The 139,356-nt window shown below is 64.0% G+C and overlaps 2 protein-coding genes across 2 annotated transcripts in view; both read right to left on the minus strand.

Annotated features, from left to right (window-relative positions):
• Window positions 1-1,576: 1,576 nt before the first annotated feature.
• On the minus strand, window positions 1,577-120,765 carry LOC142362332 (staphylococcal nuclease domain-containing protein 1-like). The gene is made up of 16 exons (XM_075429571.1): window positions 120,597-120,765; window positions 116,209-116,358; window positions 115,223-115,343; window positions 110,242-110,320; window positions 105,509-105,669; window positions 104,455-104,546; window positions 103,760-103,918; window positions 103,232-103,338; window positions 102,046-102,136; window positions 94,579-94,692; window positions 66,780-66,869; window positions 58,830-58,930; window positions 41,281-41,391; window positions 33,886-33,958; window positions 26,499-26,640; window positions 1,577-2,019 (listed from the first exon to the last, which is right to left on the minus strand). The coding sequence occupies exons 1-16, from the start codon at window positions 120,669-120,671 to the stop codon at window positions 1,577-1,579; spliced, it is 2,109 nt and encodes a 702-aa protein (XP_075285686.1). The 5' UTR covers window positions 120,672-120,765.
• A 7,561-nt stretch (window positions 120,766-128,326) lies between these two features.
• LOC142362241 (uncharacterized) overlaps window positions 128,327-139,356 on the minus strand; it is an 11,515-nt gene continuing 485 nt past the window's right edge. Inside the window, exons 2-4 of the mRNA XM_075428880.1 lie at window positions 136,253-136,402; window positions 135,267-135,387; window positions 128,327-129,289 (exon numbers count right to left, since the gene is read on the minus strand). Of these exons, the coding sequence (XP_075284995.1) occupies window positions 128,418-129,289; window positions 135,267-135,387; window positions 136,253-136,402 (1,143 nt within the window). The 3' untranslated portion in view covers window positions 128,327-128,417. The remainder of the gene's footprint in view (window positions 129,290-135,266; window positions 135,388-136,252; window positions 136,403-139,356) is intronic.

The following is a 139,356-nucleotide window of genomic DNA, read 5'->3' on the forward strand; positions in this document are numbered from 1 at the left end:
CTGCGTCGCTGTGCAGCCCCACACACCCACCCTGCATCGCTGTGCATCTGCCCTGCATCCACTGCAGTTCTGCTGTGCAACCGCCACACAACCGCTGTGCTTCTGCCCTGCATCCACCCTGCATCTCCTGAGCATCCGCCCTGCATCCACCCTGCATCCGCTGTGCATCTACTGGGCATCCACTCTGCATCTGCCCTGCATCCACTCTGCATGCGCCCTGCATCCACCCTGCATCTCCTGAGCATCCGCCCTGCATCCACCCTGCATCTACTGAGCATGTCCTGCATCCACCCTGCATCCGCTGTGCATCTACTGAGCATCCACTCTGCATCTGCCCTGCGTCCACCCTGCATCCACCCTGCATCCGCCCTGCATCCGCTGTGCATCTACTGAGCACCCACTCTGCATCTGCCCTGCATCCACTGAGTATCCACCCTGCATACACCCTGCATCGTCTCTGCATGCGCCCTGCACCCGCCCTGCATCCGCCGAGCATCCACCCTGCATCCGCCGAGCATCCGCCCTGCATCTGCTGTGCATCTACTGAGCATCCACCCTGCATCTGCTGTGCATCTACTGAGCATCCACTCTGCATCTGCCCTGCATCTGCTGAGTATCCACCCTGCATCCACCCTGCATCCTCTCTGCATGCGCCCTGCATGCGCCCTGCATGCGCCCTGCATCCGCCCTGCATCCACCCTGCATCCGCCCTGCATCCGCAGAGCATTCACCCTGCATCCTCTCTGCATCCACCCTGCATCCGCAGAGCACCCACCCTGCATTCACCCTGCATCCTCTCTGCATCCACCCTGCATCCTCTCTGCATCTGCCCTGCATCCACCCTGCATCCACCCTGCATCCACCCTGCATCCTCTCTGCATGCGCCCCGCATGCGCCCTGCATCCGCCCTGCATCCGCCCTGCATCCACCCTGCATCCGCTCTGCAGCCACCCTGCATCTGCCCTGTATCCGCAGAGCATCCCCTGCATCCACCCTGCATCCGCAGAGCACCCACCCTGCATGCACCCTGCATCCTCTCTGCATCCACCCTGCATCCGCAGAGCATCCCCTGCATCCACCCTCCATCCACCCTGCATCCTCTCTGCATCCACCCTGCATCCGCAGAGCACCCACCCTGCATACACCCTGCATCCACCCTGCATCCACCCTGCATCCGCCCTGCATCCGCCCTGCATCCGCCCTGCATCCGCAGACCACCCACCCTGCATCCACCCTGCATCCACAGAGCACCCACCCTGCATCCACCCTGCACCCACCCTGCATCTGCCCTGCACATGCTGCACACCCACCACACGCCCACCCCGCACCCACCGCGCATCGCAGCTCCGCGGGGGACCAACGCAAACCACCGCTGAGACCCGGAGCTGCCCCACCGCCCCCCGGCACCCCCCGTCTGCCCGGACACGGCTCTGCCCCGGCGCACGCCCTTGGCCGGCTCCCCAGTCCCCCCCAGTCCCCCCCAGTCCCCTCCAGTCCCCCGTGGCGTGGCACTGGTGGCGATGGCAGGGCCACGCCAGCCAAGCGCTGTGCACTGAAGCCACCGCCAGCACCGCGCTCAGCGGCAGAGACCGAGATTCACTATTGATTTCCACCAAAAAAAAGTAATATAAAATAAAATAACCCAAAATAAACCAATCCAAACCAACCGGGGAGCGTCGTCCCCCCTGTCCCCCGCCCGTTCCCCACCGCTGCTTCCAGCAAGGGGGGGCTCGGGGCTGGAGAGGAGAGCGGGGCCCAATCCTGCGCCCGCACCGCGCCAGGCACCGTGAGCCCCATCCACGCAGCTTTGCCCTTCGGCGAGACCCAAGCCCCGCGGGCATCGCTGAGCCGGCGCGCCGCAGCCCCCCGCATCCCCCCGCATCCCCCCGCAGCCCCCCGCAGCCCCTACCTCTCGCTGCAGCACCAGCTCCTTGGTGAAGTGCGTGGCCTCCTCGCTGAAGGGCTCGCCCTCCTGCACCAGCCCCGGCAGGTTCCGGGCTCCCCGCGGACACTCGATGCCTGCGGGAGGAAGGGGAGGAAGAGGAGAGTGAGGTCAGTGGGTGACCGCAAGCCGCTGCTGGGGATGTCACCTAAAATAAATGTTTCGGGGGGGAAAGGGGTCACCGGAGGCCAGGCAGGATGGGACAAGCTCCCGGGACACAGCAGGGTCCCCAGCGCTGGCACCTCCCTGGCACCGGGGCGGGGAGAGCCTGGGACAGCCCTGGGGCCAGCGGGGATGGGGACATGGGGACGAGCAGGGGAACAGTCAGTGGGGATGGGGACATGGGGACAAGGAGGGGAACAGCCATTGGGGATGGGGACATGGGGACAAGGAGGGGAACAGCCAGTGGGGATGGGGACATGGGGACAAGGAGGGGAACAGCCAGTGGGGATGGGCACATGGGGACGAACAGAGGCAGAGCCAGTGCGGACAGGGACACAGGGATGAGCAGGGGAACAGTCAGCGGGGATGGGGACATGGGGACAAGGAGGGGAACAGCCAGTGGGGATGGGGACATGGGGACAAGGAGGGGAACAGCCAGTGGGGATGGGGACATGGGGACGAACAGGGGAACAGGCAGTGGGGATGGGGACATGGGAACTAGGAGGGGAACAAACAGCAGGGTTGGGGACATGGGGACAAACAGAGGAACAGTCAGTGGGGATGGGGACACGGGGACAAGGAGGGGAACAAGCAGCAGGGTTGGGGACATGGGGACAAGCAGGGGCAGAGCCAGAGGGGATGGGGACATGGGGAAGAACAGGGGCAGAGCCATCAGGGATGGGGACACAGGGACAAGCAGAGGCAGAGCCAGAGGGGATGGGGACATAGGGACAAGGAGGGGAACAGCCAGTGGGGATGGGGACATGGGGACGAACAGAGGCAGAGCCAGTGGGGACAGGGACACGGGGATGAGGAGGGGAACAGTCAGCGGGGATGGGGACATGGGGACAAGGAGGGGAACAGCCAGTGGGGATGGGGACATGGGGACAAGGAGGGGAACAGCCATTGGGGATGGGGACATGGGGACAAGGAGGGGAACAGCCAGTGGGGATGGGGACATGGGGACGAACAGAGGCAGAGCCAGTGGGGACAGGGACACGGGGATGAGGAGGGGAACAGTCAGCGGGGATGGGGACATGGGGACAAGGAGGGGAACAGCCAGTGGGGATGGGGACATGGGGACAAGGAGGGGAACAGCCATTGGGGATGGGGACATGGGGACAAGCAGAGGCAGAGCCAGCAGGGATGGGGACACGAGAGCCCCAGCCCCACGAGCCACCACTAAAAATCAAAACACTTCAAAAACGCGGGGGGAAGGGGGCCGAGCGCTGCGGCCGTCGCACCGGACCGCGTCCGGACCCCCAGCTCCCCGTGACTCAGTTTCCCCACCCGCAAACTGGGGTAACCCCCCCGGGGGCTCCCCTTTGGCGAGGCGCTGCCAGCGCCGGCGCGGCGCAGATTATTAAACCGGGAAGCCCTGCATTATTAATTTTATTTTACATAAGTGGTTATTAATGAAGTGCCGGGAATTACACTCAGCGGCTGCCGGAGCGCAGCGGGGCAACGGCAGGGGAGGGGGGGCTGTAGGGGAGAGACGCCGCGGGACCCCCGGCTCCCCCCAAGCCTCACCCCACTGCATCGCTCCTGGGACAGGCACGGCCACCCCAGTGGGGACTGGTGGGGTCCCCAGCCCTGCTTTAGGGACCAGCGGGGGTCCCCAGCCCTGCATTAGGGACCAGCGGGGGTCCCCAGATCTGCTTCAAGTACTGGTGGGGGTCCCCAGTCTTGCTGTGGAGTCCTGTGGGGTCCCCAGCACTGCTTTAGGGACCAGTGGGGGTCCCCAGCCCTGCTTTAGGGACCAGTGGGGGTCCCCAGCCCTGCTTCAGCGACTGATGGGGGTCCCCAGCCCTGCTTCAGTGACCGGTGGGGGTCCCCAGCCCCGCTGTGGGGTCCCGTGGGGTCCCCAGCCCTGCTTCAGGGACCGGTGGGGGTCCCCAGCCCTGCTTTAGGGACCGGTGGGGGTCCCCAGCCCTGCTTCAGTGACTGATGTGGGTCCCCAGCCCTGCTGTTGGGTTCCGTGGGGTCCCCAGCCCTGCTTTAGGGACCGGTGGGGGTCCCCAGCCCTGCTGTGGGGTCCCGTGGGGTCCCCAGCCCTGCTTCAGGGACCGGTGGGGGTCCCCAGCCCCGCTGTGGGGTCCCCTGGGGTCCCCAGCCCTGCTTCAGCAACCGGTGTGGGTCCCCATCCCTGCTTTAGGGACCGGCGGGGGTCCCCAGCCCTGCGTTAGGGACCAGCGGGGGTCCCCAGCCCTGCTGCAGGGACTGGCGGGGGTCCCCAGCCGCTCATGGGCCCTGCAGCAGCGGGGGGAGAGGGGGGGTTACCCCCCACCTCAGCACCCGGAGAAGGAGCCTGGTGCAGGGGGAAGCTGCCCCTCGGCCCCCGGCTCCGGTAGAAGCCCACCGAGGCGGTGCCACCGCTGCAGCCTCAGCGGGGGCACGGGAGCCAGGCTGCCATCCTGGTGTCCCTGTCCCCATCCCCATCCTTGTCCCCATCTCCATCCCCCTCCCCGTCCCCATCCCTGTCCCATCCCTGTCCCTGTCCCCATCACAGTCCTCATCCCCATCCCTGTCCCAGTCCCTGTCCACATCCTCAAGCCCATCCGCATCCTTGTCACCATCTCTGTCCCTGTCCCCATCCCCATCCTCATTCGCATCGCTGTCCCTGTCCCCACACCCCTCCCCATCCCCACCCTCATCCCCATCCCTGTTCACATCCTTGTCCCATCCCTGTCCCCACACCCGTCCCTCATCCCCATCCCTGTCCCCATCCTTGTCCCAGTCCCCATCCCCATCCTCATCCTCGTCCCCGTCCTTGTCCTATCCCTGTCCCTGTCCTTATCCCCATCCTTGTCCCCATCCCCATCGCTGTTCACAGCGATGTCCCATCCCTGTCCCTGTCCCCAAGCCCATCTCTCATCCCCATCCTTCATCCCCATCCTTGTCCCAGTCCCCATCCCCATCCTTGTCCTATCCCTGTCCCTGTCCCCATCCCCATTCTCATCCCCATCCCCATCCCCATGCCCATCCCTGTCTCCATCGCCATCCTTGTCCCCATTCCTGTCCCTGTCCCATCCCTGTCCCCATCCCCATCCTCATCCTCATCCCTGTCCCACCCCCATCCTCACCCTTGTCCCCCTCGTCCCCACCCCTTGCCCATCCCGAACCTGTCCCATCCCCGTCCCCTCCACCCCATCGCCCCCCGCCACCGCCAGCCCCGCGATGGCACAGCCCGGTGCCGGACAAACCCCCCCTTTCCCCCCCACCTCCTCAGAGCGTGGGTGCCGCGTCCCACCCAGCCAGGCCCCCCCGCACGATGGGACCCCCCCTCGTCCCCCCTCCCGCACCCCCCAGCCGCGGTGGCACTGACATCGCCTCCCCCAAGAAAATGGGGTGAGAAAGGAAGATTTTTGGAAACAGCAAAATGTGGGGGGGGGGGGGGGAGAGCGGGCGACGCCATGATCTTCATTAACGAGCTGGGAACCAGCAGCCTGCTAACGAAGCGCAGCTGGAGGGTTGGGAAGGTCCCCCCACCCAGGACCACCGCTGAGCACCGGGGACCTTGGGCAGGATGGTGGGGCGAGGGGACCCCGCTCCACCCAGGGGTGCAGGCAGGGGAGGGGGGGTCAGCGGCAGCCCCTCGGCTCCGGGACCCCCACCACGGCGACCCCCAAAGCCACTCGGCATCGGCTGCGGCGCGCGCAGAGACCCCGGTTGCGAGCGGGAGGAAGGAGCGGAGACGCATCTCCTCCTCCTCCTCCTCCTCCCGGCACGGCTGCGGCGAGGCCATGGCGCGCATCCCGTGCCAAGGCGCTGCCGCCAGCGTCTCCAGCGCCGCGCTGGGAGGGCGAAACGAGGAGCCAGAGCCGCCAAGAGCGCTTCTTCCCTTCCTCCTCCTCCTCCTCCTCCAGCGAGTGGCGGCTGGGGGCAGGGGCTGGGGAAAGGAAAACCCGAGAGCTCTGGGGAAAGGAAAACCCGAGAGCTCTGGGAAAAGGAAAACCTGAGAGCTCTGGGGAAAGGAAAACCCAAGGGCTCTGGGGAAAGGAAAACCCGAGAGCTCTGGGCAAAGGAAAACCCGAGAGCTCTGGGAAAAGGAAAACCTGAGAGTTATGGGGAAAGGAAAACCCGAGAGCTCTGGGGAAAGGAAAACCCAAGGGCTCTGGGGAAAGGAAAACCCGAGAGCTCTGGGAAAAGGAAAACCCAAGGGCTCTGGGGAAAGGAAAACCCAAGAGCTCTGGGAAAAGGAAAACCCGAGAGCTCTGGGGAAAGGAAAACCCGAGAGCTCTGGGGAAAGGAAAACCCGAGAGCTCTGGGAAAAGGAAAACCCGAGAGCTCTGGGGAAAGGAAAACCCAAGGGCTCTGGGAAAAGGAAAACCCGAGAGCTCTGGGAAAAGGAAAACCTGAGAGCTCTGGGGAAAGGAAAACCCAAGGGCTCTGGGAAAAGGAAAACCCGAGAGCTCTGGGGAAAGGAAAACCTGAGAGCTCTGGGGAAAGGAAAACCCAAGGGCTCTGGGAAAAGGAAAACCCGAGAGCTCTGGGGAAAGGAAAACCCGAGAGCTCTGGGAAAGGAAAACCCGAGAGCTCTGGGGAAAGGAAAACCCAAGGGCTCTGGGGAAAGGAAAACCCGAGAGCTCTGGGAAAAGGAAAACCCAAGGGCTCTGGGGAAAGGAAAACCCAAGAGCTCTGGGAAAAGGAAAACCCGAGAGCTCTGGGGAAAGGAAAACCCGAGAGCTCTGGGGAAAGGAAAACCCAAGGGCTCTGGGGAAAGGAAAACCCGAGAGCTCTGGGAAAAAGAAAACCCAAGGGCTCTGGGGAAAGGAAAACCCAAGAGCTCTGGGAAAAGGAAAACCCGAGAGCTCTGGGGAAAGGAAAACCTGAGAGCTCTGGGGAAAGGAAAACCCAAGGGCTCTGGGAAAAGGAAAACCCGAGAGCTCTGGGGAAAGGAAAACCCGAGAGCTCTGGGGAAAGGAAAACCCAAGGGCTCTGGGGAAAGGAAAACCCGAGAGCTCTGGGGAAAGGAAAACCCGAGAGCTCTGGGGAAAGGAAAACCCAAGGGCTCTGGGAAAAGGAAAACCCGAGAGCTCTGGGGAAAAGGAAAACCCGAGAGCTCTGGGGAAAGGAAAACCCAAGGGCTCTGGGAAAAGGAAAACCCGAGAGCTCTGGGGAAAAGGAAAACCCGAGAGCTCTGGGGAAAGGAAAACCCGAGAGCTCTGGGGAAAGGAAAACCGAAAAAGGATGGGACGAGGACGCTCAGCCCCAGAACCGCGCCGGGTGCCGCGCGGCAAGGGGAGGGGGTCGCTCGGCGCTCACCCAAGCAAGTCCGGCCAAGTTACCCAGCACGTTAAATTAAAAAAAAAATAATAATAACCCGAAGCCGCGGCTCCGCTGCCCTTCCCGGGACGTATTAATCTGCCCGGGTGAGGGATGCGGTTTGAAACGCCGCGGCTGCCGCCGCTCTGCCCCGGGGTCTCCGGAGAACTCCGCCACAAATCACTTCTGCTGAACGCCTTCGCCGGGCAGCGAGAGCCCGGTGCCACCGGCGCGGCCGGGATGGATGGGGCATGCTCCGAGCTCGGCCCTGCTCCAGGGCGTGGGGCGAGGGCTGGGGGCAGCCCTGGGCATCCCAGGGTACCCCACAGCATCCCAGGGTACCCCGCAGCATCCCTGGGCATCCCGCAGCATCTCAGGGTACCCCACAGCATCCCTGGGCATCCCGCAGCATCTCAGGGTACCCCACAGCATCCCTGGGCATCCTGCAGCATCCCTGGGCATCCCACAGCATCCCAGGGTACCCCACAGCATCCCAGGGTACCCCACGGCATCCCGCAGCATCCCAGGGTACCCCACAGCATCCCTGGGCATCCCAGGGTACCCCACAGCATCCCAGGGTACCCCACGGCATCCCAGGGTACCCCACAGCATCCCTGGGCATCCCAGGGTACCCCACAGCATCCCAGGGTACCCCACGGCATCCCTGGGCATCCCAGGGTACCCCACAGCATCCCAGGGTACCCCACGGCATCCCTGGGCATCCCACAGCATCCCTGGGCATCCCAGGGTACCCCACAGCATCCCAGGGTACCCCACAGCATCCCTGGGCATCCCAGGGTACCCCACAGCATCCCAGGGTACCCCACGGCATCCCTGGGCATCCCACAGCATCCCTGGGCATCCCAGGGTACCCCACAGCATCCCAGGGTACCCCACAGCATCCCTGGGCATCCCAGGGTACCCCACAGCATCCCAGGGTACCCCACGGCATCCCTGGGCATCCCAGGGTACCCCACAGCATCCCAGGGTACCCCACGGCATCCCGCAGCATCCCAGGGTACCCCACAGCATCCCTGGGCATCCCACGGTACCCCACAGCATCCCAGGGTACCCCACGGCATCCCGCAGCATCCCAGGGTACCCCACAGCATCCCAGGGTACCCCACAGCATCCCTGGGCATCCCAGGGTACCCCACAGCATCCCACGGTACCCCACAGCATCCCTGGGCATCCCACAGCATCTCAGGGTACCCCACGGCATCCCTGGGCATCCCAGGGTACCCCACAGCATCCCAGGGCATCCCAGGGTACCCCACGGCATCCCTGGCCATCCTGCAGCATCTCAGGGTACCCCACAGCATCCCTGGGCATCCCAGGGTACCCCACAGCATCCCTGGCCATCCCGCAGCATCTCAGGGTACCCCACAGCATCCCTGGGCATCCCAGGGTACCTCACAGCACCCCAGGGTACCCCGCAGCATCTCAGGGTACCCCACAGCATCCCTGGGCATCCCAGGGTACCCCACAGCATCCTTGGGCATGCCACAGCATCTCTGGACATCCTGCAGCATCCCAGGGTACCCCACAGCATCCCAGGGTACCCCACAGCATCCCTGGGCATCCCGCAGCATCTCAGGGTACCCCACGGCATCCCAGGGCATCCCAGGGTACCCCACAGCATCCCTGGCCATCCCGCAGCATCCCAGGGTAACCCACGGCACCCCTGGGAATCCCAGGGTACCCCACAATATCTCTGGGCATCCCACAGCATCCCTGGATATCCCGCAGCATCCCAGGGTACCCCACAGCATCCCTGGGCATCCCAGAGCATCCCGCAGGACCCCAGGGTATCCCGGTAATTAAGGATCTTTGGTGTCCCCGCGCCGCACCGGGCCCGGTGGAGGGCCTGATCCTGCCCTGCCGGGGAACGGAGCGGGGAGCCCGGCATCGCCCGCCTCTCTCCTCCCTCCGGGAGCTCGTTAAAAAACCCCCTCAAATTTCCCCAGGGAACATTTCCCTCATTTTCCACGGAAGTTCCATTGCCCCTGGAGCAGGGGGCTTTTCCAGCCCTGATTTCTGGGCTCTAACCAGCTTTTTTGGATGAAGAGTTAGAGCGTACCCTCAGCCAGTTTGCTGGTGACACCAAACTGGGAGCAGTGGTGGACGCACCGGGAGGCTGTGCTGGATCCAGCGAGCCCTGGACAGGCTGGAGAGTTGGGCACAGAGGAACCTGATGAGGTTCAACCAGGGCAAGGGCAGGGTCCTGCCCCTGGGGAGGAACAACCCCAGGCACCAGCACAGGCTGGGGCTGAGCTGCTGGAGAGCAGCTCTGCGGAGAGGGACTGGGAGTGCTGGGGGACGACAGGGTGACCATGAGCCAGCAGCGTGCCCTGGGTGCCAAGAAGGCCGATGGGATCCTGGGGTGCATGAGGAGGAGTGTGGGCAGCAGGGCGAGGGAGGTTCTCCTCCCCCTCTGCTCTGCCCTGGGGAGGCCCCATCTGCAGTGCTGGGTCCAGTGCTGGGCTCCCCAGTTCCAGAAAGATGAGGAGCTACTGGAGAGAGTCCAGCACAGGGCTACGAGGATGAGGAGGGGACTGGAGCATCTCTCCTGCGAGGAGAGGCTGAGGGAGCTGGGCTTGTTCAGCCTGGAGAAGAGAAGGCTGCGAGGGGACCTTGGAAATGCCTCTAAATATCTGCAGGGGGGGGTCAGGAGGCCGGGGCCGGATCCCGCTGCGGCATCCCCAGGGCAGCGGTGCCGGGGCTGGCGGCGATGCCGGGGGGGGGGTGACGCTGCCGAGTCGTGACGGCGACTTGGCTGCTGCCGCAGAGCCCGCGTGGGAGCGCGTTGTATTTTTAACGCTGGTCCCTACCAAAATAGAGCCTCGTCGGGAACAGGGAAACAGACGGCAGCGGGGAGGCGGGAGGTGGCTAACGCAGCGCGGAGCGGGGGGCTGCCGAGGGACCCCCCCCCCCCCGCCCAGGATCCCGGCAGAGGGGTGCAGCAGCCAGCGGCGATGCTCAGCTCGGGGCCTGGGACGGAGGGACAGACGGACACGCCAGCCTGGTCACGGCTTTTGGGGTCACCGTGCCCCGGCACTGCGCATTGGCAGCATCTGGTGTCACCACGTCTCGGCGTTTGGGGTCACCACGTCCTGACACTGCATCTCCAGCCTTCAGAGACCCTGCACCCCAACACTGGGCATCTCCAGCCTTTGGGGTCCCCACACCTCAGCATCAACATCTGCAGCCCTTAGGGTCCCCTCATCCCAAATGCCACAGCCTTTGGGGTCCCCACACCCCAACACTGGGCATCTCCAGCCTCTGGGGTCACCATGTCCTGACACCACACATCTGCAGCCTTTGGGGTCACCGTGCCCCGGCACTGTGCATTGGCAGCATCTGGTGTCACCACACCTCAGTGTTCGGGGTCACCACGTCCTGACCCTGCATCTCCAGCCTTCAGGGACCCTGCACCCCAACACTGGGCATCTCCAGCCTTTGGGATCCCCACACCTCAGCATCAACATCTGCAGCCCTTGGGGTCCCCTCATCCCAAATGCCACAGCCTTTGGGGTCCCCACACCCCAAAACTGGGCATCACCAGCCTTTGGGGTCCCCACACCTCAGCATCAACATCTGCAGCCTTTGGGGTCCTCACATCCCAAATGCTGCAGCGTTTGGGGTCCCCGCACCCCAACACTGGGCATCGCCAGTCTTTGGGGTCATCACATCCCAAATGCTGCAGCCTTTGGGGTCCCCTCACCCCAACACTGGGCATCTCCAGCCTCTGGGGTCACCATGTCCTGACATCACACATCTGCAGCCTTTGGGGTCACCGTGTCCTGGCACTGCACATTGGCAGCATCTGGTGTCACCACACCTCAGTGTTTGGGGTCACCACGTCCAGACACTGCATCTCCAGCCTTCAGGGACCCTGCACCCCAACACTGGGCATCTCCAGCCTCTGGGGTCACCATGTCCTGACACCACACATCTGCAGCCTTTGGGGTCACCATGCCCCGGCACTGTGCATTGGCAGCATCTCGCGTCACCACGTCTCGGCATTTGGGGTCACCACGTCCTGACCCTGCATCTCCAGCCGTCAGGGACCCTGCACCCCAACATTGGGCATCTCCAGCCTTTGGGGTCCCCACACCTCAGCATCAACATCTGCAGCCCTTGGGGTCCCCTCATCCCAAATGCCACAGTCTTTGGGGTCCCCACACCCCAGCACTGGGCATCACCAGCCTTTGGGGTCACCACATCCCAAATGCTGCAGCCTTTGGGGTCCCCTCACCCCAACACTGGGCACCTCCAGCCTCTGGGGTCACCATGTCCTGACATCACACATCTGCAGCCTTTTGGGGTCACCGTGTCCTGGCACTGCGCATTGGCAGCATCTGGTGTCACCACACCTCAGTGTTTGGGGTCACCACGTCCTGATACTGCATCTCCAGCCTTCAGGGACCCTGCACCCCAACATTGGGCATCTCCAGCCTTTGGGGTCACCATGTCCTGACACCACACATCTGCAGCCTTTGGGGTCACCGTGTCCTGGCACTGTGCATTGGCATCATCTGGTGTCACCACACCTCAGTGTTCGAGGTCACCACGTCCAGACACTGCATCTCCAGACTTCAGGAACCCTGCACCCCAACACTGGGCATCTCCAGCCTTTGGGGTCCCCACACCTCAGCATCAACATCTGCAGCCTTTGGGGTCCCCTCATCCCAAATGCTGCAGCCTTTGGGGTCCCCGCAAACCGACACTGGGCATCTCCAGCCTTTGGGGTCCCCACACCTCAGCATCAACATCTGCAGCCTTTGGGGTCCCCTCATCCCAAATGCTGCAGCCTTTGGGGTCCCCACACCCCAACACTGGGCATCGCCAGCCTTTGGGGTCACCACATCCCAAATGCTGCAGCCTTTGGGGTCCCCTCACCCCAGCACTGGGCATCACCAGCCTTTGGGGTCACCACATCCCAAATGCTGAAGCCTTTGGGGTCCCCTCACCCCAACACTGGGCATCGCTAGCCTTTGGGGTCCCCACACCTCAACGTCAACATCTGCAGCCTTTGGGGTCCCCTCATCCCAAATGCTGCAGCCTTTGGGGTCCCCGCAAACCGACACTGGGCATCGCCAGCCTTTGGGGTCACCACATCCCAAATGCTGCAGCCTTTGGGGTCCCCTCACCCCAACACTGGGCATCTCCAGCCTCTGGGGTCACCACGGCCTTTGGGGTCACCGTGTCCTGGCACTGCGCATTGGCAGCATCTGGTGTCACCACACCTCAGTGTTTGGGGTCACCACGTCCTGATACTGCATCTCCAGCCTTCAGGGACCCTGCACCCCAACATTGGGCATCTCCAGCCTTTGGGGTCACCATGTCCTGACACCACACATCTGCAGCCTTTGGGGTCACCGTGTCCTGGCACTGTGCATTGGCATCATCTGGTGTCACCACACCTCAGTGTTCGAGGTCACCACGTCCAGACACTGCATCTCCAGCCTTCAGGGACCCTGCACCCCAACACTGGGCATCTCCAGCCTTTGGGGTCACGATGTCCTGACACCACACATCTGCAGCCTTTGGGGTCACTGTGTCCTGGCACTGCATCTGTGGTATTTAGGGTCACCATGTCCTGACACTGCATCTGCAGCCTTTGGGGTCACCACATCCCAAATACTGCAGCTTTTGGGGTCACCACGTCCTGGCACTGCACATCTGCAGCCTTCGGGGTCACCGTATCCCAAATGCCACAGACTTTGGGGTCCCCGTACCCCGACACCGCACATCTGCAGCCTTTGGGGTCACCATGTCCCAACACTGCACATCTGCAGCCTTTGGGGTCACCACACCTCAGCATCGATATCTGCAGCCTTGGGGTCCCCACATCCCAAATGCTGCAGCCTTTGGGGTCCCCTCATGCCAAATGCTGCAGTCTTTGGGGTCCCCTCACCCCAACACTGGGCATCTGCAGCCTTTGGGGTCCCCGCATCCCAGCACCGCACATCTGCCGCCTTTGGAGTCCCTGCACCCCAACACTGGGCATCTGCAGCCTTTGGGGTCCCCACACCCCGACACCGCACATCTGCAGCCTTTGGGGTCACCACACTTCAGCATTGATATCTGCAGCCTTCGGGTCCCCACATCCCAAATACTGCAGCCTTTGGGGTCCCCTCACCCCAACACTGGGCATCTGCAGCCTTTGGGGTCCCTGCATCTCAGCACTGGACATCTGCAGCCTTTGGGGTCACCGTGTCTCAGCACAACGCAGCCACAGCATCTGGCGTCACCACGTCTCGGCATTCGGGGTCACCACGTCCTGACACTGCATCTACAGCTTTTGGGGTCCCCGCATCCCAAATGCCACAACATTTGGGGTCCCCGCACCCTGACACCGCAGGGCAACGGGCACAAACTTGAGCAGAGGAAGCTCCAGCTGAAGCCGAGGAAGAACTTCTTCCCTCTGAGGGTGCCGGAGCCCTGGCCCAGGCTGCCCAGAGGGGCTGTGGAGTCTCCTTCTCTGGAGATATTCCAGCCCCGGCTGGACGCGGTGCTGTGCCCCCTGCTCTGGGTGACCCTGCTTGGGCAGGGGGTGGGCTGGGGGACCCCAGGGGTCCCTTCCAACCCCACCACGCTGGCATTCTGCGATTTTCACCTCCTTCCCCCCCAAAGCAGCTCGCTGCCTCCCGCAGCAGCCGGGCTCCCAACCCACCGGGGCCACGCAGCCCCCCGCACCCCGACAGCGCCGGGGGTGCAGCACAGCCCCCCCTCGCCCCTCGGGGCCCGATTCTGCCGACGCTGCCGCCGGCCCCCGCAGCGAGAAGCCGCCAGGCTGCAGAGCCTCGTCGGGAAAGCGGAACCCAGGATTAAATTAGCAGCTCTCTATTTGCACATATTTATAGGGCTCCCAACGTATATATTTTAGCTGGGAAGACGGGATGAGGCTCCCTCGGGAGCATCCCTGAAGTCACATTTACCAGGGACCTGTCTTCTCTTTATGATGCTCATTTGCATTTGAAATATATAAAAAAATGCAGGCATTGATAAAATACAGATATTTATCATATTTCTGGCTCTAAGCGACAGGCGATGGCACCGCGCGGGGCGGGCAGAGGAGGGGTGGGGGAGCAGCAGCTCCGCTCGGGAGCACCGAGAGCGGCTCCCAGGAAAGGCACCGGCTGGAAAACCAAAAAAAAGTAGGAAAAGCCCCAAAAGAGGGTGCGTGGGCAGAGAGCAGGGATCCCCACAGAGTGGGACCACAGAGCACAGACCCCCATGGAGCAGGGACTCCCATGGAGCGGGGACCCCCACCAAGTGGGACCACAGAGCATGGACCCCATGGAGCGGGACCATGGAGCGGGACCACAGAGCAGGACCATGAAGCAGGGACCACTTGGAGCAGAGACTCCCACAGAGCACGACCATGGAGTAGGGACCCCCACAGGGCAGGACTACAGAGCAGAACCACGGAGCAAGGACCCCATGGAGCAAGGACCCCATGGAGCAGGGACCCCATGGAGCAGGGACCCCCATGGAGCAGGACCATAGAGCAGGACCATGAAGCCAGGACCTCTTGGAGCAGAGACTCCCACAGAGCAGGACCATGGAGCAGGGACCCCCACAGAGCAGGGACCCCCATGAAGCAGGACCATGGAGTAGGGACCCCCACAGTGCAAGACCATGGAGCAGGGACCCCTTGGAGCAGGGACCCCCACGGAGCCGGACCACAGAGCACAACCACGGAGCAGGGACCACCACGGAGCAGGGACCCCCATGGAGTAGGGACCCCCACAGAGCACGACCATGGAGCAGGGACCCCTTGGAGCAGGGACCCCCATGGAGTAGGGACCCTCATGGAGCAGGACCATGGAGTAGGGACCCCCACAGTGCAGGACCATGGAGCAGGGACCCCTTGGAGCAGGGACCCCCATGGAGCAGGACCACAGAGCACGACTACGGAGCAGGGACCCCCACGGAGCAGGGACCCCCATGGAGTAGGGACCCCCACAGAGCACAACCATGGAGCAGGGACCCCTTGGAGCAGGAACCCCCATGGAGTAGGGACCCCCATGGAGCAGGACCATGGAGTAGGACCGCGGAGCAGGGACGCCCACAGAGCAGGGACCCCCATGGAGTAGGGACGCCCACAGTGCAGGACCATGGAGCAGGGACCCCTTGGAGCAGGGACCCCCATGGAGCAGGGACCCGCATAAAGAAGGACCACGGAGCAGGACCATGAAGCCGGGACCCCTTGGAGCAGAGACTCCCACAGAGCACGACCACGGAGTAGGGACCCCCATGGAGCAGGGACCCCCATGAAGTAGGGACTCCCATGGAGCAGGATCATGGAGTAGGGACCCCCACAGTGCAGGACCATGGAGCAGGGACCCCTTGGAGCAGGGACCCCCATGGAGCAGGACCACAGAGCAGGACCAGGGTACAGGGACCCCCACAGAGCAGGGACCCCCACAGAGCAGGGACCCCCACGAAGCAGCACCACGGAGCAGGACTCGATCGCCGCGGGGCTGGGGACCCCCCAGGACGCCAATGCTTGGAAGTGGGGGACACCCCCACTGCTCTGCCTGTAAGCCCAGCGCGTTACACGGGGGGTCCCCCGGCAGGACCCCCCTCCTCTCGCCCTGTCTCGCTGCCGGGGTGCAGCCAGCAGCTCACGGCAGCGACCTCCCCGCCGAAACCCCGCGCGCCGGGGACCCCCGGAGCCCCCCGCCACCTGACCTTTCATTAGCTGTTCCGCTGAATAATTGATCAGGGCTGCACGGGGCTCATTAGAGCCGGAGCGGCTCCACGTCAGGTGGAGGAGTGGTGGGCACACCGGGAGGCTGTGCTGGATCCAGCGAGCCCTGGACAGGCTGGAGAGGTGGGCAGAGAGGAACCTGATGAGGTTCAACCAGGGCAAGGGCAGGGTCCTGCCCCTGGGGAGGAACAACCCCAGGCACCAGGACAGGCTGGGGCTGAGCTGCTGGAGAGCAGCTCTGCGGAGAGGGACTGGGAGTGCTGGGGGACAACAGGGTGACCATGAGCCAGCAGCGTGCCCTGGGTGCCAAGAAGGCCGATGGGATCCTGGGGTGCATGAGGAGGAGTGTGGGCAGCAGGGCGAGGGAGGGTCTCCTGCCCCTCTGCTCTGCCCTGGGGAGGCCCCATCTGCAGTGCTGGGTCCAGTGCTGGGCTCCCCAGGTCAAGAAAGATGAGGAGCTGCTGGAGAGAGTCCAGCGCAGGGCTAACCGGGACGTCGCCTGCCTTTTTAGCCTGTAATTCATGTCCGCAGCTCGATCAGGGAGCCTCACTGGGAAAGGTCTCCCTAGAGAAGAGCCGGGGAGGGAGAGGAGGAGCTGCATCCTCCCCCAGCGCCAAGGGGAGCGGGAAGGGAGCGGGACAGGCTGCCCCAGCACCGCAGAAGCGTCTCCAGCAGCACTGTTAGCCCGGATCAGCAAGCTGCAGCTCTGGGATGCGCAGCTCAGGGCGGTCCTGTGCCATGCAGGATGCTCCTGAGCCACTCAGGGCGGTCCTGTGCCATGCAGGATGCTCCTGAGCCACTCAGGGCGGTCCTGTGCCATGCAGGATGCTCCTGAGCCACTCAGGGCGGTCCTGTGCCATGCAGGATGCTCCTGAGCCACTCAGGGCGGTCCTGTGCCATGCAGGAGGATTCTGTGCAATGCAGAACGATCCTGTGCAACCCAGGGTGCTCCTGGGCAATGCAGGATGATCCTGAGCAATGCAGGATGTTTCTGTGCAGTGCAGAACGATCCTGTGCAACTCAGGGTGCTCCTGGGCAATGCAGGACGATCCAGAGCAACTCAGGGCGGTCCTGTGCCATGCAGGAGGATGCTGCGCAATGCAGAACGATCCTGTGCAACCCAGGGTGCTCCTGGGCAATGCAGGATGATCCTGAGCAATGCAGGATGTTTCTGTGCAGCTTGGGACACTTCTGTGCAATGCAGAATGATCCTGTGCACTGCAGGACGATCCTGAGCAACTCCTGATGATTCTGTGCAATGCAGGATGATCCCGAGTGACATGGGATGCTCCTGTGCAATGCAGAATGATCCTGAGCAACTCAGGATGCTCCTGTGCAATGCAGAACGATCCTGTGCAATGCAGGATGATCCTGTGCAGCACGGGACACTTCTGTGCAATGCAGAATGATCCTGTGCAATGCAGGATGATCCTGTGCAGCACGGGACACTTCTGTGCAATGCAGAATGATCCTGTGCACTGCAGGACGATCCTGAGCAACTCCTGATGCTCCTGTGCAATGCAGAATGATCCTGTGCAATGCAGAATGATCCTGTGCAATGCAGGATGCTCCCGAGTGACATGGGACGATGCTGCGCAATGCAGGATGATCCTGTGCAGTGCAGAACGATCCTGTGCAGCACGGGATGATGCTGTGCAATGCAGACGATCCTGAGCAATGCAGGATGCTCCTGTGCAGCTCGGGATGCTTCTCTGCAATGCAGAATGATCCTGTGCGCTGCAGGACGATCCTGAGCAACTCATAATGATCCTGTGCAATGCAGGATGCTCCCGAGTAACATGGGACGATGCTGCACAACCCAGGATGATCCTGAGCAACTCAGGATCCTCCTGTGCAATGCAGGACAATCCTTTGCAATGCAGGATGATCCTGTGCAGCACAGGATGCTCCTGTGCAATGTAGGATGATCCTGTCCAATGCAGGATGGTCCTGTGCAACATGGGATGCTCCTGAGCAATGCAGGATGGTCCTGAGCAACATGGGATGCTCCTGTGCAATGCAGGATGGTCCTGAGCAACTCAAGATGCTCCTGTGCAATGCAGGATGCTCCTGTGCAATGCAGGATGATCCTGTGCAATGCAGGATGATCCTGTGCAGCACAGGATGATGCTGTGCAATGTAGAATGATCCTGTCCAATGCAGTATGGTCCTGAGCAACATGGGATGCTCCTGTGCAATGCAGGATGGTCCTGTGTAACATGGGATGCTCCTGAGCAATGCAGGATGATCCTGAGCAACTCAGGATCCTCCTGTGCAATGCAGGATGGTCCTGTGCAACGCAGGATGATCCTGTGCAGCACAGGATGATGCTGTGCAATGTAGGATGATCCTGTCCAATGCAGGATGGTCCTGAGCAACATGGGATGCTCCTGTGCAATGCAGGATGGTCCTGTGCATTGCAGGATGATCCTGTGCAACGCAGGATGGTCCTGTGCAATGCAGGATGATCCTGTGCAGCACAGGATGATGCTGTGCAATGTAGGATGATCCTGTCCAATGCAGGATGGTCCTGAGCAACATGGGATGCTCCTGAGCAATGCAGGATGGTCCTGAGCAACGCAGGATGATCCTGTGCAACGCAGGATGGTCCTGAGCAACTCAGGACAGGTCCCCCGGGAGCTTCACACTTCACACACGGCGATCGCCATAGAAACATGGGACCACCCAAGTGCACCAGGGACCCCCAGGACCACCCAACCGCACCAGGGACCCCCAGGACCACTCAACTGCACCAGGGACCCCTGGGACCACCCAACCACACCAGGGACCCCTGGACCACCCAGGACCAGGGGGTTCTTCACCACTTTGGGAACTTTTTGGAGGCGAAGCAGCCCCCGGGAGCTTCATCCTTCACACACGGCGATCGCTGTAGAAATATGGGACCACCCAACCGCAGCAGGGACCCCCAGGACCACTCAACTGCACCAGGGACCCCCGGGACCCCCCAGCTGCACCAGGGACCCCTGGACCACCGGGACCGGAGGGTTCTTCACCACTTTGGGAACTTTTTGGAGGCGAAGCAGCCCCCGGAAGCTTCACCCTTCACACACGGCGATCGCTGTAGAAATATGGGACCACCCAAGTGCACCAGAGACGCCCAGGACCACCCAACCACACCAGGGACCCCCAGGACCCCCCAGATGCACCAGGGCCCCCAGGACCACCCGGGACCAGGGGGTTCTTCACCACTTTGGGAACTTTTTGGAGGCGAAGCAGCCCCTAAGAGCTTCATCCTTCACACACGGCGATCGCCATAGAAACATGGGACCACCCAACCAGACCAGGGACCCCCAGGACCACCCAGGACCAGGGGGTTCTTCACCACTTTGGGAACTTTTTGGAGGCGAAGCAGCCCCTAAGAGCTTCATTCTTCACACACGGCGATCGCCATAGAAACATGGGACCACCCAACCAGACCAGGGACCCCTGGGACCACCCAACCACACCAGGGACCCCCGGACCACCCGGGGCCAGGAGGTTCTTCACCACTTTGGGAACTTTTTGGAGGCGAAGCAGCCCCTAAGAGCTTCATCCTTCACACACGGCGATCGCCATAGAAATATGGGACCACCCAACCACACCAGGGACCCCCGGGACCACCCAACCGCACCAGGGACCCCAGGACCACCTGGGACCAGGGGGTTCTTCACCACTTTGGGAACTTTCTAGAGGTGAAGCAGTCCCTGGGAGCTTCATCCTTCACACACGGCGATCGCTGTAGAAATATGGGACCACCCAACCACACCAGGGACCCCCAGGACCACCCAACTGCACCAGGGACCCCCAGACCACCCGGGGCTGGGGGGTTCTTCACCACTTTGGGAACTTTCTGGAGGCGAAGCAGCCCCTAAGAGCTTCATCCTTCACACACGGCGATCGCCATAGAAACATGGGACCACCCAACCACACCAGGGACCCCCAGGACCACCCAACCGCACCAGGGACCCCAGGACCACCTGGGACCAGGGGGTTCTTCACCACTTTGGGAACTTTCTGGAGGCGAAGCAGCCCCCGGAAGCTTCATCCTTCACACACGGCGATCGCTGTAGAAATATGGGACCACCCAACCGCACCAGGGACCCCTGGGACCACCCAACTGCACCAGGGACCCCTGGGACCACCCAACCACACCAGGGACCCCTGGACCACCCAGGACCAGGGGGTTCTTCACCACTTTGGGAAATTTTGGAGGCGAAGCAGCCCCCGGGAGCTTCACCCTTCACACACGGCGATCGCCGTAGAAATATGGGACCACCCAACCGCACCAGGGACCCCTGGGACCCCCCAGCTGCACCAGGGACCCCCGGACCACCCGGGACCAGGGGGTTCTTCACCACTTTGGGAACTTTCTGGAGGTGAAGCAGCCCCCGGGAGCTTCATCCTTCACACACGGCGATCGCCATAGAAATATGGGACCACCCAACCGCACCAGGGACCCCCAGGACCACCCAACTGCACCAGGGACCCCTGGGACCACCCAACCACACCAGGGACCCCTGGACCACCCGGGACCAGGGGGTTCTTCACCACTTTGGGAACTTTCTGGAGGCGAAGCAGCCCCCAGGAGCTTCATCCTTCACACACGGCGATCGCTGTAGAAATATGGGACCACCCAACCACACCAAGGACCCCCAGGACCACCCAGCTGCACCAGGGACCCCCAGGACCACCCAACCACACCAGGGACCCCCAGGACCACCCAGGACCAGGGGGTTTCTTCACCACTTTGGGAACTTTCTGGAGGTGAATCAGCCCCCAGGAGCTTCATCCTTCACACACGGCGATCGCCGTAGAAATATGGGACCACCCAACCACACCAGGGACCTCCGGGACCACCCAGCTGCACCAGGGACCCCAGGACCACCTGGGACCAGGGGGTTCTTCACCACTTTGGGAACTTTCTAGAGGTGAAGCAGCCCCTGGGAGCTTCATCCTTCACACACGGCGATCGCTGTAGAAATATGGGTCCACCCAACCACACCAGGGACCCCCAGGACCACCCAACTGCACCAGGGACCCCCGGGACCACCCAACCACACCAGGGACCCCTGGACCACCCGGGACCAGCGGGTTCTTCACCATTTTGGGAACTTTTTGGAGGCGAAGCAGCCCCTAAGATCTTCATTCTTCACACACGGCAATCGCCATAGAAATATGGGACCACCCAACCGCACCAGGGACCCCCAGGACCACCCAACCTCACCAGGGACCCCCAGGACCACCCAACCACACCAGGGACCCCTGGACCACCCGGGACCAGGGGGTTCTTCACCACTTTGGGAACTTTCTAGAGGTGAAGCAGCCCCCGGAAGCTTCATCCTTCACACACGGCGATCGCCATAGAAACATGGGACCACCCAAGTGCACCAGGGACCCCCAGGACCACCCAACTGCACCAGGGACCCCTGGGACCACCCAACTGCACCAGGGACCCCCGGGACCACCCAGGACCAGGGGGTTCTTCACCACTTTGGGAACTTTCTGGAGGTGAAGCAGCCCCCGGGAGCTTCATCCTTCACACACGGCGATCGCTGTAGAAATATGGGACCACCCAACCGCACCAGAGACCCCTGGGACCACCCAACCGCACCAGGGACCCCAGGACCACCTGGGACCAGGGGGTTCTTCACCACTTTGGGAACTTTCTGGAGGCGAAGCAGCCCCCGGAAGCTTCATCCTTCACACACGGCGATCGCCATAGAAATATGGGACCATCCAGTGGCACCAGGGACCCCCAGGACCACCCAGCTGCACCAGGGACCCCCAGACCACCCGGGGCTGGGGGGTTCTTCACCACTTTGGGAACTTTCTGGAGGCCAAGCAGCCCCCGGAGCGGGTGACAGCCCGTCGGTCTCCACGGCAACGGCGATTAAATATAACTCGCAGCGAGCGCGTTCCCCCCGGAGCCATCCATTCCCAGCGCCCTCCCCGCCGCCTCCCCTTTAATTTAAAAATTATCCGACGAAGCGGAAAGGGCCGAGCCGGAGCCTCCCCGAGCGGCCGGGGGCATCGAACCACGGGAAGGGGACGAGCGGACGCCGCGGAGGTCCCGGGGGACGCGGGGTGCACGTCCCCAAGCCCGCCAGCGTCCCCGAGCATCGGCGTCCCGCCAGCGAGGATGAGGATGGGGGATGCCCGACCAGCACCGTCGGCAACCGGCGCTGCTCCTTGCCCCGGCTGCTCCGCCACCGGGAGCGAAGCCGATCCCACCCCGGTCACGGCCGAATGTGGGGTGCGAAATCGGGGGGAGCATCTCCAGGCGGGATGCGGGGATGGTGCCGGATCGGCCGGGTCGGAGCGCTCGGAGGAGCTGGCAGGGTTCTGGTGTATGAACCATGGCCGAACCCAGCGTTGGCAGCCTTTGAATCCCAGCATGGCGGGGGTTGGAAGGGACCCCTGGGGGTCACCCACCCAACCCCCTGCCCAAGCAGCGTCACCCAGAGCAGGGGGCACAGCACCGCAGCCAGGGGGGCTGGAATATCTCCAGAGAAGGAGACTCCACAGCCTCCCTGGGCAGCCTGGGCCAGGGCTCCGGCACCCTCAGAGGGAAGAAGTTCTTCCTCGGGTTCAGCTGGAGCTTCCTCTGCTCCAGTTTGTGCCCGTTGCCCCTTGTCCTGGCGCTGGGCACCACTGCAAAGAGTCTGGCCCCGTCCTCCTGACCCCCACCCTGCAGATATTTAGAGGCATTTCAAAGGTCCCCTCTCAGCCTTCTCTTCTCCAGGCTGAACAAGCCCAGCTCCCTCAGCCTCTCCTCGCAGGAGAGATGCTCCAGTCCCCTCCTCATCCTCGCAGCCCTCCGCTGGGCTCTCTCCAGTAGCTCCTCATCTTTCTGGAACTGGGGAGCCCAGCACTGGACCCAGCACTGCAGATGGGGCCTCCCCAGGGCAGAGCAGAGGGGCAGGAGAACCTCCCTCGCCCTGCTGCCCACACTCCTCCTCATGCACCCCAGGATCCCATCGGCCTTCTGGGCACCCAGGGCACGCTGCTGGCTCCTGGTCACCCTGTCGTCCCCCAGCACTCCCAGTCCCTCTCCGCAGAGCTGCTCTCCAGCAGCTCAGCCCCAGCCTGTGCTGGTGCCTGGGGTTGTTCCTCCCCAGGGGCAGGACCCTGCCCTTGCCCTGGTTGAACCTCATCAGGTTCCTCTCTGCCCAGCTCTCCAGCCTGTCCAGGGCTCGCTGGATGGCAGCACAGCCTGCTGGTGTGTCCACCACTGCTCCCAGTTCTGTGTCACCAGCAAACTTGCTGAGGGTACGCTCTCACTCTTCATCCAGGTCACTGATGAAGAAGTTGAACAAGACTGGGCCCAGTACTGACCCCTGGGGACACCACTGGTTCCAGGCCTCCAACCAGACTCAGCGCCGCTGATGCCAACCCTCTGAGCTCTGCCCTTCAGCCAGTTCTCAACCCACCTCACCGACCGCTCCTCCAGCCCACACCTCCTGAGCTTCCCTAGGAGGATGTGATGGAAACCAGAAATATTTCCATCTCTCTAAATTCCTCCTCCCGAGCACGTGGGAGTTTTATTGCTTCTTAAAATTTTCACGTCTCCGTCGCAGGCGAGGGGGGGGAGTCTCATCTCCCCGTCTTTCGCAGCTGACTTTAAGAATGGTTAATTATAAATACGACTCCGTGACTATTTATACGCGCCCGCACGCGGAGAAGGACAGGTTTAGGACACGCTTCCCACACGGCAGGAGCCAGCACGGAGCGGGGCTGTGGACCACGAGGAGCAGGCACTGGTGGAACTGGGGGGACCTGGACGGGCTGGCTGTGTCCCACAGACCAGGAGGAGCAGGCACTGGTGGGACTGGGGAGGCCCTGGACGGGCTGGCTGTGTCCCACAGACCACGAGGAGCAGGCACTGGTGGGACTGGGGGGCCCTGGACGGGCTGGCTGTGTCCCACAGACCACGAGGAGCAGGCACTGGTGGGACTGGGGGGCCCTGGACGGGCTGGCTGTGTCCCACAGACCAGGAGGAGCAGGCACTGGTGGGACTGGGGGGCCCTGGACGGGCTGGCTGTGTCCCACAGACCACGAGGAGCAGGCACTGGTGGGACTGGGGAGGCCCTGGACGGGCTGGCTGTGTCCCACAGACCACGAGGAGCAGGCACTGGTGGGACTGCGGAGGCCCTGGATGGGCTGGCTGTGTCCCACAGACCACGAGGAGCAGGCACTGGTGGGACTGGGGGGACCTGGACGGGCTGGCTGTGTCCCACAGACCACGAGGAGCAGGCACTGGTGGGACTGGGGAGGCCCTGGACGGGCTGGCTGTGTCCCACGGACCACGAGGAGCAGGCACTGGTGGGACTGGGGGGACCTGGACGGGCTGGCTGTGTCCCACAGACCACGAGGAGCAGGCACTGGTGGGACTGGGGAGGCCCTGGACGGGCTGGCTGTGTCCCACAGACCACGAGGAGCAGGCACTGGTGGGACTGGGGAGGCCCTGGATGGGCTGGCTGTGTCCCACAGACCAGGAGGAGCAGGCACTGGTGGGACTGGGGGGACGCTGGATGGGCTGGCTGTGTCCCACAGACCACGAGGAGCAGGCACTGGTGGGACTGGGGAGGCCCTGGATGGGCTGGCTGTGTCCCACAGACGACGAGGAGCAGGCACTGGTGGGACTGGGGAGGCCCTGGACGGGCTGGCTGTGTCCCACAGACCACGAGGAGCAGGCACTGGTGGGACTGGGGGGGCCCTGGATGGGCTGGCTGTGTCCCACAGACGACGAGGAGCAGGCACTGGTGGGACTGGGGGGCCCTGGACGGGCTGGCTGTGTCCCACAGACCACGAGGAGCAGGCACTGGTGGGACTGGACAAATATTCCCGCGGTGGGAGCGGCGAGAGTCGCTGCGGACGGACCCCGCGGTGTTTTTATCGCCGGGCGCCATCAATTTATGCGCTTATTGAATTTTTCATAACCAAGTTTGTCAACGACCGGCGTTCGGGGTCGTCCTTCACGCGCGGTTATCGCCATGGAAACAGGAGCGGGCGATGAAGCGTCCCCACGTCCTCCCCCCGTCGCGGGATCCGGCCGCGAGCCAACGCCGGCACCGGGCTTCCCCGTCGTGACACGCGGCCCGGTGACGCGCTGCCGCTGCGGAGAGGGACTGGGAGTGCTGGGGGACGACAGGGTGACCAGGAGCCAGCAGCGTGCCCTGGGTGCCAAGAAGGCCGATGGGATCCTGGGGTGCATGAGGAGGAGTGTGGGCAGCAGGGCGAGGGAGGTTCTCCTGCCCCTCTGCTCTGCCCTGGGGAGGCCCCATCTGCAGTGCTGGGTCCAGTGCTGGGCTCCCCAGTTCCAGAAAGATGAGGAGCTACTGGAGAGAGTCCAGCGCAGGGCTGCGAGGATGAGGAGGGGACTGGAGCATCTCTGCTGCGAGGAGAGGCTGAGGGAGCTGGGCTTGTTCAGCCTGGAAAAGAGAAGGCTGCAAGGGGACCTTGGAAATGCCTCTAAATATCTGCAGGGTGGGGGTCAGGAGGACGGGGCCAGACTCTTTGCAGTGGTGCCCAGCGACAGGACAAGGGGCAACGGGCACAAACTGGAGCAGAGGAAGCTCCAGCTGAAGATGAGGAAGAACTTCTTCCCTCTGAGGGTGACGGAGCCCTGGCCCAGGCTGCCCAGGGAGGCTGTGGAGTCTCCTTCTCTGGAGATATTCCAGCCCCGGCTGGACGCGGTGCTGTGCCCCCTGCTCTGGGTGACCCTGCTTGGGCAGGGGGTTGGGTGGGTGACCCACAGAGGGCCCTGCCAACCCCGACCATGCTGGGATTCTGTGGCACCTTCCAACGCCCGGGCTCCGCTCCGAGGCGAAGTCTCGGCTGAAACACGCACCGCCAGCAGGACTGCTTCGCTGGGGGAACCCTGCAGTTTTTGTAGGACCTACCGAAACCGCTGCGCTCTGCGCATCCCTGCTCCCCGGAGCGCCCGCCGGCACCTCCATCAGCGCAGCCGCACATCCTCGTCCCCACACGTCCCTGGGGGGGGTCCCACAGCCCTGCAGCCCCCTCCCCTGCCCACGCGACGCTCCTGGGGGTCACCGCCTGCTCCCCGGATCGGGTGGAGGAGGGTGTCCACCCCGGCACCTCGGCACAGCAGGGTCAGCATCCCAGCGTCCCCGCAAACCCCACCGGGGTGCGGGGAGAGGAGCAGCACCACCAGCCCCCCCGCAGCACCCGAACCCTCCGCTCAGCTCCAATTAACGCCCCCCAGTCCAATTAACCCCCCCCCTCGAAAGCCGACGCGCTGGCAGCACCCTGTGAGCGTTACCCTCACCCGCAGCCCCGCCGGGACGCGGGGACCGTGCACCCAAGTGGGCGAGGACCCCCGCACCCAGGCAGGCAGCGGCGGGGGGGCCGGATCCGGCGCGGGGCGCGGGGTGCGGGGCTCACCTGCGAGGAGGAAGGTGATGAGGCAGGTTTCCTTTGGCATGAAGAGCTTCAGCCGGGAGCCGCTGAAGACGTATTCCACCACGGCCTCGGAGCGGCCGGCGCGCTGCAGGAAGGGCAGGAACTGCTTCGCCTTCTGGGTGTCCTGGGGAAGGGGGGAAAAAGGGGGGGGGGTCAGGGTGGGGGTGTCCTGGATGCGCAGGGACCCGCTGGCACCCCGATGTCCCTCGCCACGGGCTCGGCGCCTGGATTGGTGTCGCCCGCCCGGTGCCGGCCGCGGAGCGATGCGGGATGCGGGGATCCGACGTCTCCCAGCCGGGATGGACCCCGCACCCCACGCCGGCACCCACGTCCCGGGGGCACCGGCTCCGACCGCGCCAGCAGGCAGGAGCAGGCAGGAGCAGGCAGCCTGGATCCTGCCCCATCCCTCCCTTCCACACCGGAGCAGTCCGAGACTCCCGGTGCCTCCCGCTCCCCTCCCGCAGAAATTCATCGGTGGGCTCCGGAGCTGGCGCTCGCGGGCACGGCCGGAGGCAGGAGCTGCTCCACGGCCGGGGCTGGAGCGGGGCTTGATAACTTTGATGAAGCTCCACGCGAGGCGGTGGAAAGGCGTGGGAAGGGGCTCGGCTGGGGAGGCGGCGAGTAAATCCCCGGAGCAGAGGCCGGGATCCAGGGCAGGAGGGGGAAGGAGCTGGAATCTGCCGGAAGAGGAGCCGGAGCCGCTCCCGGAGCGGGCTCCACGATGGCAAATCCTCCAGGGATGGGTGATCCATGGCACCGGGAGCCGGAGGAGCTGGAGCTGCTCCCAGAGTGGGCTCTATGCTGGCAAATCCCCCAGGGATGGGCGACCCGTGGCACTGGGAGACGGAGCCGCTGCCGGAGCGGGCTCCACGATGGCAAATCCTCCAGAGATGGGCGACCCATGGCACCAGGAGCCGGAGCTGCTCCCAGAGCAGGCTCCACGATGGCAAATCCTCCGGGGATGGGTGACCCATGGCACCGGGAGCCGGAGGAGCCGGAGCCGCTCCCGGAGCGGGCTCCACAACGGCAAATCCTCCGGGGATGGGCGACCCGTGGCACCGGGAGCCGGAGGCACTCCCGGAGCGGGCTCTACGCTGGCAAATCCCCCAGGGATGGGTGATCCATGGCACCAGGAGCCGGAGCCGCTCCCGGAGCGGGCTCCACGATGGCAAATCCTCCAGGGATGGGTGATCCATGGCACCGGGAGCCGGAGGAGCCGGAGCCGCTCCCGGAGCGGGCTCCACGCTGGCAAATCCTCCGGGGTTGGGTGACCCGTGGCACCGGGAGCCGGAGCCGCTCCCGGAGCGGGCTCCACGCTGGCAAATCCTCCAGGGATGGGTGACCCATGGCACTGGGAGCTGGAGCCGCTCCCGGAGCGGGCTCCACGATGGCAAATCCCCCAGGGATGGGCAACCCGTGGCACCGGGAGCCGGAGGAGCCATCGCCGTGTGGCTATGCCCGCGGCAGCCGATCTGCGCCCCGCAGCCACTCCAGGCATCGAGCGGGCGCAGCTCTCAGCAGTCCCCATGTCCCCAAGCTGCCTTCCTCCAGCTTCGGCACGGGCACCATCATCTGCCTCGCCGGTGCTTCAGCACCTTTCTCCCAGACCCTGCGGGTCCCTCTGAGGGTGACGGAGCACTGGAACAGGCTGCCCAGGGAGGTTGTGGAGTCTCCTTCTCTGGAGATATTCAAGACCCGCCTGGACAAGGTCCTGTGCAGCCTGATGTAGGTGACCCTGCTTCAACAGAGGGGTTGGACTGGGTGACCCACAGAGGTCCCTTCCAACCCCTACTATTCTGTGATTCTGTGATTCTGTGGGTGCCGACCACACGGCCCCGGCCACGCACCAGCACTCGAGCAGCACCTCCGCGCCGACGTCCCCGCTCTCCTTCGCTGCACCCACCCACTCCGTCCAGCCATGGAGGGGTCCCAGGCAAAGCCAACCCCCACCAGGACCCCAGCCGGGGTGGGGTTGGCAGGCAAAGCCCCCCCGAAACCCCATGGCACTGTACAGTCACGATTTGATGAGCTGAAGGGAGAGAAAAAAATAAAAAGGTGCAAGGAGCCCACCGCGGGGTGGGCTGCGCTGCTCCGGGCCAAAAGCGGGCGATGGGGGAACCCCCTGACTCCCCCGAGCGGGTGGAGGCAGCGAGGAAGAGCTCGGCGCTGAAGATCGGCCCCGCGAGCCGGCTGCCGTCAGCATCGGCAGGAGGAGGCAGCGGCGTCGGAACCTTAAAAATGGATCCTAAAATCCCACCGGGATTCGCGGCTCCTCCGCAGAAGAGGGGCCGGGACGTGGCAGCGCCCGTCGGCGCCGCGGGATAACGAGCGGAGAGCGGCGATTCCCGCGTGGAGAAGCCGGAGCCCATCGAGGGGGGTTCGGTGTCACGGCTGCTTCGTGGTGCGGGAACGAGCCGAGCATCCCACTCTTCATCATCTTTGAGCTGCTCTCCATCATCTTTGAGAGGTCCTGGAGGACAGGAGAGGTGCCCGAGGACTGGAGAAAGGCCAGTGTCACGCCAGTCTTCAAGAAGGGCAAGAAGGAGGAGCCAGGGAACTACAGGCCTGTCAGCCTCACCTCCATCTCGGGAAAGGTGATGGAGCAGCTTATCCTGGAGGCCATCATCAAGAAAGTGGAGGAAAAGAAGGTTCTCAGGAGTAGTCAGCATGGATTCACCAAGGGGAGATCAAGACTGACCAATCTGATGTGAAGTCTCCTTCTCTGGAGATATTCAAGACCCACCTGGACAAGGTCCTCTACAGCCTGCTGTAGGCGACCCTGCTTCAGCAGGGGGTTGGACTGGGTGACCCACAGAGGTCCCTTCCGACCCCTACCATTCTGTGATTCTGTGATCCCGCACCGCTGGCCCCAGCTCTGGCCGGGACCCAGCGGATGCCTCGGGGACAGCCGGACACAGGCGCCGTGGTTCGGAGGGGACGGAGATGAGGAGCTCCTGGACCTGCTGCTTCTCCTGGATCCACTCTCCAGGGCCGGTGACCCGGCTCGGCACAGGACAGCCAGGTCCCAGCTCTTCAAGGGGCAACGGGCACAAACTGGAGCAGAGGAAGCTCCAGCTGAACCCGAGGAAGAACTTCTTCCCTCTGAGGGTGACGGAGCCCTGGCCCAGGCTGCCCAGAGGGGCTGGGGAGTCTCCTTCTCTGGAGATATTCCAGCCCCGGCTGGACGTGGTGCTGTGCCCCCTGCTCTGGGTGACCCTGCTTGGGCAGGGGGTGGGACTGGGGGACCCCCAGGGGTCCCTGCCAACCCCGACCATGCTGGGATTCTGTGATTCCCTTGCCAAGCTCAGCTCCAGCCGTGCCTTGGCCCTCCTGACCCCATCCCTAGACAACCGGGCAGCGTCCCGGTACTCTTCCCAGGATCCCTGTCCCTGTGTCCACCACCTGGCCGTTGCCTTCTTGCCTTTGAGTTTGACCAGCAGGTCTTGGCTCATCCATGCTGGTTTCTTGCCTTCCTTGTCTGACTTCTTACACCTTCCAGACTTCCCGAAGCCTGGAGCATTCCATGGGGTTGGTGGGACCCAAGGGCAGGACCCGGCACTTGGCCTGGTTGAACCTCATAGAGTTGACCTTGGCCCATCGATCCAGCCTGTCCAGATCGATGCTCCCATCGTGGGGACATCATGGGACGTGCCTGCACGGGGACACGGTGACGGAGGCTCTCGGTTCTGCTGGACACAGGGGAGCGCGTGCCGGCGGCCGGGAGGCATCACCGGATAAATTCGGATGGGGAAGAGGAGCAGCGCATCTCCACCGCCCCGGCGTCCGCCCACCCCGGCTGCGCCGAGCCTCAGCGCCCACCTTCACCCCCTGCCACCCAGCTGGCAGCTCGGGCTCCTGCCGCTGTCCCTGGGGGGGGTGAAGCGGCGCTTCCAGGGCATGAACCCCCCGACACCCCCAGCCCACACCTTTTCGGGTCCCCCCCCCCCGATTCATGACAGACCGGGGTGTCCCACCGCGCTGCTGCCGGCTCCCACCCAGGTGGCATCACCCCCATCGCTATTATTTCAGCACTTGAAGCATTTAATTAGCTGGGAATTGAAGGAAAATGATGCATAAATACAGCGAGGAGAAGGAAAAAAAACAAAACCAAACCATCATCCTAACTCCACTTTCATGTGAAGCTCTGCCAATTATGCAAAATTATTCAAGGACTTTTGACAAGGACAGGAGGTTTTCCGGCAGCCGGGCTGCCGCGCGCTTGCCCGCGCTCTCGTGCCGGAGCGCGAGGTAACGGGCGCCGCGAGCCAGCGTGGGGCTGCATCGCGGCCACGCGTCCCTCTCTGCTTTTTCTCTCTTTTTTTTGGGGGGGATTTTTCTTGTCTGCAGCATCGTGGGTCCATAAAGAGGGACGCTGCTTCCCTTTGCCAAGCGGGGAACGCAGGGTGAGGATGAGGATGGGACTTGGGGTGTCGGCGGGGAACGGGATGCTCCCGGGATGCAGCAGCCACGGGATGGCCCAAACCACGAGAAGGTGGCACTGCCCAGCAGGAGCCGGAGCGGGAGGACAGGAGGTTGGGCTGGAGCTGGGAAAACCGGGCCGAATCCTGCGTTTGAGCTCATTCCCCGAATTCCGCACGCTGGTTGCTCGGGAATGGGGAAGGCAGAGCTGGGGACCGGCAGCTCGACCGGGTGGGGACGGAGCTGATGACCCAGGGACGAGGACGCGGTGGTGGATGTGGACAGCACAGGCTGACATCCGTGGGTGAGGGATGCGCTGAAGCCACCCCACGGGATGCACCATGGGTCAGGGTTGGGGACCAAGGCAGGGTGGCACTGAGGGTCCTGTGCCCACCCTGTCACCGCGACCTGGAAGGCCAAACCGCCCAAAAGCCCGTGTTGTCCTGACACCGCTGGCACCGTACTGGCACCAGTGCTGTTTATGGTCTTCACCAATGACCTGGATGGTGGGATCAAGAGCACCCTCAGCGAGTTTGCCGGTGACACCAAGCTGAGTGGGGCAGCCGAGATGCCTGAGGGTCGGGATGGCATCCAGAGGGACCTGGATAACCTGGAGAGGTGGGACCATGCCAACCTCAGGAGGTTCAATGAGGCCAAGGGCAGGGTCCTGCACCTGGGTGGGGGCAACCCCAAGCACAGATCCAGGCTGGGGGTGAAGGGATGGGGAGCAGCCCCGAAGAGAAGGACTTGGGGGTGCTGGGGGTGAGGAGCTGGACACGACCCGGCAGCGTGCGCTGGCAGCCCCGAAGGCCAACGGTGCCCTGGGCTGCATCCCCAGCAGCGTGGGCACAGGGTGAGGGGGGGGATTCTGCCCCTCTGCCCCGCTCTGCTGAGACCCCCCGGGAGTCCTGCGCCCAGCGTCCTTGTCCCCCCCTGGAGGGGCTGTGACAAGGGGTGATGGGACAAGCAGTGATGGGACAAGGGGTGATGGGACAAGGGGTGATGGCTTTAGGCTGAAAGAGGGGAGATTTAGCTCAGATCTAGGGCAGAAATTGTCTCCAAGAAGAGTGGTGAAACCCTGGCCCAGGCTGCCTGGAGAGGCGGTCGAAGCCCCCTCCCTGGGAACACCCCAGGCCAGGTTGGACGGGGCTTGGAGCACCCCTAAATATCGCTTTCCCCCCCAAAACCCAGCCCAGCGCAGCGCTGGAGGGGCTCCGGTTTGGTGCCGACAGCAACGCGCAGCCTCCCACCGCCCCGAGCCCCGCGGGACCCCCGGGCGCGGGCGCTCGCCGAGATTAGAACAGGTTAACAAATCTTCACCAAAGCGGTGATGTATTAGCCTCATTTTGTTCCCTCTCCCACCCAGCTCCAAGCCTTCTGCTCACTGAGTTAATTGAGTTACGGGGCTCCTAACGAGCCCGGCGGCAGCACGGCCCCACCGGGACAGGGGCCAGGGGGCTCGGAGCAGGGACACCCCCGCATCCCACCACCACCCGTTTGCCTCACTCTTCGCAGGCAATCACCCAGGACGTGATTTTTAAAAGCCAAAAAGGCAGCCGAGCCCCGGGGAGCCGGCAGCTCTGCCGCGGGGGTGTCTGCAGGAGTGGGTGCCGGCACGGGCAGCACCCTTCCCCGTGCCCCATCCGGTGGGGACCCCACGACGACGAGCAATCTCCATCTCGTACGGGCAGCGGACACCGCTGCGGACCCCAGCGATTCAAAGCAGGGCGGGAGGCTCGTGTGGGCAGGAATCGGGGTGCTCAGGATGGCGCAGGAATTGGGGTGCCCAGGACGGCGCAGGAATCGGGGTGCCCAGGATGGCGCAGGAATCGGGGTGCCCAGGACGGCGCAGGAATCGGGGTGCCAGGATGGCACAGGAATCGGGGTGCCAGGACGGCGCAGGAATCGGGGTGCCAGGATGGCACAGGAATCGGGGTGCCCAGGACGGCACAGGAATCGGGGTGCCCGGATGGCGCAGAAATCGGGGTGCCCAGGACGGCGCAGGAATCAGGGTGCCAGGACGGCACAGGAATCGGGGTGCCCAGGACGGCGCAGGAATCAGGGTGCCAGGATGGCACAGGAATCAGGGTGCCCAGGATGGCGCAGGAATCGGGGTGCCAGGACGGTGCAGGAATCGGGGTGCCCAGGACGGCACAGGAATCGGGGTGCCAGGATGGCACAGGAATCAGGGTGCCCAGGATGGCACAGGAATCAGGGTGCCCAGGACGGCGCAGGAATCGGGGTGCCAGGACAGCGCAGGAATCAGGGTGCCCAGGACGGCGCAGGAATCAGGGTGCCCAGGACGGCACAGGAATCGGGGTGCCAGGATGGCACAGGAATCGGGGTGCCAGGACAGTGCAGGAATTGGGGTGCCAGGACGGCACAGGAATCGGGGTGCCAGGACGGCGCAGGAATTGGGGTGCCCAGGACGGAGCTCTGTCCCCCCGAGGACGCAGAGGACCTTCTCAAGAAGCCTTGAGATCCCAACCCAGGATGGGCGCACGGACGCAGCTCCGATCTGCTGCTTTCCGAACGCGGTAAAACCCTGCGGCGCGGCGGGGTCCCCTTCGCCCCCGATGCTCCGGGTTACGCCAGCGCGAGGCACGCGCTGAGACCTCCCCAGTTCCCCCCCAGAGAAGAGAAACCCTCGGAGAAATCTCATCTCACCCTTTCAGGGTGCACTGGGGGTGACGACCAGCTTCTGCGGTGGCACCTGGGGGGCCACCGGCCCTGGCAGAGGAGGTCGGGCTGCCCTACGCCCAGCGACGCGTCCCGGCTGCTCCGGCAGACCCCGGCATTGCCGGCGGGCAGGGGTCGTGCCTGCGGGATTCCCGCACATCCCGCACGCAACGAGCGGGACCATGGGCCGGGCACCCAGCACCGCTCCGGCTCTGCTCCATGCACCCCATCCCGGGAAACCACCTCGCCCGCGGCGCAGCAAGGTCCTTACCCCGGAGATGTCGGCCACCCGGTGAATCGGCACCTCCTTCTTGCTGTGCAGCCCTTTGCCATTCTTGATCGCCCTGCAAAAGAGAGGTGGCACGAGCCGTCAGCGCCCACCGTGGTGGCTCGAAGGGCCAGCGTTGCCCCCCGTGCCCACCCAGGGACAGATCGGCTCATTAGCCCGCTAACCCCAATTAGCGGCCTTTGGCAGCTCACCTGGGCTCAGGTACCCGATCAGAGGGGCCACTCAGCCCCTCCATCACCCAACTAAAGGCCTTTGCTCCCCGCACAAAGGGAGGGAAAGAGAGGTGGCACGAGCCATCAGCGCCCACTGCGGTGGCTGGAAGGGCCGGCGTTGCCCCCCGTGCCCACCCAGGGACAGATCGGCTCGTTAGCCCGCTAACCCCAATTACACCTGGGCTCAGGTACCCGATCAGAGTGGCCACTCGGCCCCTCCATCACCCAGCTAAAGGCCTTCGCTCCCCGCACAAAGGGAGGGAAAGAGAGGTGGCACGAGCTGTCAGCGCCCGCCGTGGCAGCTGGAAATGCTGGTGTTGCCCCACGTGCCCACCCAGGGACAGATCGGCTCGTTAGCCCGCTAACCCCAATTACACCTGGGCTCTGGTACCGGATCAGAGTGGCCACGCGGCCCCTCCATCACCCAACTAAAGGCCTTTGCTCCCCGCACAAAGGGAGGGAAAGAGAGGTGGCACGAGCTGTCAGCGCCCGCCGTGGCAGCTGGAAATGCTGGTGTTGCCCCCCGTGCCCACCCAGGGACAGATCGGCTCGTTAGCCCGCTAACCCCAATTACACCTGGGCTCTGGTACCCGATCAGAGGGGCCACTCAGCTCCTCCATCACCCAACTAAAGGCCTTTGCTCCCCGCACAAAGGGAGGGAAAGAGAGGTGGCACGAGCCATCAGCGCCCACCACGGCAGCTGGAAGGGCCGGCGTTGCCCCCCGTGCCCACCCAGGGACAGATCGGCTCGTTAGCCCGCTAACCCCAATTACACCTGGGCTCTGGTACCGGATCAGAGTGGCCACTCGGCCCCTCCATCACCCAACTAAAGGCCTTTGCTCCCCGCACAAAGGGAGGGAAAGAGAGGTGGCACGAGCCATCAGCGCCCACTGCGGCGGCTGGAAGGGCCGGCGTTGCCCCCCGTGCCCACCCAGGGACAGATCAGCTCGTTAGCCCGCTAACCCCAATTACACCTGGGCTCTGGTACCCGATCAGAGTGGCCACGCAGCCCCTCCATCACCCAACTAAAGGCCTTTGCTCCCCGCACAAAGCGAGGGATCAAGGGGAAGGCAAGTGCCCCGGCGAGACGTGAAATTAATACCCGCTTCTTTCAGCGCTTCATCACGTGAAACGTTTTAAATGCAAAACACGCCGCGAACGCTCCAATTCTAATGGAAATCAGGTTAAAATAATCCAGAGGCGATAAGGAGCCGGAACGAAGCAATGCCACACACGGAGGGCACCAGATCCGACACCGGACCCGGTTCTGCAGCGGCGGTGCCGAGCCAGCTCGGGTGCCGGCTGCCGTGCCGGCCGTGCCTGGGGACAGGGGTGCAGCGCCGGGATGGGATCGACCCCCCGGACCCGGCCACGGAGGGGATTAGTGACGCTGCTCTTGGCAGAGCCACCGCCATCGGGCTCATGGCCGAGCACCGCGGCCACAGAGCAGAGCCCGGCACCGCGGCGTTGCCGAACCTCACCCCGGCACCCGCAGTGCACCCGGGCTGTCGCCCCGGGCTGTCGACCCGGCGGCAGCTTGCGTCGGTTTTCACGCCGCTCACGGCCGGGCTGGCTGGCTGCCGGCGCGGGAGCGAGCGGAGGCAGCGGCGGGCGAGAAGGCGGCGCGGGTTCGATAGAGCTCCGTCCCCTGACAGGTTTGTCCTTTTCCAGCTTCCAAAGGCCAAGCTCATTTTTCCGGAGCAGGAGCCAGCGGGGAGCTGCCGCCCGTGCCGGGGTGAATGTGCCTGGCACAGCCACGGTGACCTCCCGAAGCCGCTCGCCAGCCCGACGCTTGGATTTTGGGGGGGTTGGGGCTTTTTTTTTCTTAGCCCCTCAGCAGCGGGGTGGTGAATCCACCCCAAGCTGGGCTGGAAACCAAGTCCCTGACTCACATCACCCAGAGGATGCCGTGCCCTCAGCTCGGGGTCGCCAGCGCCCGCCGCCGCGCCAGGCAGCGACTTCGGCTCATCCCAAGGGATGCCCGGAGCCGGAGACATCCCCGGCAAGGCCAACCCTGCTTTCTCAGCGCTTTCTTTCCCCCCCAAGTGGGGGGGCAGCTGGCAGGAGCTCGCCCCCCTCGCACCCCCTTTCATCCCCACGCTACGCGATGCTCCCGCGATTCAAGCGACGAGCTACCGCACCCCGCGGTCCCCCAGATCCCCCCCGAATCCCCGCGGGCACAGGTCCTCGGGCTCCCGCGGCCGCCGGGGAACGAAAGCTCCGTATTTTTCGAGGCTACTCAATAGCTGCTCCCAGGGAGGAGGCACGGATTTGCTCAGAGTGGACCGCGACGATAACAAAAATACAAGGGGAGAAATTCAAAGGCTCCGCCGAGGCTTTGCGCAGCAATCAATTTGCTGAGCTGGATCATTCGAGGAGCTGTCTGGAAGAAGCCGACCTGTTAAATCAGCAAAAGGATTTCTTCTTTCTCCCTCGCCCTGCTTCGAGACGCCCCTCCCCGCTCAGCGCTGCACCCAGGGATAAGTGGCTGGGCCAAAAATAGCTTTTCTTTTTTTCAGGAAAACAGCTCTTTTCCCCCCGGTTCGGAAGAAAGACAAAGTTAAACAAGCGCCGTAACGCCCGGCAGGCTGGAAGCCGGAGCAAGGGCAGCCAGGGATGCTCGTCCTTGTGCCACATCGGGACGTGGGCGGTGTGACGGTCCCCCCCTGGGGATGAGGCCACCCCGGGCACGAGCTCCGTGTCCCCGCAGCAGGGTTTTGCCACGGGGGAGCAGGAGAAGGCTGGGGCAGGCGAGGATGCTGCCGGAGGCTGGCGGGGCGGCACGGCATCAGCGCGTGGTCCCGGAGCTGCCCCTCGCTGGGAAGCGGGGCTGGGGGACGCAGGGAGGGCACGCGCCCGCTCCGGGAAACCGTGGTGGGATGGGAAAGCTGGTCACCCCCTTTCTGAACCCCCCCACGGAGCAGGCACCGACAGCTCGGTCCCGGGAGATCCGACCTCGGCCTTGGCTAAAGAGCCAGGAAGGTGAAAGGGGTTTTGCAAGTCAAACTGCTCCAAGCCCCCCTCCACCGAGAGTTCCAGGGACCCCAATCCCGCCCCGAATCTCCCGTTCCCTTCAGGAGCCTGCTCCTGCCCCCCCAGCATCGCCCCAGAGCTGCCACCCTGCAGCTGGGGACATCCCCATGTCCAGGACAGCCGAGCATCCCGATATTGGGGGTGTCAGAGCTTCCTGGTACTCAGGACATCGGAGCACCCCAATATTCAGGATATCCGAGCACCCCAATATTCAGGATATCCAAGCTCGAGCTCCCTGCCCGCCCGGAGCGTGGCCGTGGGCTCCATCCGTGGCACTGACGGTCGGACTTGATGATTTCCGCTGTCTTTTCCAACCTTCATGATTCTCTGACTCTACGCTCCACCACATCCAACCGCGGGCATCCCGGTGCCCGGCTGGACGATCGCCCACGCCGGAGCGCTCCGAGATGCCGATTTAATGCCAGGCACATCCTCTTTGCCAAAGGCACATCCCCGGAGGCCCCGAGCAATCCGCCGGCCGCCGATCCCACGCCACGGCGGGGGTGCGAGGCGGGGAGGGAGCGCCAGCACCCCGTTTATCAACCCCCCCCCTGCTCTTTTCAGAGGCTCGCAGTAAAACTGAGCGCGGTCTTGCACAGCGGGCTGGCAGGAACCACGCTGCAACCCCCTCCAAGCTGCTCAGCCCTGCTGTCGGCGCAGCGCCGTCAGCCGCTGCCAAAGCTGCTGCCGAGGAGGAGATGAAATCCCACCGCCGCGCTGGGCCCGGCTGTGCCACCGCCTCCGGTGCAGCCGGAGCCGGGCCAGCACCCGCGGGGACACGGGAGAGGGAAGGGGCACCCATCGATCGCCCTTCCCCATGGGTAGGATGGGATGTGGGAGGATGGACGGGGTGCAGCCCGCTCTGGGCTTCTCCCTGCGGAGCAGCAAGGCTCGGGCACGGCTCCGCGGGCGGAGACGCGGGGCAGGGACCCAGCTCCGGCGCAGGGGACGCGGGGATGCGAGCGGGGCGGAATGGTGTGATCACCTCCCATGGGGAGCTGGGCCGTGCACAGCTGGAATGTGCACGCCTGGACCATGCACAGCTGGAGTGTGCATGCCTGGATCACACATGCCTGAGCCATGCACATCTGGATCGTGCACGCCGGGGCCATGCACAGCTGGAATCTGCACGCCTGGACCATGCACAGCTGGAATGTGCATGCCTGGATCACACATGCCTGAGCCATGCACACCTGGATTGTGCACGCCTGGGCCATGCACAGCTGGAATGTGCATGCCTGGATCACACATGCCTGAGCCATGCACACCTGGATCGTGCACGCCTGGGCCATGCACAGCTGGAATGTGCACACCTGGACCATGCATACAAGGACTGTGCATGCCTGGACTGTGCACAGCTGGAATGTGCATGCCTGGATCATGCACGCCTGGGCCATGCACAGCTGGACCATGCACAGCTGGAATGTGCACACCTGGGCCATGCATATCAGGTCTGAGCATGCCTGGACTGTGCACAGCTGGAATGTGCATGCCTGGGCCATGCAGACCTGGATCGTGCATGCCGGGGCCATGCACAACTGGGCCATGCACAGCTGGAATCTGCATGTCTGGGTCATGCATACCAGGTCTGAGCATACCTGGACTGTGCACAGCTGGAATGCGCATGCCTGGATCTCACATGCCTGGGCCATGCACATCTGGATCGTGCATGCCTGGGCCATGCACAGCTGGAATCTGCACGTCTGGACCGTGCACAAGCTGGACCATGCGTGCCTGGGCCATGCACAGCTGCAATCTGCATGCATGGACTGTGCACAGCTGGAATATGCACGCCTGGATCACACACGCCTGGGCCATGTACACCTGGATCGTGCATGCCTGGGCCATGCACAACTGGACCATGCACAGCTGGAATGTGCACGCCTGGGCCATGCATATCAGGTCTGAGCATGCCTGGACTGTGCACAGCTGGAATGTGCATGCCTGGGCCATGCACAGCTGGATTGTGCATGCCTGGGCCATGCATACCACGACTGTGCATGCCTGGACTGTGCACAGCTGGAATGCGCATGCCTGGATCTCACATGCCTGGGCCATGCACAGCTGGAATGTACATGTCTGGGTCACGCACAGCTGCAATGTGCATTCCTGGGCCATGCACAGCTGGATTGTGCATGCCTGGACCACACGTGCCTGGGCTATGCATACCTGGATCGTGCACGCCTGGAATCTGCACGCCTGTGCCATGCACAAGCTGGACCATGCACAGCTGGAATGTACACGCCTGGGCCATGCATACCAGGACTGTGCATGCCTGGACTGTGCACAGCTGGAATGTGCATTCCTGGGCCACGCACAGCTGGAATCTGCATGCCTGGATCTCACACACCTGGACCATGCACAGCTGGAATCTGCATGCGTGGGCCATGCACAGCTGGAATGTGTGTGCCTGGACTGTGCATGGCTGGATCACATGTGCCCGGGCCATGCACATCTGGACCGTGCAACCTCAACTTGGCACACCTGGAGCCCGCACACCGGGACTTTGCACATCTGGACCGTGCAACCTCAACTGTGCACACCTGGAGCCCGCACACCGGGACTTTGCACATCTGGAGCCAGCACCCCAGGACCATGCACCCCAGGACAGCGACCGGGGCAGGCGAGGAAGGCAACGACACCGGGCGCAGCCCTGCCCGCGTGTGAGCTACGGGCAGGCAGCGGAGCGGGCAGGGCTGCCCGCTCGGGCAGAAAACGCAGCGCTTGCCGCCGCGGGCAGCTGGCAGAGGAGCAGGCAGGCAGCGGGCTCTGCCTGCATCAGCGGTTCCGCCGCCTCCGCCGAGGACGCGGCGCGGGGAAGCATCCGCACGCGTTTTTCTCGCCGCCATAACCTCGACCTAATTACGGGGAGGCCAGAAGGCGTCTCCGGTCCCGCGGATCGGCTGCGACGTCACCAGACAGGCCGGGGCGGGAAGGCTGCGGCAGCGCTCTGCCGGACGTTGGGTGGGGGGGCACCCGCAGAGGGTCCTGCTCGGGGAGGGATTTCGGCTGCTGAGGGGTTTGGGGGGGTGGAGATCTCGCAGAGCTGGGGTGCCTGCGGAGGGGAAGGGATGCTCGCCCTGGGAAGGAGGGATGGGGCGCAGGGAGGGCACTCGGCCCAGTCTTGTTCAACTTCTTCATCAGTGACCTGGATGAAGAGTCAGAGCGTACCCTCAGCAAGTTTGCTGGTGACACCAAACTGGGAGCAGTGGTGGATACGCCGGCAGGCTGTGCTGCCATCCAGCGAGCCCTGGACAGGCTGGAGAGTTGGGCAGAGAGGAACCTGATGAGGTTCAACAAGGGCAAGGGCAGGGTCCTGCCCCTGGGGAGGAACAACCCCAGGCACCAGCACAGGTTGGGGCTGAGCTGCTGGAGAGCAGCTCTGCGGAGAGGGACTGGGAGTGCTGGGGGACGACAGGGTGACCAGGAGCCAGCAGCGTGCCCTGGGTGCCAAGAAGGCCGATGGGATCCTGGGGTGCATCACGAGGAGTGTGGGCAGCAGGGCGAGGGAGGTTCTCCTGCCCCTCTGCTCTGCCCTGGGGAGGCTCCATCTGCAGTGCTGGGTCCAGTGCTGGGCTCCTCAGTTCCAGAAAGATGAGGAGCTACTGGAGAGAGTCCAGCACAGGGCTGCGAGGATGAGGAGGGGACTGGAGCATCTCTCCTACGAGGAGAGGCTGAGGGAGCTGGGCTTGTTCAGCCTGGAGAAGAGAAGGCTGCGAGGGGACCTTCGAAATGCCTCTAAATATCTGCAGGGTGGGGGTCAGGAGGCCGGGGCCAGACTCTTTGCAGTGGTGCCCAGCGCCAGGACAAGGGGCAACGGGCACAAACTGGAGCAGAGGAAGCTCCAGCTGAAGCCGAGGAAGAACTTCTTCCCTCTGAGGGTGACGGAGCCCTGGCCCAGGCTGCCCAGAGGGGCTGTGGAGTCTCCTTCTCTGGAGATATTCCAGCCCCACCTGGCCGCGGTGCTGTGCCCCCTGCTCTGGGTGACCCTGCTTGGGCAGGGGGTGGCACTGGGGGATCCCCAGGGGTCCCTGCCAACCCCAACCATTCTGGGATTCTGTGACACGGCGAGGATGGGACCGAGGGGCACCCCACGGCCAGGGGAGCACCACCACCCCGGCGCGGCACTCACCGAGCCTCCGCGGCCAGGAGCTCGTCGTAGTGCGAGGATCTTTGGTCGTCGTCCTGCCGGTAGCGGATGACGGTGGCCAGGCCCTTGCTCACCAGCGCTTCGGCGATGTTGCTGCAAGACAGAAGAGCAGGGGGGCTCAGCACCGGCGGCGGGGCCCATCCTTCCACAGCACCCACCATAACCGGACCCCGCGCATCGCGCCGGTCCCCGACGCCGCATCAGAGCTGCCGGGGGGAGAGGGGGAGGTGACCCCCACCCCATTTCACGGCACCGGCCAAGGGAAGGTGCTTGGAGCAACACCTCACAGCTAACGGGGACCTCAGGGCACAGCCACGCGGTCACCGCACCGGCACGCAGGACCTCTGCGGTGGGGGACCCAAAAACACCCCCCGAAACCACAGGGCTCAGCACCCCGGGGGCCGTGGGAACCTCCTCCTCGATGTTCCCTTCCTATCGCTTCTTTACCCCCCCCGCCACCCCCTCACCGGCGAGGGGACGCCGGCGCTGGGGCCGGCTGCCAACGGGTGCCGCGTGCCCAGGCGGCGCGGCAAATTGGCTGCCATTGCACTCTGCTGCTTGAAAGAAATTCGTGAATTCTGCTTCGCCGAGCGCATCTGTAATGCTCCTCCAATTACACAGGCAGCGCATGGACCGCTAATTCACTACTGAAAAAAAAAAAATATATATATATATTTGTATGGGAGGGGCCTGATCCGTTCTCAAACCCTGGGAGCACCCCTGCCCTGGAGAGGGGGAAGGGCAGAGCAGGGCGTGGACTGCTAATTCACTACTAAAAAAAAAAAGAATATATATATATATATTTTGTAGGGGGGGGGGGGCCTGATCCGTTCTCAAACCCTGGGAGCACCCCTGCCCTGGAGAGGGGGAAGGGCAGAGCCATCACCGGGAGCTGAAAATAGGTCTCGCCTCGGAGCGGGGGCTGGGGGGGGGAAATAAAAATCAGGATTGGTAAACGAGGAAATGGGCTGCAGCGGGAGGCAGCTGCAGAGGCAGCGCTGGAAATGCCAAGCAGCCAGGAATAAGCACCGACAGCTATTCTGGGCACGAGCAAGGAGGCTGCGGCGGTGGGTGCGGGGCTGGTGCCCCCCCCGGTGCCACCGCTGTCCCACCGGCGATGCCACGCTTTGGGGTTGGGCAGAGCGGGGTGCTGGGCTCCGTTCCGGGGTCCCCAGCGCCTCGGGAGCCGCGGGGCACGGCCTGAGGGCACCGGGCAGAGGTGACCCCGCCAGGGACGCCAGCCCTGGTGCCCTGCGCACTATGGGGGGGTCGCGGAGGGGGGAGGCAGAAGCACCCCGAGATGTCCAAATCTGCTCCCGCCCGCCGAAGGGTGCTGGCAGGGCCAGACCTCCCCAGCCGCTCGGTGCCAGCCCGGCTCTGCCGGTGAGGACAACGTGCCCCGGGACGTCCTGGGCATCACTTGGTGACGGGCGTCACCGGGAGGGTGCACGAGGTGGGATGGGCATCACCAGGAGGGTGCATGAGCCAGGATGGGCATCACCAGCAGGGTGCACGAGGTGGGATGGGCATCACCAGGAGGGTGCACGAGCTGGGATGGGCATCACCAGGAGGGTGCACGAGCCAGGATGGGCATCACCAGTAGGGTGCACGAGGTGGGATGGGCATCACCAGGAGGGTGCATGAGCTGGGATGGGCATCATCAGAAGGGTGCATGAGGTGGGATGGGCATCACCAGGAGGGTGCATGAGGTGGGATGGGCATCACCAGGAGGGTGCACGAGGTGGGATGGGCATCACCAGGAGGGTGCACAAGCTGGGATGGGCATCACCAGGAGGGTGCATGAGCCAGGATGGGCATCACCAGCAGGGTGCACGAGGTGGGATGGGCATCACCAGGAGGGTGCACGAGCTGGGATGGGCATCACCAGTAGGGTGCACGAGGTGGGATGGGCATCACCAGGAGGGTGCATGAGCCAGGATGGGCATCACCAGCAGGGTGCACGAGCTGGGATGGGCATCACCAAGAGACTTCATGAGCCGGGATGGGCATCACCAGGAGGGTGCACGAGGTGGGATGGGCATCACCAAGAGACTTCATGAGCCGGGATGGGCATCACCAGGAGGGTGCACGAGCCGGGATGGGCATCACCAGGAGGGTGCACGAGGTGGGATGGGCATCACCAGGAGGGTGCACGAGCCAGGATGGGCATCACCAGGAGGGTGCATGAGGTGGGATGGGCATCACCAGGAGGGTGCACGAGCCGGGATGGGCATCACCAGGAGGGTGCACGAGCCAGGATGGGCATCACCAGTAGGGTGCACGAGGTGGGATGGGCATCACCAGGAGGGTGCATGAGCTGGGATGGGCATCATCAGAAGGGTGCATGAGGTGGGATGGGCATCACCAGGAGGGTGCACAAGCTGGGATGGGCATCACCAGGAGGGTGCATGAGCCAGGATGGGCATCACCAGCAGGGTGCACGAGGTGGGATGGGCATCACCAGGAGGGTGCACGAGCTGGGATGGGCATCACCAGGAGGGTGCACGAGCCAGGATGGGCATCACCAGTAGGGTGCACGAGGTGGGATGGGCATCACCAGGAGGGTGCATGAGCTGGGATGGGCATCATCAGAAGGGTGCATGAGGTGGGATGGGCATCACCAGGAGGGTGCATGAGGTGGGATGGGCATCACCAGGAGGGTGCACGAGGTGGGATGGGCATCACCAGGAGGGTGCACAAGCTGGGATGGGCATCACCAGGAGGGTGCATGAGGTGGGATGGGCATCACCAGGAGGGTGCATGAGGTGGGATGGGCATCACCAGGAGGGTGCATGAGGTGGGATGGGCATCACCAGTAGGGTGCACGAGGTGGGATGGGCATCACCAGGAGGGTGCATGAGCCAGGATGGGCATCACCAGCAGGGTGCACGAGCTGGGATGGGCATCACCAAGAGACTTCATGAGCCGGGATGGGCATCACCAGGAGGGTGCACGAGGTGGGATGGGCATCACCAAGAGACTTCATGAGCCGGGATGGGCATCACCAGGAGGGTGCACGAGCCGGGATGGGCATCACCAGGAGGGTGCACGAGGTGGGATGGGCATCACCAGGAGGGTGCACGAGCCAGGATGGGCATCACCAGGAGGGTGCATGAGGTGGGATGGGCATCACCAGGAGGGTGCACGAGCCGGGATGGGCATCACCAGGAGGGTGCACGAGCCAGGATGGGCATCACCAGTAGGGTGCACGAGGTGGGATGGGCATCACCAGGAGGGTGCATGAGCTGGGATGGGCATCATCAGAAGGGTGCATGAGGTGGGATGGGCATCACCAGGAGGGTGCACGAGCTGGGATGGGCATCACCAGGAGGGTGCACGAGGTGGGATGGGCATCACTAGGAGGGTGCACGAGCTGGGATGGGCATCACCATGCGGGTGCACGAGGCAGGATGGGCATCACCAGGAGGGTGCACAAACCAGGATGGGCATCACCAGGAGGGTGCACGAGGCAGGATGGGCATCACCAGGAGGGTGCACGAGCTGGGATGGGCATCACCAGGAGGGTGCATGAGCCGGGATGGGCATCACCAGGAGCCCTCAGCCCAACACACGCCGGGGCAGAGGCCTGAAGGAACCTGAGGCCAGACCCCTGGTGATGGGGACACTGGGCAGAGCTGTCCCCCGGCCCCCGCCGCAGCAGCACCCCAGAAATGGCCCCTCCATCCCACTCCCATGCCGGGGAGCTGCTGCTGCACCCCCAGAGCAGGACATCTGCAGCGCGTCCCCAGCCTGACCCACCCCAGGGACAAACCCCCAGTGGCAATCGCCACCAGCCCGGGGCCGGACGGCTCCTTCCCGTGCGGTCACGTCCCACCAAGCACAAGCAGACAGCCTGGGACACCCCTTCGTGTCCCTTGTCCCCACCCCGGGGCTCGGGAGCAGGCAGCGGCTCTCCAGACCAGACGGGGGGTCCCAGGCTCCTGCAAAGCCCGGCTGGGGGGACCCCTCCTTGGCACTGGCATCGGGGGGCTGCGCTCGCAGCGTGGGGCCACCGAGCCCCCGCTCTGCCACGGTCCGGCTCTAATTAAGGTTTTGGAGATGATGTTCCTGTGGGTGGTGGGGACCAAGAGCAAACGGGGGGTGCTGGGCAGCCACGGGGATGCCGCAGCGCCCGGCTGCCTCAGTTTCCCTGCCCTGAGCAGCCGTGCTGGGACCCCGCCATGGCTCCAGCACTGGGGACCAGTCATTGCCCCCAGCAAACGCTTCAGCTCCACCACCGAGCCCTGAGCCATGGGTGACGGAGAATGACCCTAACGAGGGGTGAGCGGGTGCCGGGCTGGAACCCCGGCAGGGCACGGGGGGTGCCAGGGAGACCCCAGGACCTGCGTCCGCCCTCCTTAACCCGAGACCCCAGCTGGGTCTGGCAGGGTGGGGGGCACCCAGGAGCTCTACCCTGTGGGGTGCTGGCGAGGAGAGAAGCCACCCGCACCCCCACACACCCCCTGGGTGAGGGCACCCCTCCTGCACCCCACTGCGCCGGGCAGCGTGACGCAGGCTGGCACGTTTGCCTGCTAGGGAGGAAGATGAGGGAGGACAGACTCCATGGGACCTGTCCCCACAAGGGCCATCAGCCCCCTCCCGACGCACCCACCCAGCTGGGAGCACCACAACCCGCTCCCCCCCCCCAGCAGCATCCCACTCCCCATCCCACTGGGATCCCTCTCCCCATCCCAGCAGCATCCCGCTCCCCATCCCAGCAGCATCCCTCTCCCCATCCCACTGGCATTCCGCTTCCCAGCCCAGCCGCATCCCTCTCCCCATCCCAGTGGCATCCCACTCCATAACAACCATCCCACTCACCATCCCAGCCACATCCCCCTCCCCATCCCACCGGCATCCCGCTCCCAAGCCCAGCCCCATCCCTCTCCCTATACCATTTGCATCCCACTCCCCATCCCAGTGGCACCCCGCTCCCCATCCCAGCCCCATCCCAATCCCCATCCCACCAGAATCCCGCTCCCCACCCCAGCCCCACACCACTCCCCATCCCACCAGCATCTCTCTCCCCATTCCAGCCACATCCGAACCCCCATCCCAGTAGCATCCCACTCCCCATCCCAGCCCCATCCCAATCCCCATCCCACCAGCATCTCTCGCCCCATTCCAGCCACATCCGAATCCCCATCCCAGTAGCATCCCACTCCCCATCCCAGCCACATCCCACTCCCCATCCCATCAGCATCCCACTCCCCACGCCAGCCCCATTCCACTCCCCATCCCACCAGCATCTCTCTCCCCATTCCAGCCACATCCGAATCCCCATCCCAGCCCCATCCCACTCCCCATCCCAATCCCCATCCCACCAGAATCCCACTCCCCACGCCAGCCCCATCCCACTCCCCATCCCACCAGCATCTCTCTCCCCATTCCAGCCACATCCGAACCCCCATCCCAGCCCCATCCCACTCCTCATCCCAGCCCCATCCCACTCCCCATCCCACTGGCATCCCACTCCTCATCCCAGCCCCATCCCACTCCCCATCCCACCGGCATCCCGCTCCCCATCCCAGCCCCATCCCGCTCCCCATCCCGCTCCCCATCCCAGCTCCATCCCAATCCCCATCCCACCGGCATCCCGCTCCCCATCCCGCTCCCCATCCCAGCCGCCCACGTCCCTCCCCAGCACCTTACTCCCCTCCTCTCCGAGCGGATAAGCGGCTGTTCCTGGCACAAGACTCCAGAAGCAGCCAATACGCACAAAATCAAAGTTCCCATCATTTCCAGCGGTCAGGGGGCAGCAAGTATTAAATCCCAGGATACCGGGATTAACGGAGGGATCATTAAAAATCACAGCATGGTCGGGGTTGGAAGGGACCCATGGGGGTCACCCAGTCCCACCCCCTGCCCAAGCAGGGTCACCCAGAGCAGGGGGCACAGCACCGCGGCCAGCCGGGGCTGGAATATCTCCAGAGAAGGAGACTCCACAGCCTCCCTGGGCAGCCTGGGCCAGGGCTCCATCACCCTCAGAGGGCAGAAGTTCTTCAGCTCCGGCGCTGGGTCTCGCCGTCTCAGCACCGGTGCCCGCAGGAGGCACTTCAGTCCCAAGGGACCCCCCCCCACCCGGGAGACACCTCCTTCCCAGGACTGCACCGAAGCCGGGGGGCTCGGGGACGGCAGCCCGCTGTCACATCGTTTTAGGGGGCGAGGGGCTTAACTCCGGGTCCCCGAGCTTGCAGCTGCCCCGCTCCCTGCCCAGCCGGGTCCCTGCCAGCTCCAGGATGGCCACCAAGCCCTGCCAGCACCCTGCCAGCTCCAGGATGGCCACCAAGCCCTGCCAGCACCCTGCCAGCTCCAGAGCGGGCACCAAGCCCTGCCAGCACCCTGCCAGCTCCAGGGCAGCTACCAAGCCCTGCCAGCACCCTGCCAGCTCCAGAGCGGGCACCAAGCCCTGTCAGCACCCTGCCAGCTCCAGGATGGGCACCAAGCCCTGCCAGCACCCTGCCAGCTCCAGGGTGGCCACCAAGCCCTGCCAGCACCCTGCCAGCTCCAGGGTGGCCACCAAGCCCTGCCAGCACCCTGCCAGCTCCAGGATGGCCACCAAGCCCTGCCAGCACCCTGCCAGCTCCAGGGTAGGTACCAAGCCCTGCCAGCACCCTGCCAGCTCCAGGGCAGGTACCAAGCCCTGCCAGCACCCTGCCAGCTCCAGGATGGCCACCAAGCCCTGCCAGCACCCAGCCAGCACCCTGCCAGCTCCAGGATGGGCACCAAGCCCTGCCAGCACCCTGCCAGCACCCTGCCAGCTCCAGGGTGGCCACCAAGCCCTGCCAGCACCCTGCCAGCTCCAGGGTAGGTACCAAGCCCTGCCAGCACCCTGCCAGCTCCAGGGCAGGTACCAAGCCCTGCCAGCACCCTGCCAGCTCCAGGGCAGGTACCAAGCCCTGCCAGCACCCTGCCAGCTCCAGGATGGCCACCAAGCCCTGCCAACCCTCAGCCAGCCGCCGGCAGCCTCGCCAAAGCTCATCCCCGCGGCCAAACTCCTGGGGCCGAGGCTGGCAGCAGCCACCTCCTCCTCGTAGGAGGGAGCAGCTTGCAAAGCAGCAGCGAAATCTGGTCCCTTCCCAGCGGCTCGGGCTGCAAAAAAATCCCACCCAGCTCCTGGGCACGAGCCCAGCTTTACCCTGGCACCGCGGCCCACGCAGGCAGCTCGCCGCCATCACGGCTCCGGCGCGGACGGAGAAAGGCGGCAGCCGGTGCCCGCTGCAGCCCGCGGCCCCCCGAGGGTTACAAAGCCAGGCTGGGCTTCCTCGTGGTGGGGAAAGCACGTGTCCCACGGCTTGTGGCTGTCGCCCACCCCTCCATCCTCCCCGGGGCTCGGTGACCCCGGCTCTGCCCGGGCAAGGAACCCCGCAGCTGCCCAGCACGCAGCGTCACCCGGCACGAGCCCGGCCAGGAGAGACGCGGCCCAGTGTTATGGGGGGCTCGGGGAGACGGGACTGCGGATGGAAACGCATCAAGAGTGTGGGCAGCAGGGTGAGGGAGGGTCTCCTGCCCCTCTGCTCTGCCCCAGTGAGGCCCCATCTGCAGTGCTGGGTCCAGTGCTGGGCTCCCCAGTTCCAGAAAGATGAGGAGCTACTGGAGAGAGCCCAGCGCAGGGCTGCGAGGATGAGGAGGGGACTGGAGCATCTCTCCTGCGAGGAGAGGCTGAGGGAGCTGGGCTTGTTCAGCCTGGAGAAGAGAAGGCTGAGAGGGGACCTTAGAAATGCCTCTAAATATCTGCAGGGTGGGGGTCAGGAGGACGGGGCCAAGCTCTTTGCAGTGGTGCCCAGCGACAGGACAAGGGGCAACGGGCACAAACTGAAGCAGAGGAAGCTCCAGCTGAAGATGAGGAAGAACTTCTTCCCTCTGAGGGTGCCGGAGCCCTGGCCCAGGCTGCCCAGAGGGGCTGGGGAGTCTCCTTCTCTGGAGATATTCCAGCCCCAGCTGGACGCGGTGCTGTGCCCCCTGCTCTGGGTGACCCTGCTTGGGCAGGGGGTGGCACTGGGTGACCCCAGGGGTCCCTTCCAACCCCGCCACGCTGGGATTCGGGGATTCTGTGAAACGCACATTTGGGGACGTTCAGACACCCAAACCGGAGAGCCCCGGGCTTCGGTGAGCCGAGCAGCACCCACCGCCCGGCAAAAGGCCCTGGGACTGCACCAGGCAGGGGAACACCGAGAGCCCCCAGTGCCCCCCGGGCTCGGAGCATCGCCTTGGCCTGCACGGATCGCTCCCAGGGGCCCAGGCCACGCTCCGTGTGCGGTGTGGTCGGTGCCCACCCTGCACCCCTCAGCGGGAGCCCATCCTGCACCCCGCAGCGGGAGCCCACCCTGCACCCCGCAGCGGGAGCCCACCCTGCACCCTGCAGCGGGAGCCCATCCTGCACCCCTCAGCGGGAGCCCATCCTGCACCCCGCAGCGGGAGCCCATCCTGCACCCCGCAGCGGGAGCCCATCCTGCACCCCGCAGTGGGAGCCCATCCTGCACCCCGCAGCGGGAGCCCACCCTGCACCCCGCAGCGGGAGCCCATCCTGCACCCCGCAGTGGGAGCCCACCCTGCACCCCGCAGCGGGAGCCCACCCTGCACCCCGCAGCAGGAGCCCACCCTGCACCCCTCAGCGGGAGCCCATCCTGCACCCTGCAGCGGGAGCCCACCCTGCACCCCGCAGCGGGAGCCCATCCTGCACCCCGCAGTGGGAGCCCACCCTGCACCCCGCAGCGGGAGCCCACCCTGCACCCCGCAGCAGGAGCCCACCCTGCACCCCTCAGCGGGAGCCCATCCTGCACCCTGCAGCGGGAGCCCACCCTGCACCCCTCAGCAGGAGCCCATCCTGCACCCCACAGCGGGCACCTGACCCCAGCAGCCCCCCACCTGCCTCTACCAGCACCGAGACCTCCGAGCCGTGGCCGGGGACCCGCGTGGCCACGATGCTGCAAAGCCTCCGAGCACCGGGACGGGTCGGAGCCCCTCGCCCAGCGCCGGGTTCCCGGTGGTGGCACGGAGCAGGGGCAGCCCACGGCGCTGGCCTCGCTGCCTCCCGCAGCCCCCGAGCCCCGACCCACGGCCGGGGGACGCAGCGTCACGGATTGCACTGAAACAAACCCCAAATCCACCCTCCCGGGCTTTGATCCCAACTCTGAGCAGCTTCTTCGGAGGCTTCTCCTTCATTCCTGGAACGGGGAGTGAGAAAGTGTCCCCTTGTCACCCTCCCGGGGCCACTGGGGGGGTTGGATGCTCTGAGAGCGGCTGCTGGAGCTTGCAGAGCCGTGCCGGCATCCCAGCACCCCCAACAACCCCAACCATGAAATCCTGAGCTGTGCCAGCATCCCCAATAATCCCAGCCACGAAATCCTGAGCTTTGTGAGGATCCCAGCATCCCCAACAACCCCAGTCATGAAATTCTGTGCCGTGCCAGCATCCCAGCACCCCCAATAACCCCAGCCACAAAATCCTGAGCTTTGTGAGGATCCCAGCATCCCCAACAACCCCAGCTATGAAATTCTGAGCTGTGCCAGCATCCCCAAAAACTTCAGCCATGAAATCCTGAGCTGTGTGAGGATCCCAGCATCCCCAGCAACACCAGTCATGAAATTCTGAGGTTTGTGAGGATCCCAGCACCCTCAACAACCCCAGACACGAAATTCTGAGCCATGCCAGCATCCCTAAAAACCCCAGCCATCAAATTCTGAGCTGCATGAGCATCGCAGCATCCCCAGCAACTCCAGCCATGAAATCCTGAGCTGTACGAGCATCCCAGCATCACCAATAATCCCAGCCATGAAATCCCGAGCTGTGTGAGGATCCCAGCATCCCCAGCAACTCCAGTCACAAAATTCTGAGCTGTGTGAGGATCCCAGCATCCCCTACAACCCCAGACACGAACTTCTGAGCCTTGCCAGCATCCCTAAAAACCCCAGCCATGAAATCCTGAGCTATAGGAGCATCCCAGCATTACAAGCAACCCCAAGAAAACATCCTGAGCCGTGCCAGCATCCCAGCATCACCAGCATCCCCAGCCACAAAATCCCGAGCTGTGTCAGCATCCCTAAAAACCCCAGCCATCGAATTCTGAGCCGTGCCAGCATCCCAGCATCCCCAACAACCCCAGCCATGAAATTCTGGGCTGTACAAGCACCCCAGCAACCCCAGACATGAAATTCTGAGCTGTAGGAGCATCCCAGTATCCCCAGCAACCCTGGCCATTAAATCCTGAGCCGTGCCAGCATCCCAGCACCACCAACAACCCCGGCCATGAAATTCTGAGCCGTGCCAGCATCCCCAAAAACTTCAGCCATGAAATTCTGAGCTGTGTGAGGATCCCAGCATCCCCAGCAACCCCAGACACGAAATTCTGAGCCGTGCCAGCATCCCTAAAAACCCCAGCCATGAAATCCTGAGCTGTAGGAGCATCCCAGCATCCCCAGCAACTCCAGCCATGAAATCCTGAGCTGTGTGAGGATCCTGGCATCCCCAGCAACCCCAGCCACAAAATTCTGAGCTGTGTGAGCATCCCAGCATCCCTAACAACCCCAGCCATGAAATCCTCAGCCGTGCCAGCATCCCAGCATCCCCAATACCCACAACCACGAAATTCTGAGCTGTACGAGCCCTGCAGCATCCCCTAAAGCCCCAGCCATGAAATCCCGAGCCGTGCCAGCCTCCCCAACAACCCCAGCCATCAAATTCTGAGCTGTAGGAGCATCCCAGCATCCCCAGCAACTCCAGCCACAAAATCCCGAGCTGTGCCAGCATCCCTAAAAACCCCAGCCATGAAATCCCGAGCCGCATGAGGATCCCCAACAACCCCCAACTACCCCAGTCATGAAATCCTTCCTGAGCCGTGCCAGCATCCCTAAAATCCCCAGCCATCAAATTCTGAGCTGCATGAGCATCGCAGCATCCCCAGCAACTCCAGCCATGAAATCCTGAGCTGTACGAGCATCCCAGCATCACCAATAATCCCAGCCATGAAATCCCGAGCTGTGTGAGGATCCCAGCATCCCCAGCAACTCCAGTCACAAAATTCTGAGCTGTGTGAGGATCCCAGCACCCCCAACAACCCCAGCCATGAAATCCTCAGCCGTGCCAGCATCCCAGTGTCCCCAACAATCCCAGCCATGAAATTCTGAGCTGTACGAGCCCTGCAGCATCCCCTAAAGCCCCAGCCATGAAATCCCAAGCTGTGCCAGCCTCCCCAACAACCCCAGCCATGAAATCCTGAGCTGTGTGAGGATCCCAGCACCCCCAGCAACCCCAACCACGAAATCCTCAGCCGTGCCAGCATCCCTAAAAACCCCGGCCACGAAGTTGAGCTGTGTGAGCATCCCAGCATCCCCTACAAACCCAGACACGAAATCCTGAGCTGTGTGAGGATCCCAGCATCCCCAGCATCCCCAGTCATGAAATTCTGAGCCGTGTCAGCATCCCAGCACCCCCAATAACCCCAGCCACGAAATCCCGAGCCGTGCCAGCATCCCTAAAAACCCCAGCCATGAAATCCTGAGCTGTGTGAGCATCCCAGCATCACCAGCATCCCCAGTCATGAAATTCTGAGGTTTGTGAGGATCCCAGCACCCTCAACAACCCCAGACACGAAATCCTGAGCCGTGCCAGCATCCCCAACAACCCCAGCCATGAAATTCTGAGCTGTAGGAGCATCCCAGTATCCCCAGCAACCCCAGCCATTAAATCCTGAGCCGTGCCAGCATCCCAGCATCCCCAACAACCCTGGCCATCAAATTCTGAGCCGTGCCAGCATCCCAGCACCCCCAATAACCCCAGCCACGAAATCCCGAGCTGTGCCAGCATCCCCAAAAACCCCAGCCATCAAATTCTGAGCTGCGTGAGGATCCCAGCACCCCCAGCAACCCCAGTCATGAAATCCTGAGCTTCATGAGCATCGCAGCATCCCCAGCAACTCCAGCCATGAAATCCTGAGCTGTAGGAGCATCCCAGCATCCCCAGCAAATCCAGCCACAAAATCCTGAGCTGTGCCAGCATCCCTAAAAACCCCAGCCATGAAATCCCGAGCCGCATGAGGATCCCAGCACCCCCAACAACCCCAGCCACGAAATCCTGAGCCATCCCAGCATCCCTAAAAACCCCAGCCATCAAATTCTGAGCTGTGCCAGCATCCCAGCACCCCCAATAACCCCAGCCATGAAATCCTGAGCCATCCCAGCATCCCTAAAAACCCCAGCCATGAAATTCTGAGCTGCATGAGCATCCCAGCATCCCCAACAACCCCAGTCATGAAATCCAAAGCCGTCCCAGCATCCCTAAAAATCCCATCCATGAAATTCTCAGCCACATGAGGACCCTGGCACCCTCCACAACCCCAGCCACGAAATCCTGCTGCTTGCATACAAACCCCCCCCCAAGGGATGGAAATCCTGGGAGCACCAATCCCAACCACAGCCTCCCCCCCCCGATTCCAGTAAAACCAGTCAGGGAGAGGAGCTGGCCCAGTTAAGCCCAGATTAAAGAACGGGAATCCGAAATGGCAGCTGAAAAGCTCTTTGCTGCAGGGGAAAAAAAAAAAATCTCATGAAGCCGTGAAATGCAGATTTTTAAAGGACGGCGGAGGGAAAAATGGTAATTTGGGAGCTCCCCCCCCGCCAAAACTCATTTCACGGTGGTGTCCCCCCCAAAAAAAATCCCAAAAGGAAGTTTTTCGGCAGAGCTTTCGCCCTTCTGGCTCTTGGTGGGATGGGATGGGATGGGATGGGATGGGATGGGATAGGATGGGATGGGATGGGATAGGATGGGATGGGATGGGATGGGATGGGATGGGATGGGATGCTGTGGGATGGGATGGGATGGAATGGGATGGGATGGGATGGGATGGGATGGGATGGGATGGGATGGGATGGGATGCTGTGGGATGGGATGGGATGGAATGGGATGGGATGGGATGGGATGGGATGGGATGGGATGGAATAGGATGGGATGGGATGCTGTGGGATGGGATGGGATAGGATGGGATGGGATGGGATGCTGTGGGATGCTGTGGGATGGGATGGGATGGGATGGGATGGGGATGGGATGCTGTGGGATGGGATGGGATGCCATGGGATACTGTGGGCTGCTGCTGGCTGTCATGGGATGGGATGGGATGGGATGCCACGGGATACTGTGGGCTGCTGCTTGATGCTGCTGGATGCTGTGGGGCACCGCAGGATGCTGTGGGATGGGATGGGATGCTGTGGTTTGCTGCCAGCCGCCGTGGGATACTGTGAGATGCTACAGGACACTGTGGGATGCTACGGGACGCTGTGGGATGTTCTGGGATGCTGTGGGATGTTATGGAATGCTGTGGGATGTTATGGAATGCTGTGGGATGTTATGGGACGCTCTGGGATGTTATGGGATGCTGTGGGATGTTCTGGGATGCTGTAGGTTGTTATGGGATGCTGTGGGATGCTATGGGATGCTGTGGGATGTTATGGGATGCTGTGGGATGTTATGGGATGCTGTGGGATGCCGTGGGATGGAATGGGATGCTGTGGTTTGCTGCCAGCCGCCGTGGGATACTGTGAGATGCTGTGGGATGTTATGGGATGCTGTGGGATGCTACGGGACGCTGTGGGTTGTTATGGGATGCTGTGGGATGTTATGGAATGCTGTGGGATGTTATGGGACGCTGTGGGATGTTATGGGACGCTGTAGGTTATTATGGGATGCTGTGGGATGTTATGGGACGCTGTGGGATGTTCTGGGATGCCGCGGGATAGAGTGGGATGATGACGGGTGTCATGGGAGGCTGCGGGACGCCGTGGGATGCTGTGGGATGCTGCAGGATACTATGGGATGCTGTGGGATGCCATGGGCTTCCCAAAGAGCAAAGGCTGCTGGAGGGGAGGGCACCGGCATTCCCCAGCCAGGGATCAAGCTGGAAAAGCCCGGGGAGCTGGAAGGGAGAAGCACGACGGACGCAGCGAGGGCAGCCGGCGCTGCCAGCTCGGAGCCCCTCTGCGGGAGACACCGGGAGAGGCACCGCAGCTGGGGATCGGGCAGGGACACGGGCAGGGATGCAGGCAGGGATGCAGGCAGGGACACGGGCAGGGACACGGGCAGGGACAAGGCCAGGGACACAGGCAGGATACAGGCAGGGATATGGGCAGGGATGCAGGCAGAGATACAGGAAGGGATGCACGGAGGGATGTAGGCAGGGATATGGGCAAGGACACAGGCAGGGATGCAGGCAGGATACGGGCAGGGATGTGGGCAGGGATACAGGCAGGGATGCAGGGAGGGATGTAGGCAGGGAGATGGGCAAGGATACAGGCAGGGATGCAGGCAGGGATACAGGCAAGGATGCAGGCAGGGATGCAGGGAGGGATGCAGGCAGAGACACAGGCAGGCATACAGGCAGGGATACAGGCAGGGATGCAGGGAGGGATGTAGGCAGGTATATGGGCAAGGTTACAGGCAGGGATGGAGGCAGGGATACAGGCAGGGGTATGGGCAGGGATACAGGCAGGGATGTGGGCAGGGATACGGGCAGGGATACAGGCAGGGATATGGGCAGGGATATGGGCAGGGATACAGACAGGGATGTGGGCAGGGATACAGGCAGGGATATGGGCAGGGATACAGGCAGGGATGTGGGCAGGGATACAGGCAGGGATATGGGAAGGGATATGGGCAGGGATACAGACAGGGATGTGGGCAGGGATACAGGCAGGGATATGGGCAGGGATACAGGGAGGGATGTGGGCAGGGATACAGGCAGGGATACGTGCAGGGCTACAGGCAGGGATATGGGAAGGGATATGGGCAGGGATACAGACAGGGATGTGGGCAGGGATACAGGCAGGGATATGGGCAGGGATACAGGCAGGGATGTGGGCAGGGATACAGGCAGGGATACAGGCAGGGATGGAGGCAGGGATGTGGGCAGGGATACAGGCAGGGATACAGGCAGGGATACAGGCAGGGATATGGGCAGGGATACAGGCAGGGATACAGGCAGGGATACAGGCAGGGATACAGGCAGGTGAAGCTGGGTTTGTGCTCCAGCTCCTCGAGTTCCCGGTGCTTCGAGCTGGAAGCAGGGGCTCCCCAGACGCCAGGCGGGGGGGCAGGGGCCTGGAGCAGCGTCACCCCGCTGCCCTTGGCAAACCCCCCCACCGCCCCGAGCCGAGCGGGTGCTACCTTCCCCCGCCGAGGGTGGGCATGGCCCCCCTGCCACGCTCTGGGGGGGGGACAGGAGCCACCCCAGGGGTGCAGCCGATGCCTGCCCCGGCTCCCCCTCACCCACCCCGCTGCCTGCGTGGGTGGGGGGCTGCGGGACCGGGAGCCGGCTCAGCGCCGGCGAGCTGCCGGCGTGCTCAGCCTGCCAAGCAGGCTCAGCCCAGCCCAGATGCCAGGAGGACAAGCCAGGCTTTCTTCCCCGCTCCGTCCCCGGCGTGGCACGAGCCCGGCCGGCACAGACCCCGCTCTGTTATGCCCACGGCTGCCCCGTGCCACGCCGAGATGCTCCGACGCTCGCTCCGCTGGCACCCGATTACGGCGATGAAGCCAAGGTGAGCGGCGGCCCCCGCAAACTCCCATCAGGTTCCCTCCCGACGCGGGGATCACAGACTCACAGCGTGGTCGGGGTTGGAAGGGACCCCTGGGGGTCACCCAGTCCCACCCCCTGCCCAAGCAGGGTCACCCAGAGCAGGGGGCACAGCACCGCGGCCAGGCGGGGCTGGAATATCTCCAGAGAAGGAGACTCCACAGCCCCTCTGGGCAGCCTGGGCCAGGGCTCCGTCACCCTCAGAGGGAAGAAGTTCTTCCTCGGGTTCAGCTGGAGCTTCCTCTGCTCCAGTTTGTGCCCATTGCCCCTTGTCCTGGCGCTGGGCACCACTGCAAAGAGTCTGGCCCCGTCCTCCTGACCCCCACCCTGCAGATATTTAGAGCCATTTCGAAGGTCCCCTCGCAGCCTTCTCTTCTCCAGGCTGAACAAGCCCAGCTCCCTCAGCCTCTCCTCATAGAAGAGATGCTCCTGTCACCAGGTGCAAGTGAGGAGAGCCTGGCTCCCTCTTCTTGACTCCCCCTATGAGGGATGGACACACATTGACGAGATGCCCCCGAGCCATCTCTTCTCCAGGATGAAGAGCCCTGGCTTTCCCAGCTCTCCTCACGTGGCAAATACTCCAATTACTTAATCAACCTCATGGCTGGACTCTCTCCACTACAGAATCACAGAATAGTAGGGGTTGGCAGGGCCCTCTGTGGGTCACCCAGTCCCACCCCCTGCCCAAGCAGGGTCACCCAGAGCAGGGGGCACAGCACCGCGTCCAGGCGGGGCTGGAATATCTCCAGAGAAGGAGACTCCCCAGCCCCTCTGGGCAGCCTGGGCCAGGGCTCCGTCACCCTCAGGAGGAAGATGAGGGTCGCACCCTCAGGGGGATGCGACTCGAGAGCTGTTCGTACTCAATCTGCACCCGGAGACGCTAAGAGCAGGCGGCAGCGCTCGGCAAGATGCTCCCGAGAAGGGAAAATCCTGCTCCTCCGTCGCGGCACGAGCGCCGGCGGGAGCCTCCCGGGGCTGGCGGGGGGAGAAGCCGGGGGGTTTCGCGCCGCACGCTCTCCTCCCTGTGCACTGCAAACGATCCCGGACCCCATCTTCCTCCAAACCACCCCAAAACCGCGACGGCGGGGCTGTCGCTCCCGAGAAGCCGGCCAGACGCGCTCGGCTGGAGAATGAGCTCCCCGGGGGACGCGGCTGAAGCATCGCTGAATAAACCGGGTGGGTTTCGGCACCGTGGGAGAGCAGGGCTGCTCCACTGGGCTCCACCGCGCCCGGTAGCTCCGTCCAGGGAAGCCCTTCAGGCTCCCGGTGCCGCGGTTTCATCCCGGGAGCAGCCCCAGCCCCGGCACGAGCAAGGCTGGGTCTCCCTTGGAAAATTAAACATCATTAAAGGCCACACCATAAGTGCATTAATTAGCCCGGAGCGGGGTGCCGGGGAGCTTTCCGGCTTCGCACGGAGCCGTGTCCCCCCCCACGCAGCACGACGCTCCGCAACTTTTCCCTAAATCCGAGGATTTTGGGGAAGAAAAGTGCAGCGCTGCAGCGCTTTGGGTGCTTTCCAAAAGAGCTGCTATGGGGGGTTGGGAAAAAAAAAATACAGCCAGCAGCCTACGGCAAATCATCGCTACGCAGCTCGCAGCGCCGCTGCCATCCGGGCGCCTGCCACGCCGGCACGACCGCGCCGTGGGACCGTGCCAGACGCACCCCGTGTCCCCGGGAGGGAAGCCACCGAACCCCCCCCGGGCGTGGAAACTGGGGGTAGGGCTGGTGAGTGGGGGGCTGCTCCGGCAGAGCCCACCCCGCGTCCTCGAAGTCAAAGCATCGGCCACGCCGCTCGCCGAGGCGGCCGGCTCGCGGGGGTCCGCCAGCCTGGCACCCCCAAACTGGGGGTGTAGGGCTGCGGGGTGCTGGGATGAGCCCCGCTCCGTCCCGGGGACGCGACGGCACGCGGCAGAGCCCCGCGAAGCCCCGGTGAGCACCAGGCTGGAGCCCCGATCCCCAGGGCCACACTTACATTCCTCCGATGGAGACGGTGGCACACGTACGCTCGGAGAAGGCGGGCACGGTGTCGGTGGCACTGCTGGCCGGTCGGATGTAGTCCACCGTCACGTTGACCTGCGCAAGACAGATGGGCACGGGGTCAGAGGCAGCCAGCCCGGGGGAGGGACCCCGCACACCCCATCCTCCCCCTGCCCCAAAACCCCGCTGCCGGCCGGCCACAGAATCACAGAGTCACAGAATGGTGGGGGTTGGCAGGGACCCCTGGGGGTCACCCAGCCCAACCCCCTGCCCAAGCAGGGTCACCCAGAGCAGGGGGCACAGCACCGCGGCCAGGCGGGGCTGGAATATCTCCAGAGAAGGAGACTCCCCAGCCCCTCTGGGCAGCCTGGGCCAGGGCTCCGTCACCCTCAGAGGGAAGAAGTTCTTCCTCATCTTCAGCTGGAGCTTCCTCTGCTCCAGTTTGTGCCCGGTGCCCCTTGCCCTGGCGCTGGGCACCACTGGAAAGAGTCTGGCCCCGGCCTCCTGACCCCCACCCTGCAGATATTTAGAGGCATTTCGAAGGTCCCCTCTCAGCCTTCTCTTCTCCAGGCTGAACAAGCCCAGCTCCCTCAGCCTCTCCTCGTAGGAGAGATGCTCCAGTCCCCTCCTCATCCTCACAGCCCTCCGCTGGACTCTCTCCAGTAGCTCCTCATCTTTCTGGAACTGGGGAGCCCAGCACTGGACCCAGCACTGCAGATGGGGCCTCCCCAGGGCAGAGCAGAGGGGCAGGAGAACCTCCCTTGCCCTGCTGCCCACACTCCTCCTCATGCACCCCAGGATCCCATCGGCCTTCTTGGCACCCAGGGCACGCTGCTGGCTCCTGGTCACCCTGTCGTCCCCCAGCACTCCCAGTCCCTCTCCGCAGCGCCCAGCAGCTCAGCCCCAGCCTGTACTGGTGCCGTACCGGCCAGCCCCGACACCTCGGCACAGCCAGCTGCAGGAGCCGTGTGCCCAGCCGGCTGCTGGCACCGACGCTGCTGCCGGCGAAGCAACATCCAACACACCAGCGTGGGAGCCAGGGCCGGGCATGTTCAACCAGGAGCCTCCCAGGGAGGACAAGCTGCCGCGCCGGGCTCCTGGCACGGGCAATCCCGCTGCCACGGGAGGGATCCTGAGCGTGCAGCCAGCCCCGATGCCTCCCAGTTTATGGTTTATCACATTTTGGCCTCTGGTAGAGCTCGCCTGTACCTGCAGGTACCCACCAAGCCCGTAGCTGCCAGCTGGCATCAGCATCACCGGCACCACGCCGGGCAGGACACGGAGGCCGGTTCGCAGAGCAGCCCCGGGCAGCCTGGAGACCCGGCCGTGCACCCAGCGCTGTCCCCGTGCCGGGGAGCGGCACCGCCATCGCTCCCGTCCTCCCGCGGGCAGGGGCGGCCGGGGAAATTTGTGCTCCATCAGCTTGTGGGGGTCCACTTTGGGGGGAAAATTCTGTGGGAGAGCTGCACCTCCCGCTGACGGGGCTCGGGGTGAGCCGGCGGGTGCGGAGATGCCCACGGGTGAGATCTGCGGAGAGGGACTGGGAGTGCTGGGGGACGACAGGGCAAGGGCAGGGTCCTGCCCCTGGGGAGGAACAACCCCAGGCACCAGCACAGGCTGGGGCTGAGCTGCTGGAGAGCAGCTCTGCGGAGAGGGACTGGGAGTGCTGGGGGACGACAGGGTGACCAGGAGCCAGCAGCGTGCCCTGGGTGCCAAGAAGGGATCCTGGGGTGCATGAGGAGGAGTGTGGGCAGCAGGGCGAGGGAGGTTCTCCTGCCCCTCTGCTCTGCCCTGGGGAGGCCCCATCTGCAGTGCTGGGTCCAGTGCTGGGCTCCCCAGTTCCAGAAAGATGAGGAGCTACTGGAGAGAGTCCAGCGCAGGGCTGCGAGGATGAGGAGGGGACTGGAGCATCTCTCCTGCGAGGAGAGGCTGAGGGAGCTGGGCTTGTTCAGCCTGGAGAAGAGAAGGCTGCGAGGGGACCTTCGAAATGCCTCTAAATATCTGCAGGGTGGGGGTCAGGAGGCCGGGGCCAGACTCTTTGCAGTGGTGCCCAGCGCCAGGACAAGGGGCAACGGGCACAAACTGGAGCAGAGGAAGCTCCAGCTGAACCCGAGGAAGAACTTCTTCCCTCTGAGGGTGACGGAGCCCTGGCCCAGGCTGCCCAGAGGGGCTGTGGAGTCTCCTTCTCTGGAGATATTCCAGCCCCGGCTGGACGTGGTGCTGTGCCCCCTGCTCTGGGTGACCCTGCTTGGGCAGGGGGTGGCACTGGGGGATCCCCAGGGGTCCCTGCCAACCCCGACCACTCCGTGATTCTGTGATTCTGTGGATCTCACGGGATCCCATGGTGCCAAGCTGGTGCTTTTGAGGTGTCTGACCCCGACCGCGGCCCTTGCGCAGCGCTGATGCCCACCCATGCCACATGGCACGCTGCCTGCGGCACAGCCGGAGCCCTCGCGCCGGGAGGCATCAGGACGAGGACAGGAGGGCAGCTGAGGACAGACAGCTCGCCGCAGCCAGAGGACATCTGTCCCCGACAGCGAAACGTGGCTCCCAGTGCTGGCACTGGGCAGGGGCTCGGGGAGGCGACGGCCCCGGGGACCCCCAGCTGCTGGGCGCAGGGGGCTCGGGGGTGCTGATGCCTCGGGACCCCACACACCAGCAGCTCCCAGCTCACGCTTGGTGTCTTGCACACCCCTGACCAAGGGGTGACCCGGGTGCCGGGAGCAGGGTCTGCTGCCTGGGGTGGGTGCTGGTCCCCTCGGCACGGGGTGGGGTGCCATGGGTGCGATGAGGTGGGGTGGGATGGGGTGGGGGTACATCCAGGTCCCCACCTGCTAAAGCAAGGCTCCCTCTAGTGTCACAGCAGCCCTCCGGAGCTGCCACCGCCCACCCACCCGGCAAGGTCACTGCTGAGCAGGGACAGCACCCACGGGGAGGGTCCCCAGGGTGCAGGGACAGCACCCACCAGGAGGGTCCCCAGGGTGCAGGGACAGCATCTACGGGGAAGGTCCCCAGGGAGCAGGGACAGCACCCACGGGGAAGGTCCCCAGGATGCAGGGACAGCATCTACGGGGAAGGTCCCCAGGGAGCAGGGACAGCACCCACCAGGAGGGTCCCCAGGGTGCAGGGACAGCATCTACGGGGAAGGTCCCCAGGGAGCAGGGACAGCACCCACCAGGAGGGTCCCAGGATGCAGGGACAGCACCCACCAGGAGGGTCCCCAGGGTGCAGGGACAGCACCCACCAGGAGGGTCCCCAGGGTGCAGGGACAGCACCCACAGGGAGGGTCCCCAGGGCACAGGGACAGCACCCACGGGGAAGGTCCATAGGGCGCAGGGACAGCACCCACAGGGAGGGTCCCCAGGGCACACAGATATCACCCACCGGGAGGGTCCCCAGGGCACAGGGACAGCACCCACAAGGCAAGGTCATCACTGAGCAGGGACAGCACCCACCAGGAGGGTCCCCAGGACACACAGATATCACCCATGAGGAGGGTCCCCATGGCATAGGGACAGCACCCACAGGGAGGGTCCCCAGGGCACAGGGACAGCACCCACCAGGAGGGTCCCCAGGGCACACAGATATCACCAATGAGGAGGGTCCCCATGGCATAGGGACAGCACCCACAGGGAGGGTCCCCAGGGCGCAGGGACAGGACCCCTGTGCCAAGCCCCCGGCCGCGTCCCGGCGCGCGGCACGGCCAAGCCCGGCAGAGACGCGGCGCTTGCAGCTGATGAAGCGCCGGCAGCGAGACCAAAAACTCCTCCTGGCCTAATTATTGCTAATTGCCGACTCATCAATCGCGCAGGGGATGACGGTGCTCTGCCGGAGCCGCTGCCGGTGACGATCCCTCCCGGGGCTCGTCGCACCGTGCCAGCTCTTCCCCGGGAAAGGACGGGATGCGGGAAGGTCCCCAGAACAGGCAGGCAGGGCTCCCCAGGACAGAAAGGCAGGGGTCCCCAGAACGGGCAGGGGTCCTGGGGCAGGCAGGGCTCCCCAGAACGGGCAGGCAGGGCTCCCCAGAAGGGACAGGGCTCCCCAGGACAGGCAGGCAGGGCTCCCCAGGACAGAAAGGCAGGGCTCCCCAGAACGGGCAGGGGTCCTGGGGCAGGCAGGGCTCCCCAGGACAGGCAGGGGTCTTGGGGCAGGCAGGGCTCCCCAGGACAGGCAGGCAGGGCTCCCCAGAAGGGGCAGGGGTCCTGGGGCAAGCAGGGGTCCTGGGGCAGGCAGGGCTCCCCAGGACAAGCAGGCAGGGCTCCCCAGAACAGGCAGGCAGGGCTCCCCAGAAGGGGCAGGGGTCCTGGGGCAGGCAGGGCAGGCAGGGCTCCCCGGAATGGGCAGGGGTCCTGCAGCAGGCAGGGCTCCCCAGAAGGGGCAGGGGTCCCCAGGACAGGCAGGGGTCCTGGGGCAGGCAGGGCTCCCCAGGACAGGCAGGCAGGGCTCCCCAGAAGGGGCAGGGGTCCTGGGGCAAGCAGGGGTCCTGGGGCAGGCAGGGCTCCCCAGGACAAGCAGGCAGGGCTCCCCAGAAGGGGCAGGGGTCCCCAGGAGGGGCAGGGGTCCTGGGGCAGGCAGGGCTCCCCAGAACAGGCAGGGGTCCTGGGGCAGGCAGGGCTCCCCAGGACAGGCAGGGGTCTTGGGGCAGGCAGGGCTCACCAGGACAGGCAGGCAGGGCTCCCCAGAAGGGGCAGGGGTCCCCAGGACAGGCAGGGGTCCTGGGGCAGGCAGGGCTCCCCAGGACAAGCAGGCAGGGCTCCCCAGAAGGGGCAGGGGTCCCCAGGAGGGGCAGGGGTCCTGGGGCAGGCAGGGCTCCCCAGAACAGGCAGGCAGGGCTCCCCAGAAGGGGCAGGGGTCCTGGGGCAGGCAGGGCAGGCAGGGCTCCCCGGAATGGGCAGGGGTCCTGCAGCAGGCAGGGCTCCCCAGAAGGGGCAGGGGTCCCCAGGACAGGCAGGGGTCCTGGGGCAGGCAGGGCTCCCCAGGACAGAAAGGCAGGGCTCCCCAGAAGGGGCAGGGGTCCCCAGGACAGGCAGGGGTCCTGGGGCAGGCAGGGCTCCCCAGGACAGGCAGGGGTCTTGGGGCAGGCAGGGCTCCCCAGGACAAGCAGGCAGGGCTCCCCAGAAGGGACAGGGCTCCCCAGAACAGGCAGGGGTCCTGGGGCAGGCAGGGCTCCCCAGGACAGGCAGGCAGGGCTCCCCAGAAGGGGCAGGGGTCCCCAGGACAGGCAGGGGTCCTGGGGCAGGCAGGGCTCCCCAGGACAGGCAGGGGTCTTGGGGCAGGCAGGGCTCCCCAGGACAGGCAGGCAGGGCTCCCCAGAAGGGGCAGGGGTCCTGGGGCAAGCAGGGGTCCTGGGGCAGGCAGGGCTCCCCAGGACAAGCAGGCAGGGCTCCCCAGAAGGGGCAGGGGTCCCCAGGAGGGGCAGGGGTCCTGGGGCAGGCAGGGCTCCCCAGAACAGGCAGGCAGGGCTCCCCAGAAGGGGCAGGGGTCCTGGGGCAGGCAGGGCAGGCAGGGCTCCCCGGAATGGGCAGGGGTCCTGCAGCAGGCAGGGCTCCCCAGAAGGGGCAGGGGTCCCCAGGACAGGCAGGGGTCCTGGGGCAGGCAGGGCTCCCCAGGACAAGCAGGCAGGGCTCCCCAGAAGGGGCAGGGGTCCCCAGGACAGGCAGGCAGGGCTGGGGGGCTTTAACCGCGGCGGCCGGCGGCACCCGCAGCCCAACGGCCTCGTGCTGCTGCTTCTGGGGGTCACCGGCTCCCCAGCGGCCGCTCCGCGGGCGCCGATGCCAGGGCAGCTCCTCCGGAGGGGCTCAGCCTGCCGCCCACCCCCCCAGGGTGCTGGGGGATCCGGGAGGAAGGCAGGACCCTCAGCCTCCTCCCCAGCATGGCCATCCAGATGTGGTCCCGAGGACATGGGGGACGCAGAGAGCAGCCCCCGGCCTCGGGGACGGCTGGGGAGTGGGGGTCCCGGCATGGGGATGGCACCCCCAGCACCTCGGCGCTGGGCACGGGGGACACAGAGAGAAGCCCCCGGCGGGGGTCCCGGCATGGGGATGGCATCCCCGGCACCTTGGCACTGGGCATGGGGGACACAGAGAGAAGCCCCCGGCCTCGGGGATGACCAGGGAGTGGGGGTCCCTGCACAGGGATGGCTCCCTCGGTGCTGGGCACGGGGGACGCAGAGAGCAGCCGCCGGCCTTGGGGATGACCGGGGAGTGGGGGGTCCCGGCATGGGGATGGCTCCCTCGGCGCTGGGCATGGGGGACACAGAGAGCAGCCCCCAGCCTCAGGGATGACCGGGGAGTGGGGGTCCCCGCACGGGGACGGCTCCCTCTGCGCTGGGCACGGGGGACGCAGACCGGCACAGGCAGCCCCAAGGGCTCTGGCAGGGCTGGCCCCGTCCCCAGCCGCGGTGGGGACCCGGTGACCGAGGCCGGTGGCTTCGGCCAGGCGAGGGTCAACGCAAAGAGGTTTGGGGAGAAAAAGGGTGGTTTCCAGCAACAGCCAAGCACGGGAGAGAGCGAACCCCAGCAGAGCGACGGCGGCGGGAGGAAAAGCGGCGCCGGTGACCCCGGGGTGGCCGGCAGCGCTCGGGCCGGGGTCCCGCTGGGCTGGGCAGGACCCTCCGCGGTTTCCGTTTCGGAGCCCGGAGCTCTCTTCCCAGCATCCCCGCAGCCGCTCGCGACCGCGACCAGGGACCGACTTCCCATGCCAAAAGCCTCGCAAGCCGCTATTCCATTCCTTTCCTTTCCTTTTTCCTTTCCTTTCCTTTTTCCTTTCCTTTCCCTTTCCTTTCCTTTCCTTTCCTTTCCTTTCCTTTCCTTTCCTTTCCTTTCCTTTCCTTTCCTTTCCTTTCCTTTCCTTTCCTTTCCCTTTCCTTTCCTTTCCTTTCCTTTCCTTTCCTTTCCTTTCCCTTTCCTTTCCCTTCCTTTCCTTTCCTTTCCTTTCCTTTCCTTTCCTTTCCTTTCCTTTCCTTTCCCTTTCCCTTTCCTTTCCTTTCCTTTCCTTTCCTTTCCTTTCCTTTCCTTTCCTTTCCTTTCCTTTCCTTTCCTTTCCTTTCCTTTCCTTTCCCTTTCCTTTCCCTTCCTTTCCTTTCCTTTCCTTTCCTTTCCTTTCCTTTCCTTTCCTTTCCTTTCCTTTCCTTTCCTTTCCTTTCCCTTTCCCTTTCCCTTTCCTTTCCTTTCCTTTCCTTTCCTTTCCTTTCCTTTCCTTTCCTTTCCTTTCCTTTCCTTTCCTTTCCTTTCCTTTCCTTTCCCTTCCTTTCCTTTCCTTTCCTTTCCTTTTCTTTTTCCTTTTCTTTTTTCTTTTTTCTTTTCTTTTTTTCTTTTCTTTTTTCTTTTCTTTTTTTTTTTTTCTTTTTTCTTTTTTTTTCTATTTTTCTTTTCTTTTATCTTTTCCTTTTTTTCTTTTCTTTTTTTTCTTTTTTTCTTTTTCTTTTCTTTTTTCTTTTCTTTTTTTTTCTTTTTTTTCTTTTTCTTTTTTTTTTTTTTTTCTTTTTTTTTTTGAATATACAAACACGGCTCTGAAATGGCAAGATGCAATTAGGCATGGAAATCGTCCTCGATCAGCAGCAGCGAGCAGGCTCGCTAGGAAGCAAATTGATTTTATTTGACCGTTTTATGAGCGTTGCAAAATTGCATCCCGAGCATGTGCTCCGGCAGTTAAGCGCACATCGTATTCCTCCTTCCCCTGAATTGCTCTAAACCAGCCCAGAAAAATACGCCGGGGAAACAACGGGAAACACGGAGCCCGGCACGCAGCGCTCCCCGTCGGCACCGAGACCACGACACCCCGCAGCGGCCAGCTCGCAGGGTGCTCCGGCTTCGGGCGCACCCTGCAATTCCACGTCACCGGTAAGGACCCCCGCGGCACGGGGACGCTCCCGGCCCCTCGCCCGCACCCACCCACGCCGGGGACGAGCGAGGACCTCGCCGCCGTCCCCCCGTCCCCTCCGTACCTTCTTCCCGATGAGCTTCTTCCGCAGGAATTCCCGAGCCTCGAACATGTAGGGAATGTCGTAGAGCGGCCGCAGCTTCCTGTTCTTGTCCTGCAGAGAGGGGGGCACAGGTCAGTGGAGACCCCCAAAACCCCCCCATGGGATGAACATCCCTGTGGGGAGACAGCCCGCTCCCCGCTCCAGAGCGGACACCCCAAAGCTGGTGGTCCCAGCACCCCCTGCCCGCTCCCACGGGTGCCCACCCGCACCCCGGGGTGGGGTCCCCGAGCATCGCCGCAGCCCAGACCCCGAGGGTCACCACGCAGCGCCAAGCTCAGCGTCCCCGCGCTGAAGGGGATGCTGAAGGGGAAGGGATGGAGGGGACTTTGGGGGGTGGGTGGCCAGGGTCCCTGCAACCAGCTCAGCACCCCCAGCGAGCACCCCAGACCCTCTCGCCAGCCAAAGGAGAGCCCCCGGCGCTGGCAATGCCCCCCGGGAGTGCCAACAGCACGGGGCACGTCCCCCAAGGACTGGCTTTGCTGGGGGGCTCCAGGCAGGGACCCCAGGAGGGACCCCAGGCAGGCGGTGCAGGCAGGGGGTGCAGGCAGGGACCCCAGGCAGGGGGGGTCCAGGCAGGTGGGTGCAGGCAGGGACCCCAGGCACAGGGTCCAGGCAGGGGATTCAGGCAGGTGGGTGCAGGCAGGGACCCCAGGCAGGGGGTCCAGGCAGGTGGGTGCAGGCAGGGACCCCAGGCAGGGACCCCAGGCACGGGGTCCAGGCAGGGACCCCAGGCAGGGACCCCAGGCAGGGGGTCCAGGCAGGGTCCCCAGGCAGGGACCCCAGGCAGGGACCCCAGGCACAGGGTCCAGGCAGGGTGTCCAGGCAGGGACCCCAGGCAGGGACCCCAGGCAGGGGATCCAGGCAGGTGGGTGCAGGCAGGGACCCCAGGCACAGGGTCCAGGCAGGTGGGTGCAGGCAGGGTCCCCAGGCAGGGACCCCAGGCAGGGACCCCAGGCAGGGGATCCAGGCAGGTGGGTGCAGGCATGGACCCCAGGCAGGGACCCCAGGCACGGGGTCCAGGCAGGGACCCCAGGCAGGGACCCCAGGGTCCAAGCAGGGGCTCCAGGCAGGGCTCCCTCCTGCCCGATCACCATCCCCGAGAGCTCAAGGCTTTGGGGATGGAGCAATTCCCAGGCCAGCGACGGTGTCTTTGGAGCCACCACCCCCAAAGGGCTCGACCCCACAAGCCGTGCCACCACGCCACTGCTGGACCCAGCACACGGCGCAACGGCACAACGGACCTGGCTCTGAAAGCAGTGCCAAGGGGCTGCTGCTGCTCGGCACCGTCCCCGGCGGGAGCAATGGCAGCTTTCCCCGGCAGATCCTGCTCCCACGCCGCGGGGGTGCTGGACTTTGGGCACGCTTTGTGGTTGGCTGCACCAGCACCGGCACAGTTACGGTGCCTTCAGGCCCTGCCAGCACGTGAGGGGAGGAAGGAGGGAGGCGAAGCCAACTCAACCCAACCCAACTCAACTCAACCCAACTCAAGCCAACTCAACCAAACCCAACTCAAGCCAACTCAAGCCAACTCAACTCAACCCAACCCATCTCAAGCCAACTCAAGCCAACTCAACCCAACTCAACTCAACCCAACTCAATTCAACCCAACCCATCTCAACCCAACTCAACCCAACTCAACTCAACTCAACTCAACCCAACCCAACTCAACCCAGCCCAACTCAAGCCAACTCAACCTAACCCAACTCAAAGCCAACTCAACTCAACTCAACCCAACCCAACTCAACTCAACCCAACCCAACCCAACTCAACCCAACCCAACTCAAGCCAACTCAACCTAACCCAACTCAAAGCCAACTCAACTCAACCCAACCCAACTCAACCCTGGGAGCTGCCCAGCCCACACCGGTGGAGGACGGCCCTTAGCACTTCGCTCTGCTCACCGGCGTGGCGCCATGGGGAACGGCCCCCCACACGCCTCGCCGAGCTGGGGAGGGGAGGAATACACTGAGAAGAGGGAGATAAGGCGAAAGCAGCAGGAAATGAAGGAGAGGAATCAGATGGGAGAGGGAGTGAGCGGACAAAGGCACGCCGGCACTCGCGCTCTGCTTTCTTCCGTAATGAATGAGGCTTTGATAGAGATTATTACGTCCTCGACGCCGTTCCCAGGCTGCTCCCTGGAACCGCTCCGTCCTCCACCCTCATCGCCGCTCGCCCAGCGCCGCAGCCCCTGCCAGCACCTGTGCGGGCAATGGGAACGGGCCGGATCCTGCAACGGCATCCCCACCAGAGCCGCGCTCAGCATCAAACCCATCCCCAAAGCTCCTGCTCCCCGCAGCGGGAGCTTTTACGCTTGCCAGGGATCAGCCCGGTATCACTGGTGGCACAGAAAAGCTTCCTGGTCTCTAACAAGATGGGCTTGAGGAGGCTGGCACGGAGCTGTGGGCAGCACGGCGCGCGGTGCCAGCTAGCCGGCCCCGAAGCCGGTTTTCTGGCAGGGAGAGAGCTTTCTCCCCGGCCCATATCAAACAAAACCCGAGCGCACGGCACGGCTGGCGGGTGGCCAGAGGGAAGCCCCAGCACGGGGGCTCAGGAGCGTGCCGCTGCCGTAGGAATCGCTGGCGCTGCTGCCGGCCCCGTCTCAGCCCCGCGGCCGCGCCGGCTCCCCGGTCGTGCCTCGTCTCGCCGCAGGACGCTGCATTATTCACGCCGCTCGTCTCCCCGGCGAGGTGCGCGGGGATGGAGGCGTCTCCGTTATTTCGCTGGTGCCAGAAAAATTCCCGGCCCCGCGCCAGAGCTGGAATCGAGCCGCGTGATAAATCCTGCGGCACCGGGAGCGGGGTCCGTGGGGCATCCCCGGGGCCCCGTGGCAGCGTGCAGCCGGAGGAGCCGGGCTGACTAACTCCTCATTTCACAGTCCAGTGCGGCGAAGCGGTGCCGTACGGCCACGGCCGTCGCTTCGCTGAAAAATCACCGCGCGGAGACGGGGAATGAAGCCAAGGGGCTGAGACGCGCGGTGGGGGGGATGCTCCCTGCCTCGGGGTCTCCCATCCTGGTGCCTGCACCCCGAAGCGGAGACCGGGCTCTGCTCCAGCCCTCGGGCAGGCAGCGGGGGCCATGCGGGGCCAGGAGAGCCCCCAAACCGCAGCCGAACGCGGGATCGCGGTTCCCCGGCGCCATCCGAGCAGCTCTGCGACGCGAGGACGCCCGTCTCGGGGTCACACCGCCCGCTCTGCCCGCCGCGCTCCGGCAGCACCCCCGGTCCCCGAGCCCTCGGGCCGGCCCCCAGCCCCGGCACCGCGCTGGGCTTTCCTCCGCTCGCCTCCGCGGCGCAGCCACGGCGGGATCTGACGGGACGCGGGCGACGAGCCTCTCCCAACCCCCACAAGGTCACGGCGAAGCTTCAAGATAAAGAACAACACCCGGGCTCCTGCCTGCTGCAAAGCCCTGCGCAAACAGTAATTAATCTTTGCTAACGAGCTCCAAATTTATTGCTTGTTCAACTGTCTGTCTCGCACGGGCTGTTAAGTGCCTAATCCCATCCCGCGCGGCGTCGGAGCACAGGAAGCGAGCGGCAAAGCCCTGGGTGGCCTTAGCGTCACCCGGCCCGTGGTGCTGTGCCGGCGGCTCCGGTGCCGGCAGCGATCGCATCGGTGGAGAAGCGACCGGAGAGCGGCTCGGGAGCCTTTCCACGGGGAGGGTACGGGAGCTGCTCACAAAGACGCCCCAGTTTCGCCGTCCGAGATCCCGCGGGATGCAGGGTGCATCCCGCCCGGCACGGGGCCGGCGCGGTGCAGCCGTGGGTCCCGGCACGGTGCCGGCGTGGGGCTGGGGATCTGGAGAGGTTCCTCCGCTGCCGCTTGGCCAGGGATTTTCCCGGCTGGTGGAAAACCCTGCGGCTACGTTAATGAGAAGAGGGGAAATGCCCGCCCTGGAAGCCGCACTCGAGCGCTGAAAAGCCTCTTCTCCGAGCGCGGCAGCGGCGGCTCTGCCCGGCATCGCGCAAAAACAAACCTTTGCCTTAAAACAAACCCCACCAAGCAACCTCGGAGCATCTCACAGCTCTGCAGCCATGCAGGATCGCCCCAAAAAACAGGGACCACCGGCACCGGCACCGCACTGAGACCATGCCGCCGGAGCAGCCGCCGTCCCCGTGCCACACCGGGACGCACGGCCACGCTGGAGGAGCCGGAGAGGCGGCGGCTGAGTCCACACCAAGGTCGCGTCGTCGTGATGCTTCCCCTCTGCTCTGCCCTGGGGAGGCCCCATCTGCAGTGCTGGGTCCAGTGCTGGGCTCCCCAGTTCAGGAAAGATGAGGAGCTGTTGGAGAGAGTCCAGCGCAGGGCTGCGAGGATGAGGAGGGGACTGGAGCATCTCTCCTGCGAGGAGAGGCTGAGGGAGCTGGGCTTGTTCAGCCTGGAGAAGAGAAGGCTGCGAGGGGACCTTCGAAATGCCTCTAAATATCTGCAGGGTGGGGGTCAGGAGGACGGGGCCAGACTCTGCAGTGGTGCCCAGCGCCAGGACAAGGGGCAACGGGCACAAACTGGAGCAGAGGAAGCTCCAGCTGAACCCGAGGAAGAACTTCTTCCCTCTGAGGGTGCCGGAGCCCTGGCCCAGGCTGCCCAGAGGGGCTGTGGAGTCTCCTTCTCTGGAGATATTCCAGCCCCGCCTGGACACGGTGCTGTGCCCCCTGCTCTGGGTGACCCTGCTTGGGCAGGGGGTTGGGCTGGGGGATCCCCAGGGGTCCCTTCCAACCCCACCATTCTGTGATTCTGTGATTCTATGAAAAATGCAAACCCTTCCACGATTCCCAGCCCAAGTAAAAGGCAACGGGCTGTGCCAGCAGCGGGGTAATGGAAGCGTTTAAGTGTCCAATACACATCGCCCTCAACCACTGCCCTGTCAGCCCCCATTAAACACCAGTTTGCTGGCCTGTAATAATGATATTTCACATCGGAGGGGAAGCAGCCCGGCCGATCAGTCTGGGAAAGCGTTCAAGAGCTTGGACACACGCTTGAGGTTTTGCAAATAAACATTAAAAATCAGTATACCAGCAAGGATGTTAACCAAATTCTACGACCGTCAAACAGCCAGCAATTACAGACACATAGAAAGATATTGCTTTTTTTAAACCACTTTTCGAGCCAAGAGCTCGAAGCGTGGCAGCATCCCTCGAAGCCACCCTCCCAGAATCGCCGAATCCCAGCACGGCCGGGGTTGGCAGGGCCCTGTGGGTCACCCAGTCCCACCCCCTGCCCAAGCAGGGTCACCCAGAGCAGGGGGCACAGCACCGTGTCCAGCCGGGGCTGGAATATCTCCAGAGAAGGAGACTCCACAGCCTCCCTGGGCAGCCTGGGCCAGGGCTCCGTCACCCTCAGAGGGAAGAAGTTCTTCCTCGGGTTCAGCTGGAGCTTCCTCTGCTCCAGTTTGTGCCCATTGCCCCTTGTCCTGGTGCTGGGCACCACTGCAAAGAGTCTGGCCCCGGCCTCCTGACCCCCACCCTGCAGATATTTAGAGGCATTTCGAAGGTCCCCTCGCAGCCTTCTCTTCTCCAGGCTGAACAAGCCCAGCTCCCTCAGCCTCTCCTCGCAGGAGAGATGCTCCAGGCCCCTCCTCATCCTCGCAGCCCTCCGCTGGACTCTCTCCAGTAGCTCCTCATCTTTCTGGAACTGGGGAGCCCAGCACTGGACCCAGCACTGCAGATGGGGCCTCCCCAGGGCAGAGCAGAGGGGCAGGAGAACCTCCCTCGCCCTGCTGCCCACACTCCTCCTCATGCACCCCAGGATCCCATCGGCCTTCTTGGCACCCAGGGCACGCTGCTGGCTCCTGGTCACCCTGTCGTCCCCCAGCACTCCCAGTCCCTCTCCGCAGAGCTGCTCTCCAGCAGCTCAGCCCCAGCCTGTCCTGGTGCCTGGGGTTGTTCCTCCCCAGGGGCAGGACCCTGCCCTTGCCCTGGTTGAACCTCATCAGGTTCCTCTCTGCCCAACTCTCCAGCCTGTCCAGGGCTCGCTGGATCCAGCACAGCCTGCTGGTGTGTCCACCACTGCTCCCAGTTTGGTGTCACCAGCCAAGTGGCTGAGGGTACGCTCTAACTCTTCATCCAGGTCGTTGATGAAGAAGTTAAACAAGGCTGGGCCCAGTACTGACCCCTGGGGACACCACTGGTTCCAGGCCTCCAACCAGACTCAGCGCCGCTGATGCCAGCCCTCTGAGCTCTGCCCTTCAGCCAGTTCTCAGCCCACCTCAATCTCCCCATCGCCTTCCCCGATGTGGCGTTTCACGATGTCCTCGTCCCCGTGCTGCCACGGGCGGGACGGCACCGCGCTGCCAGCAGCAAACACCGAAACGCCGGCCCCGGCTTTCCCCGGCTGCTGGGGAGAGTCATCAGCCATTCAAAAAATAATTAAAAAAAATAAATACAGCAGCCTATTAGCCTCATTCAATTAAAGGCGTGCGGCGAGGAAGCCGTTTTATTAATGAGAAAATCGATGCGCTGCGCTCCGTCTTGCCGGCGGAGGGACGCGGAGACGGGGATTTTAAGCCAGAAATCGATGGGGAGCGAGGTGCTTCCGCGCAGGCTGCCCGCGGACGCGCCCCGGGGCCAGCAGCCGGCTTTTGGGTTAAAACGAAAGCCGGGGCACCTCGAAAGCGGGCGCTGACGCTGGGGCCGGCGCCGGCTGCGTTCTCCGGCACGGGGTGGTGAGCTCCGGGTGCTCGGAGCCCCCCCAGCCCCCTCCTCCTTAAATAACCCCCCCTCCGTGGCTTTCCCCACCTCGCAGGCCGAGGGAATTGCGGCTCTCGTGTCCAATTAACATCATTACGCCGTACAGTGGCTAATTAACGTCTCGTTCCAGGGAAGCAGCCGCCTGCATCTGCCGCCAAGATGGCACGGGGGGGCTCCCCGCTGCCGGGGGGTCCCGTTCCCAGCCCCTCACCCCCTTCCCAGCCCCTCACCCCCTTCCCATGGGCAGAAGATGGGGTTGATGATGGATGAGGATGCATTCGGAGCAGCTGGAAACCCTCCGAGACCCCACCGGTGGAACGCAGCCCGGCGTGCCGGCGGCACCTCCTGACACCCACCGGTCCCGGGATGCTCACCGAGCAGGGCAGGACGGCCCAAACCCCCCCGGGATCGAGCCTGGGGGCCCGACCCCCCCCTGAACAGGATTTGGGGGTTTCTTCCAAGAATCCTGGCATGGGATGTTGCGGGCGCCGGCTCCCACGGCGGGACCCCAGCAGAGCCGAGGGGCTGGGACCCGCAGCCCGGCAGCGCCGCAGGTGTGGGGAGCTCTCCCCTTCCCCTCCGGCGCAATTAGGGAAGCTTATTATTTGCAAAGCAATTAGCATAGCAAATCAACTCCAAGTGACACGCGAGAAGAAGCGGCGAGGCGAGGCGGTGATTACCAGCTGCCACCGAACGCGGCTGCCAGCGGTGCCGGCACCGTGCCCGGCATCCCCGGCGACCGCGGGGCCGCTCAGGGACGCAGCAGCCCCCGAGGGACCCCGGGGTGGGGGGATCTGCCCCATCCAGGGGCTGCCCAGCTTGTGCTGGGGCAGAGCCAGGCACCGGGGGAAGGATCCGACCCGGAGCAAGCGGGGCAAGGCAGAGGAATCCTGCGGTTCGTCAGCAGCCTCACGCCTGCGGGTCCCAGCCCTCCCGCCCCGGCTGAACCCGGCACGTTCGGCTCGCCAGGGGATGTGCCGAGCGGGAAATCCATCGCGGCGGTGACAGCGGGCACGACGGCGCGATCCGCACCGGTGTAACCAGCGCACCCGGCGCAGGGCGCCGAGACCGGCTTGCGGGCGGCGAGCAGGAGCCTGCTGCTGCCGAGCGCCCGGGGAAGGGCTTCGCCGCCTCGAGGCCTCCATGAAGAATGGAAGCTCTGCAGGGATGGCAAGGCACAGAATCACAGACTGGTCAGGGTTGGCAGGGACCCCTGGGGATCCCCCACCCAACCCCTGCCCAAGCAGGGTCACCCAGAGCAGGGGGCACAGCACCGCGTCCAGCCGGGGCTGGAATATCTCCAGAGAAGGAGACTCCACAGCCCCTCTGGGCAGCCTGGGCCAGGGCTCCGGCACCCTCAGAGGGAAGAAGTTCTTCCTCGGGCTCAGCTGGAGCTTCCTCTGCTCCAGTTTGTGCCCGTTGCCCCTTGTCCTGGCGCTGGGCACCACTGCAAAGAGTCTGGCCCCGGCCTCCTGACCCCCACCCTGCAGATATTTAGAGGCGTTTCGAAGGTCCCCTCGCAGCCTTCTCTTCTCCAGGCTGAACAAGCCCAGCTCCCTCAGCCTCTCCTCGCAGCAGAGATGCTCCAGTCCCCTCCTCATCCTCGCAGCCCTGCGCTGGACTCTCTCCAGTAGCTCCTCATCTTTCTTGAACTGGGGAGCCCAGAACTGGACCCAGCACTGCAGATGGGGCCTCCCCAGAGCAGAGCAGAGGGGCAGGAGAACCTCCCTCGCCCTGCTGCCCACACTCTTCTTGATGCACCCCAGGATTCCAAAACGGGGTCATCGGTCTCAGAACGGGGCTGGTTCGGACCCAAAGCCAGGCTGCAGGGCTCTGCAGAGCTGGGGGATGCTTCTCCCTCGTTTCATCCCCCCAAAACCGTCCCCGAGGGGACAGGGATGGGGACAGGCTGTGGGACCCTGCAGAGCCGGGGGATGCTTCTCCCTCCTTTCATCCCCCCAAAACCATCCCCGCAGAAGATGACGCCATATTCGAGCGCTCCATGCCGAAGCCACACGCAGCCAGCGAAAACCAGGGCAGCGGCGGCCGGGCCGGGAGGGAGGCGAAAAGCTTTGAAGGATGGAGCTGCCGTCCCCTCTGCGGGGTCTGGAAGGGGGGATGTCTTGAGTTGTCACTGTCATTGTCACTGTCACGGCCCTGTCCTGCTCGCCGGCCACCCCACAGCCCCCTCGCTGGGGCCGCTGCTTCGTGCCAGGGGCTGCTGTAAGGCTGGCAGTGGTGCAGGCAGGGTCCGTGGGACAGGCAGGGGGGACAGGCAGGGTCTGGGGGGCAGGCAGGGGGGACAGGCAGGGTCCGTGGGTCAGGCAGGGGGGACAGGCAGGGTCCGTGGGTCAGGCAGGGCGGACAGGCAGGGTCTGTGGGGCAGGCAGGGGGGACAGGCAGGGTCTGTGGGGCAGGCAGGGGGGACAGGCAGGGTCTGGGGGTCAGGCAGGGTGGACAGGCAGGGTCTGGGGGACAGGCAGGGTGGACAGGCAGGATCTGGGGGACAGGCAGGGTCTGTGGGTCAGGCAGGGGGGACAGGCAGGGTCTGGGGGAGAGGCAGGGACTGTGGGTCAGGCAGGGGGGACAGACAGGGTCTGGGGGACAGGCAGGGGGGACAGGCAGGGTCCAGGGGACAGGCAGGGTCTGTGGGTCAGGCAGGGGGGACAAGCAGGGTCTGGGGGACAGGCAGGGTCTGTGGGTCAGGCAGGGGGGACAGGCAAGGTCTGGGGGACAAGCAAGAGTCCAGGGGACAGGCAGGGGGGACAGGCAGGGTCTGTGGGGCAGGCAGGGTCTGTGGGGCAGGCAGGGTCCATGGGGCAGGCAGGGGGGACAGGCAGGGTCTGGGAGACAGGCAGCGGGGACAGGCAGGGTTCATGGGGTAGCCAAGGGGACACACACAGGGTCCCTGGGGCAGGCAGGGTCTGTGTTGCAGGCAGGGGGGACAGGCAGGGTCCATGGGGCAGGCAAGGCTCATGAAGCAGGCAGGGGGGACAGGCAAGGTCCGGGGGACAGGCAGGGGGGACAGGCAAGGTCCGGGGGACAGGCAGGGGGGACAGGCAGGGTCTGTGGGGCAGGCAGGGGGGACAGGCAGGGTCCGTGGCACAGGCACGGGTGACAGGCAGGGTTCATGGGACAGACAGGGGGTACAGGCAAGGTCCGGGGGACAGGCAGGGTCCGTGGGGCAGGCAGGGTCTAGGGCACAGGCAGGGTCTGGGGGACAGGCAGGGGGGACAGGCAGGATCTGGGGGACAGGCAGGGTCCAGGGGACAGGCAGGGGGTACAGGCAGGGTCTGTGGGACAGGCAGGGTCTGTGGGTCAGGCAGGGGGGGCAGGCAGGGTCTGTGTTGCAGGCAGGGGGGACAGGCAGGATCTGGGGGACAGGCAGGGTCTGTGGGTCAGGCAGGGGGGACAGGCAGGGTCTAGGGGATAGGCAGGGGGCACAGGCAGGGTCTGTGGGGCAGGCAGGGGGACAGGCAGGGTCCGTGGCACAGGCACAGGGGACAGGCAGGGTCCGTGGGGCTGGCACAGTCCATCCTCAGCCCCTGCAGCCGCGGGTCGGGGTAGGAAACGCCGCTCTGGGCTGCGGGAACAGCGTCCCTTGCAGTCACAGAATCCCAGAATCCCAGCATGGTCGGGGTTGGCAGGGACCTCTGTGGGTCCCCCTGCCCAAGCAGGGTCACCCAGAGCAGGGGGCACAGCACCGCGTCCAGGGGGGCTGGAATATCTCCAGAGGAGACTCCCCATGGAGCAGGGTGCTGCTGGCAGGGACGGAGCCGAGAGGCTCCCGAAGCCACACGCCGCTGGGAATAAAAAAAAAAAATGAAGCCTTCGCCGAGGCAGGTTCATCACATCCCTAAAATCAGGGGCTTAAATTTCCCGAGGCACAAGGGTGCTGTTGCTAGGCAGGGCGCTAATTGCACAGTTCAGCAACGCGGCAGAATTGCACGGCTCCTCTCTAATTTCGTGCAATTTAACCATCAATAGAGGATCCGCGGTGGCTTCCTGATGAGATCAAAAGGTCGAAGCTTCACCCTCCCATCGGCGTTTTCGCGCTCGCCCGGCGGACCAAGAAGCATTTGCCAACGTGGGGTGTCAGACCCAGCTGCCCCGAGAAGCCGGGCGGGCGCGGAGGGCACCGGGTCTGCCCGATTCTGCCCCGACGCTCGCGGGCTGCGGCCGCCGGAGATGATTCAGCCCCTCCGAGCCGAGCAGCTCCCCGAGAGCACGGGGCAAAGCCCATGGCCGGAGCATCCACCTCCTAAACGCGAGCCGGCAGCTGCCCGGGTCCTCCTCAGAGCATCCGTGTGCGAACACCGGGCACTTCTGCTGGGTCAGTTTGTGCCCGTTGCCCCTTGTCCTGGCGCTGGGCACCACTGCAAAGAGTCTGGCCCCGGCCTCCTGACCCCCACCCTGCAGATATTTAGAGGCATTTCGAAGGTCCCCTCGCAGCCTTCTCTTCTCCAGGCTCAACAAGCCCAGCTCCCTCAGCCTCTCCTCGCAGGAGAGATGCTCCAGGCCCCTCCTCATCCTCGCAGCCCTGCGCTGGACTCTCTCCAGCAGCTCCTCATCTTTCTGGAACTGGGGAGCCCAGCACTGGACCCAGCACTGCAGATGGGGCCTCCCCAGGGCAGAGCAGAGGGGCAGGAGAACCTCCCTCGCCCTGCTGCCCACACTCCTCCTCATGCACCCCAGGATCCCATCGGCCTTCTTGGCACCCAGGGCACGCTGCTGGCTCCTGGTCACCCTGTCGTCCCCCAGCACTCCCAGTCCCTCTCCACAGAGCTGCTCTCCAGCAGCTCAGCCCCAGCCTGTCCTGGTGCCTGGGGTTGTTCCTCCCCAGGTGCAGGACCCTGCCCTTGCCCTGGTTGAACCTCATCAGGTTCCTCCACCAGGTCTGCCCGTTTCTGCCCCAACGCTCGCGGGCTGCGGCCGCCGGAGATGATTCAGCCCCTCCGAGCCGAGCAGCTCCCCGAGAGCACGGGGCAAAGCCTGCGGCCAGAGCATCCACCTCCTAAACACGAGCCGGCAGCTGCCCGGGTCCCCCTCAGAGCATCCGTGTCCGAACACCGGGCACTTCTGCTGGGTGGGAAGAATGACACCACTTCAGTGTAGGATGTCTGGGAAGTATTTCAGCACAGCCCAATCTTCGGGGCTTATCACTTACACGGAGTCAAAAAGCCCAAGCACTTCAGTGCCGCCGCTATTCGCAGAGCAGATGGTCTGGAGCCGCGTTTTCCTCCCAGCAACACGAGCCCCGGGGCTGTGCGGGGCAAGTTAGCGATTGCCCGCGGTCACGGAGCCGCTGCCTCGTGGAGAAGCTGCTCCACAACTGCCAGCAAGCTCCTGCCCATCTCCCCAACCCGGCATCAGCCACGGTGCCGGGGCCCGCAGCCGCTGCTCCTGCTCGCTTTACTGCTTCAGGGTTGGGTTTTTTTTTTTTTCCTTTTCTTTTTTGCTGCTGAGCTTTCCCTCTCTAAGCCGTGAGCAATCCCCCGGGATGCCAGAGGCTGTAACAGAATCACAGAACCACAGAATCACAGAATGGTCGGGGTTGGAAGGGACCCCTGGGGATCCCCCAGCCCAACCCCCTGCCCAAGCAGGGTCACCCAGAGCAGGGGGCACAGCACCACGTCCAGGCGGGGCTGGAATATCTCCAGAGAAGGAGACTCCACCACCTCCCTGGGCAGCCTGGGCCAGGGCTCCGTCACCCTCAGAGGGAAGAAGTTCTTCCTCGGGTTCAGCTGGAGCTTCCTCTGCTCCAGTTTGTGCCCGTTGCCCCTTGTCCTGGCGCTGGGCACCACTGCAAAGAGTCTGGCCCTGTCCTCCTGACCCCCACCCTTGAGGTATTTATAAGCATTTTGAAGGTCCCCATCCAGGAACCCAGCTGTGCCAGCTCACAAATTAATCCAGCCCGGATCAGGCCCCGACAGATCCCCCGGGAGCCAGGGCCCGGCTGTGCCGTCGCGTGTTCGTACGTTTGCTTTCAGCCAGGGATGCAAACCCGTCTGTGGCGAAGCAGCAGTGTCTCACCAGGGGTCCAGACCAGCCCGAAGACCCCCAGCATCCCCCACCCCAGGACTCAGCCCCCCGCGCTCAGCGATACCCCGGGGTCAAACGCCAACGCATCGCTTTCCCCCCCGCGGCAAGACTTCGGGGGAAAGGAGAGAGGAACCTGATGAGGTTCAACAAGGGCAAGTGCAGGGTCCTGCACCTGGGGAGGAACAACCCCAGGCACCAGGACAGGCTGGGGCTGAGCTGCTGGAGAGCAGCTCTGCGGAGAGGGACTGGGAGTGCTGGGGGACGACAGGGTGACCAGGAGCCAGCAGCGTGCCCTGGGTGCCAAGAAGGCCAATGGGATCCTGGGGTGCATCACGAGGAGTGTGGGCAGCAGGGCGAGGGAGGTTCTCCTGCCCCTCTGCTCTGCCCTGGGGAGGCCCCATCTGCAGTGCTGGGTCCAGTGCTGGGCTCCCCAGTTCCAGAAAGATGAGGAGCTGCTGGAGAGAGTCCAGCGCAGGGCTGCGAGGATGAGGAGGGGACTGGAGCATCTCTGCTGCGAGGAGAGGCTGAGGGAGCTGGGCTTGTTGAGCCTGGAGAAGAGAAGGCTGCGAGGGGACCTTCGAAATGCCTCTAAATATCTGCAGGGTGGGGGTCAGGAGGATGGGGCCAAGCTCTTTCCAGTGGTGCCCAGTGACAGGACAAGGGGCAACGGGCACAAACTGAAGCAGAGGAAGCTCCAGCTGAACCCGAGGAAGAACTTCTTCCCTCTGAGGGTGACGGAGCCCTGGCCCAGGCTGCCCAGGGAGGCTGTGGAGTCTCCTTCTCTGGAGATATTCCAGCCCCGCCTGGACGTGGTGCTGTGCAGCCTGCTCGGGGTGACCCTGCTTCGGCAGGGGGTTGGACTGGGTGACCCACAGAGGTCCCTTCCAACCCCTACTATTCTGTGATTCTGTGAGAGCGGCACGGCGGGGAGATGTGCAAGCTCATCACTTTTACACTAGAGAAATCACGCTGCCCGGAGGGCCGAAAACAGGTTGCGAGAACGCGCTGACTCCGTACGCCTCCTCCCTGGAAGCTGCTGCAGCCCCCATTAAATATTGATGGGGGAACTCCACGGCCCCGCTTTCTCCTCCCGCCTCTCCTCGGGTGCTCCTCTCCTCACACCAAGACTCCGCACGCCAGAAGCCCCAGCCTCGCCGGCAATCAGTTCTGTTACACCGCGCACGGATGAGCGACCGCTATCCTTGTAACTGCAATTCAGCGGAGACGAGAGGCACTGATGAGTTCATGGGTTGGTTCCTCATTAATCTTTGATGCTCGTTGAGTGCAGCGCGCTTTTTTGGTAGGATGAAGCCTGCTCAGCAAAAAGGGAAACGAGCTCCTCTCGCCGCGCGGACCCGAAGGGTGAAGGTACCAAGAACAGCCCAAAGCTATGGGAGAAGCCAGCAGAGGGACATTAAGTCAAGGAACAGTGAGAAGCCGGAGGTCCCAGGGGAGCTTGGCTGAGCTGGGGGATCCCCGGGTTCCCCCAAGGCCATGAGCCACCCATGACCTGAAGGGTGAAGGTACCAAGAACAGCCCAAAGCCATGGGAGAAGCCAGCAGATGGGCATTAAGTCAAGGAACAGTGAGAAGCTGGAGGTCCTGGGGGAGCATGGCTGAGCTGGGGGATCCCCCGGGTTCCTCCAAGGCCATGAGCCACCCATGACCTGAAGGGTGAAGGTACCAAGAACAGCCCAAAGCCATGGGAGAAGCCAGCAGATGGGCATTAAGTCAAGGAACAGTGAGAAGCTGGAGGTCCCAGGGGAGCGTGGCTGAGCTGGAGGATCCCCCGGGTTCCTCCAAGGCCATGAGCCACCCATGACCCGAAGGGTGAAGGTACCAAGAACAGCCCAAAGCCATGGGAGAAGCCAGCAGACGGGCATTAAGTCAAGGAACAGTGAGAAGCTGGAGGTCCCGGGGGAGCTTGGCTGAGCTGGGGGATCCCCCAGGTTCCCCCAAGGCCATGAGCCACCCATGACCCGAAGGGTGAAGGTACCAAGAACAGCCCAAAGCCATGGGAGAAGCCAGAAGATGGGCATTAAGTCAAGGAACAGTGAGAAGCTGGAGGTCCTGGGGGAGCTTGGCTGAGCTGGGGGATCCCCCGGGTTCCTCCAAGGCCATGAGCCACCCATGACCCGAAGGGTGAAGGTACCAAGAACAGCCCAAAGCCATGGGAGAAGCCAGCAGATGGGCATTAAGTCAAGGAACAGTGAGAAGCTGGAGGTCCTGGGGGAGCATGGCTGAGCTGGGGGATCCCCCGGGTTCCTCCAAGGCCATGAGCCACCCATGACCTGAAGGGTGAAGGTACCATGAACAGCCCAAAGCCATGGGAGAAGCCAGCAGATGGGCATTAAGTCAAGGAACAGTGAGAAGCTGGAGGTCCCAGGGGAGCGTGGCTGAGCTGGAGGATCCCCCGGGTTCCTCCAAGGCCATGAGCCACCCATGACCCGAAGGGTGAAGGTACCAAGAACAGCCCAAAGCCATGGGAGAAGCCAGCAGATGGGCATTAAGTCAAGGAACAGTGAGAAGCCGGAGGTCCTGGGGGAGCAGGGCTGAGCTGGGGGATCCCCCGGGTTCCTCCAAGGCCATGAGCCACCCACTACCTGAAGGGTGAAGGTACCAAGAACAGCCCAAAGCCATGGGAGAAGCCAGCAGATGGGCATTAAGTCAAGGAAATGAGGGATCCTCCTTGGGAAGAGAGGGAAACCCCTGCTGAGTGCAGGGACCCCGGTCACAGAATCCTAGAATCCAGTCCTAGAATCATTCCAGTTGGAAAGACCTCCAAGATCATCACATCCAACCATCACCCCAACCCCACCGTGCCTGCTAAACCCTGTCCCGAAGTGCCACATTCCCATGGTTTTTGAACCCCTCCAGGGATGGGGACTCCCCCACTGCCCTGGGCAGCCTGGCCCAACGCCTGACCACGCCGTGCCCGAGGGTTTCGGCAGCGATGGGGAGCTCCGGCGCAGGCAGAGCCCTCCGGCTCGCCGCTGCCCGCGGTGGAGGATCTGCAGGCAGGGACGAGCAGGGCAGGAGGAGAGATGGCCCTGCCGGAGCCACCGCCGGAGCTGCCCCGCACAGCCCAGCTCCCGGGATCTGGCAGCCACGGTGGGAACCACGGAAAAAAAACCACCCCTGAACCCCGGCTCCGGTGCCGCACCGGGAAAGCCAGCGCTCGGCAGCGGAGCCGCTGCCAGAACCGAACCGGAGAGGGTTCAGGAACCAGAGGTCGCGAGGCGGGCGAGCGAGCGGCTCCCTTGGTTTCATCACGGGCTGCCGCGCCGTCGCCATCGTCCCCGCCATTCTTTGTGCCGTCACCCAGACGGCTCCGGGGAGCTTCGCAAAGCGAACGGAACGCGTCGCCCGCCACCTCCAAGCGGCCTCCACCGAACCGCCGACCGCGCCGGCAGCGCGGCAGGGACGCGGCCAGCCGTGCCGTGCCGCACCGCCGCTTCTCCTGGCACGGCCCGCGGCATCGCCCGCGCTCCCCTGCCGAGCCCAGGGTGCCAGCAGAGCCTCCGCGGGGACGGGAGGAACCGATTGGCGTTCGCAGCCAGCGTTGCAACTCGTGCCAAGCCGAGCGCAGCCGCCCGCTCTCCAAAAATCCAGCTCGCTGCGGCAAGGCACCAGGCAGACACCTGCGAACCATCTGTCGGGCGGCCCTCGCCTCGCCGAGCGCGGCAGCGGCCGAGCGGGACCAGGCACCGCGGGCGCCCGAGGCTCCGCCAGCCGGGTGCATCACGAGGAGTGTGGGCAGCAGGGCGAGGGAGGGTCTCCTGCCCCTCTGCTCTGCCCTGGGGAGGCCCCATCTGCAGTGCTGGGTCCAGTGCTGGGCTCCCCAGTTCCAGAAAGATGAGGAGCTACTGGAGAGAGTCCAGCGCAGGGCTGCGAGGATGAGGAGGGGACTGGAGCATCTCTGCTGCGAGGAGAGGCTGAGGGAGCTGGGCTTGATCAGCCTGGAGAAGAGAAGGCTGCGAGGGGACCTAATAAATGCCTACAAATATCTGCAGGGTGGGGGTCAGGAGGACGGGGCCAGACTCTTTCCAGTGGTGCCCAGCGACAGGACAAGGGGCAACGGGCACAAACTGGAGCAGAGGAAGCTCCAGCTGAAGCCGAGGAAGAACTTCTTCCCTCTGAGGGTGACGGAGCCCTGGCCCAGGCTGCCCAGGGAGGTTGTGGAGTCTCCTTCTCTGGAGATATTCCAGCCCCGCCTGGACGCGGTGCTGTGCCCCCTGCTCTGGGTGACCCTGCTTGGGCAGGGGGTTGGGCTGGGTGACCCACAGAGGTCCCTGCCAACCCCGACCATGCTGGGGTTCTGTGACCTGCGCGTCTCCAGGGACCCCGACGTGTCACGACGCGGGAGGAGAAAGCTCCCTTCCGGGGATAAAGCAGCCGCGACTGCTGAAAGCGGGTGGCACGGGATCCTGCCCCAGCAGCTCCACACCCCAAACAGGGTAACAAATCCATCCGGAACAGCACCTAAACCAGCAGCTCGAGGGGTCCGGGTTCCCCTCAACGCCGAGGGCCATTCCCCGCCCCTCCCAAGCCACGCAGCCCCCGGCAGCTCCCGCTCGGCTGCGTCTGGCAGTGACCGGGCAGCTGGGTTTTAGGCAGGGCTTCCCGTCTCCCATAAATATCCCGGCAATCAGCAAGCGTCAGGGCAGGGAGCAGAGAGAAAGCACCGCCGCTTGATGGGGTTTGGGTAAAATATGGCTCCTTCTGAAACCTTCTGGAGCGTGGCGGAGAGCCTGCGGGCAGCACGATGAGGAGCGGGAGCAGCGGTGATGCTGGGGCTGGCGGCCATCACCCACCCTCGCACCGCGCGGGCGATGCTCTGCCTTCACCCAGTGCCACCTCCTGCCCAAGCAGGGTCACCCAGAGCAGGGGGCACAGCACCGCGTCCAGCCGGGGCTGGAATATCTCCAGAGAAGGAGACTCCACAGCCCCTCTGGGCAGCCTGGGCCAGGGCTCCGTCACCCTCAGAGGGAAGAAGTTCTTCCTCGGCTTCAGCTGGAGCTTCCTCTGCTCCAGTTTGTGCCCGTTGCCCCTTGTCCTGGCGCTGGGCACCACTGGAAAGAGTCTGGCCCCATCCTCCTGACCCCCACCCTGCAGATATTTAGAGGCATTTCTAAGGTCCCCTCGCAGCCTTCTCTTCTTCAGGCTGAACAAGCCCAGCTCCCTCAGCCTCTCCTCGCAGGAGAGATGCTCCAGTCCCCTCCTCATCCTCGCAGCCCTGCGCTGGACTCTCTCCAGTAGCTCCTCCTCTTTCTTGACCTGGGGAGCCCAGCACTGGACCCAGCACTGCAGATGGGGCCTCCCCAGGGCAGAGCAGAGGGGCAGGAGAACCTCCCTCGCCCTGTTGCCCACACTCCTCCTCATGCACCCCAGGATCCCATCGGCCTTCTTGGCACCCAGGGCACGCTGCTGGCTCCTGGTCACCCTGTCGTCCCCCAGCACTCCCAGTCCCTCTCCGCAGAGCTGCTCTCCAGCAGCTCAGCCCCAGCCTGTCCTGGTGCCTGGGGTTGTTCCTCCCCAGGTGCAGGACCCTGCCCTTGCCCTGGTTGAACCTCATCAGGTTCCTCTCTGCCCAACTCTCCAGCCTGCCCAGGGCTCGCTGGATGGCAGCACAGCCTCCCGGTGTGTCCACCACTCCTCATAGTTTGGTGTCACCAGCCAACTTGCTGAGGGTACGCTCTAACTCTTCATCCAGGTCGTTGATGAAGAAGTTGAACAAGACTGGGCCCAGCACTGACCCCTGGGGACACCACTGGTTCCAGGCCTCCAACCAGACTCAGCGCCGCTGATGCCAACCCTCTGAGCTCTGCCCTTCAGCCAGTTCTCAACCCACCTCACCGACCGCTCCTCCAGCCCACACCTCCTGAGCTTCCCTAGGAGGATGTGATGGGAGACCGTGTCAGAAGCCTTGCTGAGGTCGAGGTAGACAACATCCACGGCTCTCCCCTCACCTACCCAGTTGGTCATGCCATCGTAGAAAGCCATCAGATTGGCCAGGCATGATCTCCCCTTGGTGAATCCAGGGGGATAGTGAAGAGCTATCACGCGGCCCCTGCCCCACGGGACCTTGCATCCCCCCCGAGCAGCGGTGCTGAGACCACCCGGCGGGTCAGGCCTGATGGCTGCGGGCTCACCCACCCTGCCAGCCCCGGCGCCAGGCTCATCCCCAGCTGCGAGGGTCCCCACCGGCCGGGAGCAAGGATCCCTGGTGGGTGCCAAGCTCCCGCTCTCCGGAGGCTGGTGGGCGCGGGGACCGGATCATCCCTCATCTGCTCGCAGCCCAACCGGAGCCAGCAGTTCCCCGCCTTTGGAAACGCAGCAGCGAGCCAAGGAGCCCGCGCACAAACCCGCTTGAGAGCAGGGAAAAACATCCAAGCCCAAACCCATCTGGTTTTTCTTTCTTCTGAAGCCATTTCCAGCTCTTCCCTGCTTTCCCAGCTGTTCCCTGCTTTTCCAGCTCTTCCCTGCTTTCCCAGCTCTTCCCTGCTTTCTGTCTGCGGCAGCGCCTGCTCCTCTGACTTCACAGAATCACAGAATCACAGAATAGTAGGGGTTGGAAGGGACCTCTGTGGGTCACCCAGCCCAACCCCCTGCCCAAGCAGGGTCACCTACAGCAGGCTGTAGAGGACCTTGTCCAGGTGGGGTTTGAATATCTCCAGAGGAGGAGACTCCACAACCTCCCTGGGCAGTCCCGGAGCCGCAGCACGGCCAGGGAAGGAGCCGGGAAATCTCCTCTCCCGATGCCCTTCCCACCTCCTCCCGCCGGCTCCAGGGTCAAGGGGGGGCCCCGGCACTGCCAGACCCCCAAGACCCCCAGCAGCAACCGCATCCCCCCCCACAGCCCCGCTCCACAGAGACACCGCCCCATTTTCAGACTTCATAAACCCCAACCCCCCAGCAGCAGGATGGGTTTTTTCCCTGTTTTCTTCTCTTTCAATCAGGGTCCATGTGTCTGACTCCCCCACTCGAAGACTATCACCAATTAAGATATCAATTTAGATAAACTGGGGCCTGGAGCAGATTTGTACGCTGCTGCATCAGTCGGGCAAACGCAGCTTGCTGGAGCACAGAGCCCTAACGAGATGCGGTAATTGAGGCGTCCGAGGGAGGGAAGTTCTGATTGAAAAAGTGAAGCTGAAACTTCCAAACGCTGGGAACGGTGGCGATGCTGAGAGCCCGGAAAGCCCCGTTCCCCGAGCCAGAATCAGAATCCCAGGGTGGCGGGGTCGGAAGGGCAGGGACCCCTGGGGGTCACCCAGCCCAACCCCCTGCCCAAGCAGGGTCACCCAGAGCAGGCTGCACAGCACCGCGTCCAGCCGGGGCCTGGGCCAGGGCTCCAGCACCCTCAGAGGGAAGAAGTTCTTCCTCGGGTTCAGCTGGAGCTTCCTCTGCTCCAGTTTGTGCCCGTTGCCCCTTGTCCTGGCGCTGGGCACCACTGCAAAGAGTCTGGCCCCGGCCTCCTGACCCCCCCCTGCAGATATTTAGAGGCATTTCCAAGGTCCCCTCGCAGCCTTCTCTTCTCCAACAAGCCCAGCTCCCTCAGCCTCTCCTCGCAGGAGAGATGCTCCAGTCCCCTCCTCATCCTCGTAGCCCTGCGCTGGACTCTCTCCAGTAGCTCCTCATCTTTCTTGAACTGGGGAGCCCAGCACTGGACACAGCACTGCAGATGGGGCCTCCCCAGGGCAGAGCAGAGGGGCAGGAGAACCTCCCTCGCCCTGCTGCCCACACTCCTCCTCATGCAGCCCAGGATCCCATCGGCCTTCTTGGCACCCAGGGCACGCTGCTGGCTCATGGTCACCCTGTCGTCCCCCAGCACTCCCAGTCCCTCTCCGCAGAGCTGCTCTCCAGCAGCTCAGCCCCAGCCTGTCCTGGTGCCTGGGGTTGTCCCTCCCCAGCTTGCTGCCCACAGATCTGGCAGGTTGAGGCCCCTCACTGCCACCACTCCTCCCCGGGCTTTGCTCTTCATCCCATCCATGACACGTCCCACCCGTGGAATATCCCATCCGTGGAACATCCCATCCATAGAATGTCCCACCCACAGCACATCCCACCCATGGCACGTCCCACCCGTGGAATATCCCATCCACAGAATGTCCCATCCACAGAATGTCCCACCCACAGAACGTCCCACCCACAGCACATCCCACCCATGGCACGTCCCATCCGTGGAACATCCCATCCACAGAATGTCCCATACACAGAACGTCCCATCCATGGCATGTCCCACCCACAGAACGTCCCATCCATGGCACGTCCCATCCGTGGAACATCCCATCCACAGAATGTCCCATACACAGAACGTCCCATCCATGGCATGTCCCACCCACAGAACGTCCCATCCATGGCATGTCCCACCCACAGAACGTCCCATCTGCGGCACACGCCAGCGGCGCTGCCGGACATGGCTCCGCTCCCGCGCTCAGCCCGGCTGTGGCACACCAGCACCCTTCTTCAGCAGGGCCAGGTCCACCACCAGGACACACCACAGACCCCACCATGGAGGACAACGAGCTGAGCGGTGCGGGATGCCCGAGCGACCAGCACCCGCCGCAGCGATGGCGAACGGCTTCCCCGCGCCCGGAGACGCCTCCCTCACCCCAAAGCTCGGAGCACCCCATGTCCCGAGCCCCAGACGGGGACCGCAGCTGCCAAACCACGCTCCTGCTTCAAGCTGTGGGTTTGAACGGGGCAGAATAGAGCCCTGGTGCTGGCCCAGCCGTACGAGGATCGGGCAGTTTCCCCGGAGCTCAGCACCAGCCGCGGTGAGCGCAGCACCCCGGCGAGCTGCCGAGCCCACGGTGAGGGCAGGACATGGCCTGGAGAAGGATTACCAGGACCATTCGGCTTTCGACACTGCCCGGTGGGAAGGAGCCGTGCTCCATCCTGCTCCGGAGATGCTGCCCCGCATCAAGGGGGTGGTCCTGGCGAGGGGCTTCGGCCAGCACCAGCCCTGCACCTGCAAACCCAGCAGCTGGGCACCACGGGAAGTGTATCTCCATCCGAATGTGTGACGTTCCTCGACAGAGACAAGCTGTAGAGATATCAAACCCTATCAAACAAGGGCTATGAGGATGGTGAGGGGACTGGAGCATCTCCCCTACGAGGAGAGGTTGAGGGAGCTGGGCTTGTTCAGCCTGGAGAAGAGAAGGCTGCGAGGGGACCTTATAAATGCCTACAAATATCTGAAGGGTGGGGGTCAGGAGGATGGGGCCAAGCTCTTTTCAGTGGTGCCCAGCGACAGGACAAGGGCAATGGGCACAAACTGAGGCACAGGAAGTTCCGTCTGAAGATGAGGAAGAACTTCTTCCCTCTGAGGGTGACGGAGCCCTGGCCCAGGCTGCCCAGGGAGGCTGTGGAGTCTCCTTCTCTGGAGATATTCCAGCCCCGCCTGGACAAGGTCCTGTGCCCCCTGCTCTGGGTGACCCTGCTTGGGCAGGGGGTGGGACTAGATGACCCACAGAGGTCCCTTCCAACCCCTACTATTCTGTGATTCTGTGATTCTGTGATCAGCTCCCACTCTCAGGATTCATTTCGCGCCGGGTGATGAAGGCAGGAGATGAAAGGCTGCAGGATTTTATTACACTGAATTCTCAGTTTGTCATTTCCCATCTACTCCATCAGGTGCCTTGGGACCAATTTGCGCTCGGCGGGATGGAGATGGATCTCCCCGGCGGAACCGCGCTAACCACGTGCTCCCCACCACGGTGGGTCCGCTGCCAGCCCCGACCACGGGCAGAGCAGCCGGCAGCCGACACCACCGAGCCCCAGCACTCCGCCACGGAGCTGCCAGACCCACACGCAGCCCCTCGCGGGCAAAGCCTTCTGGAACAGCCCCAAATCAACCCAAAATACACGTACGTGTGCGCGCCCTGGGCGCAGGCTCCACCTTGGGAAGGGCAGCTGGGATTGGGGTCTCCCGATGCAGAGGGGGGATTGAAGGGGAGCGGTGGCAGCGAAGGTCCCTGGGCAGATACACCAGCAGGCTGTGCTGCCATCCAGCGAGCCCTGGGCAGGCTGGAGAGCTGGGCAGAGAGGAACCTGATGAGGTTCAACCAGGGCAAGGGCAGGGTCCTGCCCCTGGGGAGGAACAACCCCAGGCACCAGGACAGGCTGGGGCTGAGCTGCTGGAGAGCAGCTCTGCGGAGAGGGACTGGGAGTGCTGGGGGACGACAGGGTGACCAGGAGCCAGCAGCGTGCCCTGGGTGCCAAGAAGGCCGATGGGATCCTGGGGTGCATGAGGAGGAGTGTGGGCAGCAGGGCGAGGGAGGTTCTCCTGCCCCTCTGCTCTGCCCTGGGGAGGCCCCATCTGCAGTGCTGGGTCCAGTGCTGGGCTCCCCAGTTCCAGAAAGATGAGGAGCTACTGGAGAGAGTCCAGCGCAGGGCTGCGAGGATGAGGAGGGGACTGGAGCATCTCTGCTGCGAGGAGAGGCTGAGGGAGCTGGGCTTGTTCAGCCTGGAGAAGAGAAGGCTGAGAGGGGACCTTCGAAATGCCTCTAAATATCTGCAGGGTGGGGGTCAGGAGGATGGGGCCAGGCTCTTTGCAGTGGTGCCCAGCGACAGGACAAGGGGCAACGGGCACAAACTGGAGCAGAGGAAGCTCCAGCTGAAGCCGAGGAAGAACTTCTTCCCTCTGAGGGTGACGGAGCCCTGGCCCAGGCTGCCCAGAGGGGCTGTGGAGTCTCCTTCTCTGGAGATATTCCAGCCCCGCCTGGACGCGGTGCTGTGCCCCCTGCTCTGGGTGACCCTGCTTGGGCAGGGGGTGGGTGGGGGATCCCAAGGGGTCCCTGCCAACCCCGACCATGCTGTGATTCTGTGGCACCAAGCACCCCCCGCCAGCAGCAAAGTGCCGAGTCAGCACCAGGGGAAAGGGGCACAGCAAGGTGCCCGGTTTATCTGGACGGGCCCTTTTTGGTCGGTCGTTGGGGTTTTTTTAATGTTTTTTCATTTTTTTTAAATTAATGATCTGGAAGAGGAGGGTGGTAAACATTTCATGAATTGCATTCACAGGTAATTAAGCAACCGCATAAGCGGAGCGAGAGATGAAAACGCAGAAGGATAAAACCCAGAAAGCAATAAATGAGATTTAGCTGGGGCACCCACAAGCCAGGGTGACTGGACTCACTCCCACCAGGGGCAGGGGCACCCACAAGCATCATCAGGAGACCACGGAGGGCGAGAGAGCTCTCACTGGGGGCTGAAGCCCTCCCGGTTTGGGGGTGCCCACGCAGGAGGCTGGCGTGCCAGCGGCGAGCCCAGCACCCCAAGGGGCATTTTCTGCATCTCCTCACTCCCCTGAGACCGCTGTGGGGTCTTGCAGGAGAAGGAAGGAGAGGAGGGAGATGGCAGCAGCTCCTACCCGGGGTCATGCTGGCCAGGTGACACCAACGAAGACCAGCAACCTTGCACCGCCAGAGGGTCCGGCAGCAGGACCCCCAAACCCCGGGCACAACGCGAAGGCGCCGACGTCTCCAAATACCAAGCCCACCCTGTGCAGCGAGAAGCCAGACGCAGGGCAGCGACACGGGCACAATCCGGTGGCTTCAGGGTGCTGGGGCATCTGCAGCGAGACGCCAGGCTCGGAGCGGGGAAGAGCCCACGCTTTGGGCATCCCCGGGCAGCACCGTGCACGGCAGCTCCCGGCGGGCAGGGAGCCGGCGACCGCAGCGCCGAAGCAAGGGGAGGATTTGGCCGGTGGAGCTGGCACCGTGGCGGGGGGCAGTTGCCTTTCTGCAGTCTCCTTGGAGACCGTGACCGCTCCGTGAAGAAACCACGCTCGTCCCGGCTGCACGGCACGAGGGAGCGGGTCCCCCCCGGCCGGCACCGATGGCCGCTGCGCAGCCGCCCCGCGTCCTCGGGTCCCGTCCGCCCAGCGCCAGAGAAACCAGCGGGGGGAAAAGGCTCATCTGGGAAGTTATTCATAATTCAGCGGGTGCAAAAACAAGATGGCACCCTAGGAGGGGGGAATTTCCAATTCACCATTCCCGCAGCAGCCCCGGGCTCCGCCGCTGCGCACACCGACAGCTCGGGGAGCTGCGGCGCACGGCACCATCGCCCGTCGGCGCGGCGAGGCCAAATCAACGCGGCGCTCAGCATTTCGATGCCACACAGGGAAAAACCCAGCCCTGGGAAATCGCAGCTTTCGTGTAACCCTGGGTGAAGGCTGGGTTTCTGCTCCCGGCTGGGAAGCCCTCGCCGTCTCGAGAGGTGCTGGATGAGGAGGGGGTTTCTGCTGGGAACAAGGCGGCGGCTCGGCGGGGGTCTCCAGTGCATCCACCATTAAGTGGGACAAGAAATGAAAGAAAGAAAGAAGCAGCAAGCAGATAAATCCCTGCCCAAGGAGCTTTTGGGTGGGTTTAGATCGGCTGCCACCAGGCAACGGCAGGCAGTGCTGGCAGGTACCGGCTGACCCCGCCGCCACCCGCCCTGCACCAAGAGGGACACGGGGATCAAACCGGCACCCCGGCTCCCGGCCCAGCAGAGGGGCTTTGAGGGGAGGCGAAGGGGATGCAGCGTGCGACCTGCAGCCACGCGGCAGAGCTTATTTTCACCGAATCCCAGCATGGCAGGGGTTGGCAGGGACCCCTGGGGATCCCCCACCCAACCCCCTGCCCAAGCAGGGTCACCCAGAGCAGGGGGCACAGCACCGCGTCCAGCCGGGGCTGGAATATCTCCAGAGAAGGAGATTCCACAGCCCCTCTGGGCAGCCTGGGCCAGGGCTCCGGCACCCTCAGAGGGAAGAAGTTCTTCCTCGGCTTCAGCTGGAGCTTCCTCTGCTCCAGTTTGTGCCCGTTGCCCCTTGTCCTGTCGCTGGGCACCACTGCAAAGAGTCTGGCCCCGGCCTCCTGACCCCCACCCTGCAGATATTTAGAGGCATTTCGAAGGTCCCCTCGCAGCCTTCTCTTCTCCAGGCTGAACAAGCCCAGCTCCCTCAGCCTCTCCTCGCAGGAGAGATGCTCCAGGCCCCTCCTCATCCTCGCAGCCCTGCGCTGGGCTCTCTCCAGTAGCTCCTCATCTTTCTGGAACTGGGGAGCCCAGCACTGGACCCAGCACTGCAGATGGGGCCTCCCCAGGGCAGAGCAGAGGGGCAGGAGAACCTCCCTCGCCCTGCTGCCCACACTCCTCCTCATGCACCCCAGGATCCCATCGGCCTTCTTGGCACCCAGAAGCATTTTGGGTACTTCCATGCTGCTGCCGAGCACAGGGCTCGAGGTCCCGTGCACACCGGCTCACAAGACGCTCACACCAAGCACAGCAGAGACCACGCTGTGCACGACCGAGCACCTCGCTGAACGGCACAGCAGGGAGGGAGCGGAAAACCAACGGGGTTTGCACCCTCTGCATCATCTCCAGCAGCCCCGCAGACTCCCGCGTCCCCCCCGGCCAGCGACGGGCAAACCTCAGGGGAAGGCGAGGGCAGAGCCCAAAGCCCGCGGCTGGCGAAGGACCCGAGGATGGCGAGCAGCCGGGCCCCGCTCCCCCTGCGCCCACCCATGTGAAATTAGTAGTAAAATTAAGGTTTTACATCTGAAAATTAAGGTTTATATGAAAAACGTCGCAGTGTTCACCCAGTGAGGGAAAGCAAAAGGAGCTCTGAGGATGGGACCCGGCCGCAGCGGGCAGGCGAGGAATCCACTCACGCAGCAGCTCCCTGCCCCACAGCACGGAGGACGGAGCGGGGGGAGACTCCGTGGCCCTGCTCCGGGAGGATAAAGCGGGAAGAGATGCTCCTCTGGAACTGATCAGCAGCTCCTCTGGCCCCCTGAGCCAGCAGGTTCACAAAACCTTGCCAGAGTGCTATCCTCTCGTGAACTTTGCTCGTTTTAATATCATTTTAATATCAAAACACACCTCCATCCCGAAGGCTCCCCGCCTCCGAGGTGCGACCACCCCTCCTCGAGTCTGCGCCCTCGATTTTTGGTGAACTCTACCTTTAAACGTGGAGCGAGAGAATTTTACACCAACCCTGATAAAAGGTCTGGGTGACTGCAGTCACTCAAACTCCACCTTAACGGTAGAAAGGCTATAAAAATAGCCAGGGAAATGGGGGATTTGGGGAGGAGAAGAAGAGAACACCGTGAGCAAGTCACGGGAAACCCCACCTCAGATGCCTCCACCAGCCGGGACCGGCCGAGGGGCTGAGCCTCGCTTCTCCCCCCTGGGACGCCTGGGCTGAGACTCAAACCGAGCGCTTTTCTCGGGAACAGTTACTCCCTCGTGTCTGCAGCCAGGCTGTGTTATTTATCACCTTTTCACGCGTTTATATCTGCCCGGGCTTCCTCGCAGACAGTCCCTGTCACCGGCAGTTCAGAAAACCTCTGTCACAAACCAAACTGCCCCGTTTCAGCACCCAGTTGTCCCTGAACGGGACCAAACGCGGCCGTGCCAGTTCCTGAGCACGCCTGGACGGAGGGTGCAGAGCGCTGGGAGCGTGCCCAGAGTCGTGGCAGTTCCATGCGCGGATCGCACGCGGCCGGACTGGCAGCGGCAAATTGGACATCGCTCAGGATCTGAACCTCGCCACACTCAGCCTCCCACTCCGGTGAGCAGAGTTAGAGCGCAAGGGGGTTTATTTTCTGCCAAATTAACGCGCCCGCTCACCGAGGGGCACGAGCCCGCAGCGGGGGGGTCACCCAGCCGCCAGCACGGCCCCGAGCCGCAGCCCACCGCACACCCCCACAGCCCCCGCGCTCCGGAAACGGGGGTCTCCCTCCTCCCCGGAGCACAGAGCCGCAACGGCACCCGCGAGGCCGAGGGGGAAACTGAGGCAGGGGACGAGGGAGGCATCGGTCTCCCCGCCGCCATCAGAGTGCACGCTCAAACCCCCCCCAAGGCCTCCTGCACGGGGAGAAAAGGGGGGTGCTGAGCAGGGGGGGGTCAGGCCAGGTAGAAGAGGAGCCTCACGGGGAGGGGTCTCCATCCAGGGATGGTCATGGCCGCCGGCGATCGCTGCCCGGAGGAGACGCTGCACCGACGCGGCGCGGGGCACAGCCCCCTCCCCACCGCGCGTCCCCACGGTCACCTGCGCGCTGTCCCCCTCCAGCCGGGGGGGTCGGATGCTGGACAGGTGAATGGTTTTGTGGTCCCCGGAGTTGAGCTTCACCACGATGGCGTCCGCGTTCAGCACCTGCATCACCTGGGGAGGGAGAGAGGCCGAGGTGAGCACGGCGACAGCAGGCATGCGAGCCCCGCAGCCGGGCACTGCCGCGACGCTGCCCCGGCTCCAGCTGCCAGCACAGAGGGAGTGGCTCCCAGTGGGTCACCGGAGCGAACATGGCCTGCTGGAACATCCACGGGCCTGTTCTCCGAGCCCACCAACAGTCGAAACCCTGTGACATCCCTGTCACAGAAACACAGACTGGTGGGGGTTGGCAGGGACCCCTGGGGTCCCCCAGTGCCACCCCCTGCCCAAGCAGGGTCACCCAGAGCAGGGGGCACAGCACCACGTCCAGCCGGGGCTGGAATATCTCCAGAGAAGGAGACTCCCCAGCCCCTCTGGGCAGCCTGGGCCAGGGCTCTGTCACCCTCAGAGGGAAGAAGTTCTTCCTCGGCTTCAGCTGGAGCTTCCTCTGCTCCAGTTTGTGCCCGTTGCCCCTTGTCCTGGCGCTGGGCACCACTGCAAAGAGTCTGGTCCCGGCCTCCTGACCCCCACCCTGCAGATATTTAGAGGCATTTCCAAGGTCCCCTCGCAGCCTTCTCTTCTCCAGGCTGAACAAGCCCAGCTCCCTCAGCCTCTCCTCGCAGCAGAGATGCTCCAGTCCCCTCATCATCCTCACTGCCCTCCGCTGGACTCTCTCCAGTAGCTCCTCATCTTTCTGGAACTGGGGAGCCCAGCACTGGACCCAGCACTGCAGATGGGGCCTCCCCAGGGCAGTGTTACGTGCTGGAGCCAACAACGGGCACCGGGGACTCGCCAACCCCTCTGGCCCTGAGCACCCCCCTCCCGGCAGGAATTAACTCGCAGGGCCCTTCGCCAGGCTGAGCCGGCTGCCAGGGGTCTCTGAGGGGCACGGGATGGTCCCCGGGGCTGGGCTACCGGGGGCTGCAAGGTCCAGGAGGGACAGGGCAGGGTGGCAGCAGGAGCTGACGGTGGTCCCCAGGCACCCACCCCTCCTCAGGCACCCACTCCCCTCCGGCAGGAGCCACAGCCCCGGCTCGGCAGCATCTCCCTGTGCACGGGAAGGGCAGCGGGGACCCCCCAGCCCCCTCCTGGGGACCCCGCGGGCAGGATGAGGGCACGGCGACGGCGGCAGCAGAACCGGAGCCTCAGAGGCCGTGCCATTCGTCTCGCTAACTCCTTCTCCTTCTAACCTAAATTTATGGTGGCTTCACCCGCCTCCAAAAGGCACTTTGATAAAGGGATTGAAGGGATTTGGGGTTTTTTTTTTCTTTTTTAAATCTCTGCAGCTGCTTCTTGCAGAGCTTCCACGCTCCAGCGCTGCTTCCCCAAACCCCCCCCCACCCCGGGGACACAGCCTTCACCCCACGCCCAGGCCACCGCAGCGCGGAGGGCAGGGGTGGGGGATGCCCACGCGGGCAGACGGGCTCCATCGCCCCACGGCTGAGCCCCGGCCACGCTCGCCCCATCGCTGCTCCCCCCCAGGGAAGAAGCTCAGAGCGCTGCCTCGTCGACATTTTCCACGCGAGAAGGTTCTCTCGCTGCGAGTGTCCATCCCAATAAGGTTTCCAGTTTTCCACCCTGGGACGTTGCTCGCCCCAGCAGCACCCCTGGGTGCTCACAGGGTTGAGGACCCCCATGCCCGGGGACCATGGGGCCACTCCCCCCACTGCCCCCGAGCCCCGCAGCTCCCCCAGGTGCTCACAAGGTTGAGGACCCCCCTGCCCAGGGACCATGGAGCCATTCCCCCTGCTGTCCCTGAGCCCCGCAGCTCCCTTGGGTGCTCACGGGGTTGAGGACCCCCATGCCCGGGGACCATGGAGCCATTCCTCCTGCTGCCCCCATGCCCCACATCTCCCCCAGGTGCTCACGGGGTTGAGGACCCCCTTGCCCAGGGACCATGGAGCCATTCCTCCTGCTGCCCCTGAGCCCCGGCAGCTCCCCTGGGTGCTCACGGGGTTGAGGACCCCCACGCTTGGGGACCACGGGGCCATTCCCCCCGCTGCCCCCGAGTGCTCAGGGAGTTGAGGACCCCCACGCCCGGGGACCACGGGGCCACTCCCCCCGCTGTCCTCCAGCCCCGCAGCTCCCCTGGGTGCTCATGGGCTTGAGGACCCCCACGCCCGGGAACCACGGGGCCACTCCCCCCGCTGCCCCTGAGCCCAGCAGCTCCCCTGGGTGCTCACGGGGCCAAAGACCCCCATGCCCGGGGACCATGGGGCCATTCCCCCCGCTGCCCCCGAGCCCCGCAGCTCCCCCAGGTGCTCACAAGGTTGAGGACCCCCCTGCCCAGGGACCATGGAGCCATTCCCTCCGCTGTCCCCGTGCCCTGCATCTCCCCTGGGTGCTCACGGGGTTGAGGACCCCCACGCTTGGGGACCACGGGGCCATTCCCCCCGCTGCCCCCGAGTGCTCATGGGCTTGAGGACCCCCACGCCCGGGGACCATGGAGCCATTCCCCCTGCTGTCCCTGAGCCCCGCAGCTCCCCTGGGTGCTCAAGGGGTTGAGGACCCCCATGCCCGGGCACCACGGGGCTGCTCCCCCCAGTGCCCCCGAGCCCCGCAGCTCCCCAGCGCTGCCCGCTCCTGCCCACCGCTAACGAGGGCAGCTCGTTAGCCCTCCTGGGAGGGGGCTCGGGGACGGGCTGCTGCACGGGGAGCACCCCTGAAGCTGGGGGTGACCTCCTGCACCCTGTCCTGGCAGCACAGGGATGGTGGCACTTTGGGAACCGGCTGCCTGGGGAGCTGGGGCTCAGCACCATCGCCAGCACCAAGAGAGCAAAGCTGCTGGCGGAGGCGTTTTGGCAGGGTCTGGCGCTCAGCTCGGCAGGAGAGCGGCTCCCGGGCTGGCTCCAGCAGATCCCACCCAGATCCGAGATGACTTGGCCACGATGACGGCTCCAAGGAGGGGGGGAGAAAAAAAGAAAAATAAAGAAGACACCAGCACAGCTCATCACCACCCGCCTCCTCCAGCCTGCGAAGCGCCGGAGCCGGCGCGGGGCAGCCCGGCCAGCGAGCCCAGGACGCGGGCGAGGGGCTGCCCAGGGAGGGGTGGGATGCTCCGAGGGGGCCAATCCTGCTCGGCAGCGGGGAGACGGGACGACAGCACCGCGCGCCGAGCCGTGCCGTGCCCAGCTTTGGGCAGGGGCTGGTCTTCAGCGGAAGGCATTGAGCTGGCGGCAGCGCTGTCCCAAATTCCCGGGCGCTCCGAGACGAGCTGACGCAGGGGATTCGGGAGAAAGCCTCCAGCCTCTGCACATTTTTATTCCACCGCTTTTTCCTCTCGCCCCTCGCAGGCATCAGATCCGCAATCGAGGCCAAACCTTAATTTCTCCCCCAAAACCAACCCCCTCCGCTCCCAGCACCGGCCGCCAGCAGCGGCGGGATCCAAAATTAGCCGGAGCCGAGTTGCGACGGTTACTCAATGGTGCAAAGCCAGGTTGGGATCTTCCTCCTCCTCCTCCTCCTCCTCTCGCCACCCCCCACCCCCCAGCAGCAGCTCCTACGTCAGCGCTGCCGCCGCAAGCGAGCTCCTCGGCGTTGTGCCGAGCACGGAGGCGGCTTCAGCGCCGGAGCGATCGCTGCCTGCTGGGGCTCAGACCCCTCTGCCAGGCGCTGGGAGGACGGGCGGGGGTCTCGGAGCCCCTCGGCCTCGTGCCCAGCTCCGGGTTCAGCTCCGGCACTCGGAGGCGTGCGGGCATTCATCCTGATTTTCCCCGTCGCTTCCAATTCCCGGGAAGGGAAAAAAGACCGAAAATTGACAGTGCAAAATCAGCGGCGCCCGGGGGGGCTGCGGCTGCCGGGTCCCCAAATGCTGACGTGTGAAGAGCAGGTTTGAACCCAAGGCAGAGAAATTCTGCCTCTCCCCCCCTCCTCTGCAAAAAGCAGGACGGCATCGCGGCGCTCGCCGCGGGGAAATCACTGCAGAGCCAGGGCAGCCAAACCACCCCGGAGCAGACCCCGGGCTGGAGCAAACCGCTCCCAGATTTGAAGGGGGGGACCCCAGCAGAGCGAGGGGCTGCGCCCAGAAGCAGGGGGGCACCCACCCTGCACGCTCTGCCCCAGGACCCGAAGTGGGACGCAGCCTGCACATCGGGGTCCCATCCACCCCGCGGCACCGGGGATGGATTCCCACTGCTCCAGGGTGGGGGGGACGGGTGCCCCACGGCAACGCTCAGCCCGAGGGCTGGAGGCACCTCTGAGCCCCAAACCCACCGCAGACCCCCCCCTTCGCTGCCTCGCCGGGGGGGCTCAGATGAGCGACGCGCCCGCCGCAGCTCCTGGCATCCCGGCCCGCACGCCAGCTCTTCACCAAAATGACGGGCGCCTTCGAAATGCCAGGAGCATCCACCCGCCCCCGCCGTCAGCCCCCCGCAAGCTGCCGAGCGGAGCGTGACTCACGGCCCCCGTGCCGGCTCCTGGCACCGGCTCCTGGCACCGGCCCCGGCGGCAGCATGGCGCGTCCGAGCCCGCCAGCGCCTTGGCACGGCCGGCCCCGGGGACAGCGGGGACGCTTGCCCGGGTGTTTTTTCTCACCGCGAAGGCAGCTCCTTGGGAAGGGATGAAATGTGGTCCTTGTCCCCGGGGATGGGCTCTCATCCCCCGTGCCTCCTCGGCGAGCTGCTGGGTTTGGCGTTCTCGGGCCGAGGGAAGAGGAAACAGCCCAGCGATCCCTGTGCCGCCGAGGGAAGGTGGCAGGAGGTTTTTGGGGACCTCTGCTACCGGTTGTATCCGAGCCGAGCAGCGACCCGGTGCAGGGAAGGGCAGGGACGTAACCCCAGAGCTAAAGCATAAGCCAGCACCTCCCCAGCCTCGTCACGCCGGAGCTGCCACAGAATCCCAGCATGGTCGGGGTTGGCAGGGACCCCTGAGGTCACCCAGTCCCACCCCCTGCCCAAGCAGGGTCACCCAGAGTAGGGGGCACAGGACCGCGTCCAGCCGGGGCTGGAATATCTCCAGAGAAGGAGACTCCACAGCCTCCCTGGGCAGCCTGGGCCAGGGCTCCGTCACCCTCAGAGGGAAGAAGTTCTTCCTCGGCTTCAGCTGGAGCTTCCTCTGCTCCAGTTTGTGCCCATTGCCCCTTGTCCTGTCGCTGGGCACCACTGGAAAGAGTCTGGCCCCGTCCTCCTGACCCCCACCCTGCAGATATTTAGAGGCATTTCGAAGGTCCCCTCTCAGCCTTCTCTTCTCCAGGCTGAACAAGCCCAGCTCCCTCAGCCTCTCCTCGCAGGAGAGATGCTCCAGTCCCCTCCTCATCCTCGCAGCCCTGCGCTGGACTCTCTCCAGTAGCTCCTCATCTTTCTGGAACTGGGGAGCCCAGCACTGGACCCAGCACTGCAGATGGGGCCTCCCCAGGGCAGAGCAGAGGGGCAGGAGAACCTCCCTCGCCCTGCTGCCCACACTCCTCCTCATGCACCCCAGGATCCCATCGGCCTTCTTGGCACCCAGGGCACGCTGCTGGCTCCTGGTCACCCTGTCGTCCCCCAGCACTCCCAGTCCCTCTCCACAGAGCTGCCCCAGCCAGGCGTGCTCTGCCCCAAGCCCTGCCGCCCCGGTGTCCCCTGCAGCGCCGGGGAAGGAGCAGCCCCCCAAGAGCAGCCGGGCAAGGCGGGGGTCTCCCGGCACGGGGATGCAGCAGCCGGCAGGATGCTCCGGGGCAGGATCGGACCCGGCACCGGGGCAGCGCAGGGGTTCAGGTCACTTCCCAAGGACTGCGCTGCTGCACGTCCTCCCCGGGTTCCCACCAGAACCGGAGCCCCCGGCCGCCTGCGGGCCGCCAGCGCCATCTAGTGGGGTGCTCCCCGCGTGGGGCCGCACCCCGCAGCCCACTGACAGAGGGGATCGTCAGAAACGTGAAACTATAACAAAAAAGCCTTAATATTTTCTAGTTTTTAGTAGTCTTTAGTACTGTAACTTGCATTCCTGCATGCACAGCGATCTAACGACGTAACCGTTACGCTAATCCCCGTTTTCTCATTAAGGGAGGCAGTGGAAGGACATGGGCACAAGCTACCACAGTCGTTAGACAAAATAATTAAGTGAAACAGAAGTGGTCTTGGTTCTCAGCAAATAATTGGGATAATTGTGGGATTAAAGAGACTCCTCAATAATTCTACTCCAGACAGCTCGGCCTTGGGAGGGCAAATGCGCCAAGCTCCAGAGATCAGGAGGCACCAAGAGAGCAACAAGACCGGAGCCAAACGACCTGAAGGACACGATGGACGTGATCCTGGAACTGAGTTTGCGCAGAAACAAAGGTCAATCAGTGACCAGCGTGATGGACAGGGTGGGCCTTCATCTTGGGGCCCCCAAAGACCACCCAAAGATCACAGAATCACAGAATGTTCAGGGTTGGAAGGGCCCCCTGGGGATCCCCCACCCACCCCCTGCCCAAGCAGGGTCACCCAGAGCAGGGGGCACAGCACCGCGTCCAGCCGGGGCTGGAATATCTCCAGAGAAGGAGACTCCCCAGCCCCTCTGGGCAGCCTGGGCCAGGGCTCCGTCACCCTCAGAGGGAAGAAGTTCTTCCTCGGCTTCAGCTGGAGCTTCCTCTGCTCCAGTTTGTGCCCGTTGCCCCTTGTCCTGTCGCTGGGCACCACTGCAAAGAGTCTGGCCCCGGCCTCCTGACCCCCACCCTGCAGATATTTCGAGCCATTTCGAAGGTCCCCTCTCAGCCTTCTCTTCTCCAGGCTGAACAAGCCCAGCTCCCTCAGCCTCTCCTCGCAGGAGAGATGCTCCAGTCCCCTCCTCATCCTCGCAGCCCTCCGCTGGACTCTCTCCAGTAGCTCCTCATCTTTCTGGAACTGGGGAGCCCAGCACTGGACCCAGCACTGCAGATGGGGCCTCCCCAGGGCAGAGCAGAGGGGCAGGAGAACCTCCCTCGCCCTGCTGCCCACACTCCTCCTCATGCACCCCAGGATCCCATCGGCCTTCTTGGCACCCAGGGCACGCTGCTGGCTCCTGGTCACCCTGTCGTCCCCCAGCACTCCCAGTCCCTCTCCGCAGAGCTGCTCTCCAGCAGCTCAGCCCCAGCCTGTGCTGGTGCAAGGAGGATCAGTACAGGGAGGAGAGGGAAGGGAAGCTCCGCCGAGCACAAACAGCCTTCCGCAGGCAGGGCGAGAGCATCGCTGCAGCATCCGGCCGGACCCCAGGGCACCCACCAGCCCTTCCCCACGCGCCGTGGGCTCTTCCCCTCCCCTCCACTTCGTTTCACCTCTTCCCACTGAGATCCTGCTCTGTGCCTGGGCGGTCGGGCACCGTGGTCCACGGTGGGGACGTAGCCGAGACAAAACCCTCTGGGGTTTCTCCGAGCACCCGCAGAGACCCGGCACCCTGCCCACCGCCCCCTCCCCTGCTCCGCCAGCCTCTCACCTTGGCCACGAACTGCTTGTCCTTCTGGTCCAGGTTCGCCGTGGGGGCCACGTAGTCCCTCCAGATCCTCAGCTTGCGCTCCTTGGCGAACCTGGCAGGGGGGGCAGGCGTGACCCCCGGGCTGGCACCCAGCAGGGACGGACGCGCCGTGCGTTAAATCGTCCGGCAAAGCCCTGGCTGAGGCAGCGGGGCTGGCACAATTTGCAAGGAGAGATCCCACCTCCCTCCCACCCAGGAGAGCACCGGGAGAACCCCACACGTGGATGGGGAGAGGGGACCAGAGCCACCCCGGGTACAGAATCCCAGAATCCCAGCATGGCAGGGGTTGGCAGGGACCCCTGGGGATCCCCCAGTGCCACCCCCTGCCCAAGCAGGGTCACCCAGAGCAGGGGGCACAGCACCGCGTCCAGCCGGGGCTGGAATATCTCCAGAGAAGGAGACTCCACAGCCCCTCTGGGCAGCCTGGGCCAGGGCTCCGTCACCCTCAGAGGGAAGAAGTTCTTCCTCGGGTTCAGCTGGAGCTTCCTCTGCTCCAGTTTGTGCCCGTTGCCCCTTGTCCTGGCGCTGGGCACCACTGGAAAGAGTCTGGCCCCGGCCTCCTGACCCCCCCCCTGCAGATATTTAGAGGCATTTCCAAGGTCCCCTCGCAGCCTTCTCTTCTCCAGGCTCAACAAGCCCAGCTCCCTCAGCCTCTCCTTGCAGGAGAGATGCTCCAGTCCCCTCCTCATCCTCGTAGCCCTGTGCTGGACTCTCTCCAGTAGCTCCTCATCTTTCTGGAACTGGGGAGCCCAGCACTGGACCCAGCACTGCAGATGGGGCCTCCCCAGGGCAGAGCAGAGGGGCAGGAGAACCTCCCTCGCCCTGCTGCCCACACTCCTCCTCATGCACCCCAGGATCCCATCGGCCTTCTGGGCACCCAGGGCACGCTGCTGGCTCCTGGTCACCCTGTCGTCCCCCAGCACTCCCAGTCCCTCTCCGCAGAGCTGCTCTCCAGCAGCTCAGCCCCAGCCTGTCCTGGTGCCTGGGGTTGTTCCTCCCCAGGGGCAGGACCCTGCCCTTGCCCTGGTTGAACCTCATCAGGTTCCTCTCTGCCCAACTCTCCAGCCTGTCCAGGGCTCGCTGGATGGCAGAGATGCCCACGGGTGCAGCCCGGAGCACGCCCTGCAGCTCCCGACATCGTTCTCACCGCTCGGCCGCACGCAGCTTGTCAGCGCCGCGGGTGTAGACGGCGATGGACCAGTCCACGCAGCGGGCAAAGCCCTCCTTCAGCAAGAGCTCGGTGATGTTCCCGTTCTGCGGAGAAGGGGAGAAGGCGTGCGCTCAGCCATGGGGGACACGGACTCAGCCTTCACCCCTGCGCTGCTGTGGAGACCTGGGCTCCCCCCCTCCCTGCTCTGCTGTGAGGGGGGGGTTCACTTGCCCTGCTCAGCCCCTTTGATGTCACAGGTCCCCAGAGATCCCTGGCTGCAGCACCCGGTGCCCCCAGGGCTACCAGAGACCACCCCAGCGATGCCCACTGGGCTCCGCTCTCCTCGTGGGCTGCTCAGATGGACCATGCTCTCCCACACCCACCAGTAAAGACCTCACGACTCCCAGCCACCCCAAGCCCCCGCCAGAGGCACCTGGACCTTCCAACCACCTCCAGCATCCCCAGCAAGAGATGACCAACAGTCCGACAGCCTGCCAGGACCCTCTCCCACCCAGCCCCACTTGCCGGGTGCAGGATGGTGCCCAGGATGTTCTGGTTGTGGCAGCTCTCCAGGACGATCTGCACGTCCCTCTGCAGCAGCCGTGACTCCGTGAAGAACTTGGCTTCGGCCGCAAACGGCTCGGGGACTTCGGTGGCGTCCGCTTCTCGCTTGAACGTGGGGCACTGTGACAGAGAGGGGACGGTCAGGGCACGGGCCGGACCCCAAAACCTCAGCAAGGTGGTGGGGTCCTCAGCCCAAGATCAACCCTCCACGCCAGCCTCCTGCCGCGCCGGGGGCCGAGCTCTCGGCTCCACGCACCCCGATGCCAGCGGAGCGGGGACGACCGCTCCCCAGCACCCAAGGGATCCTCGTGGAGCGTTCAAGAGCCCAGCGCTGGGGCTGCTGCCGGGTCTGGCAGCACGGAGCCAGTGCCCACCGAACCCAAACGTGTTCCCATCCCCGCAGGGACACCCCACGCAACCACGGGCTGCGAGCAGCACGTTGCTGCTGGATGCACGCAGGACGTGGTGGGCAACAAGGCAGCTGTACCCCCACCTCCAGCCCCGGGAGCCTGGCACCCACGGCAGGTATGGGTGCGAGCCCTGCACGCTTGCACCGGTGCCGAGGAGGATGCACAACGAACGATGGAGCAAATTCAAGAGGGAACTCGCTGGGCACGCCAGCCTGCGAGGGGCCAGGGACAGCGGAGGAACCTCACCTTGATCCCCGAGAGCATGACGGTGACCAGGTAGTAATCGGGGAGGAGGAGGGCTCTCACCACGCTGCCGTCCCGGACGTGCTCTATGATGGCTGAGGAGCAAAAGCAGAGGGGTTGGTGATGCTGCCGGAGAGGCTCGGCAGGAGGTGCGGAGCCAGAGCCGGCTCACTGCGGCGAGAGGGTGCCAGGAACGCAGGCAGCCAGCCCCGAGGCAGCCGAGGATGGAGGACAGACGGAGGGGTCTGGACAGGCTGGATCCATGGGCAGAGGCCAACTGTGTGAGGGTCAACAAGGCCAAGTGCTGGGTCCTGCCCGTGGGTCACACCAACCCCACGCAACGCTCCAGGCCTGGGGAGGAGCGGCTGGAGAGCTGCCCGTTGGAGAAGGCCCTGGGGGTGCTGGTCGGCAGCCGGCTGAGCAGGAGCCAGCAGTGTGCCCAGGTGGCCAAGAAGGCCAACGGCAGCCTGGCTTGGGTCAGCAATGGGGTGGGCAGCGGGAGCAGGGCAGGGATCGGGCCCCTTTGGGCCCCTCACTCCCAGAAGGACATGGAGGGGCTGGAGCGTGGCCAGAGAAGGGCAGCCAGGCTGGGGAGGGGGCTGCAGAACAAGTCCCCTGAGGAGCGGCTGAGGGAGCTGGGGCTGCTCAGGCTGGAGAAGAGGAGGCTGAGGGGAGACCTTCTCGCTCTCTGCAGCTCCCTGACAGGAGGGGGCAGGGAGGGGGGGTTGGGCTCTGCTCCCCAGGACCCAGCGACAGGACGAGAGGCGATGGCCTCAGGCTGCGTCAGGGGGCGTTCAGGTTGGAGATTGGGGAAATTTCTCTGCTGAGAGAGTGGTCAGGGGTTGGGCCAGGCTGCCCAGGGCAGTGGGGGAGTCCCCATCCCTGGAGGGGTTCAGACACCGTGTGGCTGTGGCACTTGGGGACAGGGTTTAGCAGGCATGGGGGGGTTGGGGTGATGGTTGGACTGGATGATCTTGGAGGTGTCTTCCAACCTCTTCCCATTCTACAGGGGTGACCACACTCCCAGCAGCGAGGGCCAGAGCTGGGGCCACCTTACCGTTGACAGGCTTCTGGTGCATGGAGTCCACGAAGTGCCGGGGGTTTTCGATGGTGTACTTGAGATCCCGGACGGTGTGGGAGCCCGTTCCCTCGCTCCACATCCCCTTCTTGGCGCTCTTGGCCTGCTCCTCCAGCTCTGCCAACCTGCTCTGCTCGGGGCTGCAAGGACAGGGCGAGAGCGGGTGAGGCCGGGCAGGACGGCCACCGGTTCCTGCGTGTTTTACCACCAGGAATCTCCATCTTCCAGGCGCTTTTCTGGATGCTTCCCAGGAAGTTCCATCTGAACATGAGGAAGAACTTCTTCCCTCTGAGGGTGATGGAGCCCTGGAACAGGCTGCCCAGGGAGGTTGTGGTGTCTCCTTCTCTGGAGATATTCCAGCCCCGGCTGGACAAGGTCCTGTGCAGCCTGCTCTGGGTGACCCTGCTTCGGCAGGAGGGTTGGACTGGGTGACCCACAGAGGTCCCTTCCAACCCCTACTGTTCTGTGATTCTGTGATTCTGTGAAAGGCATCGCCTGGGTGAGGTGCTGAGCGATGCCTCGCGCTGCTGGCAGCAGTAAATCAAACCAAGTTCCTCCGGCACCTCGGCGCAGAGGTGTTTTGACATCCTTCAGCTCGGGGAGGGAAAAGCTGCAAGCTGATGAGTCCCGACCTCGCTGCGAAGCGCTCGACTCAAGCAGCTGATGAGCAAGAGGCTGAGAGTCCCCTCACGCACCCGTTAATTAACGGAGCCATTGAATGAGGGCAGCAAACGTGGAGCAGCGAGGGGCTCCGGGCGGAATCTGACTGCAGGAACCCAGCCCTGCGCCAGCGGCACTGCACCAGCCCGGCACGGGCTCGCCGTCCCCCTTCGGCACAACCCCCAGCAGGGTCCCAGGGGGACATTTCCAGCGGGAAACAGGACAAAATCAGCGCAAAAACCCCAGCAGACTGGCAGGAAGAAGCCTTCCCCTTCACCTCTGCAGCTCAATACAATGGCTGTGGTGCCATCCAGCGAGCCCTGGACAGGCTGGAGAGGTGGGCACCAAGGAACCTGATGAGGTTGAACCAGGGCAAGGGCAGGGTCCTGCCCCTGGGGAGGAACAACCCCAGGCACCAGCACAGGCTGGGGCTGAGCTGCTGGAGAGCAGCTCTGTGGAGAGGGACTGGGAGTGCTGGGGGACGACAGGGTGACCAGGAGCCAGCAGCGTGCCCTGGGTGCCAAGAAGGGCAGTGGAATCCTGGGGTGCATGAGGAGGAGTGTGGGCAGCAGGGCGAGGGAGGTTCTCCTTCCCCTCTGCTCTGCCCTGGGGAGGCCCCATCTGCAGTGCTGGGTCCAGTGCTGGGCTCCCCAGTTCCAGAAAGATGAGGAGCTACTGGAGAGAGTCCAGCACAGGGCTGCGAGGATGAGGAGGGGACTGGAGCATCTCTCCTGCGAGGAGAGGCTGAGGGAGCTGGGCTTGTTCAGCCTGGAGAAGAGAAGGCTGCGAGGGGACCTTGGAAATGCCTCTAAATATCTGCAGGGTGGGGGTCAGGAGGCCGGGGCCAGACTCTTTGCAGTGGTGCCCAGCGACAGGACAAGGGGCAACGGGCACAAACTGGAGCAGAGGAAGCTCCAGCTGAAGCCGAGGAAGAACTTCTTCCCTCTGAGGGTGACGGAGCCCTGGCCCAGGCTGCCCAGAGGGGCTGTGGAGTCTCCTTCTCTGGAGATATTCCATCCCCAGCTGGACATGGTGCTGTGCCCCCTGCTCTGGGTGACCCTGCTTCGGCAGGGGGTGGGACTGGGGGATCCCCAGGGGTCCCTTCCAGCCCCTGCCATGCTGGGATTCTGTGATTCTGTGAACTGATGTCATCTACCTGGACTTCTGCAAAGCATTGGGCACCATCTCGCACAATATCCTGAGTCTCTAAACCCGAGAGACACGGATTTAATGGATGGACCTGTCAGTTATCACAGAATCACAGGTCAGCCTCACCTCCATCCCAGGAAAGGTGATGGAGCAGCTTATCCTGGAGGTCATCATCAAGCAAGTGGAGGAAAGGTTATCAGCAGTAGTCAGCATGGATTCACCAAGGGGAAAGTTGGTAAGGAACTGGCTGGGTGGTCACACTCACAGAGTTATGGTCAATGGCTCAATGTCCAAGTGGACACCGGTGAGAAGTGGCTTTCCTCAGGGGTCAGCATTGGGACCAGCACTGTTTAACATCTTTGTCGGTGACACAGACAGTGGGATTGAGCACACACTCAGTGAGTTTGCTGGTGACACCAAGCTGAGTGCTGCGGTCGAGACGCCTGAGGGAGAGGATGGCATCCAGAGGGACCTGGATAACCTGGAGAGGTGGGACCATGCCAACCTCAGGAGGTTCAACAAGGCCAAGTGCAAGGTCCTGCACCTGGGTGGGGGCAACCCCCGCTGTCACTACAGGCTGGGGGTGAAGGGATGGGGAGCAGCCCCAAAGAGAAGGACTTGGGGGTGCTGGGGGTGAGGAGCTGGACACGACCCGGCAGCGTGCGCTGGCAGCCCCGAAGGCCAACGGTGCCCTGGGCTGCATCCCCAGCAGCGTGGGCACAGGGCGAGGGGGGGGATTCTGCCCCTCTGCCCCGCTCTGCTGAGACCCCCCGGGAGTCCTGCGTCCAGCTCGGAGCCCTCAGCACAGGACAGAGCTGGAGCTGTGGGAGCGGGGCCAGAGGAGGCCCCAGCCATGATGCGAGGGCTGGAACCCCTCTGCTGGGAGGAGAGGCTGGGAGAGCTGGGGCTGCTCAGCCTGGGGAGGAGAAGGACAAGGGGAGACCTGAGAGCAGCTGCCAGGGCCTGGGGGGGCTGCGAGAGAGCTGGAGAGGGGCTGGGACAAGGGCAGGGGGTGATGGGACAAGGGGGGGTGGCTTTGGGCTGAGAGAGGGCAGATTTAGGTCAGATCTAAGGCAGGAATTGTCTACAGTGAGAGTGGTGAGGCCCTGGCCCAGGCTGCCCAGAGAGGTTGTGGATGTCCCATCCCTGGCAGGGTTCAAGGCCAGGCTGGACGGGACTGGGAGCACCCTGGGCTGGTGGAAGGGGTCCCTGCCCGTGGCAGGGGGTTGGACTGGATGTTCTACAAGGTCCCTTCCACCCCAAACCCTTCTGTGATGCTAGAGGCGCAATGCAGGAGGTGCAGAACAGGGCCAGGGCAGCGAGACCCGACTCCGGCTGAACCCCATTCACCCTGCCAGTCCTCGCCAGGCTCCACTGCCGGTGCTGTGCCCGCTCTCCCAGCAGCTCCTCACCCAGGGCCCCAGCAGCCCCGCAGACTGGCAGCTTCTGCAGCCCCTCCAGCACAGGCACAGAGGCTTTCACACCTCTCCCAGGCACCGCTGCCGTGTGGTGGTCCCAAAGCAGAGCCACTCAACTCTGCCAAGGGCACCCAGAGCCCGCCAGCACCAGGCAGGGAGCCGGTTCCCCAAGGGCTCGGGATGGGGTCTGCATCCCCGGGCAGGCAGCACCCTCCAGCGCTTGAGGCTTCAGCACCAGCAAGCCCGGGCATAAAATAACCCATCCAGGCCCTTGGCCACGCACGCTCTGCTTACTCAACATACCTGTACCGAAAACACCGGGTGGAAAGCACCCAAGTGTGGCAGGAACAGCTTTAGGAAGCGACACGGGCACGCTTCCAGCCCAGCAGCCGCCCGGTATTTACAGCCACGCCACAGAAACACCTCGCACCCCTGGAACGGGACGGCCGGCGCCCGGGGATGCCGGCACGCCGAGGCCAGGCTTCTCCCTTGCTCCAGGACGTGACAGGCCAGGGCAAAGCATCGGCTCCAATGGCGTTGGCACGAGCATCGTGCCACCCAGACGTAGGACGTGGGGCAGGAACGTCCCAGCATCACCTCTCCAGCATGAGTTACAGCACCTCAGCTCCACGCCAGGTGTTATTTTCCAGCAACCAAGAGCTTGACAAGATCAGCACCTCGAGTGCTGCGCTCAGCGTTGGGCCCCTCGCTCCCAGCAGGACATGGAGGGGCTGGAGCGTGGCCAGAGAAGGGCAGCCAGGCTGGGGAGGGGGCTGCAGAACAAGTCCCCTGAGGAGCGGCTGAGGGAGCTGGGGCTGCTCAGGCTGGAGAAGAGGAGGCTGAGGGGAGACCTTCTCGCTCTCTGCAGCTCCCTGACAGGAGGGGGCAGGGAGGGGGGGTTGGGCTCTGCTCCCCAGGACCCAGCGACAGGACGAGAGGCGATGGCCTCAGGCTGCGTCAGGGGGGGTTCAGGTTGGAGATTGGGGAAATTTCTTTGCTGAGAGAGTGGTCAGGGGTTGGGCCAGGCTGCCCAGGGCAGTGGGGGAGTCCCCATCCCTGGAGGGGTTCAGACACCGTGTGGCTGTGGCACTTGGGGACAGGGTTTAGCAGGCATGGGGGGGTTGGGGTGACGGTTGGACTGGGTGATCCTGGAGGTCTTCTCCAACCTTAATGATTCCATGATTCCATGATTTTCTGCTCTGCAGCCCAGGGCCTCAGCTCTGGTGCATCAGCGTTCAGGGCAAGGAGACACCCGGCTCCCCCCGCAGCCCCTCACCACCCCAGCCCCAAAGACATCGGTCCCCATGCCATGACACTGACGTCAGCAGAACCTGGGCACCACAGCGCTGAGGAGCAGGTGCTGCTGCCCGGCCAAAGCCCAGGAATCCACCCAGCTCTGCACCCGGGTAAATAACCGCAGGGAATCGGCATGGCCCCGCGGCACGGCCTCACCGGGGCAGCGCGGGATCGCAGCCGCTTACGTACTTGTTGGCTCGGATCCCTTCCCGGCGGGAGGCCAGCCCTTCGGCCACGAGGGACTCGGCAATGTTCTCCCCACTCGTGTCTGCAGAGAAAGCAGGAGAGGAGTCAGCGAGAGAAGCCAGGGCGGCCCGGAGGCACCCAAACCTCAGTCTTGGAAACCACTCCCAAGATGGTTCCAGCTCACAAGTGCCAGAGCAACCTGGGAGCGAGCAGCTCTGGTCACCAGCCCAGCATCCCAGCAGCACGTGGCCATCACGATGCACGTGGCCATCACGATGCATCGAGTGGAGAAGCCCAGGGCTCTCCTGGGGACACCAGTTCCCCCAGACCAGGGCTAAGCAAGTGGGAAGGTGGCACGTTGCCGCGATGGGCTGCCAGCCTGCACGGCTTGCTGTCACCCAGGACAGTCTCCGTGGGAAGTGGGTGCCCTCGGAGGCAGGCAATGCCCTCCCAGCACCAAAGGGTCTCTCTGGATTTCCAGCGAAGACTGTGGTGCCAGCACGACCTGCAACGGCCATCCCTCCTCTGCAGAAACACATGGGGGTCACAGCTACCGGGAGCCAGAGCCCCTGGGGAGATGGGGGGCAAAAGCCACGGTCTGGGGGGGAACCTGGGCTCAGCCACCACCAGCAATTGATGGTGAGACCCCATCCCTCCAAAGCCCCCATCCCTCCAAAGCCCCCCATCCCTCCAAAGCCCCCCATCCCTCCAAAGCCCCCCCATCCCTCCCAAAGCCCGGAGCTGCAGACAGCTGCTGCATCGCTGCCGGGGAAGCTGTGGCAGCGTTTCCATATTAATCGTATTTAAGCCTCGCCAAACTTTGTCAGGAAACATTTTCTGCTTCGTTTCTCACCTCCGCGGTGTGACAGGCTGGGATTTAACAATAAGGACGACGCCTACGCGGCAGGCACGGCATAAAATTTGGGGTGCATGAGGAGGAGTGTGGGCAGCAGGGCGAGGGAGGTTCTCCTGCCCCTCTGCTCTGCCCTGGGGAGGCCTCGTCTGGAGTACTGTGTCCAGTGCTGGGCTCCCCAGTTCAAGAAAGATGAGGAGCTACTGGAGAGAGTCCAGCGCAGGGCTACAAGGATGAGGAGGGGCCTGGAGCATCTCTCCTGCGAGGAGAGGCTGAGGGAGCTGGGCTTGTTCAGCCTGGAGAAGAGAAGGCTGTGAGGGGACCTTAGAAATGCCTACAAATATCTGAAGGGTGGGTGTCAGGAGGACGGGGCCAGACTCTTTTCAGTGGTGCCCAGCGACAGGACAAGGGGCAATGGGCACAAACTGGAGCAGAGGAAGCTCCAGCTGAACCCGAGGAAGAACTTCTTCCCTCTGAGGGTGCCGGAGCCCTGGCCCAGGCTGCCCAGGGAGGCTGTGGAGTCTCCTTCTCTGGAGATATTCCAGCCCCGCCTGGACAAGGTCCTGTGCAGCCTGCTCTGGGTGACCCTGCTTGGGCAGGGGGGTTGGACTAGATGACCCACAGAGGTCCCTTCCAACCCCTACCATTCTGTGATTCTGTGATTCTGTGAAAAGTCCTGAACGTGGCAGACAGCAAGGCTGCGGATGGGAGCGTTTTACCGATTGCGGCGTCACCGAACAAGAAAACCCCTTTCGAGGTTGGGTTTGTCGCAGGCTGCGCCGTCGGGACCTGCCAGGCTTCCTGGGGGGTGGGAAAGTGGAGAGCAGCAGCTCTGCACAGCGACGATCGCCCACTCCGCAGGAGGCCATCCCCATCCCAAAGGGCCTCCCAGTCCCCCAGTCCACAAGCAAGCTGGGAGCTCCGGAACGAGCGTGGAGGCGACTTCAATATCCAGTTACTCGTGGTCTCGGGGTCCAGGCTCACAGAATCACAGAATAGTAGGGGTTGGAAGGGACCTCTGTGGGTCATCTAGTGCCCCCCTCCCCTCTCTCACAGCCTGGGGACCCGGGGGGTCTCGCATTCCCACTCCGGAGAGGGACCCCCACAGGGATGTGGGAGATGCTGGCCAGAGCGTGCTGGGATGCAGCGGTGATGGGAAGCCAGCCCCGGGTTGCCCTCACAGCAGCGACGAGGTGCTGGTGGAAAGGGGCTCCAGGCAGGGCTATCACCCACCCCAGGCCACGCTGGCCCTGGCCACGTCCAGCCAAGCCTGAAAACCTCTGAGGAGAGAGCTCCAGCCTCCCCGGGGAGCTGCGTGGCTGCAAACGCACCCGCTGATCCTCCGCAGCGGGGAACCGGGAGCCAGCGGCCACGCCGGGCTTTCTGGCCACGCAGCCGAGCTGATGGCCGGCACCGGCAACCCTCGTCCTGCCCCGGCAGAGGCACCGGCACCTCCTGCCACAGAGCCAGAGAGACCCTGTCCCCCCAAATCTCTCCCCACCTCCTTTCTCCCTGGGCCTCCACGCAAACCCTGCTCACCCCAGTCACGCCACGCTGCCTTGGCACGAACTCCACCGCTTGCTGCTCGAGCCAACCTCCCGCTTCCAGGAAAGGCCCCAAGCATGGCAGCGGTGCTGGGACGTCCATCCGGGGACGAGGACCCGCTCACCCTCTCCAGTCCAGCCTGCATGGCCGAGCCACAGGCAGCAGAGGCTGCAGGGACGCAGGGCTGAGGGCACCCGACCCCCCAGTCTGTACTGGAGCTACCCCAGAGGACGCGCGCCCAAAACTCCGCAGCCCCTCGCACTCGCCTGGTCCTTCCCTCCTTCCCCCAGCTGCAACGAGTCCCCCCGTGGAGCTTCCCGTGGGAGAGGGGCTGCCCGGGAGCGGCGGCTGAGCCTCGGCCGTGTCCCAAATATCCCAGTCGTGGGGCTGTGCCGGCCCCACACCGACCCTCAGCCGAGCGCAGAGGGGCACGGTTCACTCCGTGCGTCTCCCGGCCCCGTGCCGAGCGGCTGCACCCATCTGCCCCAGTGACCCTGAGCGGGCAGCGGACAGGCTGGGTCCTGGTGAGCTTCCATTCCCCTCCACTCTATTCCCTTCCATTCCTTTCCATTCCACTCCCTTCCACTCTATTCCAATCCCTTCCATTCCCTTCCAATCCAATCCACTCCCTTCCACTCCACTCCCTTCCACTCCATTCCAATCCATTCCCTTCCCTTCAATCCAATCCCTTCCAATACAATCCCTTCCAATCCAATCCATTCCCTTCCAACCCATTCCCTTGCCTTCAATCCATTCCCTTCCAATCCAATCCCTTCCAATCCATTCCCTTCCCTTCAATCCAATCCCTTCCAATCCATTCCCTTCCCTTCAATCCATTCCCTTCCAATCCAATCCACTCCCTTCCAATCCCTTCAATCCAATCCATTCCAATCCATTCCCTTCCAATCCAATCCATTCCCTTCCAATCCAATCCATTCAATCCATTCCAATCCAATCCATTCCCTTCCAATCCAATCCATTCCCTTCCAATCCAATCCAATCCATTCCAATCCATTCCCTTCAATCCAATCCATTCCAATCCAATCCATTCCCTTCCAATCCAATCCATCCCTGCTTCCCAGGAGCCCACCCACGCCGAGCAGATCTCATCCTCCTTCTTGAAACCCAAGGGCGCAGGACGGCCGACCAGGAGCTAAGCCCAGCAGAGCAGAGCGGTCCAGAAGCCGGCAGCAGGATGCGGCCGCCTCTACGCCACTTTCCCTCCCCGTCACTCCCACCAGACCCGGTGACGGCCGAGGGAAAACCACGAGGAGCAAGAGCCCAAAAACTCATCCACCGGCACGGCTGGAACCAAACTCCACCAGGGCTGTGGGCAGAGGGGACGCAGCACCCAGCAGACTGCAGCCCGGAGTCGTGCTCAAGGGCAGGGTCCTACCCCTGGGGAGGAACAACCCCAGGCACCAGCACAGGCTGGGGCTGAGCTGCTGGAGAGCAGCTCTGCGGAGAGGGACTGGGAGTGCTGGGGGACGACAGGGTGACCATGAGCCAGCAGCGTGCCCTGGGTGCCAAGAAGGCCAATGGGATCCTGGGGTGCATGAGGAGGAGTGTGGGCAGCAGGGCGAGGGAGGTTCTCCTGCCCCTCTGCTCTGCCCTGGGGAGGCCCCATCTGCAGTGCTGGGTCCAGTGCTGGGCTCCCCAGTTCCAGAAAGATGAGGAGCTACTGGAGAGAGTCCAGCGGAGGGCTGCGAGGATGAGGAGGGGACTGGAGCATCTCTGCTGCGAGGAGAGGCTGAGGGAGCTGGGCTTGTTCAGCCTGGAGAAGAGAAGGCTGCGAGGGGACCTTGGAAATGCCTCTAAATATCTGCAGGGTGGGGGTCAGGAGGCCGGGGCCAGACTCTTTGCAGTGGTGCCCAGCGCCAGGACAAGGGGCAACGGGCACAAACTGGAGCAGAGGAAGCTCCAGCTGAAGCCGAGGAAGAACTTCTTCCCTCTGAGGGTGACGGAGCCCTGGCCCAGGCTGCCCAGAGGGGCTGGGGAGTCTCCTTCTCTGGAGATATTCCAGCCCCGGCTGGACGCGGTGCTGTGCCCCCTGCTCTGGGTGACCCTGCTTGGGCAGGGGGTGGCTGGGGGATCCCCAGGGGTCCCTGCCAACCCCCACCATTCTGTGCTCACAGTGAGAGGGGTCTCCACCAAAGCCAAAGCCCACCGGAGCCAGCACCAAGAAGACCACCCTGCCCCAACCGCAGGCATCGCGCGGCGTTCGGGCTGAGCGCCTGGCCCAGGCATTGCTCCCAGCGCTGCGCCGCAGCCTCGAGGGCCACAGCTAAACCCTTCTGGGCGACTCCCAGCAGCAGGAGACCACCACGAGATTTATACCAACTAAAAGGATCGCGAGGGAAAACCTAGGGGAATTTACCCAGTGCCACGGCTCGCGTCCGCACGCCGCGCTGCGTCGGCCAGCAGCTCCGGCTCTGCGCAGCCCCGCCGGGCATCGCTCCCCTCCAAAAGCTGCAGCTCCATGGAAAATCGGGCACACATCCTTCCGCTGCCCCATCCCAGCCCACCCTCCCGGGCTAGCTCCGGCCGCCAGCCCTCCCGGTGCCCGACGGAGCCCCGCACGCTCACCTTTGCCCAGGTACACCATCCCGTACTCCCGGCCCTGCGGGGTCTTGTACTCCACCGTGAAGCAGACCTCCTTCCCGATCAGCTTCTTCCGCAGGAACTCGCGAGCCGGGAAGCCCCAGGGCTGGAGGGGAAGAAGCCGACGTCAGCCGACGGGTCGGACGCAGCCGGGGAAGCCCCAAGCCCCCCAAGCCCGTGGTGACGGAGCAGAGCGGGACCGGCCGCCGCGGCCGTGCCTGGGTGGGAGAAGCAGGCAGGAAGGCGCCGGAGCCCCGGCGAGCTCAGCCCCACTCCACCGCAGCGGGTGGGTGGGGAACGCGGTCCGGAGGAGAGAACATGACGTGCTCATAAACAATTAGCAAACCTGACAGGCGTAATTTTTTCAAAAAGAGTGACATTTAAAGGCTGAAGCGGCGTTGAGAAGACAAAACTCCCCAGGGAGAGCAATTAGCCGCCAGCGCTCCGCACCACCCCCGGGGCTGGGAGGATGGGGGGCCGGGCCCGGGCTCCCCCCGGCACAAACCCACCGCTGCCAGCACCCAATCTGCCAAAGCAGCGGCCCCGCTGCCTCCCGTGCCCCCGGCCAAGCCCTGCAGAGGAAGCTTGGAGGCACCAGCAGCTTCCCCCTGGCCCTGCAGACCTTGCCCTCGCTGGCGGGCGATGCCGACCCCATCCTGGGCACGTCCACGGCCGCAGCGGGGCAAGGAAGGAGAAATCTGCCCCAAAATCCACGCTGTGGGGCTGGAGCAGGGAAAGGATCTCTTAAATGATCGAAGGGATGGTTTCATCCTGCCACCGCAGCGCCCGGGGCAGGGGGACAGCGTCGGTGAGGAGGGACGGCCGCAGCGGGACTGGGAACGGACGATGCCTCTTGCCGAGGGTGCTGCGGTCCACAGGGCTGGGCCAGCAGCCTGGAGACCCCCGTCCAGATCAGCCCGAGACCCTCGGGGCAGGGGGGCTGTGCTGGACCGCTCACGGGAGGCACCCACCTCATCCGGGGTGTCCTTGGCGTCCGGCTGGCCGGCGGCAGCGCGGCGGGCGAGGTTCCCGGCACGGATGTTGCTGAGGTTGATCTGGCGTTCGGGGGGTGGCCCGCCCCGGGGCTGCCCGCGGACGATGATGGCACAGCCCGACAGCACCTGCGGGGAGGCAGAGGGGTTACAGGGGTCCCCCAGCCCCGGAGAGCAGCCAGGGAAGAGGCCATGGAGCCGAGCATGCAGGCGGGTGATCAAAGAATCACAGCATGGTGGGGGTTGGCAGGGACCCCTGGGGATCCCCCACCCACCCCCTGCCCAAGCAGGGTCACCCAGAGCAGGGGGCACAGGACCGTGTCCAGCCGGGGCTGGAATATCTCCAGAGAAGGAGACTCCACAGCCTCCCTGGGCAGCCTGGGCCAGGGCTCCGGCACCCTCAGAGGGAAGAAGTTCTTCCTCGGGTTCAGCTGGAGCTTCCTCTGCTCCAGTTTGTGCCCGTTGCCCCTTGTCCTGTCGCTGGGCACCACTGAAAAGAGTCTGGCCCCGTCCTCCTGACCCCCACCCTGCAGATATTTAGAGGCATTTCGAAGGTCCCCTCGCAGCCTTCTCTTCTCCAGGCTGAACAAGCCCAGCTCCCTCAGCCTCTCCTCACAGGAGAGATGCTCCAGTCCCCTCCTCATCCTCGCAGCCCTGCGCTGGACTCTCTCCAGTAGCTCCTCATCTTTCTGGAACTGGGGAGCCCAGCACTGGACCCAGCACTGCAGATGGGGCCTCCCCAGGGCAGAGCAGAGGGGGAGGAGAACCTCCCTCGCCCTGCTGCCCACACCCCACCCCATCCCATCCCACCCGACACCCAGGGCTCCAGCAGCCCCCCCCACTCCCCACTGCCACGGGGGTCTCTCCACGGCTCTGTCCGTGTACAAGACCCCAAAGCACCCACTCGCCCACCCCGGCCGAGCTCTTTTCAGTGGTGCCCAGTGACAGGACAAGGGGCAATGGGCACAAACTGAGGCACAGGAAGTTCCGTCTGAACATGAGGAAGAACTTCTTCCCTCTGAGGGTGACGGAGCCCTGGCCCAGGCTGCCCAGGGAGGTTGGGTCCCAGTCAGTGGACCTAGGGTCAAACTGGGCTGCAAAAGCTGTATTGGCAATGTTCTCAGAGCTGAGAGCACGACAGAGGCACCAAGGCACGGCACAGGGTGCGGGTCGGATGGACCCAGCTCCCACAGTGTGGGCAGATGTGGCACGGGGGTCCTGCTGGCACAGCCGTCGGCCGGACCCCCACGTCCAGAGCTGCAATGGCGGGGCACAAACTGCATCTTAACTTCTTCATCAGCGACCTGGATGAAGAGTCAGAGCGTACCCTCAGCCAGTTTGCTGGTGACACAGAACTGGGAGCAGTGGTGGACACACCAGAAGGCTGTGCTGCCATCCAGCGAGCCCTGGGCAGGCTGGAGAGCTGGGCAGAGAGGAACCTGATGAGGTTCAACCAGGGCAAGGGCAGGGTCCTGCCCCTGGGGAGGAACAACCCCAGGCACCAGCACAGGCTGGGGCTGAGCTGCTGGAGAGCAGCTCTGCGGAGAGGGACTGGGAGTGCTGGGGGACAACAGGGTGACCAGGAGCCAGCAGCGTGCCCTGGGTGCCAAGAAGGCCGATGGGATCCTGGGGTGCATGAGGAGGAGTGTGGGCAGCAGGGCGAGGGAGGTTCTCCTGCCCCTCTGCTCTGCCCTGGGGAGGCCCCATCTGCAGTGCTGGGTCCAGTGCTGGGCTCCCCAGTTCCAGAAAGATGAGGAGCTACTGGAGAGAGTCCAGCACAGGGCTGCGAGGATGAGGAGGGGACTGGAGCATCTCTGCTGCGAGGAGAGGCTGAGGGAGCTGGGCTTGTTCAGCCTGGAGAAGAGAAAGCTGCGAGGGGACCTTCGAAATGCCTCTAAATATCTGCAGGGTGGGGGTCAGGAGGACGGGGCCAGACTCTTTCCAGTGGTGCCCAGCGCCAGGACAAGGGGCAACGGGCACAAACTGGAGCAGAGGAAGCTCCAGCTGAAGCCGAGGAAGAACTTCTTCCCTCTGAGGGTGCCGGAGCCCTGGCCCAGGCTGCCCAGGGAGGCTGTGGAGTCTCCTTCTCTGGAGATATTCCAGCCCTGGCTGGACGCGGTGCTGTGCCCCCTGCTCTGGGTGACCCTGCTTGGGCAGGGGGTTGGGCTGGGGGATCCCCAGGGGTCCTTTGCAACCCCCACCGTTCTGTGATTCTGTGACCCCCACCGTCTCCCTGCTCTGGCTCAGCCCCCCCATCCCGCTCCGCTGCGCCAGGACGAGCCCCCTCCCCGCTCCCAAACTTTCCATCCCCGCTGCAGTCTCAGGGAGAACGGGCACCCCAAAACCTCCCAGTTCTGGGATCCGCAGAGGAGCACGCAGCCGGCATCGCTCCGGCCGGCCCCGGCAGCTCCCGGCACCACCGCGAAGCAGAGCAGCGACCGTGGAGAGCCAGGGACCCCCCCACCTCCCCGGGGTGCCCCCCTTGCGCAGGGATTTTGGGCTGGCTGCCCCGGGAAGGGAAGGGGGACCCCGGGGCACAGCCCACCCAGCCATCCGGCGCAGGGCACCGGGACAGCATGTGGCCCCCCAGGAACCAGAGCCCACCGGCACCGGCGTCCTGCCCAAGCCCACACCGCAGCCCCTCGCGCACAGCCAGGCCACACGAGCACCCCCAAACCCGCCTGTCGGGCACAGGGCGGTGGGAAGGGGTCCCCACGCCGCCGGCGGGCTCAGCCATGGGGAAGGCAGCGTCCCCAAAGCTCCAGCGTCCCCAGACCCCCAGCCCTGTCCCCAGACCCCCAGTGTCCCCAGAACTCCAGCGTCCCCAGACCCCCAGCCCTGTCCCCAGACCCCCAGCATCCCCAAAGCTCCACTCCTGTCCTCAGCTCCCCAGCCCTGTCCCCAGACCCCCAGTGTCCCCAAAGCTCCAGCCCCATCCCCAGATCCCCAAAGCTCCAGCCCCGTCCCCGGACCCCCAGCCCCATCCCCCAGCATCCCCAGAGCCCCAGCCCCATCCCCAGACCCACAGCATCCACAACCCCACGGCACCAAACCCCCAGCCCCGTCCCTGGACCCCCAGGGTCCCCAAAGCTCCAGCCCCCATCCCCAGACCCCCATCCCCATCCCCAGTATCCCTGGACCCCCAGCCCCGTCCCCAACCCCCTGTCCCCGTTCCCAGACCCCCAGGGTCCCCAAAGCTCCAGCCCCATCCCCAGACCCACAGCCCCAGCCCCAGCATCCCTGGACCCCCAGCCCCGTCCCCAGCATCCCTGGACCCCCAGCCCCATCCCCAACCCCCTGTCCCCGTCCCCAGACCCCCAGTGTCCCCAAAGCTCCAGCCCCATCCCCAGACCCACAGCCCCATCCCCAGCATCCCTGGACCCCCAGCCCCGTCCCCAACCCCCTGTCCCCATCCCCATCCCCCCAGTGTCCCCAAAGCTCCAGCCCCATCCCCAGACCCCCAGCCCCATCCCCAGTATCCCTGGACCCCCAGCCCCGTCCCCAAACCCCCGTCCCCAGACCCCCAGTGTCCCCAAAGCTCCAGCCCCATCCCCGGACCCCCAGCCCCCCAGCATCCCCCGAAGCTCCACTCCTGTCCCCAGACCCCCAGCCCTGTCCCCAGGCCCCCGCCCCGTCCCCAGGCCCCCAGCCTTGCTCCTGGACCCCCATGGTCCCCAAACCCCCAGCACCGTCCCCGGACCCCCTGGGTCCCCAAAGTTCCAGCCCTGTCCCCGGACCCCCAGGGTCCCCAAACCCCCAGCCCTGTCCCCGGACCCCCAGGGTCCCCAAACCCCCAGCCCCGTCCCCGGACCCCCAGGGTCCCCAAACCCCCAGCCCCGTCCCCGGACCCCCAGGGTCCCCAAACCCCCAGCCCTGTCCCCGGACCCCCAGGGTCCCCAAACCCCCAGCCCCGTCCCCGGACCCCCAGGGTCCCCAAAGCTCCAGCCCTGTCCCCAGACCCCCAGCCCCATCCCCAGGCCCCCAGCGAGGCCCCAGGGCCGGTCTCACCCCGCAGCCAGCGCTGGGACCCGCAGCCAGCGCCGAGGCCTCGAGTGAAAACTGAGGGGGGGAGCGGGGGGAACCCCCCCGGATTTGGGTACCGGGGGCGGTGCGAGGGGCCCGGGGGCTCCCAGCCCGGTGCCGGGCCCTGCCGGTGGCAGCCGCCGCGCGGACCGGGCACCAGACGAACCCCCCCCGGGGCCGGTAGAAAAGGCACCGGGAGGGGACACGGGGACCTGGCCGCGGGGACATCGCCCGACCTCCCCCCCCCCCCCCCCCCGGGGGGCACCGGAAAGCGCGGGGAAGGCCGGAGCCCGGTGCTCCGGGCGGGGAGCCGGGGGGGTCCCGGGCCCCGGCGGAGCCCTTACCATCTTCACGATGCCGCGCTGGACGGCGAGGGGGGGCGCGGAGCCGCCCTGCCCGGGAGAGGCCGCGGAGGCCATGGCGGGGCGGGGGCGGCGGACGGAGCGGACGGGGCCCGGTGCGAGCGCGGAAGAGAGCCGAGGGGGCGGGGCGACGAGAGGGAGGGGGCGGGGCCTCCTCCCGGCTAACGGCCAACGGGAAGCCGGCCCCGCCGCCCGCCCCGCCCCGCCCCGCCGCTCCCCGGCCAATAGCGGCCGCGCGGCGCCGCAGCGCCCGGTCCGAGAGGCCGCCGCGGGGAGGGGCTGACGTCGCGGGGTGGGGCGGGACTTCCGGGGCACGCGGCGCCAGGGACACGTCGGCAAAGGGCCGCCCGGGCTTACCCGCGTGGCCTCCCGCCGCGCCGGGGGGGCGGGGCCTGCAGGGGGCGGGGCCTGCAGGGGACACTCCCCCTCGCGTCACCACCCGCGCCCGCCTGCAGCGCCGAGCACCGGGACACCGGGGGGGCGGGGCCTCTCCGCGCTGGCTCCGCCCTCCCCGGCGGCCGCTGGTGTCTTCTAACCGGCCAGGGCACATTGTGCAGCCGTCGTGTTAACGGTGATTGACCGAGCTCCGGTGTGGCGGGGCTGGCAGGGACCTCTGTGGGTCACCCAGTCCCCACCCCCTGCCCAAGCAGGGTCACCCAGAGCAGGGGGCACAGCACCGCGGCCAGGGGGGCTGGAATATCTCCAGAGAAGGAGACTCCACAGCCCCTCTGGGCAGCCTGGGCCAGGGCTCCGTCACCCTCAGAGGGAAGAAGTTCTTCCTCGGCTTCAGCTGGAGCTTCCTCTGCTCCAGTTTGTGCCCGTTGCCCCTTGTCCTGTCGCTGGGCACCACTGAAAAGAGCTTGGCCCCGTCCTCCTGACACCCACCCTTCAGATATTTATAAGCATTTATAAGGTCCCCTCGCAGCCTTCTCTTCTTCAGGCTGAACAAGCCCAGTTCCCTCAACGTCTCCTCCGTTCAAGATGCAAGGCCCCATGGTCAGAGTGAGCAGCAGCGACATTAAAGGTCCGGCAAGGGTTGACGACAGGGTGGTTAACCAGGGAGAAGGATTAAACCACGATTCGTACCGTCCTTGTGGAGCCTCCCTTTCCTTTTTGCGTTTTTCCAGACCTTCCCGAGGCTTGGCCATGGTGTCCCTAACTACTCCGGTGTGATCAGCATAGACACGAGGTTCTTCCCGTGGGGCGGCACACAGCCCTCCCTGCTGCACCAACGTCAAATCCAGGCCCTAATAAGTCGCAGCTCGTGACAACAAAGCGGGGAGCTCCAGGGGTGGTATTCGTACGGACAACTTTTGAGTCTTCCATACGTACTGAAGTCCACCAAAAAGGTTGGTGACCAGCCCCTGATCTCACAACAATAAACTTACATCCAAATAAGAGCAATGTGACCCAAATACGGACTGCTGGTGGGGGCCCTGGGGGAGTCCACATCTGGAAGGAGGCCAATTCCTTTGCACTTGCGTCTTGGGGCGCGGTAGAGTGGTCTGGACTCCTTCCCTTTCCGTCCCTTACAGGGCCACCCTGTGAGGGACCGGTTCCACATCCCACCTTACACGCGTCTCTGCCTCCCTCGCCTACTCCGGTGCCCGGAGCAGCGAGGTTGGTCATCTTCTCGGCAGCAGCCGCAGTCTTCAGGAATGGGTTTTCCAGACCTCCTGGGGCCTGAGCAGGTCCACACGCTTTCTTCAGCAGGGCCCTGAGGACAATAAACGAAACCTGGGAAAATGGAGCTCTAGGGTTGTTGGATCCACCCCTGCCCTTCTTGGGTTCCTCTCGAATAGGAGGTGTGATACCAATTCCCCAGTGAACGCTCCCACCCTTGACCTTACCTCAGTTCGTCCCTGCTCCCCTGTGGTTGTTCCCACCAGCAGTCTCCTTTAAGTAGTCTTAATACTCCGCTCGGCGTGCTTCCACGCGGACCTGGCAGCACACTGGTTTGTTGTTTTATTCCAGTCTGTCTCATACATCTCCCAGTTTCGGTATCAACAATTCCCGACCACAAATCAATCCGTAGATCTCTATTTCTGTTCGCTGGATTCTAGCAGGTACAGGGTGTTTTCTCCATTTCATACAATAAAAGTGTCGTTTACACGAGACACAACACCATTTTCTGTTACACTCCACGCATTTACAAACCACCCAACCCGAATGTCCAGAAGTGGGGTGTTTTATACAAGGTATCCCCCAAATGTTTCTATTTTGGGCGTTTCAGGTATTTCTGTTTCTACTTCACAACACAGAGGGAGGACTTGAGACGTTCCTGGTAACTTACACAGCCCAGCCCCTCCTGTTTGATCAGGTGTTTTCCCTTTACTCCAGGGTGCAAAGCGTACTTCCCGTAAAGTACCTTGGAGGGGGTGTTTGAAACCACTGGTGTAGATTGTTTCTCACTTTCCTTCTGGGATGGGTCATTCGCTGGTGCCGGTCTCTTTCATCCTTATCCGAAGGTCTCCCGGTTCAGATGCTACAATCCATTTGGGGGGAGTGGATTCCACCAGCCCCTTGGCTCGAGATGCACGAGTCCAACCCCGCTCAGCCGTAGAATTGCCGCATCTGTGGTGAGAAGAACAACAAAAGGCCCTTCCCAACGAGGGGTTAATGAGGATTCTCTCCATGTTTTTATCAAGACTTGATCTCCCGGCTGAATTTTATGTACAGATGTATCCAAGGGAGGTCATTGTACCACCAGCCCTTTCTTTCTCAATTCTGGTCTTCCTTTTATTAATTCAATTATATATTCCCTTAGAAGGGTATCTTCTACCTTTGGATCCTCTATTGGGTTTCCGAAATCATATGGCATTCCATACATCATCTCAGATGACGAGATCCCTGTGTCAGTGCGTGGCTGGGTTCGGATATACAGTAAAGCCAATGGTAAACACTTTACCCAATTCATTTTGGTTTCAATCATTAATTTAGTTAAATGCTTCTTTATTTCCCCATTCATTCGTTCGATTTCACCAGAGCTTTGTGGATGCCAAGGGGTATGATATTCCCACTTAGTTCTAAAAAGCTCCGGATCCGCTAGGGTAAATCCCCCAGGTCCCCGTCAATCCTCCTCAACGTGGGCCTGTATTTTTTTTTTCCTCCTGCTCTGCCTTTCTGGACACCCATGTTTTTTAACGTCCCCTCTGCCTACAACACGCACATTGGTTCCTTTCCAAGGGCCTCTCAGGTCCTTCACCTCTGAATCTTTCACTGTTTTGTAACACAGCTGCTACCATCTGCTTCTTTTGCTTTTTCATAACGCTGCTAACAACATCTGCTTATCTTTCTTTGGATCCTCCTCCTCCTCCCTGTTCCTAAACACTCTCCACGCCTCATCTAGTAAACTTTCCAAATTCCTGCCGCTCTCCGTTTCTGCATCACTTGCTGACTGCCCAATGAGCAATGTTCTGGCAGGTCAGATCCATGGTCCCTCCAGGATCTTTCATTTTATCCAACTTAGTACATCTCTGCCCTATACTACACGCTGAGCAACATCCTGTCAACTTCCTTGTTCTTCTTTCTTATTTTATACAAAATACAGCCCAAAGGGCTTTTTTTTTTTCGTATCTCTCTGCTCTGTGAAATCTCCATTATTTACCTCTGTCCCTCAATCAACGTACGACAAACCAACTTTGCACTTAAACAAATCCTTTTAACACCGACAGCTCCAACTCTTAACCAAACTTCTATACTTTAAGCACTGAGAAATAGTTACCGGCTGCATACGAAACCTTATCCCACTTCTTTTTCCTTCTCAAAAATAACATCAATTGCAACAAAGTATTATAATTCAGGATTCCATTAGGAGGCTAATTTCTTTAATATCTAATTTATACCAAAGCCATCACTGATTACAATACTAAAGTAAGGTCCTTTTGTTCACACTCCTGCCTGGTGGTCCTCCTATATCCTTCCAGTGAGCCAAAATACAGCCTAAAAGGCTCTTTTCCACTGTCTCTCCGCTTTGTTTACCTCTCATTACTCGTTTAATGTTTTGCTCTCCTGGTGTATCCGGCAGGAACTTTCCCTGCCCTCCTCCCTTGCCAGTTAAGGAATTCAGTCTGATTAAACCGACAGCACTAATGCCTTATCCGAGGCAGAAGGTGCAGAGGTGTACTCACCCCACAGCAAATACACCTCAATTCAAGACAATTATTGACCTAAAACCCCTGTCTTCCGTTTGACAAAATAATGTACTTCTAGCACTTTGAACACTGAGTGTGAACAGACAGGCAACAGCAGTGACAAAGTGGCCAGGAGCTAGCACGAGCTCCACGTTGAGGGACCACAGGGCTACTCTGCCCTATGTCCCTTCCCATGTAACAACAAGAACTCTGTAGCTGTACTTTCATTCCCCGAATTTCACTGATTTTTAATATTTCCTCAGCTTCCTCAAATCGCTTGCCTGAGTCCGCCTGAGCGATCAGCCCTGTCCCAGTCAGACCAATTTCCACATTATGCACACTGACAATCGTCCCTAAATCGTACCCAAACGTTTTTCTCACAAGCAAAACACTTAAAAACCGAGTTACACGAAACATCCCCATGTTCAGAACACCAGGGGTCAATACTTGCCTCAAGTCACCCTGTCCCACCGCCTGCCACACGCTTCCTTAGTCTCCGGCCGCTCTCCTCGAGAGACCACGGAGCTGCGGATCAGAACCCTGCTCTCACCGTGCAGCCAGGCTGCCTCTCGCTCGCCCAGTCGCTCACCCAGCATTTTTAACACACAATAACGGCACAATAACACAGAATCACAGAATAGTAGGGGTTGGAAGGGACCTCTGTGGGTCACCCAGTCCAACCCTCCTGCCGAAGCAGGGTCACCCACAGCAGGCTGCACAGGACCTTGTCCAGGCGGGGCTGGAATATCTCCAGAGAAGGAGACTCCACAGCCCCTCTGGGCAGCCTGGGCCAGGGCTCCGTCACCCTCAGAGGGAAGAAGTTCTTCCTCATCTTCAGACGGAACTTCCTGTGCCTCAGTTTGTGCCCGTTGCCCCTTGTCCTGGCGCTGGGCACCACTGCAAAGAGTCTGGCCCCGTCCTCCTGACCCCCACCCTGCAGATATTTAGAGGCATTTCGAAGGTCCCCTCGCAGCCTTCTCTTCTTCAGGCTGAACAAGCCCACGTCCCTCAGCCTCTCCTTGTAGGGCAGATGTTCCAGTCCCCTCACCATCCTTGTAGCCCTGCGCTGGACTCTCTCCAGTAGCTCCTCATCTCTCTTGAACTGGGGAGCCCAGCACTGGACACAGTACCCTAGATGAGGCCTCACTAGGGCAGTGTAGAGCGGAAGGAGAACCTCCCACACACGGACCTTCTGGGGCCAGCCCAGCGCTTCATACAAACATCAAGGCCCCGTTTTTAGGTGCTACAACAGTGTTAGATGGTGTGATCCTTCACACAACCCACGGCACCGAACTGTCACAGCCTGTGACAATAACCATGGCAACACCAGATGTAACTCCTGCTTCTGCTTCTTCTTCTCTTTCAAAGGGAATAAAGGAGTTCCAGTATCCGATCCCATCCGCACACTTGCGTATTCCCTTTCCTCAGGACTGGCTGGTGGTCTCTTACCATTGACCCATATGCTTAATTGCTGGCACACCCAGTCCTCAAATGACCCAAAAATGGGCCAAAGTACATGGGGGTTTCACAGAATCGCAGCACGGTCGGGGTTGGCAGGGACCTCTGTGGGTCCAACCCTCCTGCCGAAGCAGGGTCACCTACAGTAGTACATGGGGGTTTGTGAGAGGCTTCCGTCTCCAGACCTCAACACAATCATGGATCATCTTTTTTTTAGACTTTTCCTTCGTCCTCTGTGAGCTGGCCCAATACCTCATCACCTTTTCTTTAGACTTATTTTTCTTCCTCGGCGAGCTATCCCAACACCTCATCACCAGCTCTAGAGGGCTTCCTGGGGGTATTCCTCCTCCTCCCCACGGGTCCAGGGGGCTTGCTTTTCCCCTGTCCCATCTTCCAAGGTGCCTTTATTCACACACACACGCTCCCCTCATTCGTGGCCCACGCCCTCACGGGCAATGGGACCCGCACTACACGAGGGTCCACACTCGCTTTGCCCGGGGACTGCTAAGCCCGGTGGACGTCTCGGTACTCATGCGGCCGGGGGTCTTTGTTCGGCTCTTGGTGCACAAAAATTACGGGGTCCTGCAGGTTCTTCTGCTCAATTATCATAATTTGGAAGGTTCTTGGGTCCAGGATTTGGTAATGGCTCCCTCCAGCACAGGGCTATCGTGGATAGGGCACCCCCTGCCCCACAGGGGTCCGCGCCAAGGGCCTGGATCGAGTCACGGCACCAAGTTGGTATAGACGCTCGCCCCCCGCGGCGAATTCAAATGGAGGAGCCAATTGTTAATTAATCACTTGTGAATTTATTAGCAAGCGATAAAAGAGCCAGACAGCGGTGGGCAGCCGGGCAGTCAGCGCTCCGCCAACGCTCCGCGCCGACAGCGGACGCAGCCCCCCCTTTCCTAGAGTTCCTGTTTCCCGCGGACGTGGCTGCGGGTATTCTCTGCGTGGTGTCTGCACTTGCGGGACCAGTTGCCAGGTGGTCGTTGTCTGCCTCTCGGTGGTCGTGGGGATGAAGGCCGAAGTCTTCCTCAGGCGCCCTGCTGTCTGCTCCTTCATCCCCCAAGCCGCTGCTTTGCTCAGCAGCAGAGGGGCCATTCCCTTGCTTCTCAGCAGATGGTTGTTCACCCCTCGGGACGTCCGCGGCTCCAGCTCAAGTCGCAAAGAAACTCCAGCACCCCCACGTGATGTCATGGACCAAGTTAACCCGTTCACCCCAGGGCTGCTCCTCTTTCTCCACCAGCCAGTTTGAGAACAAATTTTATATGTATATATTGATTACACCCTCGCTTTGCCAGGAGGATTCATTTCTCTCTGCGCGCGGCCTCTCTCCGCACTCCTCCCCCCGGTTCCCGAACACGCTTCGGTGGCATGGGTGGCTTTTTGGCAGCTGTCGCACCAGACGGCGCCCCGGCAGTTGCGCCTGGTGTGCCCCGCTTGCCCGCACCGGTAGCAGCGGCCGCGGGACGGCTGCCTCGCCCGCCCAGCGCCGGTTTGCTGCACCGCAGCCGCCAGCGGCCGGATGACTTCTCGGAGCGCGCCCTGCACGGTGGCAGCGACCGCCGCTTGCTGCTTCCGCGCGGCCGCTCTCTCCGCTGTGGCCAGCATCTCCTCGACCCCCGCTCCCATCGGCAGGCGGCCGAGAATTTGCTTCGTGGTTGGGTTGGCGTTGTCGAAAGCCAACGCGCGGAACATCTGCTGCTTGCTCTCCTCGTTCCAGTCCGGGTGGCTCATCACCGCGTCCCGCAGCCGGTCGATGAAGCTGCCGTAGCCCTCGGCGGCTCCCTGCACCACGGCTGCGAAGGCCGGCGCAGCCGAGCCAGGCAGCGCGAGGAACGCGTCCAGGGCGAGGCGAGCCGACAGCTGGAGCAGGCTGGCGGGGAAGGCCGCCTGCGCGTCCGGGTTGGCGTAGGCTCCCTGCCCGGTGAGCATCTCGGCGGTCATTCCGTAGTAAGGGTCCCGCTGGTCCGGGTGCCGCATCGCCTCCTCCGTCGCCCGCTGCGTCCACACCAACTCCCACAGCAAGAACTGGGTGGGGGTCAGCAACAACTGCATCAAACTCCGGCGGTCGTACGGGCACATCAAGTCGGCGGAATAAATCCAGGTGACAATCTGTCGGGCGGCCTCAGATTTCACCCCGTATTGCGATATGGCGTGATGGGCCCGCAGCACAGTTTTCCAGCCACACGGTCCCCGCTTGCCGTGACCGTCAGTCTGCGCCGCGGGACCGGCCGGTGTCGGGGGGCTTCCCACGCCGGCAGCAGCACCCCACTGCCCGTCCAGGATGGCGTCCCTTACGGCCCCGCTCCAGCGGCCGGCTCTGACCGAGGCCGGGGGCCCGATCAGACATTTTGGGGAGGGGGCGTCCCCTTCTCGCTGCGGGGGGCTGGCGGTGGCTGCCATGCACCGCAGCCGTGAGTCCAGCTCTTGCAGGTGCCACAGGACCGACTGCAAAAGGTCGCACGTCCCCTTCTCCTGCGCCCCGTCCCGCCCGCCGTCGGGAGGAGTCGGGGGTGGGGACGCCTCGCTGGGGGGGGGGCAATGGGGGACGGAGATGAGGGGCCGGTGCTGGGGGCCGCGCCTCGTCCCCTGCCCCCCCCGAGGGCGGTTCTGGCCGCCCCTCCCCCCTCGCTGGGGGTCGCAGCGCTTCCACCCGCGGCTCGTTTCTCCGCTCGGTCTCTCCGGCGGCAGCTTCCTCGTTCTCGCTGGGCGGTGGCGGGTCTGGCGGGGCTCCCGCCCTTCTGACGGCGCCTGAACCGCCCTCCGCGCTCGCCCGGGTCTCGGCGACCGACTCACGGATGGTCCCGGTCACCCCTTCCGCGGCGGGCAGACCGAGAAACGGCGCTGACGCCCCGGGCTTCGGCGCTTGGTCCTTCCCGGCCTCGGGAGCCAGCGCTCGAGCTGCCGCACGCGCTGCTTCCCCTTCCGCTTCCAGAGCCTTCAAAGCCTCCAGCACCGCTCGCCAGGGCTCCCGCACAGCCGCGATCTCCTCTTCCTCCTCTTCCTCCCCCGATATCGTCTTCAGCCACATCGTCTCTCCCAGCTCCCGCCACGCCGAGACAGAAAACAGTGACCGGGCGTCTGCCAGGTGGCCCCAGCGCCGCCCCAGCTCAATCAGCTGCTCCAGTTGTTTGCCCGTTGTCCCCGTCCCTCTCGCGGAGAGGACACCGCCGAGCGACGTCGCCGCGGCCTCCACTTCCATGCCGGCGGACCCCTGCTTTCCCCGGGGGGCGGCCGCGCGGGCCTGCCCTGCCCCCGCGCCGCGGTGGCACCGCTCCCGGCCGCGGGTTTCCCCCTCCCCTCCCCCCGCTGCTTCCCGCAGGCGCGGGGATTCCCACGGGGATTCCGCCGTCCCCTGCTGCCGGGGGCTGGGGGGGGCCGGACCCGGCAGTGACGCCGGGACCTCAGCACGAGCGCGGGCGTTCTCCGGTCCCGCCCGCAGAGCAGGGGTTGGGCAGGCAGAGCAACGGCAGCCTCTGATTGGTCAGCTGCCCTTAACCACATATGGGCGGGATCGCTGTAACTCGCCGCGATTGGCGCAGAGCGCCCTCTCCAGGCGGAAGCGGCGGAGGGGCGGGAAGCGGCGGCGGGGCGGTCCCCCCGCGCCAGCGCTCCGTGTTCCCGCGTCGCCTCCTCGGCAGCGTTCCGCGTTCGCCGCGTTCCCGGCCGAGCTCTGGGCCGAGGGCCGGGCTGCGCAGCGGCACCGAACGGCGCCCCCGCTCGTCCAGCCGGGGCACAGCACTGGGCACGCGCAGAGCACACGCGTGGGGCACACACACCCTGCACACACACACGGCACACACACGGCACACGTTGCATGCACACACACGGCACACACGCGTGGCACACACATGTGGCACACACACACGCCATGGGGGATGTGGGGGGTCCGGAGCTGCCAGGGCGAGCCCACCCCGGCCGTTGTGTGTGGCACTGCGTGTGCCGGTGCCCGTGCCCCCACGCGTGCCACCGTGTGCTACCATGTGTGCTGCTGCATGTGTCACCGTGTGCCACCATGTGCCACCACATGTGTCATCATGTGCCACTGTGTGCCACCATGCATGCCCCCGCCACAGCCAGCCCATGTCACGGCATGCCAGCCCATGTCATGCCATGTCTTCCCATGTCATGGCGTGCCAGCCCGTGGCGTGGCATGGCAGTCCATGTCATGACATGGCAGCCCATGTCACAGCATGTCAGTCCATGTTGTGGCATGATAGCCCATGTCACGGTGTAGCAGCCCATGTCGTGGCGTGCCAGCCCATGTCATGCCATGTCTTCCCATGTCGTGGCATGTCACAGAATCACAGAATCACGGAATCACAGAATGTTCGGGGTTGGCAGGGCCCTCTGCGGGTCACCCAGCCCAACCCCCTGCCCAAGCAGGGTCACCCAGAGCAGGGGGCACAGCACCGCGTCCAGCCGGGGCTGGAATATCTCCAGAGAAGGAGACTCCACAGCCTCCCTGGGCAGCCTGTTCCAGGGCTCCGTCACCCTCAGAGGGAAGAAGTTCTTCCTCGGGTTCAGCTGGAGCTTCCTCGGCTCCAGTTTGTGCCCATTGCCCCTTGTCCTGGCGCTGGGCACCACTGCAAAGAGTCTGGCCCCGTCCTCCTGACCCCCACCCTGCAGATATTTAGAGGCATTTCGAAGGTCCCCTCGCAGCCTTCTCTTCTCCAGGCTGAACAAGCCCAGCTCCCTCAGCCTCTCCTCGCAGGAGAGATGCTCCAGGCCCCTCCTCATCCTCGTAGCCCTGTGCTGGACTCTCTCCAGTAGCTCCTCATCTTTCTGGAACTGGGGAGCCCAGCACTGGACCCAGCACTGCAGATGGGGCCTCCCCAGGGCAGAGCAGAGGGGCAGGAGAACCTCCCTCGCCCTGCTGCCCACACTCCTCCTCATGCACCCCAGGATCCCATCGGCCTTCTTGGCACCCAGGGCACGCTGCTGGCTCCTGGTCACCCTGTCGTCCCCCAGCACTCCCAGTCCCTCTCCACAGAGCTGCTCTCCAGCAGCTCAGCCCCAGCCTGTCCTGGTGCCTGGGGTTGTTCCTCCCCAGGGGCAGGACCCTGCCCTTGCCCTTGTTGAACCTCATCAGGTTCCTCTCTGCCCAACTCTCCAGCCTGCCCAGGGCTCGCTGGATGGTAGCCCAGCCTCCCGGTGTGTCCACCACTGCTCCCAGCCTTGCTGAGGGTGCACTCTGCTTTCATGAGCACCAGGTTGAGGGCTCACGGCCGAAGACCGGGGAATCATTTCTTCTGCCCCAAAACCCAGCAAAGCTGCTCCGTCGCGCTGATTTGTGATGTTTCTGGGCCCGCTCCTCACAGTTCTGCTGTCCTGGCTCTCGGCTGCGTCCCACCGGGCTGTGCCCCGGGAGGCGGAGGGGAGCAGCGTGTGCTCCAGCACCAGCTCCAGCTCTGGTGAAGGCATCTTCAAGCCCCTAAATTGCCTCTTTCAGCCAGAATATTTTAATAGTCATCTTTTTGATGGAAAAGAAAGTTAAGATGTAGGTGGAAATGCTAAGATAAAGTAGGTTCTCTTGGTTGGCTGACTCATCTGGGCTTTTAAGCTTCACATGTGCTTTCTGGAGGAGAAAAGAATGGATTATTTCCAGCCATCCCCGGAGTTCGGTGGGGAACAGGGTCACCTGCGGCGGGAAGAAAGCCCAGAATGACACGAAACAGCCTCAGACATGAGGAAAGGGGCTGTGAAGAGGAGGGGAAGGCTCCTCTCCATGCTGGGGGCATCGCCCTGGGGTAACCAAATGAACCCAGACCCGCGGCAGGGCCCACCTTTGGTACCGCGGTGGGATTTGAGGACCCGTCCATCGCTGCAGGGTCTCCCACTGTCACCAGCGCTCAGCCTGGGTGGAAACCAGGGAAACGTTCCCAGGGAAGGGTCTGCCCTCGTCACTCCTGCTCGGCCACCCTGACACTGCCGCGGGCTGTGTGAGACCCCTGCACCGCACGGATGCCCCGGCCACGGTGCTGTCGCGGTGGTAGCCGGGAAGGAAGCTGCTTGCTGAACGATGGACAAACCCCCGGGCACGAGCAATGGCCGTGTGCTGGTCACCAGTGGTGTCCCCAGGGCTCGGTTTTGGGGCCGGTCTTGTTTAACATCTCTATCAATGATCTGGATGAGGGGATTGAGTGCTCCCTCAGTAAGCTGGCGGATGACACCAAGCTGGACAAGAGTGTTGATCTGCTGGAGGGTTGGAAGGCTCTGCAGAGGGGTCTGGACACGCTGGATCCATGGGCAGAGGCCAACTGTGTGAGGTTCAACAAGGCCAAGCGCCGGGTCCTGCCCGTGGGTCACACCAACCCCACGCAGGGCTCCAGGCTTGGGGAGGAGCAGCTGGAGAGCTGCCCATTGGAGAAGGCCCTGGGGGTGCTGGTCGGCAGCCGGCTGAGCAGCAGCCAGCAGGGTGCCCAGGTGGCCAAGAAGGCCAACGGCAGCCTGGCTTGGGTCAGCAATGGGGTGGGCAGCGGGAGCAGGGCAGGGATCGGGCCCCTTTGGGCCCCTCGCTCCCAGCAGGACATGGAGGGGCTGGAGCGTGGCCAGAGAAGGGCAGCCAGGCTGGGGAGGGGGCTGCAGAACAAGTCCCCTGAGGAGCGGCTGAGGGAGCTGGGGCTGCTCAGGCTGGAGAAGAGGAGGCTGAGGGGAGACCTTCTCGCTCTCTGCAGCTCCCTGACAGGAGGGGGCAGGGAGGGGGGGTTGGGCTCTGCTCCCCAGGACCCAGCGACAGGACGAGAGGCGATGGCCTCAGGCTGCGTCAGGGGGGGTTCAGGTTGGAGATTGGGGAAATTTCTCTGCTGAGAGAGTGGTCAGGGGTTGGCCCAGGCTGCCCAGGGCAGTGGGGGAGTCCCCATCCCTGGAGGGGTTCAGACACCGTGTGGCTGTGGCACTTGGGGACAGGGTTTAGCAGGTGTGGGGGGGTTGGGGTGACGGTTGGACTGGGTGATCTTGGAGGTCTTCTCCAACCTTAGTGGTTCTGTGATTCCGTGATCCTATGATTTACCCGGAGCGGTGGTTTTGGCACAGGAGGCTCCTGGAGCGGTTTCTGAAGATGCCCAGGGATGGCTGGTGGGGCTGCCAGCATGGCAGGCACGGTCTCGGCCAGAGGAGGGGTAATTTCTGCTTTCTTGTGGTCATGCCCCATCCCCACAAGCGGCCAAACCCCAGGGCAAACCTCAGGTCTCCCCACTTCTCCCCACGGCCCCGAGGTGGAAGAGCAGGTCCTTCTCTGTGCTGTGACACTGCTGGACATGGGGCCACGCTGAGCAGCCCCACAGGCAAGAGGGCTGCCCAGGCTGTGGGGAAAGCAGAGCCCCCGAGGGTCACCCCACACCCCGAGCTCTGGGGGCAGGCGGGAGCTCTGATGAGCCTCCATCAACCCCTAATTGCAATCACACATAATTGCAGGCATCTGGGAGTCGCTGAGCTCTCCCGACCCGGGAAAGGGATTCCTCTGCGCCCCTGCCAGCCGGATTAGGGGGGTTTAACCGGAGGATGCTCAGCAGCTGGAGCCCGGGGCCGGAGTCCTACCCTGTCCTGGGACCTGCCTGTGGCTTGGGGAGCTCCCCAGGGAGGTGCAAAAGGGGTGACAGTGGGGCTTTGAGGATGTGCTTTTGGGGCTCTCCTCTCCCCACATCTCCCATGCTGTGCCGGTGGGAGGAACGGAGCAGACAACCCTGCCTGGCATGGCTCTGCCCAGCACATCCGAGCTGCTCGCAGCGGGTCTGGGGCTCAACAGAGGCTTAGGGAGCAGCTCTCCTCCTGAAAACCCGTCCTTGATCCCACCGGAGACATCTGGAAGGCTTCTCCTCCTTTGGGAGCAGGCTGGAGACAGCCTTGGTCCAGAGAGGGTCTGAAGAGCAGCTTCCCTGCCTGGGAGCATGGGGAATGCTCATCGGGGCTGAGCTGCTGGAGAGCAGCTCTGCGGAGAGGGACTGGGAGTGCTGGGGGACGACAGGGTGACCAGGAGCCAGCAGCGTGCCCTGGGTGCCAAGAAGGCCGATGGGATCCTGGGGTGCATGAGGAGGAGTGTGGGCAGCAGGGCGAGGGAGGTTCTCCTGCCCCTCTGCTCTGCCCTGGGGAGGCCCCATCTGCAGTGCTGGGTCCAGTGCTGGGCTCCCCAGTTCAAGAAAGATGAGGAGCTACTGGAGAGAGCCCAGCGGAGGGCTGCGAGGATGAGGAGGGGACTGGAGCATCTCTCCTAGGAGGAGAGGCTGAGGGAGCTGGGCTTGTTCAGCCTGGAGAAGAGAAGGCTGCGAGGGGACCTTCGAAATGCCTCTAAATATCTGCAGGGTGGGGGTCAGGAGGCCGGGGCCAGACTCTTTGCAGTGGTGCCCAGCGCCAGGACAAGGGGCAACGGGCACAAACTGGAGCAGAGGAAGCTCCAGCTGAAGCCGAGGAAGAACTTCTTCCCTCTGAGGGTGACGGAGCCCTGGCCCAGGCTGCCCAGAGGGGCTGTGGAGTCTCCTTCTCTGGAGATATTCCAGCCCCGGCTGGACGCGGTGCTGTGCAGCCTGCTCTGGGTGACCCTGCTTGGGCAGGGGGTGGCTGGGGGATCCCCAGGGGTCCTTTGCAACCCCCACCATTCTGTGCTCACAGTGAGAGGGGTCTCCACCAAAGCCAAAGCCCACCGGAGCCAGCACCAAGAAGACCACCCTGCCCCAACCGCAGGCATCGCGCGGCGTTCGGGCTGAGCGCCTGGCCCAGGCGTTGCTCCCAGCGCTGCGCCGCAGCCTCGAGGGCCACAGCTAAACCCTTCTGGGCGACTCCCAGCAGCAGGAGACCACCACGAGATTTATACCGACTAAAAGGATCGCGAGGGAAAACCTAGGGGAATTTACCCAGTGCCACGGCTCGCGTCCGCATGCCGCGCTGCGTCGGCCAGCAGCTCCGGCTCTGCGCAGCCCCGCCGGGCATCGCTCCCCTCCAAAAGCTGCAGCTCCATGGAAAATCGGGCACACATCCTTCCGCTGCCCCATCCCAGCCCACCCTCCCGGGCTAGCTCCGGCCGCCAGCCCTCCCGGTGCCCGACGGAGCCCCGCACGCTCACCTTTGCCCAGGTACACCATCCCGTACTCCCGGCCCTGCGGGGTCTTGTACTCCACCGTGAAGCAGACCTCCTTCCCGATCAGCTTCTTCCGCAGGAACTCGCGAGCCGGGAAGCCCCAGGGCTGGAGGGGAAGAAGCCGACGTCAGCCGACGGGTCGGACGCAGCCGGGGAAGCCCCAAGCCCCCCAAGCCCGTGGTGATGGAGCAGAACGGGACCGGCCGCCGCGGCCGTGCCTGGGTGGGAGAAGCAGGCAGGAAGGCGCCGGAGCCCCGGCGAGCTCAGCCCCACTCCACCGCAGCGGGTGGGTGGGGAACGCGGTCCGGAGGAGAGAACATGACGTGCTCATAAACAATTAGCAAACCTGACAGGCGTAATTTTTTCAAAAAGAGTGACATTTAAAGGCTGAAGCGGCGTTGAGAAGACAAAACTCCCCAGGGAGAGCAATTAGCCGCCAGCGCTCCGCACCACCCCCGGGGCTGGGAGGATGGGGGGCCGGGCCCGGGCTCCCCCCGGCACAAACCCACCGCTGCCAGCACCCAATCTGCCAAAGCAGCGGCCCCGCTGCCTCCCGTGCCCCCGGCCAAGCCCTGCAGAGGAAGCTTGGAGGCACCAGCAGCTTCCCCCTGGCCCTGCAGACCTTGCCCTCGCTGGCGGGCGATGCCGACCCCATCCTGGGCACGTCCACGGCCGCAGCGGGGCGAGGAAGGAGAAATCTGCCCCAAAATCCACGCTGTGGGGCTGGAGCAGGGAAAGGATCTCTTAAATGATCGAAGGGATGGTTTCATCCTGCCACCGCAGCGCCCGGGGCAGGGGGACAGCGTCGGTGAGGAGGGACGGCCGCAGCGGGACTGGGAACGGACGATGCCTCTTGCCGAGGGTGCTGCAGTCCACAGGGCTGGGCCAGCAGCCTGGAGACCCCCGTCCAGATCAGCCCGAGACCCTCGGGGCAGGGGGGCTGTGCTGGACCGCTCACGGGAGGCACCCACCTCATCCGGGGTGTCCTTGGCGTCCGGCTGGCCGGCGGCAGCGCGGCGGGCGAGGTTCCCGGCACGGATGTTGCTGAGGTTGATCTGGCGTTCGGGGGGTGGCCCGCCCCGGGGCTGCCCACGGACGATGATGGCACAGCCCGACAGCACCTGCGGGGAGGCAGAGGGGTTACAGGGGTCCCCCAGCCCCGGAGAGCAGCCAGGGAAGAGGTCATGGAGCCGAGCATGCAGGCGGGTGATCAAAGAATCACAGCATGGTGGGGGTTGGCAGGGACCCCTGGGGATCCCCCACCCACCCCCTGCCCAAGCAGGGTCACCCAGAGCAGGGGGCACAGCACCGCGTCCAGCCGGGGCTGGAATATCTCCAGAGAAGGAGACTCCCCAGCCCCTCTGGGCAGCCTGGGCCAGGGCTCCGGCACCCTCAGAGGGAAGAAGTTCTTCCTCGGGTTCAGCTGGAGCTTCCTCTGCTCCAGTTTGTGCCCGTTGCCCCTTGTCCTGTCGCTGGGCACCGCTGGAAGGAGTCTGGCCCCGTCCTCCTGACCCCCCCCTGCAGATATTTAGAGGCATTTCGAAGGTCCCCTCGCAGCCTTCTCTTCTCCAGGCTGAACAAGCCCAGCTCCCTCAGCCTCTCCTCGCAGCAGAGATGCTCCAGTCCCCTCCTCATCCTCGCAGCCCTGCGCTGGACTCTCTCCAGTAGCTCCTCATCTTTCTGGAACTGGGGAGCCCAGCACTGGACACAGCACTGCAGATGGGGCCTCCCCAGGGCAGAGCAGAGGGGGAGGAGAACCTCCCTCACCCTGCTGCCCACACCCCACCCCATCCCATCCCACCCGACACCCAGGGCTCCAGCAGCTCCCCCCACTCCCCACTGCCACAGGGGTCTCTCCACGGCTCTGTCCGTGTACAAGACCCCAAAGCACCCACTCGCCCACCCCGGCCGAGCTCTTTTCAGTGGTGCCCAGTGACAGGACAAGGGGCAATGGGCACAAACTGAGGCACAGGAAGTTCCGTCTGAACATGAGGAAGAACTTCTTCCCTCTGAGGGTGACGGAGCCCTGGCCCAGGCTGCCCAGAGGGGCTGTGGAGTCTCCTTCTCTGGAGATATTCCAGCCCCGCCTGGACGCGGTGCTGTGCCCCCTGCTCTGGGTGACCCTGCTTGGGCAGGGGGTTGGGTGGGGGATCCCCAGGGGTCCTTTGCAACCCCCACCGTTCTGTGATTCTGTGACCCCCACCGTCTCCCTGCTCTGGCTCAGCCCCCCCACCCCGCTCCGCTGCGCCAGGACGAGCCCCCTCCCCGCTCCCAAACTTTCCATCCCCGCTGCAGTCTCAGGGAGAACGGGCACCCCAAAACCTCCCAGTTCTGGGATCCGCAGAGGAGCACGCAGCCGGCATCGCTCCGGCCGGCCCCGGCAGCTCCCGGCACCACCGCGAAGCAGAGCAGCGACCGTGGAGAGCCAGGGACCCCCCCACCTCCCCGGGGTGCCCCCCTTGCGCAGGGATTTTGGGCTGGCTGCCCCGGGAAGGGAAGGGGGACCCCGGGGCACAGCCCACCCAGCCATCCGGCGCAGGGCACCGGGACAGCATGCGGCCCCCCAGGAACCAGAGCCCACCGGCACCGGCGTCCTGCCCAAGCCCACACCGCAGCCCCTCGCGCGCAGCCAGGCCACACGAGCACCCCCAAACCCGCCTGTCGGGCACAGGGCGGTGGGAAGGGGTCCCCACGCCGCCGGCGGGCTCAGCCATGGGGAAGGCAGCGTCCCCAAAGCTCCAGCGTCCCCAGACCCCCAGCCCTGTCCCCACACCCCCAGTGTCCCCAGAACTCCAGCGTCCCCAGACCCCCAGCCCTGTCCCCAGACCCCCAGCATCCCCAAAGCTCCACTCCTGTCCTCAGCTCCCCAGCCCTGTCCCCAGACCCCCAGTGTCCCCAAAGCTCCAGCCCCATCCCCAGATCCCCAAAGCTCCAGCCCCGTCCCCAGACCCCCAGCCCCATCCCCCAGCATCCCCAGAGCCCCAGCCCCATCCCCAGACCCACAGCATCCACAACCCCACGGCACCAAACCCCCAGCCCCGTCCCTGGACCCCCAGGGTCCCCAAAGCTCCAGCCCCCATCCCCAGACCCCCATCCCCATCCCCAGTATCCCTGGACCCCCAGCCCCGTCCCCAGCATCCCTGGACCCCCAGCCCCGTCCCCAGCATCCCTGGACCCCCAGCCCCGTCCCCAGCATCCCTGGACCCCCAGCCCCGTCCCCAACCCCCTGTCCCCGTCCCCAGACCCCCAGTGTCCCCAAAGCTCCAGCCCCATCCCCAGACCCACAGCCCCATCCCCAGCATCCCTGGACCCCCAGCCCCGTCCCCAACCCCCTGTCCCCGTCCCCAGACCCCCAGTGTCCCCAAAGCTCCAGCCCCATCCCCAGCCCCCCAGCCCCATCCCCAGTATCCCTGGACCCCCAGCCCCGTCCCCAAACCCCCGTCCCCAGACCCCCAGTGTCCCCAAAGCTCCAGCCCCATCCCCGGACCCCCAGCCCCCCAGCATCCCCCGAAGCTCCACTCCTGTCCCCAGACCCCCAGCCCTGTCCCCAGGCCCCCGCCCCGTCCCCAGGCCCCCAGCCTTGCTCCTGGACCCCCATGGTCCCCAAACCCCCAGCACCGTCCCCGGACCCCCTGGGTCCCCAAAGTTCCAGCCCTGTCCCCGGACCCCCAGGGTCCCCAAACCCCCAGCCCCGTCCCCGGACCCCCAGGGTCCCCAAAGCTCCAGCCCTGTCCCCGGACCCCCAGGGTCCCCAAACCCCCAGCACCGTCCCCGGACCCCCTGGGTCCCCAAAGTTCCAGCCCTGTCCCCGGACCCCCAGGGTCCCCAAACCCCCAGCCCCGTCCCCGGACCCCCAGGGTCCCCAAACCCCCAGCCCTGTCCCCGGACCCCCAGGGTCCCCAAACCCCCAGCCCCGTCCCCGGACCCCCAGGGTCCCCAAAGCTCCAGCCCTGTCCCCAGACCCCCAGCCCCATCCCCAGGCCCCCAGCGAGGCCCCAGGGCCGGTCTCACCCCGCAGCCAGCGCTGGGACCCGCAGCCAGCGCCGAGGCCTCGAGTGAAAACTGAGGGGGGGAG

Source organism: Opisthocomus hoazin, chromosome 8 (genome assembly GCF_030867145.1).
Source record: "Opisthocomus hoazin isolate bOpiHoa1 chromosome 8, bOpiHoa1.hap1, whole genome shotgun sequence".
Taxonomy (NCBI): domain Eukaryota; kingdom Metazoa; phylum Chordata; class Aves; order Opisthocomiformes; family Opisthocomidae; genus Opisthocomus; species Opisthocomus hoazin.

What these genes read in the sequence shown, in the direction of transcription:
- LOC142362332 (XM_075429571.1), bottom strand. Translation starts at nt 120,671, where the DNA reads ATGGCCTCCGCGGCCTCTCCCGGGCAGGGCGGCTCCGCGCCCCCCCTC. An exon ending in AGCGCGGCATCGTGAAGATG is followed by an intron (nt 116,359 to 120,596) that starts GTAAGGGCTCCG and finishes GCCTCCCCGCAG; the next exon opens with GTGCTGTCGGGCTGTGCCAT. An exon ending in TGGGCACCATCCTGCACCCG is followed by an intron (nt 103,339 to 103,759) that starts GCAAGTGGGGCT and finishes CCTTCTCCGCAG; the next exon opens with AACGGGAACATCACCGAGCT.